The sequence below is a fragment of the Haliotis rubra genome, unplaced genomic scaffold (assembly GCF_003918875.1).
Source record: "Haliotis rubra isolate DU_JTF1 unplaced genomic scaffold, ASM391887v1 Scf17, whole genome shotgun sequence".
NCBI classification, from domain to species: domain Eukaryota; kingdom Metazoa; phylum Mollusca; class Gastropoda; order Lepetellida; family Haliotidae; genus Haliotis; species Haliotis rubra.
In genome coordinates this window covers 2,953,211-3,097,389 of record NW_025765669.1, presented here as the reverse complement: position 1 = coordinate 3,097,389, position 144,179 = coordinate 2,953,211, and the positions used below count along the sequence as shown (strand labels likewise).

At 39.0% G+C, this 144,179-nt stretch overlaps 1 protein-coding gene across 2 annotated transcripts; it reads left to right on the top strand.

Moving 5' to 3' along the window:
* The first annotated feature begins 70,986 nt into the window (after window positions 1–70,986).
* Window positions 70,987–137,178, top strand: LOC124272474. 2 transcript variants are annotated; one of them, XM_046707654.1, is made up of 5 exons: window positions 70,987–71,215; window positions 124,729–124,845; window positions 128,155–128,449; window positions 134,887–134,946; window positions 135,774–137,178. In XM_046707654.1, the coding sequence occupies exons 2-4, from the start codon at window positions 124,756–124,758 to the stop codon at window positions 134,943–134,945; spliced, it is 444 nt and encodes a 147-aa protein (XP_046563610.1). In that variant the 5' UTR covers window positions 70,987–71,215; window positions 124,729–124,755; the 3' UTR covers window position 134,946; window positions 135,774–137,178. The 2 variants fall into 2 exon arrangements, with proteins under 2 accessions (XP_046563610.1, XP_046563609.1); XM_046707653.1 differs by lacking the exon at window positions 70,987–71,215 and adding an exon at window positions 98,096–98,174.
* The last annotated feature ends 7,001 nt before the right edge of the window (window positions 137,179–144,179 follow it).

Sequence of the window (144,179 nt, the reverse complement as noted above, 5' to 3'; positions counted from 1 at the left end):
GAATTGCCTTTCAGCATTCCATGCTTGCGAAGCATCAAACGGATAGACTAACGTGGTTGATGCATGCCATCGTATCAGATTTGCGGAGATTGATGCTCATAATGTTAATGACTGGATTGTCTGGTACAAACTGAGTATCTTCAGACCGTGGTCGTGTAGCTTGAATTTTGCCGTGTGTTGTTTTATACAACAAATTGACAAAACATACCTTACTCCTGATCAAATCTGTGCTCCCCTCGAAAACAATTTTGCCACACTTCGTGTCAGTTTCTCAGGATTAAGAGAGCCGTTTTAACGTGCTTTACAAGGAGAAACAATGTGACAAAAGCGGAAATTCTCATTGGCTGGCTTACAGAAATCGTTTGCTATTTAACGTTATAGTTGTCTCCAAACAAAAGACGTTTCTTGTAACACCCGAACACGAAAACTGTTTTAGTTATAAATGGCGACAAATGAAATTAACTCGGGCCAGCTTACGCAAGTTGCAGGAAGTAATAAATAACCATGTCAACGTTTTTGTGATTGACGTCAAAGGGCTGTGTGCTAGATTATGACTGCGTTGGAACTGGGTTTAAATAGATTGTGAATGAAGTTGTGCTTTTTTGCCAATTATTGCACGTTTTCCTACGTGAAGCCTGAGTCACTTATTTAGGTGTGAATTTTGTGATATATTTGTTTCAGTGTCTGCTTGGCAGACTTTGTCAACCCGTAGAACATTGCGATACATCTGAAGTTCTGGAATATATTTGTGCTTTATTAAAATGTTTAATCCCATATATATCACATTGTGAGAGTGATTCATAATTACATGTTCATTGTAAAATTTTAGCAGGCATACCTTTTTGAATATTGAGAGGGTTCTGTCGGTTTTATTTGAACAGAAACAGAAAATAACAATGGCTTCCAACAACTGATGTAATGTTACAGAGATAACACATTCTATTTACTACAATGTATTACTCAAGAGAAGGGTCTTACGATTCCAACCATATTAGTTTAGTTTATCTGTCATGCCACTTCAGATTGACTGGTAACATAAAAAACCGGTTGGTTCTTAATTTTGAGTAGCATACCAATAGTACTCTCGAAACAGGCATACTATGATTTGTTCGTTATCTTACCTTTCTGGTTAGAATGTGTCTGATTGCTATATGCAGACAGTGCTCTTATCGGCCATGTAGATAGTGATTAATCTTAGTGCTGAAACCTACGTGCAGGTGGTTGCCATACGTTGATTAGTCCACATCGGTCATAGACAGTCCATGGCAGGATGTGCTGTCTGTTATCTATTGTTGATTAAGCATGTGTACTGGCTGCAGCACCAACGTCCAGCACGACAGAGATTGCTTCATCTTGTGATGCTAGAAATACCCTGACAGTCGTGTTAAATGTTAATCACAGAAAGCATCTGCTTGCAATCCTCTCGTGACCATATCAGTGTGATTATTGGCATTGAAATTCATGTCATGTCAATGATACATACCTATTTCTCAGTGTTGGGTTTGGTTGGGGTCGGAATAGTGATGTTGTGATATAAAATATACACTTTATCAATCAAACTTCAAGCCTTTCTTTGTTAGGCTGAGTTGCCGTGCTGGTTACCTTGGTCATTAAAAATTTTACAGAGCAAGCTTCTGCCATCTGGCTGATGTAGCAGGCGTCGAATATGTTCTAAGTCCATACAAGACACACAAAGTAAGTGATATATACTCTTCCAAAAAAAGAAACGCATATAGGAATTTCAACTGTATTTTTATGTTTATTTTGAAACATCATGTAGGCTGTATGAGTCAATGAAATATAGCGAAATTGCACACTTGGAATGCAGACTTATCCGTCTTTGGCACCAACTCGATGAAAGTCAGTTTGAGTTTCACATGGAGACGTGTGGTGGCGCTGAAGTCAATACCTCGTGTGACCACCGTGGGCATCTAGAACTGCACGGCATTGCCTCGGCATCGCCTCGGCATCGAACGAATAAGTCTCAGAATCTCGTGTTGCCCAATCGCAGCCCACTCTGCCTGTAGAGCCTGTGCGAGTTGCTGAAGTGTCTGGGGCTGAGGGTTACGGCGTCGCACCCGTCTGTCCAGGGCATCCCACAGATGTTCGATCGGGTTTAAGTCCGGTGATAGTGAGGGCCAGGGGAGCACATTGATGTTGTGGTTCTGGAGGAAGTCTCTAGTGTGACGTGCTGTGTGTGGCCTGGCATTGTCCTGTTGAAACAACTGCCTCTGGCGATCAATGATTGGAAGGAGGTGTGGGTGTAGGATTTCGTCACAGTACCGTTGAGCTTTCAGGTTGCCCTGGATCACCACCAAATCACTTCTCCTACGGCAGGTGATCGCTCCCCACATCATAAAACTGGCCCGGCCGAATCTGTCCACCTGGGGAACGCAAGCGTCGGCGAAACGTTCACGTCGACGTCTGTACACCCGCATTCTTCCATCGCGTCGGTCCAATAGAAATCGTGATTCATCACTGAACCAGATTCTACGCCAATTCGGTAGGTTCAAGGCCTGAACGTTGGTTCACCATTGAACTCGATGTCGACGATGTTGTTGGCGAAGCACAGGTCTGCTGGCACGTACACCAGCCTCTCTAAACCTGTTCCTGACGGTCTGTGCAGAAAGCCTCCTCAATCCGGGTATTTGTCGAGCGGTACTGGTCGCCGTAGCTGTTCGATGACGCAGGTGATGTACCGGGATGTAGCGATCCTGCGCCGCAGTTTGTCGCTCGAGGTCGCCTACTACGAGGGGCATCTGCTACCGCATTCTACCGGAGATATCTCTCACAGAGCCGTGAAATGGTGCTTTGGTGAACATTCATACGTCGGGCAACTGCACGTTGAGACTGGCCAGCTTCAAGCAAACCAATGGCGATATGACGGTTGGCTTCACTTAGACGTGGCATTTTGCGTTCGTCAACAATATTCCAAATACAGTGAATAATCGACAGACAGCGATCAACCTTTTATACCCATCATTGAGACTATCTGATCCCCAACTTTCACGTGCATTGCATGTGAATTGTGTATTCTGTGACACTACACGCCGAAATTGAAAATCATGCTCTTAAATACGGCTACTTTACGGATGGTGCGTTTTGTTGTGATGTTTCAAAACATAAACACCATAGGACTCATAAACAGAGCAAAACTTTTTTGTGTAAAATGAATGTAGAATTAATTCATTGCTACATGAAAATGCTATTTTCATGATGCGTTTCTTTTTTGGGAGAGTATATATTCAACCTTTACGATAAACTACTGATTTCCGGCGAGTGGTCTCTAGAGGTAGACCATGAATGAATACGACGAGGGTGTTGGGGATTTGGCAAATTAATAAATGCAGGAGAAATCTGAAGTCATTCTGAAGTATATTGCAGCTGAGCTATATTTCAATGCCAACTAACATGTACATAGAGCTTCATCACCATGATTCCACAATAGTGAGATAATCTATCCACTTTCTATGGAGTAGAACTTGGTTGAAATCCACGAATGCTTAACGAACTCAATCTAACCTCATTCACCATGAAATTGAACACGATGCTCCCCCAAAACAAGAAAATAAAGCTAATGACTTCCTCTGTCACAGATAGTCAAAGCATCAACAGACAGTCAATTTCCCTATCACAAATATAGAGTTACTGTTGCAGGCTTCACAGGGCGCAGTGTCATTGACTGCTTGACGTTGTTTCGGTCCATATGAACAATTACTGAAAAACTAAGTATATTGATGAATGTCTGGCCAAGACTCAATCGTTAACGGCCCCGGTCAAACAGCCGGACTAATATAATGTAGGCCGTTAAAGAACAGAATGTATGAAACCCCAACAACTTCTTGCTTTATTTACCACAACACTCTATCACATCCTTCTTGCTACAAATACGCTGCTTATTATGCCTGTTTTGTTTAAATGTTTTGGCTATGCTAATAAGCAGCAGCAGTGTCTGCGACTCACATTAATACATGTCACAGTCCACCTAGAGAGTCTATTACTTCCCTGCATCGTGTAAGGAGGCTGTGAGACCACCACAGACAGATAATCTCAGACTTTCTCACTGGGACGCTATCACCATCCCCCATCCAGATGCATTGATGTACTCGCCAGTAAACTGCCGCAACAGTTGTCAGAAAATGTTTCTCCAGATTACGCTTGGAATTCGTACGCCAAGAAGACTGGGCGATTTCACTGGTAAGTCTCCGTCTCTCCGAGGATTTCTTGTAAGGGCGTGCCGCCTGGATCGTCATCGATACACAATACCACCCTAAGAGACTTACTTTCTTGTCTTTATATTTAATCAGCATTTCAGGTGTTCAGTATTGAAATAACCACACCCATGATATCATTTTGTAAAACTAAAAACTTTTAAATAGATTTTTACGACAACTTTAGGGTTGAATTTGTTTCGAATGAGTCAGCATGTCGTGTTTCACATGGAATAGGTGATGTTGAACTCCCAGGTCATAAACGTTTCACAGCTTTTAACGTAATAGATAGATAAAGTCGATGCAAGCCCAGAAGGAAGCATTATACCCCGAGTTTCCATATAATCCAAAGGGGCTCGTTGAGAGAAATGACTGCGGCCTGTAATGATCAGATAGTCCAATCCTCGACGTCGCCATGGTACAATGACAGGCCTTAACAACCAAGTAACTGAGGATATTATTGACTCGATTATTTACATTCCGAATATTTCAGAATGGGGCGTTAAACAGCAGCTAAAGAAGCAGTTACCGTGGAAGCTTTGAAAGCGTTCACCACTACATTCAGTACATGCACCCTTACACTTTTTCTCATGTTTAAATAATTCTATGTTTAAATTGTTTTAATTATACTATAGAATTGATGGGTGTCATTTATGTGGCAGATGTCAGATTTTTTTTTTCTGCCAAATCTCGAGCTAATAAATTGTGTATTTGTTGCAGGATTAGTTTGAAATAGCTGCTGCTGGCGTGAAAGGACGACCCTCCTATCATTTCCGTGATCCGTCATGGGAACTCGCATCCCGTATGGTAAAACTGTGTGTAATTCTAATTCCCCAGGCTACAGTAAGTATGTGTCATGGGAAAATCTGAACGTTTAATCCGGGATCCAAAGTCCACTATTATCAAATATACAAAGGAAATTCGCCAACAAATGTATTGTAACGTGGCAATAAATCGTTTCCTTAATCGTTACGTGGGAATTCATAATACATGTTGTTACGAGTGAAGGTGCGATAAAGGGGTATATGACATCAATTCACTCGCACAATGACAATGGATCACACAACAATCTGACTAATTCAGGTAGATCTATTAATACTATCCTAACAGAAGGCTGATACAAGATACCGATTTACAAGGGTGGTAATTGAAGAGGGTATTGTCTTAGCAATAATATTATGGGCAAAGCAAAATGGCATAGTCACCTCAATTTTAAATCCTTCCAAAACTGTGTACACCATGATTTCCTAGTTTCTCATTTTCCATATTTGTCACAGTCCCGACGTTGGTGCAAGTTTGTGAATTCACAGTTGAACATTCACATTATGGGTACAAAACAACTGGCAAAAGTCCAGTCCTCAAGAAACGTCCCAGCTAGATCAGAGTCACCGAGCCTCTACCTATATGCTGGCTGGTCACATTCAATTAACTGACCAAAGCTGAATTCATCAAACCAAAAGCTGTACCTCTAGCTACATAACAATTCGTCTCGCTCAAGCGAAGGCCCCTCACCCCAAGCTAAATCTAATTACACCAAGTATATTCATCACTATCTAAAGACTGTACATTATATTTGCAAAATATGTTTCATCACCCATAACAATGTCTAAATCTGTGTAGAGTTCGGTACTCATACCTATGTTTGCGTCAAACGGAATTATGAGTGTTTGCTCTGGTCCAATACAAATATTGACCAAGCACCACACATCGAACTGACCATTGGTCAAGTAGTTGAAGGTAGTTCCGCCAACATTATTTAATCTGCTTCATCACGGTATTATTCCCCTGATGCACAGGAAAGGATAAGAGGATATAATTTATTATACATGTTTATTACAAGCGCGCGTTCATGCATTAATTTTCATTATGAATGCGGGGCATGCCCAGAAAATGATTTCACCTAATTGTTCTGCAAGGGAAGACAAAATCCTACTGTATCAACACACATGTCTATCAGCACAGTGGTACTAAATGGAAAATAAATAAAATCATCTTCTTCTTCTTGGACAGGCATGGTTACAAATCAACGTGATAATCCCGCGATTAAGCTGCGTCTCATTAGTATGGTTGTTCATCATGTATCTCAGCGCCAGCAGGAAGACCATCTGCATGTCAATGATATTGGGCCCTTAAAGGTTTCTTTAATGGTTTTATGACGTCGCATCGGAGCCAAATTGATGTGTTGACTTTCCTTGACTTAGAAATTCTCCGTCGAGACCAGGAAGCAGAATTTTGCATTCGTGATAACACAAATATAGGATTACGGCTGTGCGTGAGCCTTGTGACAAAAATACCCAAATGTTGTTGTTTTGTATTAAAGACATGGTAATAAACTGTATAGTTTTCTTGAAGAACGTTAAGGGGTTTTAAACGATGTGTCTTGCTTATATTTTCTGAAATTTTACACAATCAAACAAACACTTTTAGTTTTGGTCAATCTCTATGCATTCATTTCTTTTGCCTCAAATACATTCTGAGAAATATGAAGAAAGTCCTTCCTTGAACAACGCTAACATGTTGTGTTATTGTAGTGTTACAGCTGGGCCTTCCTTTTCTGATCCATCGTTTACCTTCATTCCATACCACTTTGTAATCATTTATTCCAGACTACCCCGGCCCATACCTTCGAATGATATATAAATATTATGATATGGTCTGCCATCAATGAAAGCTTTCGTATATATTGTAACGACTAATGACAAATCTCTCACTATATATTAAACGTGCCAAAAGAAATGGACTGTTGAAAGTTTTATCTTTCTGTGTTTGTAATCATAAACATATATGTAAAACACTAGCTTGTGCAACAAACCTCCTTGATTTGACTTTACTTGACTAATTATAAACATATATGTAAAACACTAGCTTGTGCAACAAACCTCTTTGATTTGACTTGACTTGACTAATTATAAACATATATGTAAAACACTAGCTTGTGAAATAAACTTCTTTGATTTGACTTGACTTCACTACTCCCTGTTGTTTTGGAGAGTAAATTGTAATGTTAGAAGTGATGTTGAATTGTGTCAGTTATGTTTTAATTGTACGCGTTCACATGACATTCTGTCATTAAGTTAATTGAATCTCCCTGAAGAAATACAACATTGCTGTATTTGATGTGAATTAGCCTAATGATTTCACAAACAGGCGGTTGCTGGTACCGCATTTCATATATGTCATGACTGTGAATTTACTTGAGAGAAAACGCTTTCCGAGATTCGACCGCTCTGTGTGGCAAATCTTCGTGTTTTAGCATGACTATTTATGGCGCTCAAATCTACCTTTGTTATAAACAGCATACCATATACACCACAACCACCAACCTTGCAAACTGAGTATTAAAGGTCACATGCAACGTAAAACACAACTTTGCAGATTCTGATACCTTTTGGTATGGACTTACCGAAACTAGTCGTCAAAAATGCAAATTAAACTTATAAAGTTGAAAAATAACGCGATGAAAAACAACGCGCGAAATCGGAGTTCAAACGTTTCACTAATTTTCCCCAGACTTTTCTGGGGAAAACGGGTTTCAACAGCTGGGCTGCGCTTATAGCACGTGCGCAGTGAAGTAGGTTCGCGCAGCTTGGAAGCGGTTGTCCGGTGAATACTCGGTGAAGGCTTTGGTGTGAGCTATTTTTCTAATGTTTTGTTGATATCTCACAGGCGCGAGCTTTTTTATATGTTATGACAGTAAATTAACTGTTTATATAATTTCATGTGTCTATTTCACCACACGTTCTTCTTACCGAGTCACTTTCTCAGTTCGATACTTAAAAGCAATGCCATTATTTAGCGTTGACAGAATTTCTAACTGTGATATAGATATGTTGTTGTCACAGACTAAACTCAGTGTCTTGTTTTATTGACACCTGTGTGTCTGCCTGCCTGTCTGCTAATGACAATATTCAATACACAGCTGCTATCACTGACCACATGCAATTTGAACTTAACACCAATCAGGCTATACACCATAAACAAAATGCATTGATTTATGGCCCGAGTTCGGTCTCTGTCACATTATGTAATTACACAGACAGGCAGGTGTGATACTTGAACACATGACATGTTATGATGTCTGTTGATTGCAAAATGTTATACACAAAAAAATGAGCATGTATTTACAAAACCCAACATCTCTATATATACACACACACAATGACCCGTGAGGGCATCTGCAAATGAACCAGCCGTTACACTTGAGTGCACACCCTCCCGCTCTGACTGGGTTCGGTATCCCGGCTGCTTCGTTTCTTGGGAAGTAAACCGAAGTACACAATATGCTTTGAAAGAAACTCAGCAAGAACGAGAGATTGTGGGAAATGACGCATTCTCGCTATTTCACACGTTTGGCATATTTAAATCGTTTTGGAAGGGTCGGTAATAGATCGCAAAGAATGCGAGAATGTCCCTTTCAGTTCTTCTTAGTTTTACTACTTTCCTTAGTGACTTAGTGATTGTGGCTGAGGTTAAAAAAGATATACAGTTCTCTAATTGAGATCGTTAGTCGTTACCGTTGAAAATAGTATGAATAGACACTGAGAACCAGTGATTACAGCAGGTATGGGCCACTTCCATATGAAACGTCTTCAGAGCCGTTGACTTAATTTGATGGACGAACTCCAACTCTTCAGGGTTCTTACACCTGCTACTACTTACATCACCTCCCAAGGTAATCCCCACCAGCCCATCCTCACCTTTTGCACCTTTAGTGTCAGCCACAGTCTACGTCGTGACTAATCATAGGACCATTGCCGAACAAGACGGAAGAAACCAGACATAATATTGACTGTCCTGGGTTGTCAAAACGTTACCAGCGACGTCATGCCTTGACATACTGGTGGATTCAGAGTTTCCCATTGATCGTCTCAGTGGAAACTGTATAAGGTATCAACAAAATTGCTTGTTGGACCCATGACCAATGCATACTTAATATTAGTATTATGATTATTATTGACAAATCGATATCAACATATTCGTTTTAAACCTAGAAGAAAGATATATAATTTGATTACAGCAAGTAATGACGTCATGAAACATATCATAACCTAATTAATTGCGTGAACAGTCAAGACTTCTGTTGGATGCATTTAAATACAGATGCCTATACTTTTAAAGAATATATTATATTCAAGTCTTGTTGAAAAATCATTTTGATTACTTTTAAACATGACTGGGCACTGGTGATATCCTAGACTTTTCTCAATCACTCAATGAATATAAAATGGCAGTATTCGCATAAATACTTTTGTGTGACATTACGTGATCATTCATTGCTTCATAATATTTTGGGTAAACACTGAAATGCCAATCAGCAATAAAATCGATAAGCATAACTGCATAGAAAAGCTTGTAAATGGGTCATGCTTAATTCTTCAAAGGAAACTGTATAAAATCCACAAAATTCAGAATCAGCACAGACCGTTAAGGAATGCTCTTATAACAAACTTTAAGCTTTCTGATACAAATAAGACATTAAGGCAAGAATTTTAATCGTTGTCAAGTTTTGAAAGGAAATGTAATAAGGAAGTATAATAGAAATAATTGTAATTGTATAATTTCAAAATATATAATCCTACTCCGTACGCATTTCCTGGTCCAAGGAGTCGCTCATCTGAACAAGTGATTTGATACTTTTACCCAGGGGATGTCTTTGACACACTGGACGGTCGGATACTGCTTTTCCATTCTGAAATTGTGTTCAAAAGTATTTCCAACGCCCGTATGACATTGCAGCTTTGGATACTGTAGGTTGTCTTCAACAGCTGATTGAAAATATCTGAAGGCATATTGAAAAACTTGTGCTTGGTGTCGGGGCAGCCTGAGGGTAGATCATTTGCAGTTTACAATGAAGTGAGTAAATTGGATTGAACATTATTGAAGCTATAATATCTCGTGTCAGCTTAATATTAAGAAACTGAAAGTTATGCACGCACGGTTCATTAAAGATATAATTGCTTTCATGCAGCCCAACTTGGTTGATGCATGTCATCGTATCAGATTTGCGTCGATTGATGCTCATAATGTTAATGACTGGATTGTCAAACTGAGTATCTTTAGACCGCGGCCGTATAGCTTAGCCGTGTGTTGGTTTATACCAAATAATTCATAAAACATACCTTACTCCTGATCAAATCTGTGTTCCCCTCGAAAACAATTCTTCCACGCTTTTATCAGGATTAGACTGCCTTTTAATAATGGTACGTCAAATGAAAAAGCATTGAAATGAGCGTGCTTTACAAGGAGAAACAATGTGACAAAAGCGAAATTTTCAATGGCTGGCTTACAGAAATCGTTTGCTATTTAATGTTATAGTTGTCTCCAAACAAACCTCGTTTGTTATAAGACCCCAACACGAAAACGGTTTTAGTTATAATTGGCGACAAATGAAATTAACTCAGGCCAGCTTACGCAAGTTGCAGGAAGTAATAAATAACCATGTCAACGTTTTTGTGATTGACGTCAAAGGGCTGTGTGCAAGATTATGACTGCGTTGGAACTGGGATTAAATAGATTGTGAATGAAGTTGTCCTTTTTTTCCAATTATTGCACGTTTTCCCACGTGAAGCCTAAGTCACTTATTTAGGTGTGAACTTGTGCCTGTGGTTTATATGCTTCAGTGTCTGTGTGGCAAACTTTGTCAACCCAAAGAACATCGCGATACATCTGGAGTTCTGTGCTTTATTAAGACAGTGTTATCCCATATATAACAGTGATTTTGACAGTGATTGGTAATAACATGGTCATTATAAAGTTTTAGCAGGCATTGCTCTTTGAATATTGAGAAGGTTATTCTCTTAATACCTTTACGTTTATTAATACGTATGATACCTGTGGCGGCCGAGATACCTCTGCTATCACGAATACGTGCAAGGGCCACTACAACAGGCATGTTCATCCGAAATATCGTCAGTGCTGCCTTCATTAACCTTCGCGATGGTACAGGAACACAGTTTACACATCACTAATGTAACAGAATACATAAAATCATGCTTTGGTATGATGGTAGGGATGTGAAACTATTTCCAATCAACAGAATTATATATTACATGTATATATGTATATTGAATGAATTGCAATATTTTCAGTACCATTCTGTGAACAAAGAAGTCGTTAACATTACATAGAGTTTGCGCTAAATAATAATGTCTTTCTAAACACATTAGTCTTTCGTTCTCAGGGGTGGTTTACATAAACAGAAAATAGCAATGGCTACCAACAACTGATGTAATGTTATTGAGATAACACGATCTACAACACTATATTACTCAAAAGAAGTTAAGGGTCACTATATTACTTTAGTTTATCTGTCATGCCACTTCAGACTGACTGGTAACATGGAAGAACCGGGTGGTTCTCAATTTTGAGTAGCATACCGATAGTACTCTCGAAACTTCACGAAAGGCATACAATGATTTGTTCTTTATCTCACCTTTCTGGTTTGAATGTGTCTGATTGCTATATGAAAACAGTGCTTTTATCAGCCATGAAGACAGTGGTTAATCTTAGAGCTAAAACTACGTGCATGTGGTTGCCAGACGTTGATTAGTCCACATCGGTCATAGACAGTCCATGGCAGGATGTGCTGTCTGTTATCTATTGTTGATTAAGCATATGTAATGGCTGCAGCACCAACGTCAAGCGAGGCAGAGATTGCTTCATCTTGTCATGCTAGAAATACCCTCACACTCGTGTTAAATGTTAATCACAACATATAAATGATTTATTTTCTCAGCGTTGGTTTGTGTCTGACTAGTAAGGGTACTATATAACATATACATTTTATCTGATTTAGTTGCAGTGCTATTTACCTTGGTTAATAAACATTTCACAGAACAAGCTACTGCCATTTGGCTGATGTAGCAGGCGTCGGATATGTTGTAAGTCCATACAAGACACACAAAGTAAGTCATAAATATTCAACCTTTACGATAAGCTATGCACATTGTTTTCCCACGAGTGGGCTCTGGAGGTAGACCACGAATAAATACGACCATGTTGTCGGTGTCGTAGAAAGTATTAAAATGCTGCTTAAATCTGAAGTCATTCTGAAGTAATTTGCAGCTCATCGTTATTTCAATGCCAAATTACAAAATGCGTTTACAGCATAATCACTGTGATGCCACAATAATAAGATAATTGATCCGCTTTCAATGGCGCAGAACTAGGTTAAAATCCACAAATGCTCAACGCACGCAATTTAACCTCATTCACCATGAAATTGAAAACAACGCTGCCAAAACAAGAAAATGAAACCAATGACTTCATCTGTCACAGATAGTCAAAGCATTAACTGTCAGTCCATTTCCCTGTGAGATATATAGAGTGACTCTTCTACCCATCACAGGGCACAGTGTCACTGACATTGTGATGTTTGTTCAGACTTTATGACCCAATACAGATGACCAGTCATTGTCAAAACTAAATCTACTGATTAATGTTTCATTACGTTAAAGGCCACACTCAGGACTATTCCAATTATTTGATGAAATGTTGACACCTTTTGTGGTGCCCTTTATTCGACAACAGCCAAGAGGAGTCATTTGGCAGCACGACAATGCAATGCCTCTAACTGCCTGAATTGTTCGAGATTACCTGAACAACGTTAACGTCAACGTATTGCCTTGGCCAGCGCGAACCCCATTGAACATCTCTGGGATCGTCAGCTGAGACAGCGTGTACCACCTCCACCTCCGGCAGGAACTTAAACAGACTTTCTTGGACTTATGGAACAGGATTCCTGCTGACGTCATCAAATGTGTTGGCGTGCATGGATGCCCAGGGTGGTCACGCTGTTGATTACGTTTCCCCTGAGTCCTGTCTTATTTTGAATTGCAGCAAGTACAAGACCAGCATAACAATGAATGTTCAGTCAAATTATTGGAAAATGTTTTCTGTTTGTAAGATAATTATCATAAATCTCACATAAGTCGCTGTTCCTTTAGGTCAAGTGATGTCAGTGATAACTTTCTTTTGCCCGGTAGTTTACTTTTAGTAACTAGCTTAATGACAGCAAGTATTCTGTTGAGAGCAAAGATCTATATATTAAAGCAATGTACATATACCATCGAGTGTTGTTTTGATGTGTGCTCTGAAACACACATTTGAACTAAGCTTGTCAATCAAGGTTTTAATATCGAAAGCCTGGTTAAAAAACGTGATGGTACAAACTCATAGTGATAAATTATATAGTTATTACATGTGGCTTGCGATGACATATCATGACCTTCACCAAGAGTCCAAAGATTTTACTTTTAGTTGAACAAATTACTTGCCTTTGATGGAAGCACGTACACCTGGTGTCATTGTTATTTGATAATGATTTATGAACACATACTGATGATAAACTAGGAATCGTTTAGTCGACTGAGAAGAGATTTCTTAAGAATATGGATGAGGTTTTGTCGCTCATATGATAGCAGACTAATTTGAAACAGGTTGCTATGTTTGGTGACCTGGTCGATAGTGTGGTGTTTAACCCTAACGCCGTGAATAATTGATCATAATATCAATCACGGGATGTTCTGGTCCAGACTCAATGGTTGACGGTCCACCTAATATGGCATGAATATTATAATGTTTGACGTGAAACAAAACCCAACAAGTTCATGTTGTATTTGCCACAACAGTCATAACCATATTGCCATAAATACGGCGCTTATTGTGCCTCCATTGTTTATATGTTTGGCAATGATGTTATAAGTCCTATTATCAGCAGCAGTGTCTGAGACCTTAGTAGATGACACAGTGCACCTAGCGAGTCTATTACCTCCCTGAGTGAGGAGGCTGTGAGACCACCACAGACAGATAATCTCATTGGGATGCTATTATCATCGCCATCCAGACACACCGATGTACGCGCCATTAAGCCGTTTGGAATATTTATCCCAACAGTTGTTTCTTCAGATTAAACTAGGAATTTGCAAGGCTACGCAGACTGAGCGCATTTACTAGCAAGTCTCCGCCTCTCCGAAGATTTGTTGTAAGGGCGGGTTGTCTAAATCGTCATCGAAACACAATACCCACCCTTACTTTCTTGTCTTTATATTCAATCAACATTTCATGTCTTCAGTATTGAAATACTGGTACAATGTTTTAAAACTAAGAACTTTCAAGTACTTTTATATATCAACTGTGGCACTGTATTTGTTTTGAATGAGTCAACATGTCGTGTTTCACATGGAGTAGGTGATGTTCACATTCCATGTCATAAACAATTCATAGCTTTCAGAATGAAAGATAGATGAAGTTGTTGTAATAAAAATCTATAACATCAAAAGCTAGATGTTACTAAACTCAGGAAAATGTTAGTTTCAAGAAGCAAGCCTTATACTCCTTGAGAGAAAGTAGAGATTTCACTGCAATATTCCACCTAAATTATCGAGTCATTATCAGACATGCTATTGATGGACGCCGACAGGATACGATGTCAGGCCTTTACAACCAAGTGACCGAGGATAATATTGAAAGATCCAGAGAGGTTTAGTATTCAGATGCACACATTAACCCAGCATGAAAAACCAAGTGAGTCAGTGAGTGAGTACTTTATATCGAATGTTTTAGGAACAATCCATAATGTCTCATCGTGTAAGTGTTTCTCAGATATCCGAGCTTATTCAGTGGTAAGAACAGGGATTGCCCATTGGACAAAGAGTCCCTTTTTTCCATTACGGTTTGACCATCAATGTTTTTCTTTTAATTCAGCAGCTTAGCATCTCAACTCAGCAGCGTTCATTTACGACTTCGTCATCCTTTCTCAACAGATGCTCAATAAAAATTTGGGACAAACTGTTATCTTTCCTGCAGTCACTACTGGTATTTCACGAATTTAATACAAACGAAATCTAAACTGTAGAGAAACACGTTACTCGAAAAGTTAAATACTTTTGTAAATAATCGACCGACAAACGGATTGCACTTGCAAATAAATGTACGTTGAATATGTATAATAAAGATCGAAGTAGGAGGCAGGAAAATAATTAAATTTACTTGCAACCTTCTCATGATTCATTTATATTTCTACAATGGCTTGTTAGACACACACAACAGTAGCTCTCTTATTATGACTACTTGGAGAATAGTTGTATTTGGTGTAATGTGTATGTAATAATTATATATTTATAAATATTATATTTATGCAAGAGTCAATATCGATGACGTCACATCCTCCATTTCATTTTGCATTTATGCTGCATGGGAGCGGTGTTAACATAAGCAGTAATGTTGTTCACCCTTCCCAATTCATTTTCATGAATACAAATATGTTTAAACCAAGTAGGAGGCGATTACGGAAATCGGATGGTGTAAATGACTGGATTTTATCGGCCATACTAAATTATGTTCACTGTCAGGCAGAATATTGCAACATTCGACAGATAAACAAGCAATAGAGTTAGGATATTCAACCCTGCATTTTTTTCTCCAACAATTATGAGTGACAAATTCCATGTTGACGGTGTTTTAAATACTTCACATGGGCATCATTTATACGGTAGATGTCAGATCGGTGGTGTTTTCTGCCAGCTCTCGAGCTAATAAATTGTGTATTTGTTACAGGATTAGTTTGAAATAGCTGCTGCTGGCGTGAAAGGACGACTCTCCCATAATTTCCGTGATCCGTCATGGGAACTCACATCCTGCTTGGTAAAACTGTGTGTAGGGTAATTCTAATTCCCCAGGCTACAGTAAGTAGGTGTAATGGGAAGCCGTTTAATCTCGGATCCAACATTCACCATTATAAAATATGCAAACGAAATTCACCGGCAAATGTGTTGTGACGTGGCAATAAATCGTTTCCTGAATCTTTACGTGGGAATCAAGAATGCATGTCTAACTCTGTGTACAGTACAGTACTGATACCTTTATTTGCGTCAAAAAGAGAGTTTGCCCAAGCCCAATACAAATATTGACCAAGCTCCACACATCGGAATGACCATTGGTCAAATAATTGAAGGTCGTGCCGGCAACATTATTTAACCTGCTTCATCACGGTATTATATCCTTGGTGCCCAGGAAATTATAAGAGGATATAATTCATTATACAATACAAACGTGCGTTCCTGCCTATATTTCCATTATGAATGACTTTGCCATTGCGGGGGATGCCCAGACAATGGTTTCAACTAATTGTTCTGAAAGGGATGAAAGCATCCTGCTGTAGCAACACACATACATATCATTATTGTGGTACCTAATGGACGGGCATGGTTACAAATCAACTTGAAAATCCCGCAATTAAGTCGCGTCTCATTAGTATGGCTGCTCATCATGTATCTGAGCGCCAGGAAGACCATTCTGCATGTCAATGATAAGGTTAGTATTGCGCCTTTAAAGCTTTCTTTAATGACGGTATGGCGTCGTATCGGGAGCCGAATTGATGTGTTGACTTTCCGTGACTTGGAAATTCCCCGTGTTCACCAGGAAGCAGAATTATGCATAGGTGTTAACGCAACTACAAGATTACGGCTGTGTATGAATCTTGAGCCAAAATGCCCCACATGTTTTTCATTAAAAAAGTGATGATTAAATATTAAGTCTTCTTGAAGAATGTCTTTGGTGTAGAGGGTTTATGATCGATATGTCATGTTTATATTTTCTGAGATTGTACAAAGGCACACAAATGCTATGCCTTCTGGGTAATCGCTTCCACGTTGTTTTATTGCAGTGTTTTCCTGTTCATATCCATCCTTTACCATCAGTCCATACCTCTTTGTATTTTTGTGATCATGTTTTCAGACTCCACCCACTCCCCGCCCCCATCGTGTTTGAGGAGAGTATATTGTAATGCTAGATGTGATGTTTCATTGTTTCCATCTTAGTATTGCTTTCAAACATAAGTTGCATTTACATATCCATGGACAGCTCGTTAAAGATAATTGTGCTTCAATTGTGCGCGTACATATGGCAGTATGTCATCAGCCTTTAAGTTGATAGAATCTCCCTGGAGAATGATAGACAACCTTTCTGTATTTGATGTGAATTAACCTAATAAATTCGCAAACATGCGTTTGCTGGTTCCACATCCCATATATGTCGTGACTGTCAATTTCATATGAGGACTTGTCACATTTGCATAACATTGATGTAATTCCCAATTTACTTTTCCCGCGATGTGACCGGTCTCTGTGGGAAATCGTCGTGTTTCGAACGTTTACATCTACACTTGTATTTAACCTGCACATTCATACATACTCACAACCATCCACCTTACAAACGGAAGATTAAACAATAAATGCGGAGTGAGTGAGTTGGATTTCACGCCTCTTTGAACTTGAACGGTATTCCAGTTATATCACGGCAGCTTATATGAAAGAAAGGACAGATGTAATGGAGGTCTCAGACGTTTACCATTTTGGTGAAACCCAGCCAACCTGAGGACATGATTCTGACAAAATTAGAGGAGACAAACTGGGATTCGATCCATTACCATCGGTTTCCGCCCATGGTTGGGGGCTCTGCGCAGCACATTGATGCGACCTAGACGATAACTTGTGCTGTTCAATGAATATCTAGCTTTGTATGTCAGAATAGCAAAGGAATGAGGGGTCGGAGGGACTGTGGAAATTTGGCAAAATCTTCTGTAACTATTATATAATTTCCAACATTTCTATTGAAATGATACGTCTTAACATCGATGCATAATATTTAGTCTTCATTAGTCTCGTAATAGTGAAACGCAAAGATAGTTTATTTGTCGTCAGTTTTGCTGATTTGTCGCCTTTTCTTCTAATACATTTGACTTTACATGTTTTAAGAGATGATCACAGTTTCCACAGTCGTCTCTTCTCTAACTATTTGATTACATAATCATTTCACTTTGGTCTCCGTTTGTTACTGGCATCCTGATGAAAGCGAACATGCGAGGACAGCACTCTACTTACAGAACGATGTCCTGATATTATGGCTAAAACGAATTATACCTTCAACACGTTTTGACCAAGGCAGTTTATGCAGGTCGCAAGAGATGGCGTTATGGATTGGTGGTCAGGCTTGGTGACTTTGTTGACACGTGTCATCGTGACCTGATGACATGGATCGTCTGGCTTGTGTGCCTCGGACTGGACAAGCAAGGGGTAAGTGGAATCATCATACGATCCACACAGCCGGGATATGATGGCATCCAAATAATTATCTCCCAAGTTACGTCGATAGCTCATCTTATTGGTAGTGGACACAGAGTTGCGCCACTTCGTCGGTGTACGCGGGCAGCGTTCCAAATGCGAGAATGGGAGAATAGGAAAACGAAAAATTTGTTTTTTCTCTCATTCTCCAGATTTCGTAAACTTGTAAGAATGCGAGAATGTCGATTACAGTTTTCCTTAGTTTCCTGCTGGTGACCTAGTGACCTGATCTACAGTTCTCTGACTGAGGTCGTTAACGTTCAAAATTATATGAATGGACGCTGAGAACCATCGCTGACAGCACGTGTAGACCACTTCCGTAGGAAGCTTCAGAGCCCTTGACTGAAAATGATGGATAAGTTCAAAGGCGACAGGGTCTAACACCTGCTGCTACTTACATCACCTCTCAAGGTAATCTCCACCAGCACAGCCTCACGTTTTGCACCTTTAGTGTCAGCCACAGTCTACCTCGTTACTAATAATAAGACCATCGTCGTAAAAGACGGAAGGAAACAGAAATATTCTGTTGTAAATGTTGACTGTTCTCGGTTGCCAAAACGTTACCTGCGACGTCATGCCACAACAAACTGTCGGATAAATGGAAGCAAGGTAATCGTTGTCAGCTTCATCTAGGGTATTCAGTGGGTCCCATTGATCGTCTCCATGGCAACTTTATGAGGTATCAACAAAATGGTCACATGCTTGTTCTTTTTATGATTATTATTGACAATATCAAAATCCATGATGATGTCATAAAAACAATTACCAAATTGAACTGCGTAAGCATTCAAAACCTTTGTTGAGTGCATGTAAATACATATGTTTACATATACAATACAATATGCATGCCTTCTTTTCAATTAGAGAAATTATATTACACTGTTAAACATGGTTGGACACTCAGTGAGTGTGAAATAGCAACATTATGGGATCACTACCACGATACATAATATGTTGTGAAAACATTTAAATGTCAATTAACAATAAAATCGATCAGCATGACTACATGGACATGCTTGTTAATGGGTCATGCTTAATTCATCAAAGGAAACTGTGTAAAATCCACTGCATGTTGTACTTGCATTCTTCAATATGCTTTGTCTCATTTCGATTGATATGAGAGGAGCCATGACAATTTGCTTGAATTCACTGTATTGAATAGACGAGCGTTCAAGACCACCAACACTGTAATGAAGAAACATGTTCAAGAAAATTCGACTGTGTCAGCGGCATGACATTTGACAGCAATGAAACGGACGCAGATTATGCCCAAACACCCTTATGAGATTTTCAATCCATTTATAAAGAAATGTGAAAAAATACGACAATTCAAAATCATCAAAGGCTGTTAATGGATGCCCTCAAAACTAACTTCAAAGCTCTCTGTTGCAATAAAAAGACCGGAATTGTAATCGTTGTGTTTTGAAATGAACTGTAACATGGAAGTACGATGGAAATCATTCTAATTGTACAATGTCCAATTTTCCTCGTGATATGAGTCTTAACTGAAAGAAAACTGAAAAACTTTCCTGGTCCAAGTGAACAACTGATTCGCTACTTTTACCCAAGGGATGTCTTTAACACGTCAATACTGTGCATGAGCTCTCGGACGGTCGGTTACTGCGTGTCCATTCTGAAATCGTGTTCGGAATTATTTCCAACGCCCGGATGACATCACAGCTTTGGGTGTAATAGGTTTTCTTCAACATCTGATTAAAAGTAACTAAAGGAATATTGAAACTTGTGTTTGGTGTTGGGGCAGCCTGAGGGCAGATCATTTGCAGTGTACAATGAAGTGAGTAAATTGGGTTGAACAATATTCAAGTTACATTGTTGCCCAACTCATTTTGTTTGTATTGGGGCAAACTTCAAACTTGCCTTTCCTGATGTACCCCATCGTGATAGTATTAATTATGGCCCAAACCTTCGTCAAACAATACTCACTCACTTACAGGAGATGTCAGTTATCCCATATTGCAAAGAATAATTCTAAAAAAAAGATTTCCCTGAACCTCTAAATGGGATACTACTGTGATGCACACCGTTGAGAATACTTTACTATCGAAAATAGAAATAATTGGCGGGTCATAATTGCTCTTTGGCAACCCCTGCTTGTCGTGAGATTCGACTAACGGATGGTCAAACTTGACTTGGTTGATGTATGCCATCGTATCAGATGTGTGTAGACTGATGCTCATAATGCTAATCAGTGGATTGTCTGGTCCAGACTCGATTATGTACAGACCGCTGTTGTGTAACTGGATTATTGCTGCGTGTGGCATTAAACAACAAACAGACAATACATCCTTGCTCCTGATCAAATGTGTAGTCATCTCGAAATAGGATTCTGCCACACCTTGTATCAGTATTTTGGGATTAAGAGAGCTGCTTTCATGTTATTACATCAAGTGAAAAAGCATTGAAATGAACGTGCTTTACAAGGAGAAACAATGTGACAGAAGCGGAATTTCTAAATGGTTGGATTACAGAAATCGTTTGCTATTTAACGTTATAGTTATCTCCAAACAAAACTCGTTTGTTGTAAGACCCCAACACGAGAACTGTTTTAGTTGTAATTGGCGACAAATGAAATAAATAACAATGCCAAAGTTTTTTCCTGATTGAATTCAAATGGCTGTGTACAAGATTAGGAGTGCGTTGGTACTGGGCCTAAATTGTGAATGAACAGAACAGAACAGAATTTCATTTCAGTAACAGGCCTCCTGCCCAAAATACATATACATAAATTGATGGATAATTTGAGCACATATAATGTATTTCATTTAGATTGGTGTTACTTGTCAACATAGTATAAAAATAGACATACATCTTTGATGATATTAACATTTTTACTCTGTAATATACATATAACATTAATAATTGATGGACATTTACAAAAATATTTTGATATGTACTTTTTTCTGATATGAGAATATGCATCACAGATGTATAAGAAACCATACCATTCATCTTCAATAACGATGTTACCATCTAATTTACAAAATAGGCAATGCTTTTCATTATATGCAATATTTACGTATCTACCAGTTTCAACTGCTATTTTAAAATCACAACACCGAAATCGGGCATATATAATTTTGAATTATTGAGGGATATCATTATTTACCAAGTAGCACTCTACAGTTTTATTTAAGATTTGAATTGCTTATAATATAAATATTTATGGCTGCTATCCAAAGATGATTGCCAAGATTGGAATAAATTTATCATGTAATATCTGTTTAAATGATTCAATAAATATTTGTGATCACAATTTCCTGGCTTATCCAAACAAATCCAAAACCAAATTGAAAAAGAATATTTTTAATTTCAGTTGCCAAGAATTTCGTCCTACCCTGACTAAAGATAATAACATAAAATAACATTGTCTTTGTAATTTATAGTCAGGCATGTTTAGAAGTCTACATCAGTATTTCACAGCATTGATTGTATTAGATACATAAACTGTGAAGGCACTCTTCCACATTCACCCTAGGCCATATTGTTACAGGTGGACTTTCCAAGTTTCAAAACATATTTACAAAATCTAATATGGACAGATTCAATAGTATTACAGTAGGATGTGTCCCATATTTCAGACCCATAAAATAGGATAGGTAATATCATACAATCAAAAATCTTAAATAAATCTGTACAATTAATGCTGCCAAGTTTCCTTTGGAAATTTGTAACAGAGAATATTGCCGTATTAGCTTGTGATGCAAGACAAGATGTAGCTCTGCTCCAGGCTAATTTAGGAGTGAACATAATTCCAAGGTACTTGTAAAATGATACAGTGTCAATAACATTACCATTATAAAACCAATTTTCATATGAGCGCAAGGGACGACCATTTCTAAACACAATAATCCTGGTTTTCTTTAAATTCATGCTCATATCAGTTTTCTCACAAAATTTACCAAGTACATTAATCTTTTTTTTCACAACTGTGCACAGGTGTCAGCTATTGCTGGATGAAGTTGTATGTTTTGTCAATTACTGCCAGATTTCCCACGTGAAGCCTGAGTCACCTATTTAGTCGTGAACTTTGCCTGTGAAGCTGATTTGTACCCTTGGATGATGTGGTACATATTGGTATTGTTGATACATTCGGGTTGTTGAAAGTGATTACCATGATCTCATTAATATAATGTTGAGCTTGGGCTAACAACGAGTATCTGAAATCACACACGCACACACGTACATACGCACGCACGCCCGCCCGCACACACCCTCAAAGGCGAATAGAGACTTTCTGTAACTGTACTTATCTAGAACTGCCAATATTGTAGATGTAGGGCTGCACTGGATATAAATGGTTCAGTGTGTGTATGGCAGACTGCGCGATACACCTTAAGGGCTGGAATATATTTCTGCTTTATTAAGAAAGTGTAATCCCATATACAACACGTTGTGACAGTGATGCATAATCATATGCTCATCACTCAGTTTTATTAGAGATTCTTTTTTGAAGATTGAAAGGGTTTTGTCGCTGAACAGAAATTAGACATATGACATGGTTGGCATGTGACACTATTTCGAGTGACACTATTTGTCATGCCACGTGGTATTATGATTCTCAACATATTGTGAGTAGGATACCGATACAACTCCAAAACCTACACCAGAGGCATCCTCTGGCATGATCGGTATCTTACCTTTCTGGTTAAAATGTTACTGATTGGTATATACAGACAGTGCTCTTATCGGCCATGGAGACAGTGATTAACCTTAGCGCTAAAATCCACGTGCAGGTTGTTGCCAAACGCTGATTAGTCAACATCGGTCGTAGACAGTCCATGCTAGTATGTGCAGTCTGTAATCTATTGTTGATTAAGCATATGTACTGGTTGCAGCACCAATGTCCAGAATGACAGAGATTGCTTCATCTTGTCATGCTCGAAATACACTGAGAGTCGTGTTAAATGTTAATCACAGAAATGAGCTGCTATTTTATTTGAGTATTGTAGTTCTCTCATGACCGTATCCCACGTTATTAGTGGCACTAGAAACGATTTATGTCTATTTTCTTAGTGTTTGGTTTGGTTTGAGTCTGATTAGTAAGGGTACTATAGATTATAAAATATACGCTTTATCAGGCTTAGTTACCGTGCTATTTATCTTGGTCACCGAACATTTCACAGAACAAGCTACCACCGTCTGGCACACAAAGTCAGTCATAAATATTCAACTTTACGATAAATTATGGCCTCTAGTGGAAGACCACGCATGAATACATCCAGGGTGTTGGTGTCGAAAGGCTGCATAAATCTGGTGTCATTCTGAAGTAATTTACGGCTAAGCTTTATTTCAATGCCAATTTACAAAGTGTATGTACAGCTTAATCATCGTGACTCCACAATAATGAGATAATTAATCCGCTTTCTATGGAGCAGAACTGGGTTCAAATCCAAGAACGCTTAACGAACAGAATTTAACTTCATTCAACGTGAAATTGGACTCGATGCTGCCAAAACAAGAAAATGAACCCAATGATTTCATCTGTCACAAACAGTCAAAGCATGAACTGTCAGTCAATTTCCCTATCAAATATATAGAGTGACTGTTCTACTCTTCACAGGTCATGGTGTCAATGACTGCCTGGTGTTTGTTCACACTTTATGACCCATCACAGATGGCTAGTCATTGTCCAAACTATTTCTACTGATTAATGTCTCATTACGTTTAACGCCACACTCAGGACTATTTCAATTATTTCATGACGTGTTGTGGTGCCAAGAGGAGTCAAGTTGCAGCATGACAACACAAGCCCTCACAGATTTGTTCGAGAATACCTGCACAACCTTAAAGTCAATGTATTGCCTTGGCCAGCGCGTTCTCCAGACATAAACCCCACTGAACATCTCTGGGATCATCTTGATCGTCAGGAGACAGCGTGAACCACCGACAGGAACTTGAACATACTCTCTTGGACAGGATTCCTACTGACGTCATCCGTCGACTGACTACGTCAATGAAGAGACGTGTGTATCGATGCCGAGGCTGGTCACACTCCTATCTCATTATGTGGCTTTTCCTGCACTTTTTGAATCAACTCTGTTTTGTGTAATCATTATTGGTGGGTGGGGCTCGAACCCCCTGAAGCTCCCATTGGCTCCGCCAACGGAAACAAAATCTTCAGTGTGGTCCTAAGTCATGTATCCTAATTTAGGCCAAATACTAGCGTAGGTTCTGACTTGTCCTAAGTCTATCTTAGTGGAAGCCAACATAGTGTGGTTCTTGTTTGTTCACCAATTTTGATGTTGTCAAACAAAATAACTCGCCTAATTTACAACACTGTTGTAAATTTACATGTAAATTAGGCGAGACAGTTTTGATGTGTTACGAAGAGTTTTTTGAGTTTATATTATCAATTTATCGGTAATGAATAGACACACTTGTTGCAGTGCACACATTCTTTAGTTCAAAAAGAGATTTGTTGAATTCTTTTTAATCACAACATTGCTCTTTTCAGTCACATTGTCGTGAAATGGCAATGTCAAGGCCAACTTGATAGGGGATGTAACTCCTGTTTATTTCCTAGGTGAATTTTTCAGTTTGTGAGATGACGCACAATGAGAGTTCAAATCATGATTTTCATGAAAAAAAAATACAATGAAACTATTTGTTTGCACATATTTTTAATATCCTTATTGATTTTTGGCAGACTTTCAAATTCTGAAGTAAAATTTTTATCGCCTTGTCAATAAATGAATTTTCAAAAACTTCAAAGCTCCATTAATGTGATGAGAATATCGAATAATTTCTTTTAGATCTACTAAGTCCACCAAAAGCTGAATTTCCTTATATTATGTGTTTTTTATGGAATGAATCATGGGTAATATTTAGGGGAATCCCCAATTTAATGAATGTTTTTCTATCTGACCTACTGAAGAGCTCGCTATCCTAGCTAGGATCGGTAGCTCAAGTTAGGACAAGGATAGGATTATTTCGAGAATGGGTCTTATCCTAACGGTAGGATGTCCTAACTTCTGTCTTAACTACTTCGGATCTGTCTTAGCTGGGACACTTTCGAGAATAAGGGCCCAGGTAGTTTACTTTTTAGTAATTAAATCTTTATATGACGGTAAAACCTGTGCATCACGTATGTTTCCGGCAAAAACAAGATTACTGATAGCAAGTGTCTTGTTGAGAACAAGGATCTATATATTGAAGCAATGTACATGTGTTATCGAGTGTGTTTTATGCTGTGTGCTCTGAAAGAGACATTTAAACTAAGCTTGTCAATCAAGGTTTTACCATCGAAAGACTGGTCATAAACGTGGTAGAAATTCATAGTGATAGATGATACAGTTAGGACACTTCACTTGCGATGCCAAAGTATGGCTTTCACCTGGAGTCTAAAGAAATCACTTTTAGTTGAGCAAATGACTTTCGTTTGCATGTGTTTGTGACGCATGACACTGGTGAGGGATGATGGCTGCGCTTATTTGCGAACACCGGGTGTCAACATATTTGATTTATGAACACATACTGAAACTAGGAATCGTTTAGTCGACTGAGATGTCAGCAGAAATTTCTTATGAATATGGATGAGATATTGTCGCTTTTATTACAGAAGACTAATTTGAATCAGGTTGTTATGCTTGGTGACCTGGTCGATAGTGTGACTTTATACCTTGACGGCGTGAAACGTTGTTCATAATATCAATCACAGGATTATCTAGTCAAAACTCAATGGTTGATGGTCCACGTAACATGGCATAAATATTCTAGTGTTTGACGTGAAATAGAACCCAACGAGTTCCTGTTTTATTTGCCACAACAGTCTATCAGATCCTTATTGCTACAAATACGGCGCTCATTATGCCTCCATTGTTTATATGTTTGTCAATGGTGTTATAAGCCCCTTAATCAGCGGCAGCGTATGCGACTTACTTCAGTACAGAACACAGTCCACCTAGCGAGTCCATTACCTCCCTGCGACGTGTGAGGAGGCTGTGAGACCACCACAGACAGATAATCTCAGACGTTCTCATGGGACGCTATCATCATCGCCATCCAGACACCGATGTACTCGCCATTAAGCCGTTTGAGATACTTATCCCAACAGTTGTTTCTTCAGATTAAAGAAGGAATTTACTAGCAAGTCTCCGTGTCTCTGAAGATTTGTTGTAAGGGCGTGTTGTTTAAATCATCATCGAAACACAATACCACCCTCGGAGTCTTGCTTTCTTGTATATGTTGAATCAACATTTCATGTCTTCAGTATTGAAATAACCACACCCTTGATACAATTTTTGTTTAATAACAAAGAACCCTCAAGTACTTTTATACGACAACTGTGGAGTTGTTTCGAATGAGTCAGCATGTCGTGTTTCACGTGGAGTAGGTGATGTTCAATTTTCAAGTCATGAACGTTTTATAGCTTTCAGCAGGAAAGATAGATTCGTAAGTTGTTGAAATAAAGATCCGTAACATCCAAAACTACTGTTACCAAACTCAAGAAAATGTTAGTTTGAAGAAGCAAACCTTATACTCCGAGTGAAGGGTTCCTTGAGAGAAAGTAGAGATTTCACTGCAATATTCCACCTAAATTATCGAGTCATTATCAGACATGCTATTGATGGACGCCGACAGGATACGATATCAGGCCTTTACAACCAGGTGATCGAGGAGAACATTGAAACATCCAGAGAGGGTTAACATTAAGATGCACACATTAACCCAGCATGAAAAACCAAGTGAGTCAGTGAGTGAGTACTTTATAACGAATGTTTTAGCAACAATCCATCATATCTCATCAGGGAAGTGTTTCTCACATACTAGTATCCGAGATCATTCAGTGGTAAGGACAGGGATCGTTGTTTCAATTACAGTTTGACCATCAATGTGCTTCTTTGAATGTGCAGCTTTGCATCTCATCTCAAGAGTTTCCATTTACGACTTCGTCATCCTTCATCAACATATGATCAATGAAGAATTGGGACAAAATGTTGCCTTTCCTGCAGTGACTAATGTGTCGTATTGGTTTTTCACAAATTTAATACAAGCAGAGTCTGGACAGTAGAGAAACCCATTACACGAAATATGAAATACTTTTACGAATACGACAGACAAACTTTCGATTACGTTGAATGTGTATCATTGAGATTGAAGTAGGAGGCGAATAAGGAAATCGGGTCGTCGAGGTTCTGGTGTAAGTCACTGAATTTTCTTGGCCAGACTAGTTTATGTACAGGCAGAATATTGCAACATTCGACAGATAAACAAGCAATGGAGTTAGGATATTCAAACCTGCATTTTTCTCAAACAATTATGAGTGACAAATTCCATGTTGACGGTGTTTTAAATACCTCACAGAATAAATGGGCGTCATTTATGCGGTAGATGTCAGATTGGTTGTATTTGCTGCCAGCTCTCATGCTAATAAATTGTGTATTTGTTGCAGGATTAGTTTGAAATAGCTGTTGCTGGCGTGAAAGGACGACTCTCCCATAATTTCCGTGATCCGTAAAGGGAACTCACATCCTGCTTGGTAAAACAGTGTGTAGGGCAATTCGAATTCCTCAGACTACAGTAAGTAGGTGTCATGGGAAAATCTGAACATTTAATCCAGGATCCAACTTTTGCCATTATAGAATGTACAAAAGAATCTCACCGACAAATGTGTTGCAACGTGGCAATAAATCGTTTCCTGAATCTTTACGTGGGAATCAAGAATACATGTGTAACTCTATGTACAGTACAGTCTGATACCTTTCTTTGCGTCAAAAGGAATGATGAGAGTTTGCTCTGGTCCAATACAAATATTGACCAAGCTCCACACATCGAACTGACCATTGGTCAAGTAGTTGAAGGTCGTGCCGCCAACATTATTTCACCTGCTTCATCACAGTATTATCCCCCCCTTGCTCCCCAGGGAATCATAAGAGGAATACTATTCATTATAGACTTTAAGTGTGCGTTCATGCATATATTTCCAGTATCAATGCCTTTGCCATTGCGGGGGATGTCAATACAATGATTTCACCTAATTGTTCTGCAAGGGAATACAAAATCATGCTGTATCAACACACATGCATATCAGCATAATGACACCTGATGGACGGGCATGGTTACAAATCAACTTGATAATCCCGCGATTAAGCTGCGTCTCATTAGTATGGCTGCTTGTCATGTATCTGAGCGCCAGGAAGACCATCTGCATGTCACTGATGAGGTTGGTACTGGGCCTTTAAAGGTTTCTTTAATGACGGTATGACATCGTATCGTTAGCCGAATTGATGTGTTGACATTCCTTGACTTAAAAAATTCCTCGTCGAGTCCAGTAAGCAGAATTATGCATGTGTGTTAACGCAGATAAAGGAATATTGAATAAAGCGCGATATCAGTACACCGTTATCAACGTTGTTTTAACTGCAGGATGTTTCTCTTTTGCATTTACAAATACATTCTTTTGCCTTATCCAAGCGGTCGCTGAAAAGGCTTACAAAAGAAAGGTGGGTAAATGGGTGAATATTGCTTAACGCCGCAACAACACCATTCTGTCTCACGTCATGTAATCCACGATTGCATGATATTTACAGATACGATCCCAGTCAATAACAGATTTCATAATGATTAAATGTCAGCAGGATGTCCTGCTGAGGAATGTTTCTTAGTGAATCAGTGTTGTTATATGGCAGCTTCAGCTGTGAGACTATCATCCCAAATACCGTTAGGACCCGACGATCCTGTATTGATAGTCCCTTTACATCAAGGAATTCTTTTAGTAAATCAACGGTGTTATATGGCAGCTAAAGCTGTGATGATATCATCCCAAACACGGTAAGGACTCGAAGATCCCCTATTAATAGTCACTTCATATCAAGGATGTTCTTGTTGCCAGGGGGGGGCGGTGGGGTAGCCTAGTGGTTAAAGCGTTCGCTCGTCACGCCGAAGACCCGGGTTCGATTCCCCACATGGGCAAAATGTGTGAAGCCCATTTCTGGTGTCCCCCGCCGTGATACTGCTGGAATATTGCTAGAAAAGGGCGTAAAATCAAACTCACTCACTTGTTGCCAGGAATACGACTGAAACTATCGTAGCAATATCACACTAATTAGATCCTTTTCAAAGTTGTGATGTTATACTTAAATATTGACGATACTGTGAAAAGTACCGAATGCCATAGGCCAGTCTCTGTAGTATAATCACCATGGAATTGTGTTGCAGTAGTCACACATAGAGCACACATCAATAGAACGTTCCTTATGTGCAGCAATAACAGACCGAGGGTGTAATTATACTCAGTACATTTTGAATGATTACACGCTTGAAATGAGACATTGACAATTCCACACTGAAAACAGGCGAAAAGCAATTTTCTATTACTGATCGAGTCACCGAGTCCCAAAACATGCATTCGATGAGAACCTATGGTATTTGCAGGCATCGTCAAAATTAGTATCGATGTTAACCTTAAACATAGGATGTGGCGTCGACTGGAGATTAAACACGTTTGTGGCATATCATTAGCTGGGAAATGATCCGCTTAGCTGCAAGCATTATGGTCCTGTTCAAACTAAATTAATTATCGAGCTTCAAATTGCAGTTACATTAGACATCAATGCAGGCGTCAAGTAAAGTTGGATGTGGCTGTATGCCTCGTTACATCATAGCTACATAACAACAGTCTGTCCCTGGACACTCACAGGTATTGCGAGGGTAGAGCGAGCCATTTCCCATGCTTGTTGTGACGTGTGACATTGTAAACATGTCAAAAAGATCTCGAAAATGCTTATTAAGTATTTATTCAAAACTTCAATGCCAGAAATATTCACATTCTGGTCGCGAAACAGTTATGGAAATTATATGAATGAATCATAAGGAAGAGCGTTTTTTATGGATGTCAACTTCTTTATTATGAGGAACACAACGTTTCGGAGTATATCCTTACTCCTTCATCAAGTGAACGTTGTGTTCCTCATAATAAAAAAGTTGATATCCATAAAAATAACGCTCTTCTTTATGTGTATCACTTCTAAATGCCATTCAAGGACACGAATGAATCGGGTGCAAATCAGTGACACCCGGTGTTTGTGAAAAGGGTGAGCCTCTCCCGTACCCTTCTGTGACACAAATAAAGAGATACATAAGAAGATGAATGTTTCTTGCTCTCAGCACTCAGCAATGTTCCTGCCATACGACATTACAGCCTAGGACATTGCATACTTTCACATCGTTTTTGCCCCAGCTCAGAGATGTCGGACACTGTAAGTCTTTGGTAATGCAATGTTTTGTCGATGCTTTTACGTTGAAATCAAGTAACAAAGGAAGACGAGAGACACCGGTTCCCACTGGGAAGGCATTTCCCAGACCTTTCCCGTCAGCTTGACAGAGTGGATGGGGGCGTCACATCTCACACTTTAAATGGGAAGGCTGCTTGATAGTTTCATTTCAGTTACCTGTGTAATATGGAATTACGCGACAGAAGTTCCAACATGAGTCTTAGAACTTGGAAAACTTACTTTCACAACAAAAACTAAATCTACGAATACTTCGTTTCGTATTGTTTTTACGTTTTGTCTTTTCAACAATCTGAGATTCGAGTGACTTACTACTTCCTGTTTAATTTGATAAAGGACTTTCCTCTCGGATAGTTCTCGCTCTTTCTGTTCTGTTTTGTCTATGTAAGCATTTGTTTTTACTTGAGTTTAGGGATTTATCAAACAAAAAGAATGCGGCCATTAATTCAAGTGTTGCATAGCCTTCCTTTCGCTGAATTCCCAGTCGCTCTGATTATGTTTTTTAACCGTTCTGACGCCGAGGTCGGTTCTGTCTTGGAGTTGCAGAGATGCTAGTGCTTAGAACATATCATCGGATTCGAATACCCTAGTCGTGGCCCTGTTGTCAAAGGACGCCTTTGATCAGGAGTTTGAATTCCTATTCACTTCGATTATTTTTCTTGGTTTGTGCACGTCCAAGTGGTAAAAATCTGAGACGTGTATAACTTCGCTCTTTCTTCAATGATCAACGTATCATTCCGTGCTTTAAAGCCACTGTTTAAACCCAACTTACGTATTTCAACTGATTTTGGAGCACAACCCTCCTGCATCCAGGGTACAATTCACAAGAGCTGAGGGGTTGTATTTACTTCTACTCTCTGTATTACCTGTCTTGAAACCACTTAATATATCTTACGCTTATGCCAGTTAAAACTACCCAGAGAGTGAATTTTGAACGCGGTTCCGCGGATAAAGGATTATATAGGTAAGGGTCCTATGTCGGTTCGGGATCTGCATTATCAGATGTGTCTAGAAAGTTTATTTGTTCATTTTATAAGCTGCATGTTTGAGACTTCTCACAAAGCGTGTGTGGAAAACGCATAGGTGAGAAATAGGATGGTTTGACATGTGGGTGTGGGTATGGGTATGGTTGTGGGTGTGGGTGTGGGTGTGGGTGTGGGTGTGGGTGTGGGTGTGGGTGTGGGTGTGGGTGGTGTGATGACATATTTTATGGGGCAGCATGTACAATGTGAATGACACCCCATAAAATATATGTACAAAGTAAGTGACCCCCCTACATGTCATGTACAAAATCAATTACCCTCTCCACCTCTCAAGAACACCCCCTTTCCCTTAACATCATCTTAGCCATAAATTATGAACTGTCCCTAAGTATCGGGTGATGTTCAAGAAGGAAGTAAAACAGCGTGATAGAAGACAATCCTATATGACTGACCTGATAAATCGGTTCATAATACCGTTCTATATACACGTATAAACGTTATGAAGGTAGGTGAGTCTATTTCAGTTAAGCTGGTATAACACCCATTGCAAATGAAAGTAAGTCTTTCATTAGTAAAGGTTACAACTCACAGAACCAATTACTACAAACGTTGATGCTGATGTCAAACATCAGAAAATGGGAAAAAAACGCTAGATAATTATATCCAACAAATTGCTCTGATAATTGAAACTGTTGACTGCATTGTTTTGGAAAAGGGAATGTGGCCATATTTCAAAGTATCATTTTGAGGAGATTTAGCGTTGTATTTAGATTTCAACGAGTGACATACGACTCTTGCTCAATGATTGTTTGATCAGTGTTTGATCATTTGAGTCCAGGGACCAGGATTTCCAGAAGTGAGAGGCTGACTTGCCAAGGACATTTTCCGATTTGCCCATTAGAAACAGAGCTGATACCTGATGTAACTCCCTATTTTGAAATGCAGCATATGCATCTGTGGTATTTGAGGTGTTTATGTCAGATGCCCACCGTTTCGCCAACATTATTAGATGATGAGTTATAAAAATAATAATACCGACAAAACTCTTTCACACCCATAAGAAATCTGATATAAGCAGAGTCGATTGTACACTTACGACGCCTGGCGAGTGTATCCTGCTCCACCTGTGGCACCAGTCAAAACTAAATGCTAAAGTAATTGTTCATCAGAAAAAACCCACACTAACAAAACATGGGAGCGTATGGTTCAAGTAAAAAGGTAAGAGTTCCTCCCGTTCCCCCATCCCAAATAATATTTATAAATCAATATATACGAACATTATTTACAAAACCTAACAATTACAGAGAACTCAATAAAAATAACTAAAAGCCCCCAAATTAATTACAATATGTAGGGTCGAACCACTTAGCGTTACCTCTTTTAATCTGCGAAAGAAAGAATATGGGTGAACGGAAGGAACTCTTTCCAGTAAAAATTGGGGAATTGCGTCGGACATAATTATTGTCACCGGTGCTTAAAATTTGGAAATGGCCTCCGCATGTCTACTGTAAAACCTGATAAGGACAAACTTTATGGATGAACAACTTCTTTATTCAGGTGGTGCGACGTTTCAATACAGAGTCTTGTATCGTTGTCAAGCAGTGATATACTGTGAAACCTTTTGAAAGCTGTACTAGCTCTTGAATGTCGTGTACTTGCTCAAACAACTTCTGAGCAAACACATCCTTTGTTGAAATCACCTTTTGCTATTTCTTACCATTATGGAAACTGTCGCTTTTATTTACTTTGAATATCAAGACATACTTAGTAGGGACAGTGTTGAAAGAGTGACCTTTATTGATTGATTTCTGTATAGAAGACACTACTCCATCTTCCACTGCAGCGGGTTCCCAAGCATGGAAATCACTGAAGGACTCTTGCTGCCTTGATCGATTATTTCGATGATGAATCACGGCTGTATATCACTGCATATCTTTTTGTCAGCCCTGGTTGCATTGCACCAGAGCCTGAGCCTAAAGTATTCAATACATTGTACAGTGTAAACTGTCATAGAGAACGTAATCCAAGTATATTTGTCATCATGTGTTAGATGGACGATGTGAAAATGCGATTCTGAGGAAAACTTATTCGTATACTCTTTCCAGAGAAAGGAATTGCAAGATTTAAAGCATGTGACACACAAATTAAAAGAAAAGGTCTGCTCAACTTATTGTTTTAGTTATTTCAACAAAATGAATTACCCGAACACTTGCACTTTTAAAGGCACAGTGGATACGTCAAATCCAGTTTGTGATGTTTATTCCAATACAACATGAATACATGTAACTTAATTTATAATGGCTTTATCTTACTGAATGGCTTTATCTTCGGTTTGCTAACAACATTGTAATGCTTCCTTTGATTATAAACTGATGAAGTGAAGGTAGATAAGAAAGGGTGAGCTACATGAGCGAGTACATTCTTTGAACTCTGTTATTATATCTGTTAAAGAGAGTAATTCCTTCCAAGGAATAGTCTAATAGCTGACCGTCCTTGGTGAAAGGCACACGCCTACTTTGCTTCTAAAGATAATAGGAAACTGTAGACGTCAGACGGTCATTGTACCTGGATACATTACATGGTCATTGTTATCAGAGGTTTTCCACTACATGTAGATATAAGAAAGATAAAACGCTGCTTCAGACTTTTTTTTGTCGAAAACAACCATTAATGTACTTCCTGTTTCAAGGTCGTCTTCGAGAAGAGCAGTAATACGATTAGGAATTAACTTCGTTCAAGTTCTCAACAGTTTTTGATGGAACAAAAATCGTGTTAACGTTTGTTTACAAAATACTTATAAGTGATTATATAATTGCTGTAACAGCTGAATAACGCATGTTGTAGTACGGATCGTATTTTGATACACATTCACGAATTAAAACATTATGGATTCGACCTCGGATACTGAGAACAAAGGGACACAAAGGTGGGCATCAACTTGCACCACTCGGCCACCAATTGTAATGTCCCTTTTACTCACTTAATATCAGGACCCTTTTAAAGGATGAACAAAATGGGTTTTCTTCAACAAATTGATTTAATATCTATTTTGAGTCAGTTAGTTTGGTTTAGCAGTTTTACATTTTGGTTTTACAGTATCTGATCTACATCACGCCGCCTCCGTCAGTGAATTAGGGAGTAAGGTTTTACGTCACTTTTAGCAATATGGGGACATCAGAAATGGGCTTCACGCACTGTACCCATGTGGGGAATAAACCACAGAACATTCTACGTGATGAGCAAAAGCTTTAACCACTAGGCTACCCCAAGGCCCCCACGTCGTATCAGTTTGATATGGGGAAAAGTTCGAAATGAGTCAGGTCGTAGAGTTAACAACTGATATGGGGGTGACAAATCTACATGTAATCTACATGATCAGAGCGAACCGGGATTTGAACCCACTGTCATGTGTGTCTGAGTGGGACATGTGTGCGTTCCCGAACATTAAATACTGACATAGCTAATCAAATCTACCTGAAGATAATTGTTGATTTTATGAAACATTTAAGCACTGTAAAAAGGAGCACAGACTTTTTACGATCCGATTCTATTTTAAATGTTTCCAATAAGAATTTAAATGTGATAACATACTTAGCTGTTTCTTCTTTCATTTCATGAACGTATCAGTTGTTAGTATTGTCGTCAATGTAGAACATATGAATATACATTAAGTATTATATTTCAAACTATTTGAAACATACCAATATTTCATCATTGTCTTGATGTTTCTTTTGAAATTTGATACTGTGAATCTTGAATATGATGCATCCCTAATATCAGAAATAATTAATGACGTTCGAGGTTGTCCTCAATACTTATATTTAAACCGGGCCAAAGAATTTAATCACTTGCAAATTGGTCACCTGGTGCCATCACTATTTCATAGTGATTCATAAACACATGCACTGTCTTCGTATCGCATGATGACAATCACTGGATTGTGTGGTCCAGACTCGATTTGTTTACAAACAACATCGTACAGCTGCAATACTGCCGAAACAAATATATACTCACGATATAGTCACAATTGTACAATCGATTCTGCTTTAAGCAGAGATTTCTCATGGATGTTCAAGGGGTTATGTCGCCTCTATTAATTTCGAGACATCATTAAACACTGGTTGATACTTCTATATCTGTGTTAAGCGCGCGCAGACACACACACACACACACACACACACACACACACACTCGTCGCTATGAAAATGCAATAGTCTAGTACCCTATCCATCTTGACCTCATATATGTCGTATGTCAAGGTAGCCAGAGATCACAGTAACCAAGGTATTTATAGCTTAAGCTTGGATGGACGTTTATAGGTTGCTTTAAGAAGATGAGGTTTAGGTTTACAGGTAAAGATGTGTTTTATGTAACAGCGGCCTGGTGTTGGACCTTTGACATTCGCTGTTAAAATGTTCCGTTTGGGGATGCAATCAATATAATGGTCGAGAACATTTATATACATTAATTGTATATTTGTTTAAATGGCAATTGTTCACGTTTAACATATCGCCAAATGGTATCATAAACACACGTATTAACATAATTTCTTTTTGGAATTGGTTTAGCTGTTATTTCTAGCTTGGTTTCTCTTAATCGTAATTCTGACGAATCTGATTGTGTACATGTTGAAATTTCGTTGTTTTATTCAGCAAGTAATGTTGAATCTGTACTGTAAATAGAGTTTGTTGTATATTCGTCTGTCTTTTTCTCATCTGGAAATTAAGTAGATGATCCTCGGTTTTGTTAGTATTCAATACTGGTGCCTCTTGAACTTTAAGTAGGAAATGTTTACATGTTCAATTTAGCTAAATATGAAGGGTTGTAAGAATAAAGCAGTGACATGAATGGATGAATGAAATATGGCAACTGAATGGCAAAGTGTATTGATGCAACATGTTATAGATGCTGCAAAGTATTATTGTTTAAATGAATTGTTTTGAATCGAATTAACCCATTTGTATCCTTATCATGACAACAAGAGATCTTTCTACCTTGAGATGACAGATGAAGATTTTGAAAGGTACATCCTGACGTTTGGCTGATACTTTTATTAGGTAGAACGAGCTGACACAGGGTACTAGACAAGGAAGAAAGCTTATGTTAACATGCCAGACAGAATATAGTGTAATACATAGCATTTACTGTATAGTGTTGTCAAAGAGGACAGCCTGATATATACATGTGTATGTAGGTAGGGATGGGCCAAGGATGGTTCTACTAATGTTACCTTGTTGCAAAATGTGTGAGGTTATATGTTTGTACTTACATATAATATATGTCCGAAGCATGTACCTACTAATTTTACAATGTTTGATTTTTTACAATTTACAAGTGTATTGCAAAGCGTGTGAGGCCGTACGCACATTGAGTCCAGCCAGAGATGGACAAAGGATGCACTTGTCAAGTTTAGCTTGTTTATAAAATGGGTGGGGTTCTGTGCATGTAGTTTAAGATGGCCTAGGATGCACCGGTCAATTTCGACTTGTTGAAAAACGTGTGAGATTCTCGTTAGAGAATAAAGACAGCTCTCAAATATAGTGTAACACATTAATGAGTGAGTTAGGAAAGTTATGATAAAGGGAACGAACTAAACGATAAAATATAAAAATATTTTCATGTCAGACTGAAAACAAACGGCTTCACGCAGGAATCTAATTAAGTTCACTCATCTGACGCTGATGTATTTGAATGAGGAACCGGTTCTATATAAAAAGAACATTGAACTTATCTTACTAATCGAAGACTGTGTCGATGCTTATAAGGGTATAGTGGTTTGAGATGCTGAGAAAGGTACACGGAAAACCCTGAACTGTGGAAACACTACAAGATCACGGACAGTGTCCACATAACGGCTGGCACCAAATGTGTGGCACTGTCACCCTCATTCAGCATACGTCCATAAGTTAATCCTGTTCCAGAAATCACACTTCATGAATAACCACTGGCGTGATAATGCTTGTATTTTGTGTGTGAACATCTCCTGATGTAAATATCACCACGATGAGCAGCCTGCCAAACAAAGATTTCGTCTCCATCTTTGTTTTGTTAATGGTTGCTATTAAAGTGAAATGTTCCTTGAATCAGCCTACAGAATTTCTAAGAACAGACAGTCGCAGAATCTCTACTTGCACCAGTTGAATGTTAAAGGCTAATGCACCATGAGTGAGTGAGTTCAGTTTTACGCCGCCTTTAACAATATTCCATCTATATCACGGCGGGGGACACCAGAAATGGGCTTCACACATTGTACCCATGTGGTAATGCACCATGAATATGATTGTTGTGAGATTATGATTTCTTTTGACATTACTCATATTACTTCAGTCACCATATACCACGACCGTTTATATTCCTTTGACGAACATGCAAGACGTTTGATGGCAATAAACTTACTCAGAATTTGCTCTATCAATACTCTGACAACTGCAATCATGTGATAATACCTCTAGACAGATATTGAAGATATTATATATATGTACTCAGAAAACATCTAAAATTAGATTTTTTTAATGCAATTCTTAATTAAGCTATTACCGAACTACAAAGCATATCGTTATCATGTGTTCATTGATACTGTTTCTGTTAACGAGCTATTGAATTATTGACAAAATACGTAACAGCCCAAGCAGGAAGTAACGTAATAATGTGCCTGTGCGATTACTGTAAATCAATGCTTATCAAGGCGTGTCAGCTTACTCTGGGAGGGGAAGCAAAACTTCAGTCAGAATTAACTAATTATGTATACATTAAAGCTGCAAATAAAAAATAACAAGAACTATTTCCAGTATCATTAGAAATGTTTGTTTATGTAATATGATTTGGACTACACAGTAAACATGCGTTAATGTACCACTACATAACCTTTTGTGGTCTTTTCTTAAAGATGGGCGTATCCTGCCCCACCGATGCTACCCTTCACAAACACATGTAAAGACAAGTAAATTGTTCAGATGAACGAGATTTCAAGCCGTTTAAGTTTCTTTGGTGGAGTTCTGGTTTCAATATAATCATGGACGTACACTTCCATTGAGTGTCAAAACCTACCAGGTGTACCCAGCAAGCTAAGCTCCGTGCAACTCATTTCTTGCAGTAGCATCAGACTTCGAGATGTTGGTTAAACCAGACCGGATTTATTCAGCAGGCTTAGCTCCCTGCAGGTCATTTCTTGCAATAGCATGCATATCCGCTTTTGGATTGTAAATAGATGCCATTAAGTCACCAGGAAGTAGATGTTTATGCTTGAGAAACTGATGCTTAATCATGTTTAATGCTGGAACGACAAGAATATATGGGATTAGGATGTTAAAAGCCTCTTCTGTCTGGGATTATATGTAGACAGAGTTAGAAAAAGGGAAAGGAACGTTACAGTCTTTATATACATACTTTATATCGAATATTTTAGATGTAACGGTGATAGTGTGTTGAATACTAGATGTGTGACACTGTTAGTATGTAAAACACCATAGATGTGCTGGGTTTTTTCGATTGAATACCACTGATTTATCTTTGCTTGATGTTCAATATCGTCGTTGCGCATGTTTTTTTATGTATATTTTATGTGTGCCAGTGTTATATTTGAATAGAGTAGATGTGTCGTTGCTTGATATTGAATACAAGAGAGGTATCAGTGCTGAATATTGAGTATTATGTATATATGTCGCTATTTATGTTCAATGGTGTAAATATGTTGGAGTTTGATAGTGAATGCTGAAAATGTATATTTGTCGCTATTTTACACTCAATGGTGGTGGGAGGTACACTATTACTGTTCGCGCCTCCCTACGTGAGAGGGCGGTGAGGTAACCTAGTGGATAAAGGTGTCACTCGTTGTGCTGAAGACCCGGGTTCGATTCCCCACATGGATACAATGAGTGAATCCCATTTCTGGTGTCCGCCGCCGTGATATTGCAGGAATATTGCTAAAATCGGCGTAAAACCATACTCACTCACTCATTACATGAATATTATTTAACACGGTCTTGTTAACAACCCGAATATTATTTTCTTCAGGAAATCGTGGCGGTCGAGTCTACAGCTACAGATCCTTGTCGTAATAGGAAATACGCAGATGGTCAGACTTGGTTGATGTCTGTCATACTATCCGTGTTCATGATGTCAATCACTGAATTGTTTTATCCGGAGTCCATGTTCAGACCGCTGTGATATATCTGTAGCTGGAATATTACAGCGTTCAACAGGGAACGAAATAAAACTCAAAAGTTCGTGTTCGTGTTAAGAACGGTGGACAAGTGTCCTTGAACGAAAAGCGGCCTATTTGTTTTGCAATCCGACATGTCAGAAGAATATACCCCAAAGGTCTACTCTGGCATACAGTACCCTGAAACAAATAGACCCAATACACCCACGCAGAAGATGTGGCCGGTCAAGATTACCATAGTTTCTGAAACAAGAAGGTCTCTGAACCTTTTATTATATTTTATGAATAAAATTCTGGAACCCCTTTTCTGTAAAAGTGAAGTTCAGACCGATGTTAGTCTAGCAATGGTCATGGTGATAAACTATGAAGAATAACTAAGGTCTCTGAACCTTTAATTTTATTTTATGAATATAATTCTGGAACCCTTTTTCTGTAAAAGTGAAGTTCAGACCGATGTTAGTCTAGCAATGGTCATGGTGATAAACTATGAAGAATAAGTTCATAATGTTGCGTCTTACGACCAGCATTGGTGCTATTTACGTCTTATCAATGAATCGTCCACAGCGGGACCAGTACTAACGACAGGTTGATTGCTTGGTTTGTTGTTTAACGCATCACTCAGTAATGCTTCAGCTATATGACGGCGGTCTGTAAATACTCTAGTATGGACCAGACAATCCAGTGATCAACAGCATGAGCATTGATCTACGCAATTGGTATACGATGACATATATGAACTAACAAACCCCATCTCATCCCAGTGTCAGCATACTGTGGAGTACAGGTCCGACAGGGCATTAGCTGAATGTTGGATTCGAACTATCTGCGGATCCTGGCATGGCTTAAATAAACAAACATACATGACGATTTCTGGAGTCATCGCAACCTGTGCCATCCACATCAAAAGGATATCGATACATTCTAACCAAAGAAAAGAAATTTGTTGAGAAAAGATCTTATTTGTGGATGAGGATCTTTTTTCATTTAATCTCATTGAGGTATATTAAGTAAAGATCACATTGCAAGCAAGATATTGGAGACCGTTTATGTTAGTAATATGATGCTAAGTTTATATCCATGTTATTGTTTGAAAAGGGGTGATGCCACTAAATAAGTGTAATTTTAGAAGTAAACACGGGTACCGAAGACTGTATGCTTCGATGAGCTTGACAATAAAGAAGCACACTACGCGATGCTATTGGTTAAGGCGTTTACCAAATAACATTTTAATCTTTCAGAAACTTTTCCCTTACTATTTTGAATTATGGATTCGTCGAATCCTAAAAACACTAAATAAACTTAAGTATAACTACTTAATAAACAACTGCTATGCGAAATAATATACAAATGTACCATCTTGATAACTCCTGCTCATAATATTGCACAAAACCCCTTATTATGAACAACGTATGAACTCAATAAACCACGCCGTGATACATCTGGAATAGACAGTTCGAAACCTCACTCACTCACCCACCCACTATATTGTAGAAGTATTTCATGAGCAAGCTTTTATGTAGACTTGCACAAGTCCATAAGGCAATAATAAATAGTTTAAATGATAATTTCTAAAAAAAAAAATAATATTCCTCTAACAGACTGGCGTCCTTAGAATCCATTTATCTAGACTTGTCTCTTTAAAGGAAATAAATTATATAAAACCTTGGGCTTAGCATTTAGTACAGCCTTGGAGCAAGGCTAGCTTATATGAATCATTACCAAATGATGATATGATGATACCAGATGTTAGCAAAAAACTGAACCTATCATACCTGCCTCACCATAGGAACCGTCATAAACACATTCAAAGGCAAATCAACGGCGATAACATATAGTTAAAATCAAAATGGGGAATGTCGTCAGGTATGAAATAAGTCAAGCAAATCACATTAAATTTGTGCAGGGTCTAGTTTACTACGTGATACACGTGCCAGGGGTAATCCAGCTAGGCTATCACTCGCTGCCAGGTCGGATATATCCTTTAAAGATAAACACGAAGCCGGAAGTATATTGAATTGATGCCGTTCTGCCAATGGCAAAAGGAAATGAATAAATCCAATTTAGTTCTCTCTCTTTGATATCTGATTACGACCGTCCCCAGCTAACCCCATGGAAACTCTGTTCTGTATTAACTTTGAATTAAATAGAAATCTTTAAAAATTATCTACCGATTTATGTGGGCGACGAGGAGATGACTGATGACTGTTTGAAGCAATTTGAAAATTGATATTCTGGTAAACGTCCGTGAAAGATTGGTATTGTTCCTGTGCCACAATACAGATATTATAGAAGGCGAAATCTCCGCTACCAGTTCTTCCAAACGCAAGATTTTGGTTTCAGAGAAATTGTTGAATGATTTTTTCTTCTTAAAAACAAACCCACTCTAGTGAAAACAGACAAGGAATACCACCATAGACGCCTAATGGGAAAAGCGAATTCCCTTCTCAGCAAGCCGATGAGAAGTGAGAAGGCTCGAGAAATGAGCTTACTTTCGGATGCCCAATGAGTTCCTGAGATAAGACAAGGCGACTTCTGTCAGGTTGAAGTGCACATGCATGAAATGAAATGGTTTTTTATTGACGGTCAGGGTACACTGCATTACACAGAATACATACTGTACCTTACATAATTGCTCCCTAAGGTTGAAATGGTTTCGTGATCTTAAAGTGTGTTTGTCTCTTAACTTAGAATTAAATCTTATCAGTTTATGACCTGATCCATGCAGCATGTTGTGAAACAACAAGTATCAAATCACTTTAGTTGATGAAAAACAAAGTTAACGAAATATCCTCATTGTCATTCAAAGTGTAAAGTGGTTACCTTTTGATAATAGCACAGCTCTGCGCACAGATATGTGTTTTATCACTTGTTTATAAGTTATTACTTGCTTCCTACTGAATCATCGGATCACCCAGGGGGATGAATTATCATCTCGTTACGGAAGCTACATGGGTTTGATTTCAAACGGTGATGATGCGTGCGGCTAGTAATTGGTATCTACGGAAGCTTTTAAGTGCCATTTGTATTTCTACTTGGAATTGCATATAACTAAGTTGAAATTGCAATTTTGTATCTTGAAATTCAAAACCATTATCTTCATATTTCAACCAATGTATCCTGAAATGTCAACACTGCATCTTGTAATCTTACATAGTAGCTTGAAATGTCAAGATAAAACGTTGAAATTTCCACGTAGTAATTAAAAGCATTTCAGTTTATTATCTTGAACTGACAAAAACTTTATCAAGTGAGAATACTGTTGATATTCAAAGAGAAATTATCAATGTAGCGTTAAAGATTAAATAAGGCTACAAAATAATTGTATTTTTTTTTAAGGACCATGAAATAATCCTTCAATGATTTCTTTAGAAGACAAAATATTCGTACAATATTATTTCAGTAGAAAGGAATCTCCTTTTCCTAATCTGGTTTTCACACAAATATGAATCTTAAAGAGCGCGGAGATATCAATACATTGTACGTTCCTGATAACCGCTGCATCCCATACTACCAGACAAACAGGGGGTTGAGGAACAGGCATTTGGATCTGGCTTGTTGGCTGAAACAGTGCCAAGAGACTTGATCGTTGCCCGTCTCTTATGTGCATAGTGTGCATTTTCAGTCACATCTTGCTTGAATATTGTGAATATTGCTGAAATACGGCGTCAAACAACACCACCCTCCCATTTACGACGTTACATAACACCACATTCTGGATATATACGTTTCAAGGCTGACAGCGTATATGTCTACTTTAACACATATGGCAAAGGCAGGTATTTGTTAGACGTCTGAAACAGTTGATTATAGAAACACTAACTCTATGACAGGGCTAAAAACATCGTCACATGAAAAGAAGAGACTCCATCAAATAATGGTTACAAGGCTTTTAGTTTAATGCTTAAGCCTATGTTGTCTGTACCTGGGAGAATGTTCATTAATCAGACTGTCACTCGCCGATTCACCTGAGTAGCTTCTTGTACTAAGTATAACCATTTTGAATAAGAGCTGATCGATGTTTTTCTGGAAAGAAGTAAATATACGTCTCAAGGACATATGATAGCCACACGACTGACCACGAACTTTTAAACAAATCATTTAGGGACAGAACACATGCTTTACTAATGTGTCCCGGCATTAGAAACCTGATCAGAGATTTATAATTACCGATAAGTATTTATATTAGTATTCCAAACTCCCCGAAGCGAATATGAACCACGGAATACCTGCTTTTTTCAGGTATTAACATTGCCATTGTCATCTAGCTTAGAGTTAGGTTATAGGAATATTGCTTACCGTAAGAGGCAACTTTCGGGTTCGGGTGGTCAGGATCTGTGGCCTGGCTGAAGCATGTCATCGTATCCTGTTGCCAGTTTCTTCATCAGCTTTGTATCTTTTCGTGTGGTACATGGTCAATATTTTCGCAAACACCTGGTGTCACCGCTGATTTTCAGTTGACCATTACAATGTTCACAGATATTTTGCCCTTTATATTACACCAAATGGAAACGGTTTCTGAGAAAAGTGAAAACAGCGCATTCTTGGGCAGTTCCATATTTATAAACAATTTATCACAATTGTGATTGTTTAATAAACGTTGCATGCTAAGTATGGACATATTTCTTTCTAAACCTGAGATTAACATGTTTTGATTATAATGGGTGTTTTCTCATGGTACATTGCATGTACACCAATCTACTTTCTTCCTAACATCTGTTGTCCGTTCTATTCCCTAGGCATACTATTTTGTTATCTGAAAATTGTCTTGAATATTACCGATTAAATATTACAGTATATACTTTATTCAAAGCTCACGCGATGCCCATCGAGGTCTCTACACAAAACAATGATATCAAAATAGCTAATTATAAGTATTAGCATAATCTCAACACAAAAAGATAGTGATGGACATTATGATCAACGATCCAAGATCGGGGTACGATGCCCCACCACCAACTAAGTCACCGAGTGAGACCACCCCATTCAATACGTTCTTCTTACGACCAGCACAGTTTGAGGGGTCCGATCCCTACTGGAGATCGGTTAAAGAACAGACTGGTAAAACTGCAATAGTAATATGAGCCAGGCCTCTGTTTGTACAATGTAAACACATATTGCAGGATTTCATCGTCAAACAGTCCCCAATAAAAGACCGCCTACGTTCAATGATCAGACAGTAAAATAGGTCAGTATTAACGAGGATAAGATCGCTGAGTGGACATGTCATAGTGAGAAACGTCAAGCCCAACAGCTGACGGTTTCGTTCAATATCGCTTAGGGTCAAGATCAAATAACCATGACTAATACTAGCTCTACGATGATTTCTGATAAAATGACACAAACAAATAGAAATTGAAATTCTATTTAGTTGTCTTTCGCCAGTTTTTAAGTTGTGAGATGTTTGAGCAGTTATGTGTCAACGATATCGGCCAATATTTGACTCTTAACTTTGAGAAGTAAAGAGTAAACAGACAGAAACGCATTAGCTATACGTACAAGGATTTTATACTTTACGCCCACCGTTCTTACACTATTTGGTACTGTGTCTGTCTGTCGTAAGTGTTAGTCGTATGAGGCAACTGTCGGAATTAGACGGTTCGGCTCCCTGACTAGGTGTTCCCAGACCGTCGAACATTGCTCATAAAAAAATGAAAAAAATATAAAATGAAAATAAAAATGTCTCTTAAAAATTAAATTGACAAAGAAAAGAACTGATAACGTTAACAATATAAAAAAGAGAACAATGATGTTAAAAGTAAAGGTTACTAGGTTGAAAACAAACAAATACAAATTTTCAGGTCCAAATACAATCATGATACCCTTCTTAAATATATCACCGTTGATTAACCATTTCGTGTATCATTTTCAACCACCTTCAAATGTTTGGTGAGCACGTTCTTTTGTCCGGCAGTGTATATGTAAGGGTTGAGCTGTGAAGATCCGGGTTCGAAATGATCTTCAACAACCCATGCTTGTCGTAATAGGCTCGCTGACGTAGATGACACACGTCACCGTATCCCAATTGCGTAGATCGATGCTCATGCGGTCGATCAGTGGATTGTTTGGTCCAGACTCGATATTTACAGGCCGCTGCCATATATATTGCTGAGTGCGGCTTCAAACAACAAACCAACCAACCTTATGTGAGGGTTACTATATACGTGCCTGTTGGAGTTATGCAATCTCACAATCATGTTCCTGTGAAGTGCGGGCTGTTGTTTTCTTTTCCTCCAGTTTCGTTTGATGGCAGGTTTTGCTTTTGGCACAGACAGAGGCAGAAGCTTTGATGAAATATTATGCGTCTTCATACGTTTCGCACCAATTATGAAAAAGTGTGACTTTTTAAAATTTTAGCATCTATATTAATATGTGGTTTTAATGAGAGTGTTTGTAGTTGTCGTTGAAGCCTTGACAGTCTAAAGTGGACCACATAACCAGATTCCAAGAGTTGAGACGCAGAAAGCCGGCTTCATATTCATTATCTTCCTTGGTTTGTTGGTGAAAATAATCGGTATTAAATCTAGACATCTTACTATAGTATCAAGAGAAACGTTTGGAACCGAGATCAGCGAGATTTGTGAAAAGGACATTAGTCTTTCAAAATGTAGTGCGTAGTTCAGATGTGCGTCTCCTATCATGCACGAGAGAACAAATCCCATACCTGCTCTGCTTTTGGTGATGTTTTCGGATTAAAATTCGTCTTGGTTGGGCGTTATGTTACTGGATTCATCAATTGTTTTGTGTTTGATTATGTTTCAAGTTGTGTATATAGCATCGCGGTTGGTAATGTTTCTAGGTGTATATGTGTCCTCGTGGCTGGTTATGTTTCTCGGTTTATATGTGTCCTCGTGGTTGGTTATGTTTCTAGGTGTATATGTGTCCTCGTGGTTGGTTATGTTTCTAGGTGTATATGTGTCCTCGTGGTTGGTTATGTTTCTAGGTGTATATGTGTCCTCGTGGTTGGTTATGTTTCTCGGTTTATATGTGTCCTCGTGGTTGGTTATGTTTCTAGGTGTATATGTGTCCTCGTGGTTGGTAATGTTTCTCGGTTTATATGTGTCCTCGTGGTTGGTTATGTTTCTAGGTGTATATGTGTCCTCGTGGTTGGTTATGTTTCTAGTGTCCTCGTGGTTGGTTATGTTTCTCTCGTGGTTGGTTATGTTTCTCGTAGGTTATATGTGTCCTCGTGGTTGGTTATGTTTCTAGGTTTATATGTGTCCTCGTGGTTGGTTATGTTTCTCGGTTTATATGTGTCCTCGTGGTTGGTTATGTTTCTCGGTTTATATGTGTCCTGTGTCCTCGTGGTTGGTTGGTTATGTTTCTAGGTGTATATGTGTGTCCTCTAGGTGTATATGTGTCCTCGTGGTTGGTTATGTTTCTCGGTTTATATGTGTCCTCGTGGTTGGTTATGTTTCTAGGTGTATATGTGACCTTGTGGTTGGTTATGTTTCTAGGTGTATATGTGACCTTGTGGTTGGTTATGTATCTAGATTTATATGTGACCTTGTGGTTGGTTATGTTTCTAGGTTTATATGTGACCTCGTGGTTGGTTATGTTTATAGGTTTATATGTGACCTCGTGGTTAGTTATGTTTGGTTTTGTGTTGGATAAGAGAATGTGGTCATATTTCAAAGTATCATTTTGAGGAGATTTAGCGTTGTATTGAGATTTCAACGAGTTTCAACATTTGAGTCTTAGAGCAAAGTTTTCAAGAAGTGAGAGGCTGACTTGCCAAGGACATTTTCCGATTTGCCCATCAGAAACAGAGCTGATACCTGATGTAACTGCCTATTTTGAAAATATAGCATACGTGCCTGTGTTATTTCATGTGTTTATGGCAGATGCTCACCGTTTCGTCTACATTATTAGATCATGAGTTTTAACAATAATATAAGCGACAAACACCTCCCACACCCATAAGAAATCTCTGCAAAAAGCAGAACCTATTGTACAATTACGAGAAAAACGACGCCTGGTGAGTGTATCCTGCAATACCAGTGGCACCAAACAAAACCAAATGCTAAAGCTTGTCAGCTGTTCACCAGAAAAAACACTAAAATAACACAGGAACGTATGGTACCAGTCAGAAAAAGTAGAATTGCGTTGGACATAATTTTTGTCATAATTTGGGAATGTCCTCCACATGTCTACTATAAAACATTTTGAAACCTTTACTTGGCCTTAAATGTCGTATACGTGCTCAAACAACTTCTGTGCTAACATACCCTTTGTTGAAGTCACTCATTGGTATTTCTTACCATTATTGAAACTGTCGCTTTTATTTACTTAGAATATCAAACCATACTCAGGGGTGACAGTGTTGAAAGGGTGACCTTTATTGATGGATTTCTGCATAGAAGACACTACTCCATCTTCCCCTATAGCGGGTCCCCCAGCGTGGAAATCACTGAAGGACACTTGCTGTCTTGATCGATGATTTCGATGATGAACCATAGCTGTATATCACTGCATATCTTTTTATCAGCTCTGATCGCATTGCATCATATCCTGTTATCCAGTTATGTTTGTCATCATATGTTGCCTCTTAATATACACTCATGCTTCCTTTTGTTTCCTTTTGTAGGAGCCAACATATTTAATCAGTTACATGGAAGCTTGGCGAGAACTGGTCTTCAGCAATCCATGCTTGTCGTAAGAAGTGACTAACGGGAGCACATGGTCAGTTATCGTATCCACTTCCGTAGGTCGATGCTCATGATGCCAATCACTTAATTGTCTGATCCAGATTATCTACAGACCATCATCCTACGGCTGGAATTTTGCATATGGCGGCGTTAAACAATAAACAAACATTTTCGGGGGGCGATCATGTGCCGTTTAGCGTATGAGTGTGGAACTATCAGGCAGATTTTTTGTTCCCGGAAGTGGTTGAAATTAACAAATGGTCTTCAAGGTTTGGGCCCAAATTGAAATAGATGGACGATGTGAAAATCCCTTTTTGAGGAAACGTTATTTGCATTCTCTTTACAGAGAAAGGAATTGCAAGTTTTAGAGCACTCGACACACAACTTAAAAGAAAAGGTCCAATCAACTTATTATTTCGAGAAAAAGAATCACCCGAACACTTGCCCTTTTAAAAGCACAGTGAATATGTCAAACGCAGTTTGTGATGTTTATTCCAATACAACATGAACACATGTAACTTAATTTACAATGGCTTCATCTTACTGAAACACTGCATAAACACATGTCTTAGGTTTGCTAACTACATTGTAATGCCTCTTTTGATTATAAACTGATGAAGTGAAGGTAGATAAGCGAAGGCGAACTACAGAAGCGAGTACATTCTTTGAACTCTGTTATTATATCTGTTAAAGAGAGTAATTCCTTCCAAGGAATAGTCTAATAGCTAAACGTCTTTGGTGAAAGGCACACGCCTACGTTGCTTCTAAAGATAATGGGAAACTGTAGACGTTAGGCGGTCATTGTACCTGGATACATTCCATGGCCATTGTCATCAGAGGTTTTCCACTACATGTAGATATAAGAAAGATAAAACGCTGCCTACAGACTTTTTTGTCGAAAACAACCATTAATGTACTTCCTGTTTCAAGGTCGTCTTCGAGAAGAGCAGTAATAAGATTAGGAATTAACTTCGTTCAAGTTCTCAACAGTTTTTATGGAAAGAAATCGTGTTTACGTTTGTTTACAAAATACTTACAGTGATAAGTGATTATATAATTGCTGTAACAGCTGACTCACGCATGTTGTAGTACGGATCGTATTTTGATACACATTCACGAGTTAAAACAATATGAATTCGACCTAGGGATATTGAAAACAAGGGGACACAACTCTGGGCATCAACCTGCATCACGGCGCATCAGTCAGTGAGTGAGGGAGTAAGGTTTTACGTCACTTTTAGCAATATTGGGACCCGGGTCTCCTCGTGATGAGCAAAAGCTTTAGCCACTAGGCTACCCCAAGGCCCCCACGTCGTATCAGGTTGATGTATGGGGAAAGTACGAAATGAGTCAGGTCGTAGATTTAACAGCTGATATGAGGGTGACAAATCTACATGTAATCTTCATGATCAGGGCGAACCGGGATTTGAACCGCGTTCGCAAATATTAAATACTGACACAGCTAATTAAATTACCTGAACATGGTTGTTGATTTTATGTAACATTTAAGCACTGTAAAAAGGAGCAAAGACTCTTTACGATCCGATTCAATTGTAAATGTTTCCAATAAGAATTTAAATGCTCTAACATACTTAGCGGTTTCTTCTTTCATTTTTATGAACGTATCAATTGATGGGTGATGTCGACAATGTAGGAGATATGAATACATTATATTTCATCATTGTCTATGTGTTACTTTTGATCTTGACCCTGTGAATCTGGAATATGAAGCATTCTTAATATCAGAAATAATTAATGACTTTCGAGGTTGTCCTCAATACAATGTACTTATATTTAAACCGGGTCAAAGAATTTAATCACTTGCAAATTGTTTAATTTCGGTACATAATCAAACACTGGTTACTACTTTCTTTTGAAACATATACTACCTTTGTGTTAAGAGAGCGAGTTCGCGCGCACGCACGCACAGACACACAAACACTTCGCTATGAAAAAGCAATAGTCTAGTACCCTGTCCATCTTGACCTCATACATGTCGTTTGTCAATGTAGCCAGAGATCACAGTAAACAAGATATTTATAGCTTGGATAGACGTTTATAGGTTGCATTAAGAAGATGAGGTTTAGGTTTACAGGTAAAGATGTGTTTTATGTAACAACGGCCTTGGTTTTCGACCTTTCGCTGCTAAATGTTCCGTTTGGGGATGCAATCAATATAATGGTCGAGAACATTTATATTTATTTGGTTTCAAAAGATGATTAAGTGGTAAATATCCACGTTTAACATATCACTAAATATGATCATGAAGATACTTATCAACATAATTTCTCTTTGGAATTGGATCAGCTGTTAAATCTATCTTGGTTTCTCATAATCGTAATACTGACGAATCTGATTGAGTACATGATGAAATTTCGATGATATATTCATTAAATAATGTTGAATTTATACACTTTAGAAACTAAGTCATATTCCTGTGATTTCCTTAATATTGACCAATTCTTTTATAACTTACCTGTAGTAACATGAGTAAATAGAGTTTGTTGTAATTCGTCTCTTTGGAAATTAAGTAGATGATCATCGGTCTTGTCAGTTTCAGTGCTGGTGACCCTAGAACTTAAAGTAAGAAATATCCACGTATTCAATTTAGCTAAATACGAGGAGTTGTAACAATAAAACATCGACATGAATGAATGAATGAAATATGGCAAATGAATGGCAAAGTGAACTTTATTTATGTTGCAAAAATATTATTGTTCAAATGAAATTGACTTTACCCATTTGTATCCATATCATGACAACCTGTAAGCGAGAGATCTTTCTACCGTGAGATGACAGATTAAGATTTTGAAAGGTACAGCCTAACGTTTAGTTGATTATCAACTTGTACATGTATGGAGCCAATGCTAATTGCTGATAAGTGTTTCATGTAGAACGACCTGACACAGACTACTAGAGAAGAGAAAAAGCTTATGTTAACATGCCAGACAGAATATAGTGAAATGCATTGTATTAACTGTATGTTGTCGTCAAAGAGGACGACCTGATAAATACACGACTGTGAATGTATGTAGGGATGGGTCAAGGATTGTTCTCCTAATGTTACCTTGTTTGCAAAATGTGTGAGGTTGTATGTTTGTACATAGATATGTCCGAAGCATGTACCTACAAATTTTACAATGCTGCAAACTTGTGAGATTATATACATACAGAGTCTGGATCTAGGTGGCACATTCAAACTTGTTTGCAAAACGTGTGAGGTTGTACGCCCGTTGGGTCTAGCCAGAGATGGTCAAATGATACAATTGTCCATTTTAGCTTGTTTCAAAAACGTGTGAGGTTCTAATCAAGTAGTTTCAGATGGTTCTCGGATGCACCGGTCAAATTCGTCTAGATGAAAATAGAGAATAAAGACAGTTCTGAGATATAGTGTAACACATCAGTGAGTGAGTTAGCAAAGGAATGATAAAAGGAACAAACAAACGCAAAAATATCAACATATTTTCATGTCAGACTAAAAAATCCGGCTTCACACAACATTTCGTAGAATTTAGCAATATCACATTGGGTGAATGCTACTTCTTTTAGGTATCTAATCACGTTCACCCATCTGACACTGATGTAATTGAATAAAGAACATGTACTATATAAAAAGAACATTGGACTAGTTTTATCTTACTAACCGAAAACTGTGTCGATGCTTGTAAGGTATAGTGGTTTGAGATGCTGAGAAAGTTACACTGAAAACTGTGAACTGTTGAAACACTACAAGATCACGGACACTGTCCACATAACGGCTGGCACCAAATGTGTGGCACTGTCAACCTCTTTCAGTATATGTCTATAGATTAAGCCTGTTCCAGAAATCACTCTTCATGAGTAACCACTGGCACGATTATGCTTGCATTTTGTGTGTGAACATTTCGATGAGGAGCCTGCCAAACAAAGATTCTCGTCTCTATCTTTTTTTTCTTAATGATAGCAATTAAAGTTAAATGTTCCTTGAATCAGTCTACAGAGCTTCTGAGAATAGACAGTCGCAGAATCTCTACTTGCATCAGTTAAATGTTAAAGGCTAATGCACCATGTATATTACTGTCGTGAGTTTATGATTTCTTTGACGTTAATCATATTACTTCAGTCACCATATAGCACCACCGTTTGTATTCCTTTTACGAAACTGCATGACGTTAGATTGCAATAAACATACTCAGAATTCGCTCTATCAATACTCTGACAACTGCAATCATGTGATAATACCTCTAGTGAGTGAGTGAGAGTTTAGTTTTACGCCGCACTCAGCAATATTCCAGCTATATGACGTCGGTCTGTAAATAATCGAGTCTGAACCAGACAATCCATTGATCAACAGCATGAGCATCGATCTGCGGAATTGGGAACCGATGACATTTGTCAACCAAGTCAGCGAGAGACAGATATTGAAGATATTATATATCTGTACTCAGAAAACAACTAAAAGTAGATTTTTTATGTAATTCTTAATGGTGGTATTATCGAACTCCAAAGCACATCATTATCATGTATTCATTGATAGTGTTTCTGGAGTTAACGAGCTATTGAATTATTGATAAAATACGTAACAGCCCAAACAGGAAGTAACATAATAATGCCACTGTTATTACTGTCAAATCAATGCTTATCAAGGCGTATCAGGTTACTCTGGAGGGGAAGCAAAACTTCAGTGAGAATTAACTAATTATGAATACATTAAAGCTACAAATAAAAAAATGAAAAGAACCATTTCCAATATCATTAGAAATTTTTGCTTAAGGTAATATGATTTGGACTACACAGTAAACATGCGTGTATGTACCACTACATAACCTTTTGTGGTCTTTTCGTAAAGATGAGCGCATCCTGCCCCACCGATGACACCCTTCACAAATACATGCAAGGACAAGTGAATTGATCAAATAAACGACCTTCCAAGATTTCATTGATGGAGTTCTGGCTTCAAATGTACACTTCACTGTGTGTCAAAACCTACCAAGTTTTCGAAGTAAGCTAAGCTCCGTGCAACTCACTTCCTGCAGTACCATCAGACTTCGGTATGTGTGTTAAACCACACCGGATTTATGCAGCAGGCTTAGCTCCCTGCAGGTCTTTCCTTGCAGCAGCATGCATGTCCGCTTTTGGATTGTAAATAGATGCCATTAAGTCACCAGGAAGTAGATGTTTATGCTTGAGAAGCTGATGCTTAATCATGTTTAATGTTTGAACGACAGGAATATATGGCATTAGGATGTTAAAAGCCTCTTCTGTCTGGGATTATATGAAGACAGAGTTAGAGAAAGGAAAGGGAAGTGTACAGTCTTTATATGCATACTTTAAATCGAATATTTTAGATGTAACGGTGTATGTTGAATACTTATGTGTGATAGTGTTAGTATGTAAAACAACATATGTGTTCTGGTATTTGGTGTTGAATACCAGTGCTTTATGTTCAATATCGAAGTTGAGTCTGTGTCTTATGCTGAATACTTGTTATTGTGCCAGTGTTATATATTGAATAGAGTAGATGTGTCGTTGTTTGATATTGAACACAGTGCTGAATATTGAGATTTTGTGTATGTGTCGCTATTTATGTCTAATGGTGTAAGTATGTTAGTTCTCGATAGTGAATACTGAAAATATACATTTGTCGTTATTTCACACTCGATGATGTACAGACCACTGTCACTGTCACAAACAATAAACAACGAAATAAACTCAAAAGTGCTCGTGTTAGTGTTAAGAACGGTGGACAAGTTTCTTTGAACAAAAAGCGGCGATTTGCAATGCGATATGTCAGAAGAATATAACGGAAAGGTCTACTCTGTCATACAGACCCTGAAACAATTAGACCCAATACACCCACGCAGAACATGTGGCAGGACTAGATTACCACAGTGTTTGAAAATAAAGAAGCTCCCTGGACCTTTTATCATATTTTATGGATATATTTCTGGAACCTCTTTACTGTAAAATATGTTCAGTTCAGACACTTGATGTTATTCTAGCAATGGTCTTGATGATAAATTATGAATAATAAATTCATACGACCAGTATTGGCGCTATTTACATGATCTTTTCATTGAATCCCTACAGCAGGATCAGTACTGACGACATGTTGGTTGGTGGGTTTGTTGTTTAACACCTCACTTAGGAATATTCCAGCTATAAGACAGCTATCTGTAAGCAATCGAGTACGAACCAGACAATCCAGTGATCAACAGCATGAGCATCGATCTACGCAATTGGGATACGATGACATGTGTCATCCCATTACTGTATCCAAAATGTCAGCGTACTGTGGAGTACCGGTCTGACAGGCCAGTAGCTCAATCTTGAGTTCGAACGACTATCGGCAGACACTGGCATGTCTTAAATAAACAAACAAACAAACATGACGATTTCTGGAGCCATCACCCCCTGTGCCATCCACATCAAAATGATATCAATACATTCTAATCAAGGATAAGAAATTTGTTGAGAAAAGATCTTATTTGAGGATGAGGATTGTATTTCATTTAATCTAATTATGGCATATTATTTAAGATCACGTGAAAAGCAAGATATTGGAGACCTAGGGAAAATTCTCTAGGGAAAATAGATACTGTAATTTTTGTAATATGAATATCATAGAAGACGAATATCATCTACTTCTTATATGTCCATTTTATCAACCAATAAGAGAAAAATATCTGTCTAATTATTAAATTAGACACCCAAACACTCACAAATTTATTGCGCTACTGAGTTCTAACAATTCTCAAATTCTACGAAATGTATCAGCATTTATATTCAATGTCATGTCTTAATTGTGTCATGTAATATCCACGTTAATCATTGCTTATATTCTACCATGTGCATATTGTAATTGTACTACAGACCTGTGGCCTCTTCAGTACTGAATAAACGGATTTGATTTGACTGGAGACGACTTAAGTTAGTGATATGATGCTTTAATTCATGTTATGATATGAAAAGGGGTGATGCCATTAATTAATTGTAATTTAAGAGGGAAGAGGTTTCAAAGTTTCTCTGGTCATGCGTCGTGCAATGTGAGAAATGCCTGTTATACTTCTAATGTATTCATTCTTCAAGTAGCTTCATCAATGGCATCGATAATACTCTCACTCTAACAAGTTTCGCCTTCGCCAACACACCAACGCACACGTGCGTTTCTCTGGAATATCATTGACGCTATGTCAGTAACTAGAAGCCAGAAAACACTTTCTGTAATGATAACAAACCCGCTAAAAGAAGAATCCAATGCTAATAGTGATGATACCAGGTGTTTGCAAAAAGGTGAACCTATCATACCTGCCTCACCGTAGGGCCAATCATCAACAAAGTACGATAACATATAGTTAAAATCAAAATAGGGAAGGTCGTGTGTCGCATACATGTACGTCAAGCAAATCCATTAAAGTTGTTCAGGGTCTAGTTTACTACATGATATACGTGCAAGTGGTAATCCAGCTAGGGTATCACTCGCTGCCAGGTCGGATATATTCTTTAAAGATAAACACGAAGCCGGAAGTGTATAGAATTGATGACTGTCTGCCAAGGGCAAAAGGAAATGAATAAATCCAATTTAGTTCTCTTACTTTGATATCTGATTACGACCGTCCCTAGCTAACCCCATGGAAACTCTGTTCTGTATTAACTTTGAATTAAATAGAAATCTTCAAAAATTATCTACCGATTTATGTGGGCGACGAGGAGATAATACAAATGATGACTGTTTGAAGCAATTTGAAAATTGATATTCTGGTAAACGTCCGTGAAAGATTGGTATAGTTTCTTTGCCGCAATACAGATTTCATCGAAGGAGAAATCTCCGCTACCAACCCTTCAGAAACGCAAGATTTTGGTTTCAGAGAAATTGTTGAATTTTTTTTTCTTCTTAAAAACAAACCCACTCTAGTGAAAACAGACAAGGAATACAGCCGTAGACGCCTAATGGGAAAAGCGAATTCCCTTCTCAGCAAGCCGATGATATGTGAGTTTACATTCAGATGCCCAATGAGTTCCTGAGATAAGGCAAGCCGAGTTCTGTCAGGTTGAAGTAAACATGCACGAAATGAAATCATGTTTTTTATTCACGGTCAGGGTACACTGCATTACACAGAATACATACTGTACCCTACATAATTGCTTCCTAAAGTTGAAATGGTGTCGTGATCTTAAAGTGTATACCTCTCCTAACTTTAAATTAAATCTTATCAGTATATAACCTGCTCCGTGCAGCATGTTGTGAAACAGTATTGAACAAGTATCAAAGCAGTTTAGTTGATGAAAAACAGTTAACGTAATGTCTTCATTTTCATTCAAAGTGTAAAGTGGTTACCCTTTCTTAACATAGTACAGCTCTTTACTCAGATATGTGTTTTGTCACTTGTTTATAAGTTATTACTTGTTTCCTACTGAATCAGCGGATCACCCAGGGGATGAATTATCATCCCGCTACGGAAGCTACATGAGTTTAATTTCAAACGATGATGATGCGTGCGGCTGGTAATTGGCATCTACAGAAGCTTTTAAGTGCCATTTGTATTTTACTTGAAATTGCAGAATACTAAGTTGAACTTGCAACTTTTTATCTTGAAATTCAAAACCATTATCTTCATATTTCAACCAATGTATCCAAGCTAGTAGCTTGAAATTGCAAGATAAAATGTTAAAATTCCAAATCAAAAGCATTTCAAGACTGTTGCTATACAAAGAGAAATTATCAATGTAGGGTTAAAGATTAAATAAGGTATTATCAAAGTCTACAAAATACTAAAAAAATGGTATTTGCTTTTAAGGACTGTGAAATAATCATTCAATGATTTCGTGAGAAAACAAAATGTTCGTTCAATATTATTCCACTAGAAAGGGAATCTCCTTTTCCTAATCTGGTTTTCACACAAATATGCATCCTAAAGAGGGTGCGAATATCAATACATTCTACGTTCCTGGTATCCGCTGCATCACATATTACCAGACAAACAGGGGGTTCAAGAACAGGCATTTTGATCTGGCTGGTTGGCTGAAGGTGTGCCATGAGACTTGATCGTTGTCCGTCTCTTATGTGCGTAGTTAGTATTTTCAGTCACATCTTGCTTGAGTATTGTGAATATTGCTGAAATACGGCGTCAAACAACGCCGCCCTCCCATTTACGACGTTACATAACATCACATTCTGGATATATACGTTTGAAGGCTGACAGCGTATGTGTCTACTTTAACACATATGGCAAAGGCAGGTATTTGTTAGACGTCTGAAACCGTCGATTATAGAAACACTAACTCCATGACAGGGCTAAAAACATCGTCACATGAATAGAAGAGACTCCATCAAATAATGGTTACAAGGCTTTTAGTTTAATGCTTAAGCCTATGTTGTCTGTACCTGGGAGAATGTTCATTAATGAGACTATCACTCGCCCTGAGTAGCCTCTTGTACTAAGTATAACCATTTTGAATAAGAGCTGATAGATGTTTTTCTGGAAAGAAGTAAATATACGTCTCAAGGACATATGATAGCCACACGACTGACCACGAACTTTTAAAACAATCATTTAGGGACAGAACACATGTTTTACTAATGTGTTCCGGCATTAGAAACCTAATCCGAATGAAAACCTGATCAGAGATTTACCGATAAGTAATTATATTGGTATTCCAAACTCCCCGAGGCGAATATATACTAGGCACATAAAGAAACTGTGCATACAAAAATTTAGAATCTAAATTTATCACACCTGTGTAGACACATAAGGATTTAAACTCAGTGATTAGTGACATGTATCCAACATGCATGCACGTGCCACGTTCCGTGACGTCAGTGGGTTCGTCCTTGAGACGTGCAATACGTTGTTGCACGTGCATTCCGGGAAAGAGAAACAGAGCAAATGAATGCCACACAATACTGTCACTCAACCCCTGCCCTTGCGATCGTTCAAAAAAATAAACGGCTATTGAAACGCATAGCATGCCAAGGCTTACGTCTGCACAACGTCATGAGGCCATTGGGATGGTCCATGGGGGAATGTCTCAACGACAAGTGGCTGCACATTTCCACTGTCACCGGAACACCATTTCTGCACTGGTGAGACGCTACCAGAACACAAATGACGTCATCGATCGCCCACGTTCTGGACGTCCACGTGTAACAACGCCAAGACAGGACATATGGATAAGGGTGACCCATCTTCGCCACAGGTTTCAGACTGCAGTGATGACTGCCCGAACCATCCTAGGACTTTGCCGTATCCACCCCAACACAGTTCGACAACGTTTGCGTCATCACGGGATCAGACCACGACGCCCAGCCATACGGCCTATCCTGACACAACATCATCGACAAGCTCGCCGAATGTGGTGCCGAAATCATGTCCGCAGACCCTTGTTTTGGTGGAGACATGTTGTTTTTACAGATGAGTCCAGGTTTAACATTTCCCATAATGATGGACGTCAACGTGCCTATAGACGCGTGGGAGAACGTTATGCACAGGCCTGTGTCTTGGAGAGGAATTGCTTTGGTGGTGGTTCCGTGATGACTTGGGGTTGAATAACAGCACGCCAAAGAACTCCTTTGGTGATTGTTCAGGGCAACTTAACTGGTGTGGGCTACAGGGATCAGATTCTTCGACCTGTGGCAATTCCTTTTCTGCAACGTCATGGCCCAGGGTTAACATTCCAACAGGACAATGCCCGCCCTCATACGGCAAGGGTTGCTATGGATTTCTTGCAACACCACAACGTTGACTTACTGCCTTGGCCTGCAAATTCACCGGATCTCTCCCCGATAGAGCATGTTTGGGACGAGATGGATCGACGTCTACGCCGTCTTCCTCATCCGCCAGATAACGTCCTTGACCTTGCAACAAAACTTGAGAGAATCTGGCGTGACATCCCACAAGCCTTCCTTGCACGTTTGATAGGCTCTATGCGTCGTCGATGCACTGCTGTTCTCAATGCCGATGGTGGACATACCCGTTATTGAGCTTGTGACATGGCCGTTTGACCCCTGTCCCGCTTGTGGACTCGTGACGTCATTGTGATTGACTTTTCAATTGAAATTTCTCCCGACTTGTTATGGTCTCATGATCCCTCCATTAAAGTTTATATGTACCTTTGACATTGTTATCGTACTTATCAACTGGGATAATATTTTGACAATGCACAGTTTCTTTATGTGGCTAGTGTATAGCACGGACTACCTGCTTTTTTCAGGTATTAACATTGCCATTGTCATCTGGCTTAGAGTTAGGTTATAGGAATATTGCTTACCGTAAGAGGCAACTTTCGCGTTCGGGTGGTCAGGCTCTCTGGCTTGGCTGAAGCATGTCATCGTATCCTGTTGCCAGTTTCTTCATCAGCTTTGTATCTTTTCGTGTGGTACATGGTCACCGTTTTCGCAAACACCTGGTTTCAGCGCTGATTTTCAGTGGACCATTTCAAGGTTAACAGATATTTTGCCCTATATATTACATCAAATGGAAACTGTTTCTGAGAAAAGTGAAAACAGGGTATTCTTGCGAAGTTCCATATTTATGAACAATTTATCACAATTGTGATTGTGTAATATACGTTGCATGCTAAGTATGGACATATTTCTTGCTAAACCTGAGGTTAACATGTTTTGATTATAATGGGTGTTTTCTCATGGTACATTGCATGTGCACCAATCTACTTTCTTCCTAACATCTGTTGTCCGTTCTATTCCTTAGGCATACTATTTTGTTATCTGAAAACCGATTAAATATTACAGTATATACTTTATTCAAAGCTCACGCGATGCCCATCGAGATCTCTACACAAAACAATAATATCAAAATATCTAATTATAAGTATTAGCATAATCTCAACACAAAAAGATAGTGATGGATATTATGATCAACGATCCAAGATCTGGGTACGATGCCCTACCATCAACTAAGTCACCGAGTGAGACCACCCCATTCAATACGTTCTTCTTACGACCAGCACGGTTTGAGGGGTCCAATCCCTACTGGAGATCGGTTAAAGAACAGACTGGTAAAACTGCAATAGTAATATGAGCCAGGCCTCTGTTTGTACAATGTAAACACATATTGCAGGATTTCATCCTCAACCAGTCCCCAATAAAAGACCGCCTACGTTCAATGATCAGACAGTAAAATGGGTCAGTATTAACGAGGATAAGATCGCTGAGTGGACATGTCATAGTGAGAAACGTCAAGCCCAACAGCTGACGGTTTCGTTCAATATCGCTTAGGGTCAAGATCAAATAACCATGACTAATACTAGCTCTACGATGATTTCTGATAAGATGACACAAACAAATAGAAATTGAAATTCTATTTAGTTGTCTTTCGCCATTTTTCAAGTTGTGAGATGTTTGAGTAGTTATGCGTCAACGATATCGGCCAATATTTGACTCTGAACTATTGGCAGTAAAAAGACAGATACGTATTAGCTATACGTACAAGGATATTAAAGTTAACGCCCACCATTCTTGCACTGTTTGGTACTGTGTCTGTCTGTCGTATGAGTAAGCCGTATGAGGCAACCGTCGGAATCAGACGGTTCGGCTCCCTGACTTGGTTTTCCCTGATCGTGGAACATTGCTCATTGTGGCGTTAAACCACAATGAAATGAATAAAAACGGTAAAACAAAAATAAAAATGTCTCTTGAAAATTAGATTGACAAAAAGGGAATTTAGTTTTACGCCGCACTCAGCAATATTCCAGCTATATGGCGCAGATTGACAAAGAAAAGAGCTCACAACGTTAAAACAAAATTAAAAACATATGTTTACTAGGATGAAATACTGCATATTTCAGGTCCAAGGATGCAGCCATAATATCATTTTTAAATATATCACCTTTGAGTAACCATTTCTCGTTTGTTTCATTTGATTTTCTTATGTCCAGCAGTTTATGTAAGGGCTGACACGAGAAGATCCGGGGAAGAATTGGTCGTCAGCAACCCATGCTTGTCGTAAGCGTCAACTAACGGGATCGGGTGGTCAGGCTCGCTGATTTGGTTGACACATGTCATCGTAACCTAGTTGAGTAGATCAAAGTTCGTGGTGTCGATCACTGGATTGTCTGGTCCAGGCTCGATTATTTACAGACCGCCGCCATATAGCCAGAATATTGTGCGGCGTTAAAGAGCAACCCAACCAACCTTATGTAAGGGTTACTATATAGGAGTTATGCAATCTCACAATCATGTTCTTGTGAAGTGCGGGCTGTGTTTTTCTCTTCCTCCTAGCAGGTTTTGCTTGTGGCACAGACAGAGACAGAAGCTTTGATGAAATATTATACATCTTCATACGTTTCAAGTCAGTTATAAAAAAGTGTGTCTTTTTAACATTTTAGCATCTAAATTAATATGTGGTTTTAATGAGAGTGTTTGTAGTTGTCGTTGAAGCCTTGACAGTTTAAAGTGGACCATACAACCAGAACGGATTTCCGGGAGTTGAGACGCAGAAAGCCGGCTTCATATTCATTATATGAAAATATTCGGTATTAAATCTCGACATCTTAGTATAATATCAAGAGAAATGTTTGAAACCAAGATCAGCAAGATTTGTAAAAGGACATTAGTCTTTCAAAATTAGGGATTATTTTGGTCATGTTGACCGGGTGGCCTCGTGGTTGGTTATGTTTCTTGGTTTATGTGGCCTCGTGGTTGTTTATGTATCTCGGTTTATATGTGGCCTCGTGGTTGTTTATGTATCTCGGTTTACATGTGGCCTCGTGGTTGTTTATGTATCTCGGTTTACATGTGGCCTCGTGGTTGGTTATGTTTGTAGATTTACATGTGGCCTCGTGGTTGCTTATGTTTGTAGATTTACATGTGGCCTCGTGGTTGCTTATGTATCTCGGTTTACATGTGGCCTCGTGGTTGGTTACCTATGTTTATATGTGTCCTCGTGGTTTGTCATGTATCTCGTTTTACGAGTGTCCTCGTGGTTGGTTGTGTATCTCGGTTTACTTGAGGCCTCGTGGTTGGTTATTTTTGTAGATTTACATGTTGCCTCGTGGTTGCTTATGTATCTCGGTTTACATGTGACCTCGTGGTTGGTTACCTATGTTTATATGTGTCCTCGTGATTGGTTATGTATCTCGGTTTACATTTGGCCTCGTGGTTGTTTATGTATCTCGGTTTACATTTTGCCTCGTGGTTGTTTATGTATCTCGGTTTACATTTGGTCTCGTGGTTGGGTATGTTTGTAGATTTACATTTGGCCTCGTGGTTGTTTATGTATCTCGCTTTACATGTGGCCTCGTGGTTGTTTATGTATCTCGGTTTAGATGTGGCCTCGTGGTTGTTTATGTATCTCGGTTTACATGTGGCCTCGTGGTTTGTTATGTATCTCCGTTTACATGTGGCCTCGTGGTTGGTTATGTTTGTAGATTTACATGTGGCCTCGTGGTTAGTTGTGCCTCTCGGTTATATGTGCCTTCGTGGTTGTTTATGTATCTCGGTTTACATTTGGCCTCGTGTTTGGTTGTGTATCTCGGTTTACATGTGGCTTCGTGGTTGGTTATGTTTGTAGATTTACATGTGGCCTCGTGGTTGGTTGTGTATCTCGGTTGACATGTGGCGTCGTGGTTGTTTGTGTATCTCGGTTTACTTGTGGCCCAGTGGTTGGTTATGTTTGTAGATTTACATGTGGCCTCGTGTTTGGTTGTGTATCTCGGTTTACATGTGTTCTCGTGATTGGTTATGTATCTCGGTTTACATTTGGCCTCGTGGTTGGTTACGTTTGTAGATTTACATTTGGCTTCGTGGTTGTTTATGTATCTCGGTTTCCATGTGGCCTCGTGGTTGGGTATGTTTGCAAATTTACATGTGGCCTTGTGGTTGTTTATGTATCTCGGTTTACATGTGTCCTCGTGGTTGGTTATGTTTGTAGATTTACATTTGGCCTCGTGGTTGTTTATGTATCTCGGTTTACATGTGGCCTCGTGGTTGTTTATGTATCTCGGTTTACATTTGCCTCGTGGTTTCTTATGTATCTCGGTTTACATGTGGCGTCGTGGTTGTTTATGTATCTCGGTTGACATGTGGCCTCGTGGTTGGGTTTGCTTGTATATCTACATGTGGCCTCGTGGTTAGTTGTGGATCTCGGTTTACATGTTGCCTCGTGGTTGTTTATGTATCTCGGTTTACATTTGGCCTCGTGGTTTGCTATGTATCTCGGTTTTCATGTGGCTTCGTGGCTGGTTATGTTTGTAGATTTACATGTGGCCTCGTGGTTGGTTGTGTATCTCGGTTTACATGTGGCGTCGTGGTTGTTTGTGTATCTCGGTTTACTTGTGGCCTCGTGGTTGATTATGTTTGTCGATTTACATGTGGCCTCGTGGTTTGGTATGTTTGCAAATTTACATGTGGCCTCGTGGTTCTTTATGTGTCTCGGTTTACATGTGGCCTCGTGGTTGGTTGTGTATCTCGGTTTACATGTGGCCTCGTGGTTGTTTATGTATCTCGGTTTACATGTGGCCTCGTGGTTGGTTATGTTTCTCGATTTACATGTGGCCTCGTGGTTGTTTATGTATCTCGGTTTACATGTGGCCTCGTGGTTGGTTATATTTATGTTTATATGTGGCCTCGTCCTCGTGGTTGTGGCCTCGTATGTATGTTTGTAGATTTACATGTGGCCTCGTGGTTGTTTATGTATCTCAGTTTACATGTTGCCTCGTGGTTGTTTATGTATCTCGGTTTACATGTGTACTCGTGGTTGGTTATGTTTGTAGATTTACATGTGTCCTCGTGGTTGTTTATGTATCTCGGTTTACATGTGACCTCGTGGTTGGTAATGTTTGTAGATTTACATGTGGCCTCGTGGTTGTTTATGTATCTCAGTTTACATGTTGCCTCGTGGTTGTTTATGTATCTCGGTTTACATGTGGTCTCGTGGTTTGTTATGTATCTCGGTTGACATGTGGCGTCGTGGTTGTTTGTGTATCTCGGTTTACTTGTGGCCCCGTGGTTGGTTATGTTTGTAGATTTACATGTGGCCTCGTGTTTGGTTGTGTATCTCGGTTAACATGTGTTCTCGTGGTTGTTTATGTATCTCGGTTGACATGTGGACTCGTGGTTGGTTATGTTTGTAGATTTACATGTGGCCTCGTGGTTGTTTATGTATCTCGGTTTACATGTGGCCTCGTGGTTTGTTGTGTATCTCGGTTTACATGTGGCATCGTGGTTGGGTATGTTTGTAGATTTACATGTGGCCTCGTGGTTGGTTGTGCATCTCGGTTTACATGTGGCGTCGTGGTTGTTTATGTGTCTCGGTTTACATGTGGCCTCGTGGTTGGTTGTGTACCTCGGTTTACATGTGGCTTCGTGGTTGGTTATGTTTGTAGATTTACATGTGGCCTCGTGGCTGGTTGTGTATCCTCGGTTGACATGGCCTCGTGGTTGTTTATATATCTCGCGCTTTACATGTGGCCTCGTGGTTGGTTGTGTATCTCGGTTTACATGTGGCCTCGTGGTTGTTTTATGTATCTCGGTTTACATGTGGCCTCGTGGTTGGTTGTGTATCTCGGTTTACATGTGGCCTCGTGGTTGTTTATGTATCTCGGTTTACATGTGGCCTCGTGGTTGGTTATGTTTGTAGATTTACATGGCCTCGTGGTTGTTTATGTATCTCGGTTTACATGTGGCCTCGTGGTTGTTTATGTATCTCGGTTTACATGTGGCCTCGTGGTTGTTTATGTATCTCGGTTTACATGTGGCCTCGTAGTTGGTTATGTTTGTAGATTTACATGTGGCCTCGTGGTTGTTTATGTATCTCGGTTTACATGTGGCCTCGTGGTTGTTTATGTATCTCGGTTTACATGTGGCCTCGTGGTTGGTTTATGTATCTCGGTTTACATGTGGCCTCGTGGTTGTTTATGTATCTCGGTTTACATGTGGCCTCGTGGTTGTTTGTGTATCTCGGTTTACATGTGGCCTCGTGGTTGGTTATGTTTGTAGATTTACATGTGGCCTCGTGGTTGGTTGTGTATCTCGGTTGACATGTGGCGTCGTGGTTGTTTGTGTATCTCGGTTTACATGTGGCCTCGTGGTTGGTTGTGTATCTCGGTTTACATGTGGCTTCGTGGTTGTTTATGTTTCTCGGTTTACATGTGGCCTCGTGGTTGGTTGTGTATCTCGGTTGACATGTGGCCTCGTGGTTGGTTATATATCTCGGTTTACATGTGGCCTCGTGGTTGGTTGTGTATCTCGGTTTACATGTGGCCTCGTGGTTGGTTATGTATCTCGGTTTACATGTGGCCTCGTGGTTGGTTGTGTATCTCGGTTTACATGTGGCCTCGTGGTTGGTTATGTTTGTAGATTTACATGTGGCCTCGTGGTTGGTTATTAAGTATCTCGGTTTACATGTGGCGTTTGTGTATCTCGGTTTACTTGTGGCCTCGTGGTTGGTTGTGTATCTCGGTTTACATGTGGCTTCGTGGTTCTTTATGTTTCTCGGTTTACATGTGGCCTCGTGGTTGGTTGTGTATCTCGGTTGACATGTGGCCTCGTGGTTCTTTATATATCTCGCTTTACATGTGGCCTCGTGGTTGGTTGTGTATCTCGGTTTACATGTGGCCTCGTGGTTGTTTATGTATCTCGGTATACATGTGGCCTCGTGGCTGCTTATATTTCTTGGTTTATATGTTGCTTCGTGGGTGATTTATATTCTGTGGCTTCGATGCTTTTGCTGTGGTATATATACTGAGTCAAAAAAGAAACTTCACATTCTTTCTTCAGGGCACTATAAAAGAACAAGAGATGGTAAGATGGTTAAATTGTTATTATTTCATTGTTGAGATCTGTGTGATGTACTCGATACACTTACAGTGCCATAATCAGTTCCATTAGGCTACACCGCCGTTCCAAAACATGGGTATACAGAATGTGAAGTCACAAGAATAAAAATGCGAAATTTCTCAGTTCAATGTCGTGTATGGCCGCCCCGCGCATTCACCACTGCCAAACACCGTCTCCTCATCGACTGACTGATGCTTGTGAACATGTGGTTGGGGATTCTGCGCCATTGCTCTTGCAAGGCAGCGCCAAGTTCCTGCAAATTCTGAGGTTGGTTCCTAAGACCACGAAGCCTTCTCCCAAGTGCATCCCAAACGTGCTCTATTGGATTAAGGCCAGGGGACCTCGATGGCCAGTCCATGGCGTTGATTCCAGCGTTTTGAAGGAAATTTCGTGTCAACATCGCGGTATGCGGCCGAGCAATATCATGCTGGAACTGTAGACCTTGGCCATGAGCCGCCAAGAAAGGAACGAGTTCAGGGGTGAGCACCTGGTCGCGGTAAGCAGCAGCTGTGAAGTTTCCACGGATGACCAGAAGTCGGGAACGGTTGTTCCCACAGAAAGCACCCCACACCATGCAACTTCCGCCCCCGAATCTGTCGACGTTGATGAAACGGCGTCAATATTGGCCCACGATATGGACGTCGAGAATGGAGATTGGCAGCCCTCAACCGATTTCGAATGGTCTGTGAGGACAGTCGACCTCTAAACATCTCAGCCCTGGTTCTTGTAGCCGGCAGAAATCTGTCACGTAGGTGACGTAGGACGATTTGACGGTCTTCTGCTCGTGATGCACACGTGGACGACCCGACCTTGGGCGATCAGAAGTGGTGCCAGTTTGTTGTAGACGACCTCGCAAGTCATACACAGTACGAAGGCTGCATCCCATTGCTCTTGCGACGTCAATAACTGATCTTCCCGCTTGCAACATGCCAACGGCACGTTCACGTTGCACATTTGACAATCGTGGCATTTCAAGTACCGTTAGAACTGTGGTTTAAAAGTGTTTTTTCAATTCTTGAGGCCAATGCAAACACGTGCATATGAAGAAAACTTCGATGCGAAGATCACGTGATCGACTGCACGTGCAAAACCTGATTTGGCACTAACGTCATTTGCACGGGGAATGGATGGGTTTGAGTGGGTTTTGCTAACGTTTTTCTAGAGTCGAACGATAGGGATCCCATTTCGGATACATAGATGTATCATCAGAGAAAAGGTATTCATTATTTTTCAAATTACATTTTGTGAAGTTTCTTTTTGACTCAGTATATATATGGCCAGGTACGGGTTTATTTGGCTTGGTTTATTCGTAATATCGTGGGTGGCACCTCAGATGTAAGACGTCTGCGTCACAGGATGCCTTTATTCCAAGGAATAACTTGAGACGTTGTGATATAACTGAAATAATAATAATCAACTCGACCATTCATTGACTTATTAGATTATATTGACCCTATTGATAGTTATAAACCAACCATTTACAATACAATTCTGAGAAATATGTATTGAAATACTTGGCTTAGTTATTTTGTTGGGTTTACCTGAACATAATTAATCCACCAACGAGGATGTGTTTAGAGAGAATGAATCTAATGAAACCAAATACACTTGAAATATTGAAACCGAAAGTAAAGTTTTCCAATCTGATTCTCTTTCCCAGAGGGTCAGAATGTAACAAAGCAAAATGGAGACATATTTCGGTTTAATCCACATACCATTTCTCTGCACTTTTTGTCACCAAAGTTGTGAAACACTTCAATTTCGACCCTTAGAAATACCTTTTTAGGTGTCTCTTATTTTGGCCTTCTGTACTGGTGTGTTTCGTTTGTATCAGATGGCCCTGTGTTAGGAAACCTACCCGTTATTCGTGTATGATGAAATGCCACTCTTGGCATTCAAGAAAAAAGACTGCATATGAAAAATCTAGAACTTTCTTCTTAAAAACCAATGCTAGTTCATAACAGGAAACTGTAGAAATGAAGAAAGGCATTTCTGTTTCATATGAAAACGCATCTAACGACTTTTAGAAAAATGTGTAATCGTTTTGCAAATTTCTTAAAATATGCAGATTCTGCGGGTCAAATGGGCTCAGACCTTGTCCTTCATAAATCTAACATCCGGAGTGTTTGATTACAGGACTGATGTTGATTGATGCTTCCAGTGATACATGTATGAGAACTGACCGGTAGTCGTTGGTCTTTCATGAGGCTTTCAGTTGTAACACTACCACTCAGTGGTATAACAGATGACGAACCACAACTGACAGAGTGGTCATCGATCCGCGCCTCTTGCGTTTGAAGTAAAATGAAAACAGGTCACTTGGGATATTTTATCCAAACCTTTCAACCAGGGAACCCTTTATCAAATTTAATTATCACTTATGTCACCCGGTTGTGCTTTTAGCTTTGGAAACTTGTATGGGAAGGATCTCTATGTCAGCTCTGTTAGTTGGCGCTCTTCTTGGACTTGATTCCACGTAAACTGATGCTTGTCGTGAGAGGCTATTAAATTGGATTGGGTGGACAGACCTAGTGGCCGGTGTTGATTGCCTGCCATCTGCCTCAGTGACATTTTATAAATGTGAAATAAATAGCTTTGCAATTTATTTCATTTCGACCTGCCGTTTACTACAACGAATCCGAAACCACGTAATAATATATTATAGGCCTTATGACAAGCATAAGTTACCTATTACCTTGCCCCCAAATCCCCACAGGTAAAAGACTAATCCAAGCATAATCATGGGGAGGGTATGGAGGGAGTTTGTTTGGATTTTATATATCCCAGCATAATTTGAATAGGTGAACATTTGACTTGCCTTTGCATGTGTTTTGCCGGGTACAACCGGTGGGGTACTATTTTATAGTGATTCAGGTTCACATGCCTCTGATATGACAAGAATGGTACACATGACAATGCTTTTATCAGAGATTTCTTATGAATCTGGAAATCTTGAAACGACCAAATGTTTACTCTTCATGTTTGATGTCCTGAACAAAATATATCCCGAGAAAATAGTTTTGTCCAAAAATGTGTCTTGAAGAGGTGAAAGACACAGGATATTTAAAAAGGATAACATCAATCCAAATACATGTAATTCTTTCGGTAAATATTTTGGATTAGAAGTAAGAAATATGTCCGTTGGTTGTTATTTTTTCTCTAACACACGTCACCACATGATACAGTTGTGATTTTATTAATTGTATTATTAACATGATTATTCTTATTCAAAGAGGAAATCTACAAATCCCTGCAGGCAGTCACCACATTCTCCCGACTAATTTAGTTATATTTCTTAATGAACGTTGTCATGAATGGTTTGCTCAAAAAGTTTGCTAATCCCTTCTCACACCTCTCTTCCATCTCTTGAGTCATCTCGTCGGAATCCGCGTATAGAAGGCGTGATGTTTGACATGGTTTCCTCACTCATTCAGTCGTAGATGTTAAAAAGATACATACGCCCACCCTCAACACGCACGCACTTCAAATTCTCTTGACACCAACTAGCACAGGATTTAAACATTATACTTGTCTTCATCATTTCTTAACTACTAAAACACGTGTGCTGCAACCTGAACCAACGTCTCGATACGTGGTTTAACGTTCTTTGATGTATATATCACGTCTTTCATAACGATAAGGGGTTAGTACGCATGGGAGGCTGAACCTCAATATCATGAATAAACAAAGTCTATGAGTCAGCCCAGTGTGCGTGTCGTCAACTGGCGTCCTCATATTATCGTGCACAGGGACTGGAACGACAAAACACGTCTATTATCAAGCTAATCTGTCACCAAGGCCTGAGATATCGCTCAAACTTCACCAACGCTGATGTCGTTGGAAATGATGGATGATGGTCATATACACTAAATTAATGAATTAACTAACCTTCCCCTTAGTCCTTTGGAAAGCAATGTCCCCACATAACCATATATTATTTTCTTGAAGCCTGTATTTTATGATATGTCAAACGTAACATCGAGAATGTCTTGGATTTACAATACTCAGCTCCCTCATAACCGCCCACGGATTCATGGAACAACACCTTGCCGTCTTTTATGTAACTACAAAGAGTATATAATCGACGTACGGTTAAATTGAATCGCCGAGCGAACAGTTTGATCTATCCATTAAAGTCTTCTCAGTAGCATGAAAATGACTTTTACTTTTCCACATTTTAAGGACGAGGTAATGACAACCTACCGTATCAAATAAAACTGTGATAAATGTGTTCCTTGAAAATTAAACTCAAACAAGATACGAATTGAACGATTTTCGGTGTTACGCCCAAAAGGTATGGGAAATGGCCGTGCTTATTTGCTGAAATATGAATTGATTTGGGTTGTCTACCGACTCCAATTTCCAGATCGATACACATCGTGCATGTAAGTTTCTACGCGTATTGAATGCAGTCTGATATTAGTCACATCCATATGTAGTTATGAAAGAAGTCTGCCTGATGAAAATCTCTTTTGTTTTAAGTTAACTTCTTTTCTATCACTGTACACAGTGCAATTAAACATACCACAGTGATATACCACGGTGATGAACCACAGACATATTGTCTCTACGAAAACCGAAATATACAAATTCAGACATATTTCATTCTCTCATCATTTTGTTGGCTTGAAGGGAAATTTTCCGATATGACTTCACCCCAAGTCTCCATTATCAGGCAGACATTCATATTTGAAATGGGGACAGAGACTTATAAAATCGCATTAACAGCTATGTTGGAACTCTCCTGATTTTGCAAAGAACCAATAAAGGTTCCCGTTAATGACTAACCTATGCGGGTTTCCCTCTCGCCCATAATCCTATATAAAATAGGGAAGCCGTCTGAATAACAGCATAGCCCCAGCTCCCAGTTCGATCAGCATTATCATTGGAGAGGTGATCTGTGAGACCACAGATCGAACTGGTTGGATACTCTAATAGTAAGCGAAGGTGACACGAATCTCTCCTAACAGAGGGCGCATCGGTCTTTCTAGTCGGAACTTTGCGCCAGGACAGTAGCACAATATTACTGGGATAAGCTTAAGTTGAAGAGCAAGTTCTATTCTTATTAACGGTGAGTAAATATTTTTGCTTCACACTTGTTTATGTATTTATGCTGTAGTTTAGTTGTTTTCATGTACATGTCGTGTTATGGTTTACTTTAAGTAAATTATACAACGTTTGTGTTTTTACAGAAAACACTTGTATGTGGTTTGTTCGGAGTTTATTTTCACTAGGAAGTTTACGATTTCTCCAGTTAACAAAGTCAACATCTACAAGAAAATATTTGAGAGTTAAAAGCTATGGATAAGTGATTGCTCGTTACAATGCAAACCTGCACTCGTACTTGTTGTAAGTGTTATTGTTAGCGTTGAAAACTATGATATCTAGACTAATGACGTATATATAGAAACTCATACTTCATTAGCACTTATAACTTTCCTTGTAATATTATATCACCGTGTAATAATATATCACCGTGTGTACATATCACCGTGCATTGCGTTTGCTAGATTTACAGTAAAACGCCTTTAGTTGTTTAGATTTCCAAATGTGTGAGTTTAAAGAGTCGGTGAATGATATCAATTACGATTTCCAATAAGACGAGGTTCTTCAGTGGGGAGCTGTTCACACCCTGACCAACCTGGTATTGATCTTAATCACGCAGTATTTATGACGGTTCAACGGGCAGAGTTGTTAATGTGATCGCTCTTCTGGGTTCGCTTCCCTAAATGGTAGACATAAACTGTCAAAGGCGGACAGTAATCAGTCTCCATTGTCTGACAAACAGATTCCATTGGGAATAAATGGTAAACAAGTGGTGAAAAGTTTGTGAATGGATCATTGGAAATTATTTTTGTTGGAAAGAAATACTACTTTTAAAAGCGCATGAGCGCATCAACGCACGCTACAGATATAAATGTTTTCTTGTAATGGGCGATTTGTGTGTCACAACTTGACGTATCCACACACACGACTAGTATGGCACAATTTGACGTATCCACACACGAATAGTATGACACTATTTGAAACATCCACACACACGAATAGTATCGGACTACTTGACGGATCCACACCCGACTAGTATGGCACTATTTGACGTATCCACACACACGACTAGTATGGCACTATTTGACGTATCCACACACACGAATAGTATGGGACTATTTGACGTATACACACACACGAATAGTTTGTTACTCTTTGATGTATCTGTCTACACACACGACTAGTATGGCACTCTTTGACGTATCTACAAACTCGACTAGAATGTCACTCTTTGACGTATCCACACACACGACTAGTATGACACTATTTGACGTATCCACACACACCAATAGTATCAGACTACTTGACGCATCCACACACACGACTAGGATGGCAATATTTGACTTATCCACACACACGACTAGTATATCACTCTTTGTCGTATCCACACACACGACTAGTATATCACTCTTTGACGTATCTACACACATGACTAGTATACCACTCTTTGACGTATCTACACACACGCTAGTATATCACTCGTTTTAGTATCTACACACACGACTAGTATATCACTCTTTGACGTCTCTGCACACACAACTAGTATATCACTCTTTGTCGTATCTACACACATGACTAGTATATCACTCTTTGACGTATCCACACACACGACAAGTATGTCACTCGTTGACGTATCTACACACACGAATAGTATGTCACTCTTTGACGTCTCTGCACACACAACTAGTATATCACTCTTTGACGTATCGACACACACGACTAGTATATCACTCTTTGGCGTATCTACACACACGACAAGTATATCACTCTTTGTCGTATCTACACACACGACTAGTATATCACTCTTTGTCGTATCTATCTATACACACGACTAGTATATCACTCTTTGACGTATCCGCACACACGACTAGTATATCACTCTTTGACGTATCGACACACACGACTAGTATATCACTCTTTGGCGTATCGACACACACAACTAGTATATCACTCTTTGACGTCCCTGCACACACGACTAGTATATCACTCTATGACGTATCCGCACACACGACTAGTATATCACTCTTTGACGTATCTACACACACGACTAGTATATCACTCTTTGACGTCTCTGCACACACGACTAGTATATCACTCTCTGTCGTATCTATCTACACACACGACTAGTATATCACTCTTTGTCGTATCTATCTACACACACGACTAGTATATCACTCTTTGACGTATTGACACACACGACTAGTATATCACTCTTTGACGTATCGACACACACGACTAGTATATCACTCTTTGGCGTATCTACACACACGACTAGTATATCACTCTTTGACGTCTCTGCACACACGACTAGAATATCACTCTTTATCGTATCTATCTACACACACGACTAGTATATCACTCTTTGACGTATCTGCACACACGACTAGTATGTCACTCTTTGACGTATCCGCACACACGACTAGTATGTCACTCTTTGACGTATCCGCACACACGACTAGTATGTCACTCTTTGACGTATCTGCACACACGACTAGTATATGACTATGTGGCGTACACACACACACGACTAGTATTCCACGATATGACGCTACCACACACAAGACCTATGTATCATAATTTGACGTACCCACACACACTCAAATAGTATGGCACAATTTAACGCATGTACACACAAAAATAATATGTCGCATATATTCACACACGCACACACACACACACACACACACGACTAGTTATCCCAATGTGACGTATCCACACACTGAAATAGTATGTCATCCATACACGCACAACTAGTAATTTACTATGTGACGTATCCACACATACGACTGCTATTTCACCAGTTTATGTACCCATTCACATATCGAACCACACAAATAGTACGTCTCTACTTTAAAGAACCACGCATGATAATTACGTCCCAGTCTTTTACCTCAACTAAACAACATTCCACAAGTTCCTTCGTCACAGATTCAAATCTCAAGAAAGAAAACAAACTAGTTTCTGTTCTGCCTAACGTTCACGTGGTACGTTCAATTGTCAAGGATTAAACGGACTTGATGGCACTATTTCTCATGCTAGGGGCCTATCTGTGCTGAGATTAGTTTTTAGGTGGTGTGTCGTCAGTTTGACGTTCGGCGCTTAACTGCTCGTTTAATAGAGTCAACGTTAAGTCAACTAGGATTAAAAGAGCACTCAAACGTCAATGTCCTCAGATAGAATCTTGAAAGAGACATTTCGGTTGAGGTTAAAAATATCTTTTTACTACACAATTGGTCATTTTGTCGACTAAGCCTTAATTGTTCAGTTACGTAAAGACCATTTCGACTGACTGTTGTTTTTGTCACGTGCGTTTGTTTTGCAGCTTGGAGTTAAATAAACGCCAGTTGATATCGTGCCTTTCTATTTCCGTTGTTTAGTCAAATTAATGTTTGCGTAGTTTTATCATTTGTCCCTGCAATATCAGGCTTAAAAGCAAACGTTTTTTATCATGGCAACTACACGAGCTAAAAACCTCAATCTAACCTATCCTACTTGAATGTCATCATAACTGCACGTTCAGGCATTCCGGGAAACATGTAAGCATTATCAGCTTGCGAAATACTCCGAAATAATTTATGACCATATCTTACTAAAAAGAATGTGGTTAACTAGACATGCTGATTTTAAAAACAGATTATGGTCCAAATATTGTTGCCCCCTTGTTTGCGAGAAAGAGAGAGAGAGAGAGAGAGAGAGAGAGAGAGAGAGAGAGAGAGAGAGAGAGAGAGAGAGAGAAGGTTTGGTATTGCTGATGCTGAGTCAGTGGATGTGTTGTTGAGTGAAGTGAGTGATTGAGCCGTTTATTCGTTCTATACAGAGGGCTTTACATATGATACCAATGTGGAATCGAACCTTGTCCTTCTGCGTGAAGCGAAAACTTTCAGCCATCCACTTACTATCCTTGCTAGCATACAGTTGACATATTAAAGTTACTCACACTAAACCTATTACTTTCATTAGATTGCAAATCTTTGACTAACCTTGGATGAAATGAAATAAACATGACTGAAATCAGTGAAACAAGACCGATTTCTAGTACTTTACGACCGAAATCTATTATTTACCATGATTAGTTGTGGTGTTGTTTAACCCGCACTCACCAATATGCCAGCTGTATGTCGGCGGTCGGTAAATAATCGAGTCCGGGACAGACAACCCAGTGATCAACATCACGAACATCCATCTACTCAATTGGGATACGATGACTTGTGCCAACCAAGTCAGCGATCCCGTTAGTCCTCTTCAACATGGGTTGCTGAAGCCCAATTCTAACCCGAATAATCAAAGGTCCTTTCACATGACCATAACAATGCAAGTTCATCTCTCAAAATCAGCTCAGGTCGAAGTGACTATTTTCAACTGTAACACACGTTATATTTGGGATTACACTTTCTTAGTATAGTACAGTTTCTAGTACTTTTGTTGGGTTGAGTCCCATCCCAAGACTTAGTGGAAGTCGTGGTGGCTGAGCGGGTTTGGCTGCTGACTTTGTGTGTTGGCGATTAGGTGCCTGACTCTGAGGGCGTGGGTTCGAATCCCGGATGGGACTCAACCCAACAAAAGTACTCGAATCTGTACTACACTAAGAAAGTGTAATCCCAAATATAACATATGTTACATTTCATCACTTTCTAAATGGCATTGTGTAATCATATTTTCAACTGTTTTGAGAGGTATTTAGAATTTGGAGCACAAAGGAAGGATAATAACATAATGATTAAACAACTACACTGAGAGTGACGTTTCGGTGTAGGTTCAAACAATGCTATCAAGCCAGTAATTTTCAAATTAAACGTCACGTCGTCATATTTCAAAGACCCCATTATGTTCAAGTTTTAAGTGCTAAGTGCAGCATGTTAAAACGCTTCCTCGCAAACCTCTTATATAAGCATTTAACACACTTAAGTCACATCTACACAAAAATGAAATGTCATGAGTTCCAGGCAGGTTTGAAACTGACTCACTCACATGAAAACACCTGTTGACTTGAATTATGTATTTCCCATGGATCAATACCTTATCATGTCATTGTCCCTCGGGTCATTTAGTGCTTTTCTACAAACCATGACATAGCGTTTGTGGGTGACGTTTGTGCAATGTGATATTTCAGTGTCCTCAACAACTGCATACTCTCTCCCCCTTGGAAGCAATCCAGTAATGCTTTGCGTTTAGATATTCTCACAAATACTAAGTGTTTTTATGCGTATTAATTATACGTGAAATATTCCACACCCAACTAATGTAATTAAACATTGGAACCGCACCTTAAATCAATGCCGTTGCAAGTTCAACAGGGCCGGTAGGCAATAGAGATATATGTTTAATTCAATAACCGATAATGGTCCGATAATACATCACAATGCATTCTATGTCCCTTGCAGGGGTCTATGAGCATACAACCTTAATGCATAGCAACCATTATGAGACAATTGTAAACACACAATGTATCGTTTAGTCTGTTGTTGCAATGTTTGGCAATGGTTTCAAATGTCAACCACAGACTGATTTAGTTGTTTGTAATATGTGGTCTCATATATTATTGACTTCATTATTCCAACGTCCCGACAGAAGTCCTGATTTCGATGAGAGACAATCCTTTTCTGGCAAATTGGTGCCAACACTTACTATCGACTGGTTCAAACGCCGGCCTCGACAGTACAATCTCCTTTGGTCTGATGAACAGTCAGCGACACACTGACCCATCTATTTACTGACCAAAGAGCTATATTTGCTGATGTCTTCAATATTTATTCATTAATAATGTGGTACAGATTCCTTCAAACAAAGAAGTTATCACTGAATTGGTCTAATGCCAGCGGCGTGGACTAGTAACCTTAACCTTTGGTGTCTAGGGTAATCCTACATTCAAAGAAACATTATGATATTCACCCGAGAAGCTGCTTGAAATGAAGGCATTATGGTGTGATTTGTCTGAGCATATGGTATTGTAATGTGAGGTGAGGTGAAATTGGGTTTAACGTCTCGCTTGAGAATATTTCGCTCATATGACGACGTGCATGCGTGTGTATGTGTATGTGCGGCTGCTTGTACTAGCCAAGACTGAAGCTGGTTTTATAGTGCTAGGTCACTGAGATACCATGCCGCAGTGAAGCATGAATACCCCACTCAGACACAGTATACTGACTCCGAGCCGACCAGTCCTTGTTGTACCCATTAATGCCGAGCGCCAGGCAGGGACCAACGAGTACCATATTTTAACGTCTTTGGTATGACGCGGTCGGGGATCGACCCCGCGACCTTCCGCTCTCCGGGCGGACGCTCTAACCACTACACCACGGAGGTGGTATGGTATTGTAAAATAGAGTATATATATAGTATGGTACTGCAGACTAGCGTGTACTCTTCATGGTGGCTCTCTTTTAATGGTGAATTTTATGACTCCCTGCTGTTTGTAATTGGTTTCTTATCCTTTTGATTTGTACAGATTCGTTGCCTTTTGTTGGTGCACAGGGTGCATGAAGAACCGACAGGGTGAGTGAGTGTGTGAGTTTTACGCCACACTCAGCAATATTCCAGCTATATGGGGGCAGTCTGTAAATAATCGAGTCTGGACCAGACAATCCACTGATCAGCATCATGAGCATCGATCTACGCAATTGGGATACGGTGACATGTGTCAACCAAGTCAGCGAGACTGACCACCCGATCCCGTTAGTCGCCTCTTACTACAAATATGGGTTACTGAAGATCAATTCTAACCCGGATCTTCACGGGTCCTGTTACACATGAAACAAAGAATGGTGAAACGAAGATTAAAGTATTAATCCATCTAGAATTTCTACATTTCAAGTCATAAAACCAGTAGGAATGAAACTAGTAACTTGTACTGACCCTCTCAGGCACACGGTGTAAGACAAAGGGTATAAAAGAGGACCGTAACATTTGACACAGTACACGGCGTTGCTCTGACCGTCAGCATCATCACCGTCAATTTCGACGTCAGTAGTAGAAAACCCATCAGGTGCCGCCTCGACAGATGATTGTTGTGTTCAGTGTTCAAAGTTCAGATGACAGAGGACGGGTATACATACATTCGTAATACTGAACGCTGGTTGCCAAACTTCATTCAGCTTATGGAGTTGGTGGTGGAAGTGTAAGGATATCATCGACCATCTCTCACACCGAAAGAACTGTCCTGTTTCAAAGAAAACAGTAAATCGACTAATGAGTACACGTCCTTGATCTTTATAACCCGATGACATTTCTGAGTTAACGTTAACTGAATTCTTTCAAAAAACTTTTTGTATAAAAAAAATATAGTTCAATCTGGCGTTTCGTTTCTTTTTGTATATCAGTATATGTTTATATTGGCCTTAAAGAATCCACTCACTTCACGCACGATCCGGGTCAGAATATTGGTCCGAGCAACCTGTACTTATAATGGGCAACTAAAGGGATTGGGTAGTTGACTCGGGGACCACAGACACTGATACCACAAGTTTTATTTTGGCGAAACGGTACAAAGCACATCATCATTTACAAGTATTTGTAACTTCATCCCTGCCCCTTTGAGGATGACTAGAACCCTTAAATCTCGTGATGTGTCATTTGTGGAGGCGTTACAGATCCCTCTGATTGTTTGAATTGGACGACGAATAGAACAGCACTAATGCATAACGTGTGTCAAGTGTAGGCCTTTCCAGCTTTTAGCTTTTATGATGACACTTGTTGAAAGACTATGGTAAACAATCGGAGTAAATAGTTTCAGTTAAATATATTATTCTATACACTTGTATGTATCAGCGACAAAACCGATTCATAACCATGCGAAATTCCTACGAGAACCAGTGTCGATTGAACGATTGCCTGTGTTTATTACTTAGTGTCAAATAATGTTAATTAGAAGTCTTAGAGAAACGAAAATATTATTCTAGCCCAGTGGCGGCCCAAATAAAAACATTCACAAATGTAAGTTAAGCGTTCACATGATTGTTATGTATCATGATTAATTTCTCTTGGGTGTTCATTTGAAAATTGGGGGCGGTGGGGTAGCCTAATGGTTGAAGCGTCCGCTCGTCACGTGGAAGACCCGGGTTCGATTCCCCACATGTGTGAAGCCCATTTCTGGTGTCCCCCGCCGTGATATTGCTGGAATATTGCTAACAGCGAAGTAAAATCATACTTACTCACTCACTCATTTGTAAATTTCTGGAGAATATGTCATTCACATCAAAGAATGACCATGAAAAATACAATATAGAAGACATTTAGTCCATAGTGTTAGTAGTGAGTGAGTGAGTTTCGTTTTACGCCGCTTTTAGCAATATTCCAGCAATATCACGGCAGGGAACACCAGAAATGGGCTTTACACATTGTACCCATGTGGGGAATCGAACCTGGCCTTCGGCGTGACGAACGAACGCTTTAACCACTAGGCTACCCCACCGCCCCACAAAGTGTTAGTAATACATAGCATTCATGGCAAATGTCTATTCAGTTGTACAAAATGTATCCGTTTCATAGCTATAAATTGCAGAGGAACAAATTTGAAAAAAGGACAACTAAAAAAAATCGGTGATGTATTGTAATGTGTTTCAAACCTTTTTTGATTCCGAGCGAAGTAATCTAATACCAGTGTTATTTTCTGGCGTTTCAATTTATGGATATTTAAAATCAATTTTGTGGAGATTATCAAATTTAATCTGCCATTACATGATACAAAAATGCTTTCTCTACTTTATTGATTCCAGCCTATTCCCACCAGTCTAGGTACTTTAGGGGAATACAAAAATTGCCATCTCAGAAAAATCCGTTAACGACAGTTTTAATGAGCTGGATCTAGGTGTGACGATGTCAGAAATTCATCTCATCCATTGAATCTTCTGATGGACCTAGGGGACATAATTTCCCCATAAAGAGCAAAACCTTTCCGGCTCCCGCTGCTTAGTGTAACAACATTACTCGCATCAAAGACTTCGATTGACGGAATGGATATCAGCATGCAATGAGACACTGAATACACTCAGGCACACATACACACGCATATATACAATGACTATACCTAGAGACACTGTCTATACGCATGCACACACTATACACAGACACACAAGGGGGAGCAATTCCCCATTTGACAGGTACCATATATGTTAAGATGAACGCCTTCACTTGCTCTTGCACCTCATCGACGGAGCAGGATTCAAAGGCCTTTTCGCGAAACATTTGAACCTCACTGTTTGATTATGATTCATAAACACATGCTCGTAGAAGTTATGTAATGATTCAAAGTTCAACACGCCTAAGATTTGGGAGGGGTTTTCAAACTATTTCTCTAATGATTACTGCGAAGTAGTTTTCTTTCTTGCATTGGAAGGAAAGATCAAGGCATTAATTATGTAGTACTAACAGAAAAAAAAAATTTAGTGACATATTGACGTTTTCGAAAATTCGTAAAACATATACACAGGAAATCTAATAATCATGCCATATTCGAAAGACGCGAGTATGTATGGTCTTCATTGGGTATAGAAAATAGAGGAAGTTAAGGAATTAATTTCTGAATATTTTGACTTGTAGTCGTGAACATCTGTTCCGACTTACCTCAACATAATAGCATTGGACAATGTTGGATTAATCATCATACAAATCATATGAAAAGATTTGGAAAACTATTCACATATGATTTAAAAATCGATTCAGTTGTCATGTTGCTACGAACCGATTACCGCTTTCTTTATCCAATTTTGACTAGACCATACTGGATTCTTAGTCCAGCCAGAATTTAGATTCGAATTTCCAGACTCACTTGGCAAATGTGGAATCTGGACTTGCTGAAGATGACGCTGTTCCTGGTGCACATGGTTCGATTCTCGACATGAGTACAATTTGTGAAGCCAATTCTTAGTGTCCTCCGCCATGATAAGCGTAATAATGTTTTAAATAATATAGTGTTTAATAATAGTGTTTAATGCAGGGTAAAAAGCTACTTCCAAATGTTTCAACTGGGCTCAGTTATTCTAAAAATCTATCGATGTTCGAATGGTTTGTTTGACATTTATTGTAATTTCTGATTTTTCTAACATCTACTGACGTTTATCTGTGAACATTTCAGATAGAATAAAGGATACATGGGTTGTGGCCTTTGTCGTGGGTTCCTGCTTTGCCTTCCGTGACTTGTTACCTATCAAAACAATAAAACGTAGTACCACATGTGTGACTTGCGGGTTAACATGCATGTATGATTACGTGTGTCTTCACCATTTTTGGATTATACCTTGCAGCCAGTTACCAACAACGATTGTTGTAATTATCAAGTATCAACTGTTCAATAACACCCGCACAAATTTTCCTTAATAATCGCCCTAATTTGCATGTCCCTCGTGTACAATGAAAATATGTCTGAACCTAGTTGATAGGAGGTGGCCTGAGACAGTACAGTATAAGGACATTTAGCGTCCATTATTTGAAGGACAGAAGGGCAATTATCTAATTTGGTAAGTAGGGCACATCAAGAAGCACTTAGTGACATCAGTTGAAGCAAATCTCTTAACAGGGCCAATACTTCATCTTTGGCAGTTTCAGGAAACAGATCGGTTGTTTTGATATGGACAAGCAGCTTCATTCACAGCGAGATCTACAGTAATGACAAAACACATTTGATAGATGAAAGCCAACTTAAACGCCTGCCAAGGAAGCTGTAATTCTAGACCAGCGATCGACGTTATCTTCTCATTATTCTATGGAAACCAATACCAACCATCTTCCGTGTGCCATGTTTTCCTGGTACGTGACTAGACGTCAAGTGGTTGCAAGTGCAGGTTTTGTTAGGCACTAGGGAAACGCCGGGTAAACACACATTCCCAGATCCCCAGCAGGAATAAGCCAAACAAACTAAGTGCTTTGGAGATGATTCTTTCATGTTTGAAAATGTTTCACATCTCAAGTTTACCGTTTTAGGTACAAGGAGATTGTAACAACCACATGGCTTGTACAAACATTCCCATTAATCAAGAAACAACATTTTTAAAGGAAAAGTATTGGATCTAATAAAGATCACATTTTTGACGCATTTAGATAAATTGGGGTGGATTTCAATCTGGAAAAGGTAGAGGTTTAAATAAATTTATTCATTTGAATGATGTGCATGTACTCGTATTTTATGTCCATGACCGTTGATGTTTCTTTATGTCACATCATAAGTATGTTAAATAATACATAATGGATCTAATCATCTCATGGGGAGAATGATCCTCGGAATATGGTTGTTGGAATATAGAATTTGTATCTATTTCTGTGCTTTGCCTTCGATAGGTAGTAACAGGACTACGCTTTAAATGTAGATGCATATCATTGATTAAAATTTACTGAAATGAGTAAACTATGTCTTCTCGTAGGACCTCCATTACCATTGACCAGCAACCTTTGTCTGTTTACGAAACGACAGGATCGAGTTCCAAATGGTCACGTTCGTTGACTTATTCGTGACATCATACCACGGTGGTGTAGTTCGCTGCTCACTACTATTGTGAAATCCAGACGCGTCACATACTTTGAACAGTGTTAAATATATGTAAATCATTAAACACCACGTAAAACATATATGTCCGTGGAACTGCCACCAGGTCGATTGAAATCAAATAAAAGGGCGATGAGGATAGTTTACACACTTACGTAGGGATATGGAGGTTGTGTTGGTCAGATGAAGATAGCACACGACTGCAATGCATCCTATTGTGTCTCTGTAACCTCGGTGTGTATGTTTAATTGCAAGCAAAGTCCTTTGACCGTTGTTAAAAGATTAAGTCCTTGATCATTCATTTCATGGCATGCTATGTTGACTGATGAAATGACAACATAGTTAATACCTTCAACGACACTCACACGAAGCAGGAATAGAGGTATCGGAAAGTATCTGGTCAAAATGAATAATACCGATCAGTGCTTTAAAAATGTGGACCTATCTGATCATTTCTGAATTGCTTTCAGAAATGCAGAAGTATTCTTTCATTTACGTCAATTTACTAATTACCAGTTTAGGTGATTGCTAATTGTTATCAAAGCGCCCAAAGCGCCAATCAAAATATTATTGGGATGCATTGTATCGTTATTTGTTCACTAAACACATCACAAGAAAGGCCAGCATACACGTAGTAATGATAAATCGAAGTCGAAGTTATGTTTTGCCTGTGAGTTGAATTATATGATTTTCCTGTTACATATACTATTCACACTTTGCTAAGGATCAAATCATGGATTCAACAGAAAACTATGATATGGGGTCGAATTGGATTTAAATATCTAAGCTTATTGTAAACATGCATATGGACCCTACGTTTGAGTGTGTCATTTCATCCTGTGGATCCCATACCTGCTATTGACAGGTGTTGTGTACTTGTCAATGACTTGTTCCATGATTTGCAAAATGGTTGATTGGTGCCATGAAAACCATTTTTTATGGTTACTCATGTATCATGTACATAAGGTTAGATTAAAGTGACTGTTTGCCTAAAGAGGGGTTACCATATTATTATTTATCCAGTTTTAAATGGATACAGTTTCAAATTATGAATCTTCGTTTAAGTAAAGTTAAGAATTTTTTGTGATCTTTAGCAAAGTGTGATTAAGATAGTTGAACGTATATAACAACACTGTGGAAGACCGAACATGCTAGTTATTGAAGGGTTACCGGTCATACACTCGTTTATGCCCTTTAATCAGATGATCTTGGTTTCCTTCTGATGGTTTTCTCATATGTGTAATAGGTTCGAAAGGAATTATTTATCATCAATATTCAGAAACGCACATGAAGTCTTTAGTAGAAATGCAATTTGATTAATAAGATAGGGAAATGTATGTTTATAAACTTTTATTACTACGCAAGCTGAAATGTTTGTTAATCAGAACTGAGATAATCAAAGAACTAAAGTTAGCTGCAAAACAATGTTCAACTTTTTGCCTTGTATACATTGTGTTCAGCGCAAGAACATGAATAGTTTGTTCTATGTAAAGAGTTCAGTTTAACGGCACTTTGGTGAATACCGAAACTAAAAGAAACAATTTGTTTTCATAATTATATGAAATCTATAGGTATAAACAGAGTCGATATATGATTCCGGCTCTATCATGATCATATTGATTAATATAAAACTGCGTACCAGGGGTTCTAAAAAAGGTGAGCGTATCCTGTCACACCGGTGGCACCCTTCACAAACACATGCAAGCGCAAGTCAGTTGTTCATCTGAATACATAGACACATATACCAAAGCAGAGAGACCGGGAAGACCGGGATAGAAATGGTCTTCAGTAACCCATGCTTGTAGTAGGAGGCGACTAACGGGATCAGGTGGTCAGACTCACTGACTTGTTTGACACATGTCATCGTATCCCAATTGCGTATATATATGTCCATGATGTTGATCACTGGATTGTGTGGTCCAGACTCGAGTATTTACAGACCGCCGCCATATAGCTGGAATATTTATGAGTGCGGCGTTAAACAACAAACCAACCATCCAACAAAAGGAGAAAAATGTATCGGGCATCAGTTTGGATGCTTAACCATAAAGAAATGTAAATATTCTCCACATATCTTCCGAAACACGTTTTCAGAGCTTAAATTAAGTTGAACACACAAGCACTGGATGCTAACACATCTAAGGGACGAAACTCAGCATGGCTGATTGCGGTGCCTCAGATATTGTGCTTCCTGTGCCCTTCATGGCGAAGAGAAAACGTATAACACTCAAAAAGCAGTGAAATAATAAATAAATCTTGCAACTGCAATGGAATTGTGTTTAAATTATTTTCCAAAATGTCTTCACTTCAAAACTGCTTTGAAAGATTAATTGTACATTTAATGACACATTGATTGGATCTAACGATTTTGATTATCACAAAGATCCACATACCTACATCCTACATCCGTCTTCCAAATACAGAAAACATTGGTCTCAATTAATTATACCTATGCTGCATTTATCACATGCTATACTGACTGTATCTAACGAATTTGATTAGCCGTATCGCAAAGAATACGACTCTATGGGTCTTGTAAATGGCTTTGTTCGCTCAGGAACTGACGTTTAGACAGTCCAGATGAATGTCATGTCTATTTCTTGATGCATTGTCTGTACAGAAATAGTGTAATCACATTTCTTCACACAACATGGTCATGTCCTCGGGAATCTAAACATGTTTTTGCTGCCTGTAAGTGAGACTGATTATTTTATTGACTGCGATATACCTGCCATTTCAAATCCTCATTTCCTGCTGTGCGTCATCTTTGATCGAAAATATTCATTTGATGCAGAAAATGTGTATTGCGCAATTATACACCTACCCCTTTATCATCTGACATGAAAATCAAATGTCATCGCCCCTCAAAGCATCACTTTAGTGTCATTTTCCTTTTTTTCCTCGAGGGCAATATTGCATTATTGTAAAGAGTATTTGTCAATACATAAGGTGCGTAATTATATTTCTAAATTACCGTAGATGTCACAATTTTTGCATATGATGTCTGCCTAACGTTTGAGGTTTGAATTGTTTTTCTCCAGTACTAGGTTGTAAACATACAATGTAACAAGTTTCGCATTTATTGTTTAACATAATGAAGTGTGTAGAAAGTTGAATAAATTGTCCCAAAAAATAAACATACTGAAATGATAAACAGTTTGCTTATTTTTATCATTTTACGACAATACAATAATCAAAGACATAATTGTGTGGGTTCGAAAGAGAAATTATACCCAGCTGTTATTTATTTACTACAGGTACACTATAAAACTTTTTTTTAATTAAAATTGCTTAATGTCAGATGTATATGAAATTTTAGAGTCAGAGAATAACAGTCTCGATTATCTGAAACAGACTTGACTTTGCGAGAAAGCTAAATAGGGGTGAAAACAACATGTAATCATTGAAACTCCACGTCCACGAAATGAGTAACCTCGTCCTGCCTTATCAATAGAAACTGCCACTCACACAACGTACATGGCAAGCAATGTGTTTGGTAGTTGGTCTTGTTTGTTCTCACGACACCCGAAAGCTGTAAAGAAACCAGACAATGACACGATACTGATTTTGTTAAAACCAAAAACAAGGTGTTAACTTGAATTTACTTGACAGTGATTCATCCGCTTATAAGTAAAGAAAAAATGTTTATATATAAGATCGTTTTGCAACACAAATGGCGAGTGGATGAGTGTGTGAGTGAGTGAGTGTGGTTTTACGTCGCTTTTAGCAATATTCCAGCAAAATCACGGTGGGAGACACCAGAAACGTCCTCACAAATTTAATCATGGGAATCGAACCTGGTTCTTCGGCATAACGCGCGAACGCTTTGACCACTAGGTTACCTCCCCTCCGCCATGGAACAGGTTTTCGGCTCAAGTTATGATGAGGATAAGTACCTTAGGTCTCGTTTCTGGACATCAAAACAGAAATATCCAACGGTTAGGGTTAAATGCCTTCTTGGTTTGGATATCCCGGAGGTCTTTTAAGGGACCTTTGTTTCAATGGTATCATTGGCATGATTTGAAACATCTTAAATATATCTCTTATTCTAATAGCTGAGCCTCATTGTAATGTAGACTTACCAAGTTCTATTGGTTTCTTTCATATGACACCACTCAATGCCATACACACGGAAATAGAATGTCCTTAATCAGCCACGCATTGGGGAATGAGAGGACCATAGAATGAGGTTTGCTATATAACAAGGTTTACCTTTATCATTTTGTGTGGAAGACTAGACCACCCCAAGGTGTGTATTACATTAATCATCGCCATGTTTATGTGAGCCATAACTACGGATTATGATACAGTGCTGAAGCGGGAAGCAATTTTGTCTGTACCATAAACACCGGGTATCAGACACATTACATCCCGCGGATGATAGATGGTAATTGATTCCATGAAGTCGCTAGCAGGTTAGAGCTACGCAGTTGTAAGTGTTGTCACCATCATCTAGGCTGTCATTAATCAGCAACGATACCGATCAGGATAATATCGTCTTTGATTTCACTGTGTGCGCTGTACATCGCGACTGATATCAAACACCGATCGTTGTAGATGTCGTTTGTGTGATATATTAAGACTATAGCGGTGTTGTAGACAGTCGTAATGGACGTTGCTCATGTTGCTCATTTTTCTTAATCTTCTTGGGTCTCTCTATCCGTGTAAGTACAAGGAACTATTTTAGATGCTACTCGAACTAAACATCATTTCAGTTGCTAAGACGATTTCTATATATTAATGGTAAAAGGCATAGGCAGATGTAATTCAAGGCAAATTCTTAATGTCGCTAATAAGATTTGATAAGATGCCGTGTCTTTATGCCTCTTACTACAAATCGACTTAGTATAATAATTGTAAACGGACGTTTTGACCTTCTGTGATGACACTAGTCACCATTAATGGTATTACCGCGATTGTTGAATGTCTTGCGAATGATTCCATATCAAGTGTAAGGTGTATAAGATATCAGACAATGATAATCTGAAGGAGCAACCAGACAGTGAGATTGTAGGACTTTCTTCCAATCGAAACGTCATTTTCTGTGTCAATCGAAATCTGTTCTCTTCCCAGTTGACATACCCGGTATGAGATATCAAGTTAAAGATGTAAAACAAAGTGAATCTGTAGAGGTACATCACATGTCTTGCTTGTGAGACATGATTCCAATTTAAAAGGCACGGTCAGTATTTGCAGAAATCAAGGCTCTTCAACTTGGCAGGAATCGAGTGCTAAATACATTGTGTCTAATGGACATTCAACTGTCCACTTGACTAACTGGGCAGCGTGTGAATAAATGGAAATTGATTACATGCATCAAAAGGTGAATAAATATTCACAGATTTGTTTGAATTGGCGGCTGTGTAATTTGAGATGTGTACACGTGGATTTACTCAAGAAATGGAAGCATTGGGTGTGTTTCTTTACATGAAAGGATTCTTGTTTGAGAACATTTCCACACTTGTGGTGTGATTCTGGGTTTGGATGGAAACATGAACCAATGACGTTCCTGTTTATATTTAAGTAGGAAAACATGATTTACTTCTGAAATCATTAACTGAGCATCTACTTTCCCTAATGAGCATTTATGTACAGTTTTCAGATACTTAATGTATATTTTTCGAAATTAATACTGGATAGTGTTTATTGAAACGCTTTCAAAGGACAATATGAAACTAGGCAGTTATATATTGTGTGTTCTATCAAACTGCCATCTTTGACCTTTTACAATGACAGCAAATCACCTATGATTATACACAGATATATAATGTATATATATTTGCATATTTAACCCACCTTTTATAATAAGACTTATGCCGTAGCATGTTATCCTCTGAAAAATCAAGAACCTTTAGAAGCAGAATGGAAATATTTCTAAAAACCTGATTTATCAGTCAGAAGGTTCGGATCACAATAACCACCTCTGCGTGGAACAAGTGACACTTTGACACCACACCACACCACCACACCACACCACACCACACCACACCACAGAAGTTAATATATTTAGAAAAGTACTCCATAGTTAGCCCTTATCTTTTGTTATTATAAAGTAATGATATGTAGACGTTCACTTGTAAATAGGTCCAGAGTAGAGTTGCAATATTTTTCCACAACAAGTTCAGTTTGGTATGAAAGGGCGTCAGAAAAAGAGTTAATTTCAAGTTTTATGGACAGGAATTTACATATTTCGGTTCGATATTCTATACTGTATTTTCTGACGCCACGACGTGTTAATGTAGGGGTGGTAGTAAGAAGCACTATAAACTTTCTAGCTCCATTTTGAGGCACCCTGTACAGGCTTCGTGTACACATGGGCTTTACACCATCAGTTACAGTCATATATTGACAGCAGCAGCTACATGTATGCTGGAGTATCTACACCACTAGAATAGTTTATAGACCATAGTCGGCGTTTCCTTGATCCAAATCATCAACCCAGTACAAACCCTTGGGATGAACTCATGCAGTTTATCAAATTATCTCGGCAAATCCCAAAGACTTCTTTTTTTCAGAATGCTTACCTCTGATACCTCGGCCCTGTTCCACAAAGTCTTCGCGCTGAGGTTTTACTTTTGGATTTACTCCAGTCAAAACGTTAAACTTATTTTGGTGAATTTCAACACTGGAAAAAGTAATCATGTAACAGTTTAAATTTATCGATCTATGGATAAAACTATGAATTAATATTTAAAAAACCCAAACATCGATGGTAAGTTCAGATATATTCCAAAACACTCACGACTATTACCACGAAACAATGAATTGGTGATGTCATATTACTGAAGTCAAATGGACTGTGCTTGCGGGTTCCAATTAGCCATATGAAGAGTATCAACGGCGAGAAGATCCAGAACAATGACAATGATGAATGAGTCATACAATCCGTAAAGAAATGTCACGAGTTACTATATGATTGCAGTCAATTCTGATGCGTAGAACATCAACTTCCCGTGTTTAAAGGTATTTAGCGATTCATATAGTCTGTCTGGACAGTATAGTCTTCATTTTCTGATTGTCTGATGCAGGATAATGAAACTCTTTGAAATTGCAATGTTAAATGCGTATGAAAATGACATATTAAACAGTCTCCATGTACGATCAGAGGTATTATATGTGGAATGATGTGAGTGCCCAGTAGCAGAAGTAGCAGAAGTGTCTTACTTGAAGGCTTGTTGGCCTTCAACAAATTTCCTTTCATGAGCACGCCATGACCTCTTTATGGCATTATCTGCGGCCGGTATATTACAAAAGAACATGTTTGATGTCCGAGCTGGTCTGTCTCTGATGTTAATCTTGCTCTCAACAACACAAGGTCATCTTATCCATGTCGTCCGCTTTGTTATAAGACGCAATGACTCACTGTCGCATTTACTTCAAATACGGCTTTGCAAATGGTTAGCAGCATTACAGTGAACATCATAAATAGGTCACTAAGCTTCAGTTGAACACTCTATCTTCAAATGATAAAGTTTCTTATCAAACCTAATTGGTAAGGCACCATTTTCCAAGAGAACCTCGATCTCAGAGCCAGCGACCTACAAAACCCAAAGTCTCAAGACTCCTGGTGATGCCAATTAGGTAAATTTTAACCGACTTTGCTTTCAATTTGTGTTACTCGCGCTGGAGAACACAGCTGGCAATTATAGAGCCCCAGAAGCAGATGTTCTTGGATGGTTTCGATGAGCTGTAAAGTGGAATATACTATCACTAGACGGCCTAGGTGCCTCCCACTCTCCAATCACTGTTAAGTAACAGTATAAGACATACAGGTGACAAGGTTGTTAAGCAAAGAACTAGCTTCGATGTGACACCATTTAACGCCTGTAACCTACATACTGAAAACCGAGTTTAGAAGGCTTTGCTCGAAATGATCTTATGCCGCTTTATATATCTCACAGTCCAAATCCAAACCTAATAGAAACCTAACAGACAAATATGATTTTCATACATTACATACATTACTATTCCCTTTCTAGAGTAGGGTAGAGTGAGTTTGATCTTGAAGCCATTGTTAGCAACAAACCTGTCTTGTTAAGGGGCACCAAGAATTCCTTTTGTATGCATTTGGGTAATCGAACCTGGGCTTTATGTGTGACAAGAGAACAATTCAACCACTAAGCTACACCACCCCTCCATGAATGATCATTTGTAGGTTAGAATACAAGGATCCAATCAACAGCACCTAAAATTGAGTTTTGTCACCTGTTATTTGAAATAACTTTAATGTTGTGTGTACTGATTGACCCTTTCCCTATACGTTCAAGTCTGCTGGATAATGACATAATTTGCACTTTCACATTTTGATACATATCTAGATTAAAAAAATGTTTGATCAGGGTTCAAACAGCACTCAAGGCGCCTGCACATTTATAAGAATTTCATGGTAGACATGTGAAAGACATTTCAAAACTGATTGTATGATTCAGTCAAGGTGCTGTTTTAAATACTATCTCAAACAAAAGTCCCAGACAAACACAATGTCATAAACATCTGGGAATTTCCAGTTCAATTTACGTTTGTCTGCAGTTCGATACTCCTTGCAATTTGCCTTTGTCTTCTTCTGTTCGACACTGCTTGAAATTCTGCCTTTGTCTCGTGTTCCACACTGCATGCAAATCTGCCTTCGTTTTCTGTTCGAGACTACATGCAATTCTGTCAGTGTTCGACACTGCATGTATTTCTGCCTTTGTATCCTGTTCGACACTTCATGTAATTCTGCCTCTGTCTCCTGTTCGACACTGTATTTCTGCCTTTGTCTCCTGTTCGACACTTCATCTAATTCTGCCTTTGTCTCCTGTTCGACATTGCATGTATTTCTGCCTTTGTCTTCTGTTCGACACTGCATACAATTCTGCCTTTGTCTCCTGTTCGACATTGCATGTATTTCTGCCTTTGTCTCCTGTTCGACAATGCATACAATTCTGCCTGTGTCTCCTATTCGACACTGCATGCAATTCTACCTTTGTCTTCTGTTCGACACTGCATGCAATTCTGCCTTTATCTCCTGTTCGATACTGCATACAATTCTGCCTTTGTCTCCTATTTGACACTGCATGCAATTCTGCCTTTCTTTACAGTCCGGCATTACATGCGCTTTAGCGTTAGTCTACAGTTCGGCACAGTAGACACTTTTGTGCTTGTCTGCAGTTCGGCGTTTGTCGACAGTTCGGCACTGCATGCTATTTATCGTTTGCCTCCAGTTCGGAAGGACTAAAATCGGTTTTTCTTTCTGCCAGTCTGACCCCTTTTGAGCATTCTCCCGCGATGCCGGCAACCACAACTATAAGCTCCTGACAAGGAGCCCGTACACACTTGGGACGCGCAGTTAATTCATGTACGTGACCAGTCTCAGCCAAACCGTCACGCGTTGGGATATAATTTCGAAGGCTGTTTGTTGACATAACATTCCGTCTGCGGCACAGTAACATGAATTTCCTCAGTTTGATTTTCATTCCAACTGATTTACAAAAATGTTGCGCAATATAGTGCGACCATTACGCTAGTTAGTGAGTGAGTGAGTTGTGTTTTACGCCGTTATTTGCAATTATCATTGAATAACAAATTGGGGAATACCAGAAAGAGTGTTCATGCACTGTACTTAAGTGGGGAATCGAATCCATTTCGGTATCCACAGCTTATAACAACAACATTTCTGGTTGACTGCACACGCTTTGGCATACTGATTACCTCTGTCTGTAATGGTTTATCCCATGAATACAAACAATCACTTAGTAACAGATTGTATATTTTATTAAGGCATGGTTATTAACAAAAATACTTTAAAATAACAGTCTATGTAGGACATTTATATATAGAACTACATATTTATATAGAATTTCTGTCCTATAATATCCAAGATTTCATAAGCACATTTGAGAGTTATGATCATAACCCTAAATAATGTCCAACAGCATCGAGAAATTGGAGTGGTTTCCATTGTCCATGTCTCATTTGTTCACGCAGGCGAAATAATCTATTCTCTGCTTCTCGGTAGACACGTTTCCTGGAAGGAGGTGGTGCGCCAAAGTCAATCTGTGCCCACTTAGAGCGATCTGATTTCTCTACCTTCTGTAGGATTTCAACGAAACGAAATAGGCTGGGGTGATAATGTGGGAACTGCAGATTCGGTCGGTTGTTGAAACCTTCCAGATGGTTATTTGTCCGCGGTCCGTGTGTGTGGTGATGGTTCCATAGGGGAATGGGGAACCTAGCATCACCGTCAATCCATGTTGTGGTTATATAGTCATTAAACTCTCCTGCTCGTGGAACATCTGGGGTCGCATCCATTATGACCCAGACAGCGCATGTATATCATGATGACCCAGACATCGCATGTATAATATAAACTTGATCCCAAAGGTCGGGGCAAGCTGTGAATGTCCCATCCATGTAGATTGTTTCAGCAGACTGCAGGGCCACCAACTGTTCTTCTGTAGAAAATGCAATAATCCTATCCTGGTCCCCATCACTGAACAGCAAAAAGGGTTTACCATCTAAAGTCTGTGTAAACTTTCCTTCAAGATGTGATTCACTTCTGGTCTGTAGAAGAACTGGAGAGTCCTTCTCCTGTGTCTGTAAAGAGCACTGTGCATCGACTGAAATGTAGGCAAGTGAGGCACAAGTTCTTCATCCTGCTTCGCCACTTCATCATCATACAAAGAATGCATCTGTGTTATCTCTTCTCGCGCCCTCTTCCTCATGTTGCTCATGAATCTGACCTTGTTGGGATCTTCTGGGGGATGGGAGTGTTCGGTGGAATTCCTCAAAACTCTGCTACAGTGGTACATCTCGCCTTACACTTTGTACTTGAACATTTCCAGTGTGTGCACGACTGTCTTACAACATGCCTGTTGTACAAATAACCATTCACATGGATCTGTTGCGTTCCTTTCTGAGACAATACAATCTCCACTTCACTAAACCTGCCATGATGATGAAATGAAGCACTTTCAACATCTTATATATATATGTTTCAAATTTATTAACTAACTGCTTCCTTCTCTGCGAAATCTCTACTCTGCTAAGTCTCTACTACTCTTCTGTTCCCTGTTTAGGGCATCAAAAGAAAGTGCACTTCCTCCAAATTTTCTGGACTATTCAATTAAACCTATAAAGTACATTACAAGAAAAACAGTCAAGTGACCAGGATCATTATCTGTTGTTTCAGTTCCCTGCACATCCTGGGCTATCCTATTACCTAAAAAGGGGAGATGAGGAGTTGTTGTTTCAACAATGTGTGGTAGTATTGGGATGTGGATGTTTTGGGATGTGGAAGTTTTGGGATGTGGAAGTTTTGGCATAGAACCGGGTCTTTGACGTGACGAGCGTACACATTGTCCCGTGTTGACAATGGTGGTTGACCCAGGTCTTTCACTCACGTATCCCCGATTCGATGGTAACGAAGCTGAACATCGAGCTGTTCAGTGAGTTACGACGTATTTGAACTCTTGTCATTCTTTTCTCTGTAGATCTTGGGTTCGAATCCCTGTTCGTTCCTATTATAAATATAGGTTTGGTAGCACATCACCCGTGGGTTTCACCATCGTTGTAAATGTCTTGGACCCACACTCACAGCTTTCCCCGTCACCAGGCCAACACAACTGTATGTAACTGGAATTCTGTTCAAAGTGGCGATAAACCCAACTCAAGCACATCTGTCGCTGTCTTGAGTGTAGGTCAGATGATAGAAACGGGTCCACTCACAATAGTCCACTACCTTCGTGTACCTTAAACTTCACGAAGCAACAGCGTATTGATACAAATTGATATAACAGTGGATATCGCAGTGATACATTATGATATCGCAGTGATACATTATGATATCACAGTGATACAAAATGATAACAGTGGATATCGCAGTGATACATTATGATATCACAGTTATACATTATGATATTGCAGTGATACATTATGATATCACAGTGGTACATTAAGATATCACAGTGATACAAAATGATATAACAATGGATATCACAGTGATACAAAATGATATAACAGTGGATATCGCAGTGATACATTATGACATCACAGTGATACAAAATGATATAACATTGGATATCGCAGTGATACATTATGATATCACAGTGATACATTATTATATCACAGTGATACATTATGATATCGCAGTTACACAAATGATATAACAGTGATACAAAATGATATAACAGTGGATATCGCAGTGATACATTATGACATCACAGTGATACATTATTATATCACAGTGATACAAAATGATATAACAGTGGATATCGCAGTGATACATTATGACATCACAGTGATACATTATTATATCACAGTGATGCAAAATGATATAACAGTGGATATCGCAGTGATACATTATGATATCGCAGTGATACATTATGATATCACAGTGACACAAAATGATATAACAGTGATACAAAATGATATAACAGTGGATATCACAGTGATACATTATGATATGACAGTGACACAAAATGATATAACAGTGATACAAAATGATATAACAGTGGATATTGCAGTGATACATTATGATATCACAGTGATACAAAATGATATTGCAGTGATACATTATGACATCACAGTGATACATTATTATATCACAGTGATGCAAAATGATATAACAGTGGATATCGCAGTGATACATTATGATATCGCAGTGATACATTATGATATCACAGTGACACAAAATGATATAACAGTGATACAAAATGATATAACAGTGGATATCACAGTGATACATTATGATATCACAGTGACACAAAATGATATAACAGTGATACAAAATGATATAACAGTGGATATTGCAGTGATACATTATGATATCACAGTGATACAAAATGATATCGCAACAATCCGTATAACACAAGGTCCCGTAGCCTGATCTTAACATGATTGTTGATCTTGAATAAAAGCTTTCCTTGACGGCTAAATTACGATAACGGCTGAGTGCGTTGTGTAACACGATAGTCACATGAACTATTGAAACTAGCGAATGCAGTTGCAGAAAGTATTACTTCCATTATGGCCGAGATACCTGGAGATACAGGTGAGAAGCGTGAATGACACACAGTGATTTCCGCGATGATCCGAAGTAAGGAATAATTTAGTTCCTAGACATATTACCACCTGACATTTACCTCCATGTGTGTGTCAGCGTAAGTATCAATGTGTTTAGTGTCATTACTCTTGTAACATTTATTCATTTTCGTTTAGCCAGTAAGTTATTGGAAGTTTATGAAATCAAATATGTTCACTTAATACCGTGATGTCGTAATGTGCCGATGGCAAATGTATTTTCTTTAGATGTTCTGTATAATGTTCTCGAATTACAACAGACTGACAAATTTCATTACGAGTAATTCCATGAAATGTCATGACAACGCAGGTATACGAGACGCTAGAGAATAATCAGTTTCTGTCAAATAGAAAAACAAATCTGGTTTGATTTGGTGTTTTACGCCGCACTAAGCAAAATTCCAGTTATGTGACGGCGGTCCGTATATCAAGACCAGAGAATCCAATGATCAACAGCATGAGCATCGATCTACGCAATTGGGAACCGATGACATACGTCAACCAAGTCAGCGACCACCCGATCCCGTTAGTCGCCTCTTACGACAAGCATGGGCTACTGAATGAAGATTCTAACCCGGACCTTCGGGGGTCGAAAAGCAAAGTTAAGCCTCAAGTCTATGATCAAGGCCGTTATATTTTTTTTTCTTTCTGTAAAGCGTCTTACAATGTTTTAGTTCCTAAATCATATAGGGCGCTATACAAAATCTTGTATATTATGTTGTACTGTTTACATCTACATTGGCTTAGAAAGTAGGTACCCGTGAAGACCCGGGGTAGAATAGGTCTTCTGCAAAGCCACAAACGGCGACTATGCATGTTGTAAGAGGCGACTAACGGGATCGGGTGGTCAGGCTCGCTGACTTGGTTGACACATGTCATCGGTTCCCAATTGCGCAGATCGATGCTCATGTTGTTGATCACTGGATTGTCTGGTCCAGACTCGATTATTTACAGACCGCCGACATATAGCTGGAATATTGCTGAGTGTGGCGTAAAACTGAACTCACTCACTCACTAGAAAGTAGGTTTGTAAAAAAAGACATCTTCAGCCTTTATACGTGTATATGAATAGATCCAGGAAAAGCAGTGGTGACACCAGCTATTCGCGAACAAATAAATCGCCTATCTGATACGCTATGAAGGACCACAAGTTCCAGGTGTACTTTTTAGTTTTGCCTTCTTTTTCCAACTACGTGACAATCGATAAAAGCAACCCAACCAATTTCATCATGATAAGAAAAAACCCGACTGTACATAGATGTCGACTGTATCATGAGCAGGTGCTCATGAGTCACTTTGAAATGGCGATGATGCTAGGCATCCTGCCCCACCGGTGGCACCTGTCACAAACACACGCAAAGGCATGTCACTTGAAAAGAAACAGCAGGAAGTTGTGTTACAAGTGGTGGGGAAGTGTATCGAATACAATATTTTCCACTAATGTGTCGGAAAATGCCTTTTCTTGTCTTAAACGTCTGTTTGGATTTGCAAACAACAACCGCTCACTTCAGCTAATTGCTCAGACCATCCCTACCTAGACTTCAGCATATTCCCAAGAATATATTCATTCAGAAACGAACTTAAATCTAAAAGCCAGGGCCTAGATTTTCGAAGCTCTCTTAGCGCTACGATAGTGCCATACATAACATTAACTTACGACTATCTTAGCGCTAAGAGAGCTTCGAAAATCTAGGCCCAGGATCTGATGATGCAATTTGAAATCCCTTACTCCCTTACATCTGAGTATTGTTCATGGTTTGTCTGCATATACGGGCAATTTGGTTTGATCCCAGTTGTAAACGTCAGTTTATCCTTCTTCCACGCCATGATACAAACCGACATTCTGTTCGAAGCTGCTCAAACTCATTTAATCTTCAATGGTCACATCCTACTGCACTGTATTCACGGGCAGACATTAGGCAAATTGCGAATGAAAGGTCTTCAACTATTTAATGATTCATTGCATAAATTTACAAACATTGAAGTTTATAATAGTGAATCGTGTTGTGATTTGAATCCTAATGGAAGCATATAAATTCATGAAAATATATTTCTTTTGAAATTATCATTCCAGCAATTGCATGGCGCATTGGACGTTGATCAATGCAAACATTTGATACTGAGTGATTCGGTGAAATGTTTGCCCTATTGGAAAGTTAAACACGTAAAAGTATGCAAATGGAACTCCTATCAGTATAGTGGCTAGTGATTGGAGTGTGTGTAATAGCATTAATACACCTGGGAAAAGGTTAAGTATCCCCTGAAAATGTTAATCACTGTCGCGCCATCGCTTATGCAATCGGTGGAATCAATTTGGTTGTGTCACGAACAGTTACGCATGATGTCTTAATTAGATGTGAATTTCTGCTGGCGGCTCTGCAACGTAAGGCCTCTTTTCGACTTAATGAAAGCCACAAAACATGTCCATAATCACAAGACGTTTCTGTCAAAGGTAAAGTCCTTTTGTACTATTTCGCCTATATTATGAGCATATTTATAAATCAGTATCAAAAGTGATGATACTAAGTGTTTGCGTAAAGATGAGCACTTTGAGCCGACGCTGAAATTATGCAGAACCGTTGTCTTCATTCTTGTTAAGCAAGGCTTAGGGTGGCGAATAATAGGCATGATTAGACTATGGATAGTCTTCGAAGGTGTCATGGGCCAGCTTGGTGTCCACCATTTGGTTTAAATACACGATAAATGTACATCAATGTTATAAATAATTTTTTAAATGTCATCGCGTTTTGCCCTTAGTTTTTCCCTCAGCCATTTCGCTTCAAGGAAGCCCAAGGTCTGGTTTCTATGTCAACAGGTTTGGGTCCAGCACTCAGGTCTTCGAACCTCATGGCCACAATAACAAGGGTCTATAAATGTTTTGAAGGCCTATTCATAATTACTATCATTTTCCACAAGGATAAAACTGAAAAGTCTTTATCAGGAATGTTCTAAGATATAATCCTTCGACCAGTTGGCACAACAGCATTTTCCAGGTGACATATCTGCTGTAACCATACATGGGCATCAAACTGGTTAGTCAAAACCACACTAGTTAATACATGTATACGGTTGATGTTAAGCAATACATCTGGTCACTTGTAAAGGGAATTTGACATAGATCAATTAAAGCCGTAGATCTGTTCTCACCACGCATACGAAAAGCATTTTCCTGCAAAACGATGTTGCATCTTTTCGCACACATCTGATGATGACATCATCAGTGCCTGTTAATCGTGCCTGTTGTTACTATTACGACTACATATTAATTTCAGTGTCCACAAATACCGAGCACCTTTCGAGAGCATCTGCTATCAACACTATTAGATAGTGAATCACAAACGCATGCTTACGATACTCCGAATGGTATATTGGAGTTTACATTAAGTAGAGACTACAGATAATAACAGAAAGGTGTTTTTGGCCCTTACTTATCAGAATTTTGTGAAAAAATCTTTAAAACTCTACTCAATTAATTTCAAATCGTTCTTACGGTTTTATATAAATTATATAAATTGCTCTTGCATGTGAACGCTTCTTTTACAATAAATCTCTTTACCAGCTAGCTAGTAAGAAACTTTACCGCTCAGTCAATCATTGTGCTCCTTAGAGCAACATAAAGTCTATTTCATCTAAATTTGCTTTATCACATCATAAAATGAATGTTTAGGTTGATCGTTTGGGTGTAAGTACTAAAGATGAAGATGAAGATGAAGATACTGTTATTTTTTTTGTTAAGATATGTACAAAGATTTCGAAACTCAAATTGATATTATTAAATGCATGTACGTAAACCGAACGTACTAAATTACTAGTTAATCGACATACCTGTCATTTCATTCATACCTGCTTCAATGTGATCAGATCGTACCAAGCCCCCTTGATTGGAATCTGTCTGGATTCGACGTCACGCAAGGTTCGATGGAAGAATTATGTCATGATCGATGTAATAGAAGCCACTCTGATTACTACTCGTTTCTGAAAGGTCTCTGCACTCCTCATCTGTGCTCTAAACAGTTTAATTAATATCTTGTGCAGCTACACTGTGCTTTGACAATATTTTGGGACATGTCATCCCATGCCTCGTGTCAGCATGCAACCTGTAAGAAATGACATAAATGTAGGCTACCGTTCATCAGAAGATCCAGTCAGTTCTTGGAGGTTCCAGATGGTTGGTTGACGTCGCTTTTCTTCATGGCTTTCATTTTTAGATCTATGCATAAAGATTCAGTATGAAAAAAAAAATCTCCACAAGGCTGTGCGTGACAGGAGGAAAGGCTTCAACTGTCGAAAAGTCAGCTTACCCTTTATGTTGAACAATATACCAACAGCTCCAACCTTTGGTTGGAATTCACAATTTGCACACTGTCTAGGGCGTTCCATACTCCTACTTCATAAACAGGCTCAGAACTTTTCAGCCACCACTCGCAGTAAAGATATGAAATACAATTTTAGGGGTACAATCGGGCCTGCTCTTTTTTATCAAGATTCCAATGGTCTTCATACGAATGCAACGTATGTTACATTTGGGATTACACTTTCGTAGTATCATATGTTGCATTTGACCACTTTCTAAATGGCATTTTGTAATCATAGCTTTTGGCATTGTGTAATCTTAGCTTTTGGCATTGTGTAATCTTAGCTTTTGGCATTGTGTAATCGTCGTCATACGACTCTTGTTGAGACCTACATGATTTAAGGCCTCAGTAAAACATTTAGAAAAAATATGGTGACAAAAATGATGTTCCAGGCAGCTCCCTATTTTGAGTGGTGTCACACATCACCATGGTATTTCAGATGAACAATTGTTTAGCCTTCACTGACAGGTGCCACCGGTGGGGCATCCTTTTCACGAACAGCTGGTATTATCACTGTTTGTTTGCAATTTCTAAACACACGGTCATGATATGGTAGGAATCGTACAATCGACTCTGCTTTCAGCAGAGATTTCTTATGGACGTGGAAAGGATTTTGTCGCTATTATTTCTATCACCTAGGAATTCCCGAATCATTTCCCTATTCGCTTAACGCCTTCGCCGCAGATACATTGATCTCTTTGCACTGATTAAATAGCAATTTACACTGGTCAACGTTAATACCAATCAAAATGTTCTACTTGTAAGAGGAAGTCCTCGATCGAAAATTAAACACCTTTCTGGCTATATATTACGCTTTAATGATCATCGTGTTTATATACGCCCACATATGAAAGAATGGATAACGGTGAATTTCCGTTCAACCGCACGGTGTTATTCTAAATAACTGCTTACGCCTGGTGTTATGATGAACGTCACCGCTATTTTGTGTTTTACTCTCCATGGAAAAAATTTCGGGGATATGCGAGACTGGTTATTGTCTTGCTTTAACGTCATATATCTCCAAAGCACATGGTATGATAAAGGAACCTTCTGGGCATGTATTAAGAACTGTGAAAGTTGATAAATAATGTTTTGAAGAAAGTTCATTTTAACAAGTGTTAACACTAAATGAAGAGGCAATACTAGCTTTGTTCAAAAGCGTGAGCAAGTCTTTGGCCAAGCATATCAGATGTTTGTTTGGGGCATGATACTCGTAAGTTGTTATGTTGAACAGCATGCAATGAATGTTTAGCTATCGAGGGCTATCGAGTGCTTGAAAAAGAATAATTTACCCGCTAATAACACTTATGTAAAGCCACGGGGGTTGAAAATGAACGCGCCGTGGGTATGCTGCAGACAATGCACAAGACAAAGAGCCAAACATTTTTATGTTATCGAAACACGTAAACATCTCTTTGGAGACGTTATTTAAACAGGAACACACTCTTGACCAATTGTCAACGTGTTACGTCATGTATAAAAGACAACCATATTCGGTTACAAACTGGCTCATTAACAGCCCGCACAGTTCCTGTGTTGTGACCAATTAGTTTCGGAACAGTAGTGTTGAGGGAGTTCACCAACCGGCCAGATGTCCAGTGATAAACCATCTTGCTGACTGCATCTGATGCTCAGAAGATAAGGCTTGAAACAGTACACTGTTCACGGACAAGCACGGGAAAAGATTCAGGGAGGCGGTGTGTAAATAATCGAGTCTGGACCAGACAATTCAGTAATCAACAGCATGAGCATCGATCTGCGCAATGGGGAACCGATGACATGTGTCAACCAAGCCAGCGAGCCTGACCACCCGATCCCGTTAGTCGCCTCTTACGACAAGCATGGGTTGCTGAAGATCAATACTCTAACCCGGACTTTTACGGGTGGGAACATTTCTGAACGCTGACAATAAAGACCACAGGTCAAACGTTTCACGTGGAATTTGTGAAGTGTGGTTTGGCTGTTGTTAACACGTCTCATATGAGTAACAGTTTGAGGCATTTTAAAACATGATATCAAGGTAGCACATTTCCATGCAAAGACATTGTTTGAAAATGAAAATCGTACACATACGAATTTCACGTCATACACCAATAATCTTTCAAGAGCAATTATTGTGCACACAACTATGGTCATATGGAAGTGCAAGTGGTGATGCACTCTCCAAACATTCATTACTATCATATCAACATTGATTGACTCTGATATATCTCCCAATCTTTTCAATCGTAAATAAAAATGAAGTTCCCCTACATTTTGGAGTATATAACGTGTCCTGTATAGTGTGTTTGCTCTCTATGATTAGTCTATAAGATAAACTCACTTATTTAGTGAAACATTCCTTGAGAATTTTTAATTGAATTTTGCATTAGTGTATCCCTGAGTTGACGTCGGTCGGAGGTCTGAATAAAACTGTGCAGAAAGAACTAGGATTAATATCTGCTTATCCTGTCTGTTGGGACGAGCATCTCCTGTAGACGTCTGACAATGTAATGGTCAAGTTGATATCTGTAAAGATCCAGTACCATATTAAGAACCACATAATTAATCCCATGGGTATCTGGAACAATTAAGACACTTGCCTGTCTAGGCTAACACACATTCACCGAACAAATCATTCTTGCTCACAAAATGGGTCTACAATCATTGGTTTCAGTCTTAAGCAATGAAAAAGGTCATACAAATCCATGAAAAAAGAAAATGTTCATTATTACTGTGCAGTTGGAGATTCATTACTACTGCTACTACTACTACCACCACCACCACTACTACTCCTACTACTCCTACTACTTCTGCTACTACTACTACTACTACTACTACTACTACTACTATTACTACTACTACTACTACCACTACTACCCCCACTACCACCACCACCACTACCACTACTACTACTACTACCCCCACTACCACCACCACCACCACTACTACTACTACTACCACCACCACCACCACCACCACCACTACTACTACTACTACTACTACTACTACTACTACTACTATTGCTTACATTTACCAGTTCAAGTGTTAGGGGTGGGTTGGTTTGATTTACGTTGAGGCCTGTGAAACATGTCAAGGCTCTTGATGAAACAAGTCATTCCACAGTTTTTGTGCACAGGTCAGGGATGTAGGACATAATTTCATTGTCAAAGTTGATTTTGTTGATAGTTCTCTACTGCTGGACGGTGCGGAAATGGGTGTCAACCGAGCGAAATGCCATGTCAAATCGGCACAGACTCAATTTTCTAAGGGAGGCTCTCTGAACGACTATTGCATCGAGTTTATGTGCTGTGTGTTGAGTAGAACAGCAACCCTATAGAATCCTTTGCTTGGATGAAGTCGGTTAGCCTGAAACGAATGCTTCGTCTTTGCTGCTGAACTCAGTCAGTTTCCACTCGAACCGTCAATGAGTGAATATCCACCACAATATACTACATATTAAGAAATAGATTTGCTATCTTTTATGAATTTAATGAGACTGTCCAACCTTGTCAGTGGATGACCAGCGTTGGCACAAACACGGTGTCTTTAGCGACACGATGAGGTCACTTAATCCTTATATTACTTAGCCATGTTAGTGATTTCGACTCAGAGGTCCATCCATGGTTAGACCCCCAGAAGGGCGTCAAGAAAACGGCTACTTGTAGATAGAAATCTTTGGTAAAAGACCCCTATACAGCCTTAGAAGTATCCAGACCAACCTACCTGATCTTGTCGTTGTTTGAAAATCTAATGAAATCATTCGTATCATTGGATTCTCTATTCCTTTTGGCACTAATGTAACAGGTAAGATACAGGCAAAGCAGTACCAAGTTGAGAGACTCCCCAATTGTTCTCGGTGCCTTTGCTTTGGTACCTCCCAGTGTTCTTGACTGACATTGGGTGAGTACCCGACAACAGCACTTCCGACACTCGGGGTAATGTCCAGGGCTGGTGTGTTGAGAAGTCTTCATATTCTTCGAGAGAGAAAAATCACTGGAACACAGTAACGTATAGGAACAACTAGGAAATTGCATCTGATACTATTTTTGTCACTGAATATTCCAGCTATAGGACGTTGGTCTGTAAATAATTGAGTATGGATCAGGCAATCCAGTGACTGACATCAAGAACACCAATCGACGCAATTTGGATACCATGACATGTGCCATCCAATTCAACACTGATTGATAAGCGAATCAATTCGAACCCAGGTCTTGCCGGATCTCAAGATCATATATACTATTCACACTTTGCTAAGGATCAAATCATTGATTCAACACAAAACTATGATGTGGGGTCTAATTTGGTTGAAATATCTAAGCTTATTGTAAGCATGGGTCCAAGTTTTCAGTATGTCATTGCATCTTGTAGATCCCATACCTGCTATAGACAGATGTTGTGTACTTGTCAATGACTCGTTCCATGATTTGCAAAATGGTTTATTGGTGCCATGAAAACCATTTTTATGGCTACTCAAGTATCAAGTGCATAAGGTTAGATTAAAGTGGCTGTTTGCCTAAAGAGGGGTTACCGTATCATTATTTGTCTAGATATGTGCACAAGAGCTTTCGTTTCATGTAAATTTTTCACCTGGAGTACCAACATATACGCTCGTCTTTCCCTGCTAGACAATTCACTGCCATTGTACATAATCCATATCTTTATGTTAATAATTCGGGATAGAATTGATCTTCAGCAAACCCATATCCATGCTTGTCGCAAGAGGCGACTAACCAGATCAGGTAGACACATGTCATCGGATCCCAACTTCGTAGATTGATGCTCATGCTGTTGATCACTGAATTGTCTCGTCCAGACTCAATTATTTATAGACTGCCGCTATAAAGCTGGAATATTGCTGAGTGCGGCGTGAAGCAATAACAAACCTATGTTAATGGTTGTATTAAAAGCAGAAGTGGTCAGCATTGCATGTAATGCTTGTGGCAAGACGCACTGCGATTTGTACATGGGGCAGTAATGTCTCATTGCAAAGGATGTTTTTAGCCATGTACAGGATGAACTAAAGTCCATTTACCGCTACTGGTTGGTGATGAATAGCTTTACATTTTCTGAGCCTTACACGATGCATGAACAGCTAATTGACCGACAGTGTGTCAACTCCTTTAATATATTGTGCTAGATCATCAGCGAATTACCGCTACTGTTTATCATCCAGCAGTATCGTGGACAGAAGCACCAGAAATAGGCATTCGTTATCAATGTTTAGACTCGAACCTAAATCTTCATCGTGACATGCAAAAGCTTTGACCACTTGGCTACCCATTAGTCTCCTAAAGCTATGATGTATATTCACAGTAAATTTGGTACGCTGCGCAAAAAAATCAAATTGGTAGCAGACCAAAAAATAGTAATAAAATGTAACATGTAAAAGTTTACGCCACAGATATTAGAAATATCTCAGGAAATATATCATATTGGGCGTAAAAGACAAAAGGTCTTATTTGAAAATGATATCATTAAATCTATGATGGCCCTGCGTATACATGTATATGTATATCAACTTAGTTCACGAGCATAATCATTCGTCGTTCCCGAGTTCATGATGGACGTAGGGCAAGAGGAAGTTCGACCCAATGAATGACGTCATCGCCAAAGATGATCAGTCTGGATTATACGTATTTTTTACCTAACGGTATTTCAGTGTTGCCAACAATATGCATGTATTCATGAAACATAATCCCGTGTGTCATCCATGGAGCTCTTTAATAAAAGGAATCTGATAGGAATACATTAATGAATATGAGAGCAGGATGAATGCCAGATGAAAATTTAAGAAGGATTAACCTAGCTTTGTGGAGCTTCTTAATTTTTTACACTGAAAAAGAGTTCACAAACTTCATTGAATTAGACAGAGAGTCACTCGTTTTCTTTCAACTTTTGTATATAATATAAAAAATGCCTCGAGCAAAAACTACTTAATGCAGGAAACGTGTTTTATGGTGACGTACATGTGTGGAAAAGAAGTCTCATGTCTCGTTGAAAAGAAAATGCATTGATTTGAACGTTATCTGGAGCAGTGCGGGTTCCTACAGTCACCTGTTTCGATGCCCAGTATTTGCTGGCATTCTTTAAGAAAAAAACGCCAAGTAGGATATGGAAGACATTCTATGAAGAAGGCGAAAAGGAGAAGAAATGCACCGGTACATTCAGCCTTGCGAAACAAACTACACTACCGTGCATAAAATAGTAAACTCTTAAATATTGGAATAGACTGGGCTTAAAATAGCCGCCGAAAAACAGCAGCCTTTTAGTTCCAAAACGCAAACATGATACCTGTATAAATAGTTTACCATAGAATATTGTTAATAATTGTTTGTTATATGTAAGTTGCCATAAAAAATGGGTGTGTATTAACTTTGGCAGGTAGTTTATGACTGGATCGAGTGATCAGGCTTGTTCACACGGTTGAAGCATGTTTTCATATCGTAACTGAATAGATCGTTGCTCATGATGTCAATCACTGGGTTATTTACATACCTCCGTTATAGAGCTAGAATATTCTTGAAAGTGGAGAAAACGGTGAAAGCCTGATCATTTGGCTAATAATGTAGTCTGTATACATCATATCTCTATAAGCTTTTGACAATGGTCATACAGCTTGGACATTTGTGCCCAGTTAAACGAAAAACAAACACCACTGGTTCATTGGTGCTGTGGTCACATTCTGAACCAGAAGCCCTTCTCTTTACAGAAGAGCAGATATTGTCTTTTTCTGGTATGAACTGCTGGTGTCAGATGTTTAATCCCGGAATTGTCACATCCACTCACTACAAGCGACGTGAGAACACTTTCACTGTTTCCATACACGTAAAAAGTGATAGCATGACAACGAATGCTTGAATGCCACAAAGGCACAGCGCGCTTTAATTCAGTCCTTGTAATGCTAGAGAAACCCTTGTTATGCACGATTTATGGCACTTATTGAATGCATTAGTGTCTGAAAACCAGATGATGTGTGTATATGACAGGTGGCTCCAGAAGGTTCAAGAACACATGTTCATCCGCGTTCGACTTCAGAATTCGCCATACTAGAATCGACAAACAAAATCGAGCAAATTCCATAAATTGATGAACGTCAGCAAAAATATTGTGAATAATATCCTTACTTTTGTAACGTATGCGTTGTGCATCAAAATGAAGCATGCATTAACACATGTCGCTGCAAGCTGCTTTTTAACTAAAATTTGATGTGTGGGTATTGAAATTTTGCTTGTATCGACATCTTCATATCATCTTCAATAAACATCAAATATTGCCACTGAAGTTTAGGTCAGGTCAGTGGAAATAACGTGAAAAATACTTTCACTCATACGGTCATGTGCATGAAAGCATATGTGTGACATCTTGTGCTTGTACGAAGTTATAGTGGAATTATTTTAAAGGTTACCACTTGAAATACCATGGTACAGTTTAACATCGATACAGCTTTCAGATAACTCTCTCAGACTCCGAGCCGACAAGTCCTTGTGTTATTCCCTTAATGCCAAGCTCCAGGCAGGGTAACAACAAATCCCATCCTATAACATCTATTGGTCTGACACGGCCAGAGTTCGAAGTCCCGACCTTCTGGCAGATACCCTACCCACTACTCCAGGCGGTCTCATTGAATATTTAAGTGAGTGTGGATTTACCCCGCTTTAGCAATATTCCAGCAATATCACTGCGGGAACACCAGAATCTGCTTCACATTGTACCCACGTGCGGAATCGAACCCAGGTCTTCAGCGCGATGACCGGACGCTTTAATCATTTTGCTACCCAACCACCCCCACCGAATATTGAACATGTTCTCTGAATGCCATATTACATGATCAGGTGAGCTACAGTTCCCACTGGTTTTAAAAGTTTTTTTCTGGTGCATTTAGTTTAAATCATTCGCTCTTCTCTTATGAGGTTGATGTCACCAGAATCAGGATGCTTAAGGTGCCCTGAAGAAATATTTACAGATCGATTAAATGACAGTTAATACATCAAACCGCTAGCTAATGCCACGCAAACGTATTACCTCTTGATTTGTAATACTTGAATCAACTAAGCACGGCCAATGGAAAGCCCCTTTGATAAGTCAGCTCGGCCATTAAGGCCACTGTTCATCAAAGAATGACGTCGGTCTCCAAAGATGTTTAAGTAGAAACAAAACATGATAAGCTGTAGGTGCAGGCTCTTTGCTTAACCTCCACCTGTGTTGATGAGCTGAAACATTGGTTTAAAGGTTTGAAGTATACTCATTTATTTTTATTTTTTATTTCTCCGTTAAAAAGAAAAGTGTTGCCCTTTGATGCCCATTGGAGCTCATACAGCCAGCTGGCATTTGCGGTCTGGTTAAAATTGTGGTTAACAAGCTGTCCCGAAATTCAGATTCTGCCAGTGAAGATATCAATAATGTCTCAGATGAAAGCGATTTGAAACACGTTGGGGTTGTGCGTGATGTCAAACAATCATTTGACACAACCGAGGTGAGGTGAAATGGGGGTTAACGTCCTCTTAAAGAAAATTCACGCTTTCGTAGTGGCGTGTGTGTGTGTGTGTGTGTGTGTGTGTGTGTGTGTGTGTTTGTTTGTTTGTTTGCTGTTTAACGCCGTCCTCAGCAACATTCCAGCTATATGGTGGCGGTCTGTAAGTAATCGAGTCTGGACCAGACAATCCAGTTATTAACATCCTGAGCATCGATCTATGCAATTAGGATACGATGATATGTGTCAACCAAGTCAGCGAGCCTAACCACCCGATCCCGTTAGCCGCCTCTTTCGACGAGCATAGGAGACCAATTCTAACCCGGATCTCCACGGGTCTGTGTTGCCTGATTGTCTATAAGCTGATTTGTGCCGGTTTTGTAGTGCTGGCCAACTGAGATACCATGCCGCGGCTTAACATGGAGGGCGGAGGGGTAGCCTTGTGGTTAAAGCGTTCGCCTGTCACGCTGAAGACCCGGGTTGGATTCCCCACATGGGTACAATGCGTGAAGCCCATTTCTGGTGTGACCCGCCGTGATATTGCTGGAATATTGCTAAAAGCGGCGTAAAACTAAACTCACTCACTCTCAAGTTTACTTTACATGGACACCCAACACAGTATACTGTCTCCGAGCTGTCCAGCCCTTGTTTTAACCTCTAAAATGTTTAGTATCTTGCGAATCCTCTTCTACACCCACGTTAGCCATATCCTACACATATTTCCTCTATTCAAAGTAAGCGAACTAATCCTAAAGCCGTAGAGCGTGAGGAACTATGAGTGAGAGAGTGGGTGTGTTTAGTTTTGCGCCGCACTCGGCAATACTCCAGCTTTATGGCGGCGATCTGTAAATAATCGAATCTGGACCAGACAATCCAGTGATCAACAGCATGAGCATCGATCTGCGCAATTGTGAACCGATGACATGTGTCAGCCAAGTCAGCGAAATTTTGGTTATTTAATTATATATATTTTTTTGAAAGCACGGACATTTGAATCAAATTGTCTTTGGTCCTATTTGCTTATTGAAATTTGTTTATGTTAAGTTTTCCAAAACCGATATCAATTATACAATGTCTATTTGATGGCGCTTCATAAACAAACGCTTATGATATAGTTGGAATCTCAAATTGCTCTTTAAAAAGGTTTCTTATGAATATTAAGGAAACCGTCCGTATGCTTGAACTTACGTTTTATTAATTTTGTATATGGTACAATAGAAAAGCAAAGCAAAAGGCAAAATGACCATGATCTTAAAAATTATAAAACCCTAATGTTTTTGCCTAAAATGCCTTTTAGGTAACAGATCAAATTCACATAAAGAAAACTCATTTCAAATCAGAATTGTAACATATATTTATATTTGAAGTATGGAGTAGATCAAACATGAAACGTAAACTGTAATAAACAGAGCTAATCTGCTAACGGGCAATCATAACAAAAAGAAATGTGTTGATCGATGAAGTCTCAGGGGAATTCCTGTCGGTCATTAGATTTCTGATGAATAGACACTATGAGAAAAAATAGACCTAATATTGGACAGGTCTGTAATCGGTTGCAGTGGACATTGAGCAATGCTATGCCCCATGGGGCTATCCTGTCTGATCTATAAGCTGTTTTATGATCCCCGGTCACATTACGCCCTTGAGACCCATAGACAAACACAAATCATAATGAGACAAGAGTCTTGACTCACTCACATAGTGAATAATAAAATGGATTGGACAGGACAACATTACAGCGGTTTTTCAATCACAGAAAGTTCGCTATGACGAGGGAAGCATCACGCTACCATTACTGGATACAACGCAGTGTATTTACAGATGTCGGTCAAACTAGGGAGCAATATTCCAGCTATATGGTGGCGGTCTGTAAATAATCGAGTCTGGACCAGATAATCCAGTGACCAACATCAAGAGGATCGATCTGCGCAATGGGGAACCGATGACATGTGTCAGCCAAGTCAGTGAGCCTGAAAACCCGATCCCGTTAGTCGCCTCTTACGACAAGCATGGGTTACTGAAGATCAATATTCTAACCCGGACCTTCACGGGTGGTTGGTCAAACTAAAATCTGAGTGAGTGAGTGGGTTTGTTTTACGCTTCTTTTAGCAATATGCCAGCAATGGTGGGGACACCAGAAACAGGCTTCACACATTGTATCCATCTGGGGAATCGAACCCGCTTTAACAACCAGGCTACCCCCAACGCTTTCTAAAATTTCACTTGAGCGTAAAAAGGCAAATTGGTGACAGTCTTGACTATCCTCAGAAATAAATTCCTTTTGGTGTAAAGGGAAAAATAGTTGTGAAAATGATATGAATGGACTACTGAAAATCAGTGATGACACCAGGTGTTCGCGAAAAGGATAAGCATAGAATGCCTACCTGTAGCAATTACTTAAACCTTGCAATCTTCATGTGTGTTAGGTATAGTACAAACGGTAGAAAAGGTCATGCTTATCGTTTTCCTGTGCACCCGGTGTCAAGGTTTTGATCCATTCGTATAATTTTAATCACTCTTTCGGCTTTTTATGCCTTATGGAATCAGTTTTTGCTGATGTATAATACTGGTTACGTTTTATAGTTGACGTTTGGAAGTAAATTAACTCTTGCGCGTGTTAATCATTGGTCCTCTTAGCGTCTGGAACATATCGGAATTATTCAACCACAACTTATCTGCCTAAGGAATGGCTTAAATATAGAGAAATATAATGATTACTTCTGGCAAGTAATTACACCCCATGGCACTGGACTGCACCATTGGTGCCCACTGTGCCCCATCATGGTCCCCTGAATACATATTAAAAGGGCGGCGAACATTTAACAACTTGTTAGCGTCTGATTTCTCAATTCATTGGGCTCGAATACGTTCAGTAAAGCCTTTATGTCCAAACGGCAAAGGATTCCCGCAGAACGCCAAGGCTACGCTGATATTGAATCAATAAGCTTGTTTTGGTAGGCGACGCTAACATGGGCTGGCGGTATCCTTCTAATTTCTCCCACTGTGATTTTCTCTAGGAACAGCATTTACTGCTGTTGCACGTTATTAGACAGCCGACATAACAGAACATAGAAGACAAATTATCATTTATACTTTTTGACCGAGTTCAATAAAGACCTTACATGGTACTTAAATGTAAAAAGATAACGTGACATGCAGACCTAAACTAATACTTTATGGTGAGGTGAGGGGAAGGCGTTGGCATTGCGTTCAAAATTATTGCACATACAGTGACGTATGCATGAGCATTTGCATGGCCCCTTGTAGTAGTCCAGACCTATGTGGTACCCTATAACTGAGATACTCTGCCACAGTTAACATGGATACCCACCTCATGCACAGTAAACTCACTCCCAGTCGACCAGTCCTATATTATTGTCTTAATACCAAACGCCTTTAAGGTTTAAACTTATTGTCCGCTGCCGTCTTCTTGGTAGGCTGCAGCATGAGGCAAAACAATATTGAAAAATACTTCATTTGTATATAATACATTTTGGAGCGGCGACTAGAATATATAACATATGTTATATTTGGGAATACACCTTCTCAGTAAAGCACAGATTCTAGTACTTTTTGGGTTGAGTCCCATCCGGGATTCGAACCCGCACCCTCAGAGTCAGGCACCTAATCGCCAGCACACAAAGTCAGACGCCTAGACCGCTCAGCCACCGCGGCTTCCGAAAGTGTAATCCCAAATCTGAGAAAGTGTAATCCCAAATATATCACATGTTACATTTGACCACTTTCTAAAATGGCATTGTGTATTTCATAGCTAGAATATAATTTCCATGTCTGTGACAGGATGATTATAAGGATCGCTGAACGCTCAGCAAAATCATTCAAATATGACTGACAGTTTGCTAATATTCGGGCACATGTTTCTGTTCGAAACTCATTTCCAATACGTATCTTTGTACACAATGAGAAACTTATTTTTGTTAGTAACAAACTTTACCAAAGTGCTCATCTAAACTGTATGCTTATCCAAAACTGATAGTAAACTGTAAAATTGCCATAATGGTATGGGTGGCCCCATGGCATCCCTTTTCATATTTATTAAGAAATTGAAGATGTCTTCAATTCAATTCCAGATATCTTGTAATAATTTATACATATCCACACACGCATTACTGATATATTTCACTCAAGATAAAAATATGTATATGTATTCTACTTAAAGATATAATAATTAATAAAACTTTAAAGATATCTTTAATTGGTATCTGACATCCAAATTAAAATTATTGATATCTTAAAGTGCTATTGCGACATTTATTCGTGATATATCTAAATGTGTTTCAGATATCAATAAACCAATTACAACTATAATGTACATAGGTGCATTAGAAATTAATTCAAGATATCTTCAATTCAATTCAAGATATCTTGTAATAATTTATACATATCCACAAACGCATTACTGATATATTTCACTCATTTAGCGATATCTTTAATTCAGTTAAAGATATATTTAATTCAATTAGAGATATATTTAATTCAAACAGAGATATCTTCAATACTGGCCTTTACTGATGTCTAGAATCAAATGAACGATATCAGTAATAATTTTGAAGATATTTTTAAATCAACTTTTGATATCTATAAAACAAGTAACAGGAAAGAACGGTCAAAATATTTTTTTATTCCAGATATCTTTAATTCATTTCAACATATCTCTAATTTAATTCAATATATCTTAAATTCAATTTAAGACATGAATACCAGTATTTTCTCAATACATAATATCTATTGGAGATATCTTTAATTCACATCACGATATCTAAGAATAATGACAATTATTATGGATATACAACTTCTTTTATTCTGTGGAGGCGACGTTTCGACATAGGTTCTAATGTCGTTGTCAAGCAAGTGATACATGAGTAACAAATTGAGAGAATATATACAGGAGTTGTTGTTACAGTAGATAGGGAATGAGTTGTTTATACAATAGATGAGGTTGATGTACAACGTTTGTATGAGAGATTGAGTGAATTTGATAGGAAGCCAGTAGGGTGACATACAAGGACTGAATTAGAGCTTATACAACTGATAGGAAGCCAGGTGGATGTTTATACAATGGATGGGGTTGATGTACATAGTTGGAATGAAACAGGTAATGTACACAAGAAATATTGTTGATTACTTTATCAAGTGATGGTAGGCATTGGGAATGTAGTATCCTTCATCTCTGTTGAGGGCGGGTCCTATCTTCTTGATGTGTACTGCTTCCAAAAGTTTACGAATTTTGTAGTCTGACTGGTTCTTTACTATGGTTTTGGTCTTGTCCCATTTGATGGTGTGGTTAGGATGGGCTTTGATGTGGTCGGCAATGGCTGATTTAGAATCATTTTTCCTAACTGAAGCCTGGTGTTCCTTGATCCTGAGGGTGAGTGGCCTTGATGTTTCTCCAACATAGGAGTCACCGCAGTCACATTATATGTGGTAAACCACACCTGAGGGGTCTTGCTTCTGGGACGACCTAGGTCTTCCTGTGGCCTGCAAGAGGTTCTGGATGCTGTTGCCTCTTTGGAAGGTGACGTCTATGTCAGCTTGCTGCTTCAAGAGTCGTCGGATGTGATGGCTAGTTGATCCTATGTATGGGAGACTGATGGTGAAGGGGGCTGTTTGTTGTCGGGGCGGTTTGGTTGTTGGGTCGAGGGTGTTGTTGATGGTCTGGTTGACAAAGGGGGCAGGGTATTCATTGTATTTAGTGAAAACATATCTGAGGTGGTCCAGCTCGGCACTAAGAGATTGAGGTGTTGAACAGATATTCTTGGCTCGTCGGGTTAGGGTCGCGATGACACCTCTCTTGACCTGAATAGGATGACAGGAGGAGGAATGGATATACTGGTCGGTGTGGGTTGGCTTGCGGTACACGCTGGTGTTGAGTCTGTTTCCTTCTCTCTGGACCAGGACATCTAGGAAGGGGAGTTTGTTGTCAGCTTCTGATTCCATGGTGAACTGCATACGGGGATGTTGGGCGTTGAGGTGTTGGAGAAGGACGTTTGGGTCGTCGGATGGGGGGTATGGGGTGTGTGTGTGTGTGTGTGTGTGTGTGTGTGACGAAGGTGTCATCAACTTTCCGGAACCAGCAGGTGGGTTGGATTGGGGATGTCTGGAGGGCTGTTTCTTCTAGGTGGGTCATGTAGATCTCGGTGATGAGTGGGGAACTCATGGGAAGCCCATGGGTCTGTTGAAATATGTTGTCTTTCCAGGTGAAGTAGGTTGAGTTGATACAGGCGTTAATGAGTTCTAATATGCTGTCAGGGGAAAGGTGGGTGTCAAGAGTGGAGTGCACTTCTTCAACTCTGGATTTGATGATGGTAAGAGCTTCTTCACGGGGGACGTAAGTGAATAAATCAACCACGTCATAGCTAAGCAGCTTGCCGGGTTCCTGGATGTTGCTAATCTTCTTGCAGAATTCGCTGGAGTCTGCGATGAAAGATTTGGCTGTCTTCCCTAGTGGGGCGAGGAGTCGGGACAGGTGCTGGGCAGTGTTATAGTGGACTGTGTTCCTGGAGCAGACAAGGAGGCGTGCTTTGATGGGGTCTTTGTGGCCCTTTTTGGTGGCTCGTGCATAGGGCGGCTGCGGGTGCTGGACGAAGAGTTTCTTGTGGAGTGTGGGTCCTATCTCATTTTTATCTAGAAGACGGTGTTCTCTCTGCAGTCGGGCGGTGGGGTCCTTCTTTAGTTGCTGGTAGGTGCTGTTGTCACTCAGGATGTTGTCAGTGACGGTGTGGAAGTGGGATGTGTCCATTATGACGGTGGCTCTACTTTTATCAGCAGGGGCAAGAGTGATACCTGATATCACAGAGCAGACCCTGATATCACTCTCAACTCAACTTCTAAAATGCCCATCAAAGAAGATATAGTATTTAGTTTGTCAGCGCTATTTCATCAAAGTATAATTATAAACACTAAAATGTGATTCCAACTCTGATTAGTTGCACGAAACACGGACAAAGTTCTTCATAGTATTATGTACAACGTATAATATGAGTCCTCTATCACCTTTTGTAATTCACTGTAAGCAAATACGTGCTGGCAACGAAATGTCAAATCACTCGCAAACGTAGTGAAATAAGGGAGCAGGATAGAATGAGAGATTGGCAAGATCAGCTGTACATACCAGTGAAGTGTTACATCTTTTAAATGTATGTGGGAAATATTTTGCTAAATAACGTGTGAAATTATTTGTTATCAGTTCATATGGGGACTGCTGAAACTACAGCAGTCCCCTGTTCAACCTACTATTGTCAAGACGAGTGAGTTCAGTTTTACGCCGCCTTTAGCAATATTCCAGCAATATCACGGTGGGGTTCGCCAGAAATGGTCTTCACACATTGCACCAATATGGGAAATCGAACCCGGATCTTCGGTGTGACGAGCGAACGCTTTAACCACTGGGCTACCCACAGCCCCTTGTCAAGACCATATTCATGGAACACATTTGTTCTATGAATATGGTTTGATAAGGAAATACACCCCGGGTTTTTGGCGTGACGAGCGAGCGACTAGGCTACCCCGCAGCCCCTTGTCAAGACGAACACATTTGTTCTATTAATGTGGTATGATAAGGAAATACAACCCGGGTTTTTTGACGTGACGAGCGAGCGCTTAAACCACTGGGCTACCCACAACACCTTGTCAAGACCATATTCATAGAACACATATGTTCTATGAATATGGTTTGATAAGGAAATACAACTCTGGTTTTTGGCGTGACGAGCGAGCGACTAGGCTACCCCGCAGCCCCTTGTCAAGACGAACACATTTGTTCTATTAATGTGGTATGATAAGGAAATACAACCCGGGTTTTTTGGCGTGACGAGCGAACGCTTAAACCACTGGGCTACCCACAACCCCTTGTCAAGACGAACGCATATATTCTCTTAATGCGGTATGATAAGGAAATACAACCAGGGTTTTTGGCATGACGAGCGAGCGCTTTAACCACTAGGCTACCCCGCAGCCCCTTGTAAAGACGAACGCATATGTTCTCTTAATGCGGTATGATAAGGAAATACAACCAGGGTTTTTGGCATGACGAGCGAGCGCTTTAACCTCTAGGCTACTCCGCAGCCCCTTGTCAAGGCGAACGCATATGTTCTATCAATGCGGTATGATAAGGAATCGAAATTTCCCCGTTATTAGAATTGATAAAAAGCTCCGGGAATACTTGCACCTAACACCGTGACGCGAATCTTTGTCAACGATCGCAGTTCAGCTAAAACCGCCTCAAGTAAAAGACAAACATTCCATCGACAGCCTGCTTTATTTCCCAATATCATGCATGTACAGGCGGAAGTGCGTCTAATTTGTGTCTGCGACACTAAATAAAACTGCGATACCTTCATCACTACGCCTGGCTCTTAGAATCTCGACATCGATATTCCATAAATAACATCTCTCAAAAACATGTTTGGTTAATGAAACGTAAACTCTCCTATTTATTAGAATATTTTTCTTGTAATGCTACATTTGGGCATTGAGTGATCTTACTTCAGAGTGACTCGATAAGGCTAAGACTCGGGTATTTCTACCTTATGTGTTCTGGATTGTACACTGATCGCAGGAAATCCTTTGCGTGTCGAATACAACGATCACACGTATCAACTCTAATTTAAGAAACATTATCACAGAAACATTCGTTTACGGTAAAAGTTATATTGATTAGCCATATTATTGTCGACGAATAATATTGTGTTTATCTGGTTATCGAAGTTTTCGTCCTCCTCATGATGAATTTAGTTCCACGTATTAAACAAAATCGTTCGCACTCGAGCTCCTTGTTCATACCTGTTGTTTGTTACGCTGTAACGCAATGGGCACTCGCTGGTAAAAGGTTACAGTAAAGGGGTTTACGATGACAGGGGATAAAAGTAAGAGCATTGGAATATCTACTATCACCTTTGCAGAGTATATGTACAAGTTCTGTGAAGTGACTGATTATATTATTTATGAATATTGAGATAGATATTTAAAAGATATTCATATGCCAATTACGTAAATGAATACATATTGTCAAAGAAATGAATTTACTATGCCTTGAAATTCCTTTCACCAAATGTCCTGTTTAAAAATATATAAAAGTATAAGGTAAATATGATACATATGGATACATCTAAGAGTGAGTGAGTATGGTTTTAGTCCGCTTTAAGCAATATTCCAGCAATAACACGGCGGGGGATCAGAAATAAACTTCATACATTGTAAAAATGTGGGGAATCGAACCCGGGCCTTCGGCGTTATGAGCTAACTCTTTAATCACTAGGCTACCTTACCACCCAAAATATACATCTAAGAGTAATAGCATGTCATAATAATAAATACATATGTACACGTCATTAAACACATCATGTTGTAGCCTAGACACATGGTGTATGAACAATTGACATTCAGTCATGCTGTGCACTTGTGTCTGTATTCTATAGATGCGTTCCTAACCAGCGCATGTATGCACAACGTGTTTGATGTCTAACTTACACTTGGTTTGTATCAACAAGCAGTATGTTCCTTAACGAACATTGTCACAGTGTCAAACAAACCGCTGGACATATACATACATGTTGATCGATTTTCAAAACACAAAGACAAAGACAACTAAAATATACAAAGTGCTGAACACGGACAAATACTTTTAACTACAATGACAGGAGATACGAACACTCTTACCGCTGTGGACTCATGAAGATCCGTCTTCAGCAGCCCATGCAAGAAGCGGCTAACGGGATCGGGTGGTCAGGCTGGCTGACTTGGTTGATATATGTCATCGTGTCCCAATTGCGTAGATCGATGCTCATGATGTTGATCACTGGACTGTTTGGTCCAGACTCGATTATTTACATAAGACCGTTATATAACTGGAAAATGATGAGTGCTGCGTTCTCGACAAACATATTGTCACGATCGCGACAGACTTGTGTTGATAAATGTGGCTGTGCTGCAAATTGGTGTGAGAAGAAGGTTCATCACGTGATCAATCTCGCTCCCTTTAAAACTGCTTATGAATTTTAAATGGGAATTATTGAAATCTTTCACATTCATTTGTTTAAATAACGCAAACATTGTTCAACAGAATTTGAATTTGGGTAAATACTTGTTTTTATAATTGATGTTGTATGGCATATTTCGAACACGATCTCACGTTTATTTATGCTTTCGAGCTTACGTTTTTTAGTATTTACGAATTTTAAATTTTATTTTGAATTTCGGAAAATATTCAGCTGACTTACACACGGGCAACAATAATATTGCCACTTAAATAACATGATCAAAGATAGAAATGAAGACTAGGATGCGACAACTATCACCGCTCTAAAACTACTGATTTTGAACAGTTTTCAAATGATGTTTTTTGTTCGAATTCAGCAATACGTGACAAGTCTAAAACTGCTATAGATACAAAATGGGATAAATGGAACGCCCAGCAATCAGCATCCCGAATCAGGAATTTGGTGACAAAACCCTTTTCTGCATCACTAATGCAATAAGAGCAAACTTGTGTATGCATCATACAATACCCTCATCCATAACTCAAATAACACTTATTTAGCAGGAATCAATATTTGTAACATGCACTGATACATACATCAACCCTGATCTCATTCAGCCGAGTCTACTGGGCTGCACATAACCATAAGTCCTTGACGAAAAGGTCATCTACTTACGTATAACACGTAAGTAATGCTTATTCTGACACCAACCTTGCCAGACTTTAACATTTTCATGTGCTTACGTGTCCCCACGTTGTTTCTGATTGTGTGAAGCTTTGAAAAGCTTGAGAGTAAATTATCCCTGAAAATGAACTCCGGTTTGAATGTGTTACTGTCCTGACATTACTTCATCGATTTCAGATCATCTCCCAAACACAATATATCCGGGCCACTCTCTTTTATCAGTATCGTTTTGGATTAAGCAAGACATCTGTGATTTAAACTGTCGTGAACAAAATCTGCTTCCCACGACCATTTTTGTCATTACGCAGATTTAACACTGGAAAAAACACCACCTGTCTAAATTCTGAACTCATTACGAACGAGATAAAGACCCTAAACAGTTGACCGATGACGGTTTTACAAAATTTATAATCAGCTTCTGTATACAGTACACACATTCTGTATACCTTTGAGAAGTTGCCAGTATATATTCTATTTATGTCACTGATCATATCTATTAGCAGTGTTTCACACGTATGTTCAACTTATTAAGGGTAAGATGAAAAATGTCTCCAAAACGTTTAATTGAAAAATGCAGGTCCAAAATGAACCTATTTGCTACAATGACATTTATTACTATCGACCCGTGAAGATCCGGGTTAGAATTGATCTTCAGTAACCCATGCTTGTCGTAAGAGGCGACTAACGGGATCAGGTGGTCAGGATCGCTGACTGGGTTGACACATGTCATCGCATTCCAATTGCGTAGATCGATGCTCATGTTGTTGATCACTGTATTGTCTGGACCAGACTCGATTATTTACAGACCACCGCCATATAGCTGGAATATCGCTGAGTGCGGTGTAAAACTAAACTCACTCACGCACTGTTACATATACTATTTATACCGTCATAAGGTAACATGAGTTAGGCGTAGGCCTATTATATCACCTTTAGGTGTGATTTCAATAAGCAAGAAATTGCAGTGGAGTGTATTGTCCTCTGTATTCATGACCAAGTATCACGTCACCATTGTAGCGATTGACTTTAACTGTCTGGTTTAATTGGTTGTGGTTGGTGTTTGCACTGGTCCTGTCATAAATTTTCATTTTGATCTTAAATTCACGAAATATACATCACCAGATACCTGGTTACTGTAATGCCCACAAACATATGCTGCCTGGCTGAGGGAGAATATTTGGCTGGAATTCAGCAATAAGCATGAAGAGTATGGTGTCCCCACGGCTGTCAGACACCCCAGTTGTCAGACAGTCCAATACACAATTTTATATGGTTGAGTGAACACAAAAACAAAGGCTGTTACCCATTACGATAATGGACTAGTCCAACTGATAATCCTGTAGTCAGACACTTTGTGGTGAAATTTATAGTGTGGCACAGGTATATTTTTATTTACATATTTACAGTATAACTATATGCAACACATGTAAACAGTCAAGAGTGTGCCATGTTCCTCCTTCACATAGAGGCTCAGAACCTTTTGGCCACCCTCGCAGTTAACGATGATATGAAGTACCCTAGGAAGGGGCGATGAAGTCTCGCGTCTCGACGTGACTGAAGGTGAAAATACGTCCGTTAAAATATTGTGTGGCGAATCATGAGTAAAATAATCATAGCCGTTACAATGAACTGTCTGTGATAAAAAGTAGCTTATAGCTTAACCGCGTTTATAAATGGCTGGAATACTTTATCTAGAGTCTTCAGTAATCCTATTTTCATGTTGAAATAATGTTTGATTGGCTACTTATTTTCTGTTGCAATATTGGAACTAACCATAGCCATAATTAATTGGAGATTAACTATACTTTTATTCCCCCTCATACCAGTCCTATCAGCCAGAGTGCATATGGGTTACTGGTCATTACAAATATGTTCAGGTCATTTTCCTGAAAGTAGTTTTATCCTATACGGTTTGTACAGTTATGATATCTTATATAACTACCGATGATGCGTGTATCGGTAAGGACATCAGGTTCGTTTCGGACCACTTGAAAGTGTTTCCAGCTGATTCTGGTCCTGTCGGACGCATCCACCCATCTCATCCCAGATGTGTTTTGAGCAGTACAGCAATCTTATGTTCATCCTGGGGGCGGGGATTCTATCGCCTTAACATTACATTTGTATTACGAGTAGAACATGATCTTCCCAGTAGTGCACGGCACTCAACAGACACAATGATCAATTGTGTTCTCCAGTGAATGAGTGAGCTTAGTTTTACGTTTTATTCCAGCAATATGACTGCAGGGGACACCAGAAATGGGCTTCACACATTGTACTCATGTGGGGAATCGAACTCGGGTCTTAGTCACTCGCAAGCCATATGGCAGCGGTCTCTAAAAAATCGAATCAGGACCACACAATCAGGTGGTTAACAGTATGAGCAATTGGGAAACGATAACATGTGTTAACCAAGTCAGTCGGCCTAACCAATCGATCCAGTTAATCGCCTCTTACGACAAGCATAGGTTACTGAAGACACATTCTAAGCGAGAATTTCACGGGTCTACTCGTTTTGTAAAATTACATTAGGTAAGACAGACCACATGTTTAATTCTGTTAGCAGCTCGTACATTGTGACTACAAGTTAACGGAGTGGTCTTCCATAAGCAACATAGAGAAGGGCTGCCTTGTTACAATACGACAAAGAAAGGCCAGGGACCCGTTACTCAAAGCTACAGAAGCACTACTATCGGAGCTACGATCACTTTGTAGAATTTCCTCCAGGTTTTGTGACGTAGGAACAACAGTGAAATTCACTGGCATTCACGAACATTCACCAGCATTATCATCGAAGGCACTCATTTCGAGGGCACCAGGGATAGATTATTATGTTTTGAGACATGAACATGTTGTATCTATCAGCTGGCACATGGGAGCGGTGTTAGAAAGATATTGTACTTGTGAGAATGCCAATAACTAAACCATTTGGTCCAGACTCGATTATATACATCATCCGAGTTACATGACTGGATTATTGTCGAGTACGCCGTTAGACAGCGAACAAAACATTTAAATTCATCTATAATTCTAAAGGACAATCCATAACTCAGTCACGCACATGGTAATCTTACAAATACATTCCAACTGGCCAATATAGCTTTTGTTCCACCATGATATTAATTATATAGAAATGTTAACAAAACCAATATCTATTTCTATTCATATATTGACAATAGGAGAGTATTAGTCATTACCATATATTCTTTGATCTTCGGGATACAGGTAGAGTTAATTATCTCTGTTTATATATACAATATGTACTCATTGAATTCAGTTACAATACATGGATAATTGTCAAATATATATAAAACGTCAACGCCAAAAATAATTAGTCTCCATTATCCGCTGAAACAGATTGTTCCATCACAAGGCAAAAATGGTAAACATTTATTAACGGGCTACTTGATTGGTTTGTACGTTTATGCCACACTGAGATATATGGCGGTGGTCTGTAAATAATCTAGTCTGGACCAGACAATCCAGTGATCAACAGCATGCGCATCGATCTAAGCAACTGGGATGCGATGACATGTGTCAACCAAGTCAGCGAGCCTGACCACCCGATCCCGTTAGTCGCTTCTTACGATTACTGGATTACTGAAGACCAATTCTAACCCGGATCTTCACGTGTTAAAGGGTTACCTAATGATATCAGGTGTTCGCGAAAATGATACGCATCTCCTGTCCTGGAGGCCGAAGCCGCTATTCTCAAATTCTCCAAATACCAGTCTAAGATTAATATTTAGCCTATGCATTGTACCACTGACCTAACCTACTTCCTACTAACCGATTTAACGTCTTAAGAAGAAGATTAATATATGTTATTATTCTACAAAATGTCAAAATGTTTGATTGATAGCTTCTTACTTGACATTATATTTAAAAATAGTCATTGATTGCCTTTGTTATTGTCAAGTACTTATTAAAATTAATACAGGCAGATTTGGATGTAATAAACCTTGAGCTTTAAATAACTAAGCATCAAGTTTGATTCATATTTAATAGATAAAAAAATATTGAAGAGTTCATCAAGCAAAAGTCCACTTTTAATCTGTGTCACGTGACCAATGACCTCTTCGACTAATTTAGCCGACAGCTGAAACTGATATGGTATTTTCAGTGTACATGGTGTATTATTCAAATCTGACCTCAGTTTCAGCAACATTATTTAGCTTATAACACATACAGCTGTTCACAGCCCGAGATTAGGAAATACAGCTTGAAATAATACTTTTCTTCCGATGGAAGTAAAAATAACGCTGAAAAAGGCATCTATATAATTCACCGACTCGTTGACACCAGATACACATTACCAGCAAACTGAATTCAGGTACGAAGCATCGTTAATTCATTCCCGAAACAACAAACTATAGACGGTTTGGTCAACCTTGAATATCGTTTAAATTCACATCAGAAAATAGTGTATGAAAATAAAAGATGTAAAACACTTTTCAAGCTAAAGTTTTTAGATTAGAAAATGTAGAAGGTCGATAAAAGACCAAAATGCTCAAACACACACTATACTGTCACTATTCAAAGACTGACAATAGTGCTATGCTTGTAAGCGACAAAACGTTTTCGCGCCGGAAGTTCTACTCCCCCCAAACATCTACCGCTTAGTGCAAGCAATTCAAGGACACATAAGTATGTTTCTAACTGAACCTACGTTTAATGATTTATTACTGTTTATACTACTTAAATTGACGTTGTCATAACGAAAGCAGACCGTACACATGTTGTGTAATGGGGAAAATGACTGATTATGTTATTGACCTATTGACCTATTTAACTAACAATTAAACTTGATATGACGTTATGGACTCTCCACATTCAGGTACCTGTACCATCCAAGGCCACACATAGACAAGTTGAGTGCACTTTTGCCATCACAATGTGAGCTGATTCTAGTTGACCTTTTAAGAGACCTTTCAACATCCTATATTGGTCGATGGTATCTATCTGAACGAAAACAAATATAGACGGATGTGATTGGCTGGAAGGGGCATCGCAGACTGCACCATTGTGTATGTACTTCTGTTAATTAATACCAATGTAGTTGACCTGCATATTATTTTTGAGCGTCAAATTCAAAATTGAAAATCACACTTACGCTATCTATCACTGGTACGACATCTTTCAGTAGAAAGTAGCTAGCTCTGTGTTCTTGCTGATTGCCCTAATTTATGTCCATACTGTCTCACGTAGCACAATTAACGTTTATCTGCGGGATTGCAGCTACCTCTTCTGAGGCGCATGGATTCACTATACACAGTTGCGTCCCTTTGGCGTAGCAGGAGCCCATGCCTTTGGGTTCGAATCTCCCAGATTTTCCTCATTTTGTGTCTAGGTTTGTTAGTAACATGCCCGTGCTCCTGGGTTGAACCAAGGTGGTAACGTCTAAGGACGCACTTCAGGCACTTTCCACATTCAGAATACAAGAAGGATATAACTGAACAACTGTTCAAATCAACGTTAGAAAAAACTATTCACTCACTCATTTGTATTTATCTTCAGGTTGCCGAGGGCCAACCCTACGTGGACATGTGGAAAGTGTGGACTCTGTGTGTTGTGCTTGTGTTCGGGGTTGTGGGCACACGGGCTGGGAAAGAAACAAACGATGAACCTGACAAGGTGAGATTATTTTTCAAAGAATTGGTACCGAATGAAATGACGTTTCATTAGATGTCAAGGACCATGCCTGTAATTGTGAGAAACGGTATTGAATGTCAGTTGCTTCAACGTTTCTATGGAAGCGGTTCCCACTGGGCTTAAATTGCTTGGTTTGATGTTTAACGCCGCACTTAGCAATATTCCAGTTATATGGTGGCGGTCTGAAAATAATAATCTGGACCAGACAATCCAGTGATCAACAACATGAGCATCAATCTACGCAATTGGGATATGATGTGTCAACCAAGTCAGCGAGCCTGACCATCCGATCCCGATTGTTGCCTCTTACGACAAGCATGGTTCTGACCCGTATCTTTACTGGTCTCCTTAAAAGGCCCAAAACAATGTTGCAAATGAGATGAATGGATTACAAAATAAAGAAACGACACCAAGGGAAAATCGCGTCTGGCTATTTCATCCGCCATTCACACAATTCGTTAAAACAAATAAGTGTTTGTTTGTGATCTAGCAATACATAAACTCTTTTGCCATACGCTTGTCATGCATACACGCATTATAAACAAATAATTACATAAATATCATATTGTCATTTATACATAATAAACACATGTGATGTTCTATGGTCTCATAAAAACATATTGTGAAGTCATATGCTACACGTCATTCCGTGCAGATGTATAGAGATGTTATAAAGATAATTGGACATGCAATAATAACATAATCGAATTCGTAAATGGACAGATATTTATCATTATGGAAATGTTTTTGTCGACTGAGTTGAGTCAGTGTCAGCAATGTAAAGAACACACGTGGTGGTCATATTCAGTGTCAGATAGAGAGCATATCATAGCCTTCAGGAAATATATATAATACATGTATATAAATTTTATTTGTAAGTCATTCAATATGTTAATATCGTAAAAAGAATATCAGTAAAAGGTTATGCTTATTTATTTTCTGTGTTTACAACCGCCCTTTTTTGTCAATCCGACGTCAAATAATAATTGTGTCTTGTCTCGGTTTTTACCACCACTTTAGAAATGTTATGACCTGGTGTGATAAAAATAATCTTACCAGTGCAGACTGACACAAAACAAAGGTCAGCTTGATTCTTCTTCATCTGAAAGTTTAAAACTGATTTCGAAGCCGATCGATTGATCTGCACCCCAAAATGATTTAGACTATTTATAAGTGATCTAATTTTTTTAAACTTCACACAAATAAGTTTATTACCATCCAATTTCCACCTGTGTTCGTTCTTTTGCCAGGTGGTTTATAAGTATGCGAGGATACATATTTATAACTGGTTAACGCTTCATTCTTCTCTGGGTTCGATTGCCCCCGTTGATACAATGTGTAAACTGGTATCCTCGATCGTGGTATTTTTGGAATACTGCTAAACACGACGAAAGCACGTACTCTAACTTTTTAAAGTACTTTTCAAATGTACTGATGAAAGAAATGAGCAGAAATTCAAAATGGTATCGTCAATGAAAACAACAGATGTAGAGTCATAATCATGTCCTTGCTTACCGGTTGTATGCGCGCCTGTCATCTTCACTACTACGCTTAATAAGTAGGTAAGTAAATGATGGTTTAAGCCCAGTCAGTAATATTGCAAGGTGTTTTATCGGCTAGAATAAGCTGACAGACACAATATAATGTATATGAAAACATCAAAGAGAGAATTGAACAGTCTCGATTGTTTACTGAAACAAATTTCATACCGGGCGCACGTATACAAGTAAATTATATAAGTGGATCACTGAAATTAACACCAGATGTGTGCGAATATGGTAACATTATTCGACCAGACAATCCAGTTAAAGTGGACCAGTCAACCCGGTGACACGAGTGCGGATTTACTGATTTCGTGGAAACTGAAAAGTTAACGATAAAAGTCTTGTTTAATTTGAATCACGTCTTCGGTATACAAGTGCAGATATTCTCCTGCTTTTTAAACACTGGGGAACATAAATTAAATTTGTTCGTTTTCCAACACAGTGTCAAAGATAGACATCGGACGCCCCAAATGCTCTTTATAATACAAGACTCATTTTGGTTAGTTAAAAGTCGGGTTTTGATTGTCCTGACTGTCTTAGTTGCCTGTATCAGGGGCTGGTCATAGGTATTGACGAGCGATAGCGAGCTATATACATGGGAACAAAAGCATACGCGAAGTTAGATGAAACAGCATGTTATCTGCAGATCGTTCAAAGAAATGACGCTACAAAACATTATTGATCTTATTTGTTGAAAAAAATATTCAGACAAACAACACGCAAGCATTAAGTTAGTGTGACCTTAAGGCCGCCCAGTTGGCAATATATTAAACGTTTGTCGTTGCAAGCATGTCTTTCAAAGCCTTAATACAATGGCACTGTAATGAAGGACCACACGTTACCATTGCTTTCAAAGCAATTTATCGCGTTAACCTTTATTACACTCAGCCAAAGATACGTAGGTGGTTGCCTATGACCGGTTCATTGCTCTATCAATAACAAGTAATAAGGAAATCAGGAAAGTATTAAATGTTTTATCTGCAATTGCTTCGAAGTAGCCTTTAAGCGAGAGCATTTCGGCATTAATTGCTTCAGAGGAATTCAGCATTATTATCAGTCTTTGGGGAAAGGTGGGAGTATGTTTTACCTGTCGATATTTTCAATGATTTCGTGTATTAGAGTGGCTGACTCATTATTGGTACTTGACAAGCCGACGGGAGGTTAACACTAATTATATAAGATCGAATAAAATCGTTTATTTACGTCATCAATGGTTGACGTCAAGAATTGGTGATACGACGACTCTAAGAGTAGTAGAAATCTACTTGTGAATAAGATGTTATATATTTTATAAACTTAATGCCACAAGTGTAGATCCTGATACAATTAATCTGAATGTTATCATTAATTCATTCCTACAATTCAACCCTGACGATCAGAATTGGTCTTCAGCAACCCATGCTGAGGTGATTAACGGGATCGAGTGGTCAGGCTCGCTTACTTAGTTAGACACATGTCATCGTATCCCATGTATAGGTCGATGCTCACGGTGTTAATTACTGGATTGTCTGGTCCAGACTCGATTATTTACAGACCGTCGCCATATAGCTGGAATATTGCTGAGTACGGCGTTAAACATCTAACAAACTACAAATTCAAAACGTTTTCGAGAGATAATTAAAAATTTAGCTTGTCTTTAAAATTGTGATATTTTGGCTGCATAAATGAATCCATTGTTCACATCACATATGCAACTTAAAACAGACACGAATAGCTTATCATGACATATACTTCATGACATTTTCAGCACGAAGATTCGAAGAACTATACAGAAGGCAGCAGTGTAACCTCCAGTCCTTCCCAAGTCCATAACCCTCAGGAGGATCCTGTTGCCTTTATGGACTCTGTGCTAGGATACCGGTTACCCTTGAGCACGAATGATAATGAACTAAAGAAACGTGCCAGGCACTTTGGGTTCGTGGGGAGTAGAGGTCGACGAGGAAAGACGTCAGTAAATTCCTTGTCCGAGGAACTATTCCCAGTACGACAACCGATGAGCAACAGCGCTCGTCTCCGGATGCTCCTTGAGAACCGAGACGAAGGTAATGTCCCTAAAACTTCCTTGTCAGTGTTCTTTAGTCAGCCAGCCTTGAAATTCAGGAGTAAATTCGGAAATAAGAAAGATCTTGATTGATGATAGCAATTCTCAAGGGCAAACTGTACTGACAACTACTGGTCTTAGAGTATTGTTTTGTTGCCTTGAGCTTATTTGATGTATGGGATAAAGAAAGCATTGTTAAAGCCGTTATTGAGAAAGTGGAATCCTTAAGCTTGTGTTCAAGACATTCATTTGAAAATTAATTTCCCTTTAGATGACCAAATGTCTTCCCACTTTTGTAGTCAACCCACTTTAAGGTTGCTTGTTTTCTTTTGTGTGCGTAATTGCTCCTGCTTTGTAATGCGAACGCAAGACATTTCTCATTTATAGGACAACTTCTGGCTATTTGTCTACGCCAAAGCAATTACATAGTGTTGTGTCAACTAAATGAATTTTGTCAATCGGTTGTTACAGACTTATAATTAATGCGTCACAACCTAATTCCCGAAATGATATACTGCACTTATTTATAGTTTTGGTTGTAATCTTTAGTCATTAGTTAAAGATTCGACGATAATGACAGAGATGTTTCTTATGTACCTCAAAAAGGAAGACAAGATTGACAAGTCATCAACTATCTTCAAGGCTTTCGATATGTTATGGTAGCTCACTTGACGGTGTTGTAGTGTATCTTAAGCACCATTCGCCGTGTGCTGTGATTGCTACATAATGAAAGAGATTTTAAGGAGGATGCTGGTTTGTTTTTCAGTTTTATTTTTCACTTAACTGCAAACGTGAGATATTCATAAATGGCTAAGCCAGTCCAGGTGAACATTTTGCAGGTCAAGTGGTAACATGGACACTTTATTTGAAAAGAAAAAGACAAATGTTCTTTGACATGATTTTCTTTAGCCATTCCTTCTTTGAGAGGCATTTTAGAAGTTGTATAGATGAAGGAAAACCAGTTCTATGGATAGTCAACTTCTTTATTGCAATGGGTGCGACGTTTCGGTGTAGGTACTAACACCGTTATATAAGCTTGATAACGGTGTTAGTTAGGGTTTGATTAATACCACAAGACCCGTTACAGTTCCCGTTAACTCGGTATAATGACCAAACATCGAACAAATCTTAATCCTGCAAATGGAGACTAGGTATGCGTGTTCGTTAACGCTGAACGCTGAGTTTGGTTTTACGCCGCTATGTTTTTAGCAATATGCCAGCAATATCACGGCGGGGACACCCAGAAATGGGCCTCACACATTGTACCCATGTGGGGATTCGAACCCGGGTCTTCGGCGTGATGAGCCAACGCTTTAACCACTAGGCTACCCCACCGCCCCCCGCTTTATGAGTAGATCAGAAGAAGCAACTTATTATTTCAAAGGATCGATTTTGTTTCGTCGAATGGTTCGATACTAAAGAGAAAATCTAAGTCTAAAAGTTAATCAAGATCAGATCTCAACCAACAGTAGAATGTGTTGGTCAAGCTTGGAGACTCGCAATGGACTGTAAAGGGAACCCCAACGGCGTGGTAATGTTGAGAGAGTGACCAAGAATATTTGTCCACCGGCCATGGATTCACTGGCCCAAGTTTGATTTTGAAAAAGGATTTAGTGGATGATGTCCCCCGCAGCGAAATCGCTGGAATATTCATACAAACGTAAAACAATATTCACTCAAACTGAGGACATTTTAACAGCCCTCGGGGATGATGCTTGATTCCTGACTAAAATATAAAACACAATCAAACCAGAAAAACCCCAACAAAACACAATTGTCCATCATGCATTTAACAGGATTAAATAATTCTCTGCAGTATAATAACGGGCACACTGTTAACTCGAAACATGCGGACCTTGACATTACGAATTAGTGATCACATGATCTCGCCTTAGTTGTGAATGCAGCACCAAAGCGAAATAATGCATATAACGTGTTTGGCTGGATGTTGCAAATCGAAATCGTATTGACTGTAGAACTAAAATCACCACAGGTTGAATCAACGTCCAATCAAATATTCAAGCGATCAATTGTAAGGATCAGCAAACTTGTTTTATGTACATTTGCACATGTTGACACGATTTCAAGGCAAATTTTATTACTTAATTTGCGCATATTTAACAAACCGGAGCTATAATTCCCTCACAAACAGCAAAATTTACTCAGTACAGCATTAAACGCGATTTTCCTGGGGATAACGTTTAATATAAGGTTGTTAGATGATTCTACCGAGAGATAACTCAAAACCTAAACGTATTAATGCCCTGCCATGGCAACGACTCCAGATCGTCTTAAGTTTCTGAACGGAGACAAGTTTGTGCCTCTGATAAAAAAAATATAACAATTTAAAAATGTCACGGTTTAGAAATTGGCCTTCGATCGCGATGTTGACAGAAGATTAAAGGAAATTGTAAGCATGAAAACAACGTCGATTAGAATATGCTACTCGAAAAAAGACGATCGATTTTATTTCTTTGTTTTAAGGTTTGCTAGATTCGTTTAATGTCATGTAATTTGCCAATTATAGTTTTTGTTTTTGGTCGTGTCTTTGATGAGGCTTTGTTACAACCCTTAATGTAAAATATACTCTTACTGTAATTTCTTTTACATTAATGGTTACGCGTTCACTCTTTATGTAAAAATCGTTCCATTAAGAGTACGCCCGCAACCCTTAATGTAAAAATACTATTTTTCTACATTAATACTTAATATTGTACATATCTCCTTTGTTGTAAATGATTCTTATAAAACAAACTCGGGCATATAGAGTAACTATCCTTTGCTGTTTGTAAATTCTTCACTGTTATTGCTTCAATTTGGGGCATGTTGATTGCACCTTTCATAATCCGAATACTTCTCAGCAACAAACCACCTGGTACCTGTTTACAAGTTTTCTGTCAGTGATCATAACCAACAGTTAACAGGTTTCTTTCAGTCTTTTTTTATGGGTGTATTTTTAAAACTATACAAATTAAATGTACGTGTCCTCTGATTGGTCGATATAAAAAATGAACCTATTAAAGATTGTTCTACGGAACCCTTGTGCTCTTTATGAAACAAGGTAAGATGGCGCAGCACATTGCCCATGTGCGATACAGGCAGTGTGCCCAACACGGGACCAAAAGCCATTATACATCATTATGAAAACACATAAACGGAATAGAAAAGGTATGCAATGGCTGGATTTTGCGTGTGTTTCCCATATGAATCAAACTCTGTTTATAATCATACACCTTTCAAACGTATGATAATCGTTTATTGCCCAGTGTACAATTTGTATGCACATTGTCATGAATGCTAGGACCGGATTTTCATAACTCTCGAGGCATATATTCCTAAGTTGATATCCCCAAGCTACAGTGGCATTTATGCACAGCTCTATTTTGTACTATTTTGTCAAAACTCATCTTGTACATGAGTAACTCCAAATTAACGGGATATGGGGGTTTATCTTGCACATTTTACATAAATACACTTGTTGCGACACATCATGATAAATATCAACGCATTAAAATCTCGTACTCATCCCTTTTCAGAATCAAAGAACGAGGTAACACTTATTTTATCAAAGTAACGAGGTCTTGCGAAGTTTAATGAGATGCATAATTTTTCAGGAGAGAAATGCCGATCTGTGTATGATACGATTTCATTCTGTATTTTTATATTACCCAATCCAAATAGATTATTGCATTACATAATTGATTATCTACATATTGCATCATTTTGCTTTCAAACACGAGTCAATGCAAGAATGTTGAAATGCACTAATTTGAACTGATTTGTTAAGCCTTCAGTGTTGATGTCACTACAGTCGTACACCACAAGTCAGTGGTATTATTAGATTAGGGAATGTTGGGAGTGCCTACTATTAATGTACCGGCAGAAATAATATCAGGTACCTAATAGACGTGTTAGTGGTTGTATAGACTAAATACATTTGCACACACTCTTTGAATACAGTCTTCAGTTGTACGAGGGTGTGATAATCGATGACTGATTAATCTCTGACGTTGGAGGTTTGTATTTGCTCGCAATTTGCATCCCAGAACATACGTGATATTGTTATAGCGACGTTCATGTTATAAACTGCTCAATTACAAGGACAATCCTGCCATAAAGAGCGAACATATTTGGCTACCTACATAACTATGTGGGTGCCAGGATTGAATCGTCAGTTCATGTAAAAGCACAAAAAAGGTAGGAAAATGAAACCAATAGCGTTGTTGCAGTATTCAACTTAATATGACTTCCAGGTTTGAGTTTTATACCCATATTGCTTTATTCAACGTTGTAGGTTATTACATCATTTACAGCCCATCATTCCATTTCAGTAGATTATGTATGATGATGAATTTCCCATCTAAAACAAACTGGGCCTTAAACAAGGCATTTATTATACTAAAATCGATCATCTTTAATTTACTTAGGAGCCTATTGCCTTTTGATAATAATTTGTGGATGTGGATTTCAGGGCTTGGAACATTTTCAATGCGTTACGTACAAAATGTAAAGGTTACCAGTTTAATGAAAGAATTTGAGTATGTATGTATGTATGTATGTATGTATGTATGTATGTATGTATGTATGCATGTATGTATGTATGTATGTATGTACATACGTACTATTCTGTTTTCAATTTTCATTACTACAGGATGTGCCAAACAAAAAAGTGCGAGTCTTTTGCAACTACAAGAAAAATTGGTGAATTCGCATTCCTGTCATTCTTATCCCATAGATATATAGTATACAGGGAATTGTTTTAAGGTCCCATGTCAACATCTGATCTGTGTCAATCTGCGTATTACCATGGTCGTTCCTGGATGAGTATATTGAGTGAGTGAGTGAATTTAGTGTTACACCGTACTCAGCAATATTCCAGCTATATGCCGAGGTTCTAGTAACGAAAAACTATTATTTTGTACTTTCATTAATTCCTGAAATAAGTCTTATCCAAGAGTAAAATAATGCCACACACAATCTGATCGGTTGCTATTTCTTTGTGACGTCATGTGTACTACTTAAAAATTAACGTGAATGATTTTAAGGTTATGGGGTGATAAATATATGGATGCAGGAGGAGGCATTATGTTGACAGAGAAAGCTCACAAGTTGACACAAAGCTCAGATCAACTTTTTTGCTTTATCAGCTCATAACCTTGAAAATCTGTACAAATGCATGTGTTTTTTCTGTTTGGATTAAAAAACAATAGAATAACATCAGAAACCAGTATTCTGTTAGAACCTGCACATAAAAGCCATCCCCGATAACATATCCATTATTTACATGATGGGCACCGCCAGTGAATGCTTGTACCAAATAAATGTATAAATTGTAACCATTAAGTGCTCAAACCTAATCTTGTAATGACATCTGAAACATATGTGGAATCAAATTTGAACGAAATCGGATAAATATCGCAGTTGCAACTTTTGTGAAGTCCGTGAAAGTACATGATAACTAATTCTCGTTGAAACTGTGGTATTGTGGTCTGTGTTCCAAACACTTTTACACATTTGATACAACTGGACAATATCTACATATCAGCCAATCATCGGAGGCCTTCGTCCGTCATTTGTGGTATTAGGATCATAGCGAAAATGAGTTTACATTGCAAAATATGGCAAGATACACTTTTGTACTACAATCAGTTAGCTAGGAAACGGACCAGGAGCTATAACGCCTCATATGAAATGTGCTTATAACAACCATTTGGCCGAGAATCGAGAAATGATTCAACATTCACACATTAAACAAAAGTAACAACCGATGGATCTTGACTGTCCGAAAAGTATTGTTTCATATTGATAACCCTGTAGACACAATATTATCGTCAATTCAAGCAATTTTACATCAAGAGCATTTGGAGTTAAAGCAAGGGTTAACTCCCAACGCTGAATGTAACTTTGTTTCATTAAGAATAACTTATATTACTAGTTGTAATACAGTTCTATTTGTCAAGGTGGAAGGTATGCATAAAAAATATCCTGTGAACATATTCCTTGCATTCTTTTAAAGGCGACATAAAGCTCCACTCACTCGCTTACACAATATGTTCGTAAACTGACGAAACATAATAACACACCATAGCACATTATAAAATTTGACTTTGATTCCGTTTTTCTTTAGACTGATTCGAATGGGTTGATTCGAGGTTGATAGCCCGAAAGTAAAGTTTCTGTGTCAGTAGTATATTGTAACATGCAGTGACGGATATTGATAAGTCATGTTGGTTTTACCGTTATCATCATTGAAGTTTATTAGAAAAAGAACCAAAATGCTTACTTCCTTTAAATATCAATGAAACCTCATTTTTCGTATAAAACCAAATGCATGATGGTGATTACATGTATGTACTTTTCCAAAATGAAAATCATTCCTTTTCATATAAACATGCACAGGTATATTGTTATTAGTATATTTACGGCATTGTATTTCAGGGTTGTTTGCCAAGGAGAAACGAAAGCCTCACTTTGGCTTCCATGGATCCCGAGGTTAAGGTAACTAATCGACCATCTTGCTTGTGTAATCGACCATGCTGTCAGTGTAGGTCATATGTGTCAAAGAATATGATATGTGTGGGAAATGAAAGTGACGTCATGGAAGGGCGAGTTGTATTATTAGGCACCGTAAGTTTCAGTTCTCTGTACAATAGTGTGCCAGAATACTAAAATATGGGTTCGAATCTGATTCTACCTGTTTATTACCTGGCTTGTCAATGTACATGTTCGTGCTGTTATATGTGTATTGATATGTGTTATAAACAGCCTGTTCGTTAGAAGATGTAACTCTGTACAGTGAGTGAGTTAATAAAGTCACATTGGCAATATGTCAGCCATATCGTGACAAAAACAAGTTCCAAATACATGCTAAATACGGAATTGAATTATAAATACCTGTCACCGAAGGACAATGAAAACACTAGAAGATCACAGATTTAGATATAAAAAAAGTTTGTAAATTTAAAATATTCTCACCAATAATACAATGCAATACATAAACAGACTATAGATCTGAAGGTAGATCACCACAGCACTGTATAGAGGTTTGTCAAAATCCTACGATCGTGGGTTCGAATCTCGGACCGCCACGATGTTTCCAGATTTGTGCATGTAATGGGTTTAACCATAGTGACTGCATCACTTGGGCCTTTCCTCTATCATGCTCACACGTCGGGATGTAACAGGAATGCATTTCAAAACAGCATAAAATCCAACGATGACTAAACACTGCCTGGTATGATAACATTTATACAATGTAGAAGGTATATGGTGTCAAGTAGGCAGATTATTAGAACTGTGTTAATCATGATCTGTTTATGCTTCAGGGGCAGACCACGAATGGTTGGAACCTACTGGAATGGGTTTGAAGGAAACAACCTTGAAGTCATTATGTTATTGTAAGGTACTCTATGCACCCACGTATCTGCTTGAGAACACTGCATCTTTATACGACAGCCATGTCTCCACACTGCGACGACGCGGCGACACGGCACACCATTGTTGTAGACACGACACCGTTAACGGTTACAAGTAGAAGAAGTCTGTTCTCACGCCATTCGTCGTTGCTACATGAACGTAGTTGTTTATTGTTAGCCTTTGGGTATCTATGGACTTTGGCTTCCTGAATAAAGTATTTCTTGATAAAATATGTTACAGGTATAGAAAAGTTATATTGACATTCCTCTCATCAAGAATTCAATCAAGGGTTGGTATTCGAATATGTGAAAGGAAGCTGTAACTAGGTGGATCAATGCATGCCATGATAAACAAAGGATGAACAATATGTACTTTATAGAATAAGTGAGGGGTCACTGGCATAAACATGAAGTACTGAGATACATTACGTTTCTGTGTTGAGGTAGGTTTTTCTCATATACAAACCACGAATATAACAATACATGTTTTATTAACGATTTCACCTGCGTTTATGACCGTTGATGATGTCATTCCTAACAGGTATCATCACTGTTGGAAAATCGTTCAACATTCTTTCGTTATTATCAGAATAGTTCAATGGACTCTGCCGTCAGCCGAGATTTCTTGTAATTATGGAAAAGGTGGATTTGCTTTCAGATACAACTGGTCCTCTTCTCCCTATTATCATAATTTCGAATCTCAAGCAAGAAGCCTTCGTTGGCCTTCCCTAACTATACTATTTTCAGCACAGAGACGTAATTTGGACTGCGCTGTACTTTCAAGTACTTCAAGTGAAGTATATTTAAGAGATGTTACGAAGTTGTTACAGTTGATTAAAGTAAATGGTATGTTCTTAACAAAGGCTTCTGTCCTTCAGTTTCATCCAAAGTTCAGAGTTTTAAACGTGTTGCCTCCTTTTGTATGCTACTATTCGCAACCAGTACGGCTTTTGTGAAGATTTGCATCATTAGTAGCAAGGATTTGCACATTGCCATGATGTATTAGAAGCATTTTAAATTATTCTAAATATCATGCACAGCTACTCATTCTTTAATAGATTATTTGATGGTATTTAACCAATTCATTAATGCACCTTCCGGCTTTAGAACATTACGCCTGTTTATTTCAGAAAAAATATATCTTGATACACCTGGATTGATTTTAAATTCAAGTACTCCTCATAGTGTCGGTATTTCCTACGGATGAAACATGGAAGTCTTTGAGGCATAATTAGAATATGTTCCGGTCTGGTTCTAAGACTCAAAGTTGTCCGACAATGATTTGAATTCACAGAATAAAGCATGGCTTGATGAACTTTCTATGGGTTTTTATTTTTCAAATTGTGGCATGACTTGATTAATGACATCGCGAAGACCAGGTTACTTAGTGCAAACATGCATATAAGAAAATAAAAATACAATAAATTCGACCGACTAGAGATTTAACATGTCATAATCTCTCTCTCTCTCTCTCTCTCTCTCTCTCTCTCTCTCTCTCTCTCTCTCTCTCTCTCTCTCTCTCTCTCTCTGTATATTCGGTAACGCACGATGGATGACGTTCAGCAAAGATTTAACATGTCATAATCTCTCTCTCTCTCTCTCTCACTCTCTCTCTCTCTCTCTCTCTCTCTCTCTCTCGGTATATTCGGTAACGCACGATGGATGACGTTCAGCAAAGATTTTCGATTTTTTATAACTAAGGTTTTGTCGCATGTATTTTTTCTCTGACAAAAAAAGATATTATTTCTGAAAAGAGTACACGGGGTTTCATCAGTTTTGTAATTTTGAAATCATATAATGTATATTGAAACAAATATTTATGAATCAATTCCTCGACGTTGTGGTTCACAGTTTGCACGTGCATGTTTATTCACGGCCCACAACTTGGATGTTTGCGTGAATGCATTGAGCATGCTGTTTACACAAATGGGTTTTGAATGTGAACACCACACCATGACTGTTAAACTATCAGGTGCCCATAGCAACACAGTTGTAAGTAACGAAATGCATAGCTTCCATAAAATCAACGTCGACGCCCTGTAGATATGCTGTAATGGAGTAGTACCAGATATTACAGAGTTCATCGAAACGTCATAGTATAGCACACTGATGCGCATCTACATCAGGACAAAAGCATTCATGACTTTCCACAGGCAGTTCGACCACAGGTGACGTCATGTCAGCTAAACAACCATATTCGGTTGTTGCATCTATGGACTCGATACCAAACTGCCACATTAACAGTTCTGACAATTCCGGTGTTGAAGCCACTTAGAGGTAGGGCGGTATGCAACAGGCGAAGCACAACATTGGACTCAGACGTCCAAAGATACGCCATTCTGTAGACAGCACCTGAAAGCAAGACTATACACTTTTCATTGATATGTCCAAGTTTCGTTTGGACAGCTCAGCAAGTCGTGCAAAGGACTGAAATGGCTGAAATATTGCCGATGTGTAGGTGGAACTATTAAACCACTACCAAGATGCACACGTTAACATGCAATACCGTGGCCACTTTAACCTTTCTATACACGAATATACAGGTGTGGATGCTCATTCTTTATCACCTCAACTTCTGAAAATGCCCATCAAAGAAGGTGTGAGTCCTATATAATATTTCACGGGTAATGGTTTCTTGGTCATAAATATATATCGTCAGCACCAGAGATTAACCAGTCTCGAAATTATCCGTCGAAATCTCACCCGACGAAGAGACGCAAATCTGGCGAGCGAATTGCGCCGCTTTAGACGTGAGAGCCGACGAACAGAACAATATTTGATGACGAAGTGTGTGTGGTATAAAATTGCGTTCAGTATTTCAGTTATGTATATAACTGTATGTTACCAAAGGTAAGCCCATCTTCGAAGACGGTTGCTACTTTGGTGAAACAGACAAGCGCACTTGTCAGGCTTGCGGTAACAGATCAAGGTTCATAATCAGGAAATGAAAGCAGGGTCAAGAATGTGATAAATAAACGTTCCAAATATAACATTCTTTTACAAAGACTCTCGTTCCTCAATATTCCGGTTATATCGCCCGGTTTTGTTAAAGTCGACTCCAAATGAATATTGGCGTCGCCAACGTACTCCACCAGTATATGGCATTTGAACATTACCCAAAAGCTGTGAAATCCAGGGAACACTCAGTGCACTCCCTGCTATTTCTTTCTGTCTATATGATATTTGCAATTTCACTCTTGAAAATGTAATTACACGTATTATCACATTTATTCATAACTTCACCCTTAAATGACAACTCCTCTCTTGTTTCTTGCATACTGAAGTTGCAAAATTGTTCTTACAGTCCTTAGTTACAGTTAAGGTATTCATATCCCGAAGTCATATAACCGTTCTTATGGTAATTAAATTGCATGGCTAAAATCCCCTGAATATGATCTTAACACAATGATATAGTATTGTAACAGAAAATGATATCGACAGTTTGGTTTGTGGCAAGAGGAGTGCCAGTATCAGGTGATAGTGTTCTGAAGTAAGGTGAGGCATATACTGGTGTATGTAATGTAAGAGCAACAATATCTTTACTTGGAACGTTTACACTGTAATTACGATATGAAAAGGTGTTATTCAAGATGCTGTCGACTAAATTGGATATTGTCAACCCAATATAGGGCACAGGTGGGAGGTTATTGATCTACTACATCTTTCTGTGACATCTCACACTTCATACGTCATCGCATCATTGGCAATGATCACAAGTTCTGAAGTGGAGTCGGCAAAACGTAATCAAGTGAGTGAGCGAGTGAGTGAGTGAGTGGTTGATTGATTGAGTGAGTGAGTGAGTGAGTGAGTTGATGCTTGCGTGAGTGACTGGATGAGAATGGTTTAACGCATTATTCCAGCAATATCATGTCTGGGAACACCACAAATGGGCCTCACACATTGTACCCATGTGAGGAATCGAACCTTGGTTTTCGGCGTGACGAGCGAACGCTTTAACCACTAGATTACTCCACCGCCCCTGGATGGTTGAGTGAACTCTTTGTTTGATAATGACAAGCATGACCTTGTCTCCCAATTAATCTTCAGTGACAGTGGACACGTTTTGACCTGACGTGCCCTGATTTGTGAAAGGAATGGTTCCTTGGAACATGCATTCTCGTGTATATGATATTTTTCCAAATATTTTACCAGTTATCGTCTTTGACATATTAAAAACTGACTACACCGTTGTTATTATTTACTTGTTATCTCTCTATTTGTGCCAGACCAAGCATGTACCGTTCTTAATGACTTTGTAACAAAGTGCAATAAATGTCAAACCAAATGCAAGACATACCTTCACTGACTTCTCCCCAAGATATGGATTTACATATACTTATAATAGAGTATCCTAGCTTAGCTCATCTGGAGAAGATTGATTGATTGTTTGAGTGAGTGAGTTTAGTTTTACGCCGGTTTTTGTAATATTCCAGCAATATCACGACGGGGGACACAATAAAGAGAAGGAGAATTGTTACAGAAAGCAATATTTTTTATTAATGCTTTGGAAATTGTTCAGATATCACAGTGAGTGATAACGAGAAAGAACCTGAATGGAATGGAAAAGCAATAGATCTTTCCACTTAATTGAATTCCACAAACGTATACTATGCTGATACATCAAGAAAGAGAGTTGCATATTAGGAGCTACAGTTCTGAAATCCTGACACGCCTGGACGACGCTAGACAGCGGTGGTAATGAAAACTTGATAACAAGTTCCTCCTCTTTCAGTACTGTATGTTTTTATTACAGGACATTTGTATAGCGCACATATCCAGGCAACTAGTGCATGCTCAAGCCGCTGGTATTTTGTCCCACGATCATTGGATGTCAATCTCAACGGCACATCGTATTATCAATCTCATCTGTCACATATTAAAATCAAACGTGATCATGTAAGTTTCACCCCTTGCATGCATTATGCCTATACCATTTTTGCACCTCTTACACCCATCTGAAATCACTGATTGAAATACTGCTGAAAGAAGCGTATTAAGTTCTTGCCCATTGACACACACTCTCAAGATTATGTGCTATTCAGCAATGCCTTGTATGTTCCTGTTCAAATCCATAAGCATTGATTACTCCTTTTCACAGGATCATATCCTTAAAATGTCATTTCCCTGATTAAATAGAGGACTAAATACCTTGTTTCATGTGAAGTTAGCTACTTATTATTTCGTGATAGTTCAAAGTTCCATTTCGATAGTTTTCCATACATGGGGGTGTTCAGAAACCAAACCAAGTTAAGCACGTCCTCAATACCTGTTGAATAGCACGATATGGCGTAACCGTTATAAGTTGCAATATTATCAGGGATTGGCCTATTAACTCTGTCCATCGTTATTCCAGTCTGGGCATAAATGTGACACGATTAGTCGATGCTTGAAAATATAGTATTATGCATGAAAACGATACCCGTATTACCAAAAGTCTAGTATCCACAAAGGTACGATGTTTCGGATACCGGATTCTGAAAGGCTTGCTATCACAAAGGTGTTACAGTCAGTCATGCGGATGCGGGTTTGTTTCTGGAGGAGGTATGCTCCATATTGCCGGTGAAGTGAAACCGCCACTTAAGACGCTGTGCAATTCATATGTTCATCCACACATGAGCGCGTCTGTACATTTGTTAAAGTAATCCCCCTGTTTTCCACTTTCTCCATACTCAGATGTGTGGCACTATATATCTTAAGTATGTTTTGTATTGCCAGTTGCAGCGTATTAAAACGCTCATAAAATATCGAGTGTTCTGGTCGTACATTAGAGTGACCTCCCATAGTTCTTTACAGTTCAAGCTTTATTCCAGCGCTAACACCGCCGTTACCTTCCCAGCGTAGACAGTGCCTCTGTTAGGAGCTTGTTTACATACGTTGATCCATTTCCGGGACTGATGACGTCCTCCAGGCTGTTTCGCGAGGTTACAGTTTCTAGAACACTGGCTGATCTACATAAGACCAACGTGGACGTTTCTAGGCCTTCTTTGGTCTGACTTGCGAGTAAAAAACGGCGTCAACTTTCTTCCTGTTTCATATGCTTTTCCGGGTATTTAAAAACGGAACAAATGACTCATTCAGTCCCCACGAAAGTCTCAAATTCGGGACTGACGTAAGAAATAAGGCCTTTTATTGGTGTCTGCTGTAACATATCTGACTGTGTTGCCTTGAGTGATTCTAAACCTAATCCTGCATTCCAGTATCATTTTCTTCATTATTTATTAATCATCTGTGGTTATTCACTGAATTCACAATCTCAATTTCTGTGTTAAGTTCGCGTTTCAACATAGGAATCACCTCGTTAAATACTTATGTATACTTTAGAAGGCGGATGGCGCCACACTATGTTCTAGGAATTTAATGTTAAACGGTCGTGTAAAGACAACGTACCTACTTAATTTGATGTTATAAAAGAATTGAAGTTTCAACATGTAGGTGTGTAGTATTTATACCTATGTCATGTCATACTATTGCGTACTTCTCTGTGATTGACAAGAAGATACCGCTTGACCCAGCAACGGATTATTTGAGACAATCACAACCTGTATGTTTGAGACGAAACAGACATTCTTCTATTTGTCAGTGAAATTACTTCTTAAGTGTGATGTGTCCAGATGTACATTTCTTGATGTGGAGTGAAGTGGACAGACACGGAAACCCTCAAGATTGGGACGTATCCGGAAGGTAAGCAAGAAGTGTTTTGAGTTCATGCATTTCCTTGTATCAAGGAGGCAACACACCTGCTTCCTTACTACTCTTGTCTGTCGATTTCAAAGACAACCCAGGAAGCTTCAATACGCCCACTTGGTTGAGTGTATATCTATTGTACACAGCTGCGTCTGAGTTAGTGAGTAAGTCTGGATTAAAGTCGCATATAACGGTAATTCCGTTATATCAGAGGGTGTCAGCTTAATGTGAGGGAAAACACTTTGTAAACCCTTCGCACTGGTGTGGATTCTGACAAGGCTGGAAAAATGATCAGATACATTTTGAATTACAACCAACGACCATGTGTTTCCGGTAGGACTAAGTCATAGGATTGCCACAGCGCTTTGCTGCCACTCGTACCTGTCACGATCAGCTGTCTCTACATGTACACTAAAACTATATTCCTGAACTACCATAAAAAAGAAAGAAACACTCCCACGTTCTGTGGTGACTACAAATGAACAACCAAGAAATTACTATTTGCCAGTGGTGTATTTGATATGGGTATATCTTAAACCATAAATTTGCAATATTTCGGAGACCATTTTCACCGAGGTTTCCTTCAGATTATGATTACGTCTAAGGTTGGTTCAAACCTTTTAAACTTTCTTTAGCCTGGAGGTTTATTCACTCTTAATTAAAGAAATACATTTGACCCGAACGTTTCATAGCCCATGGCATGTCTTAAACCTACTATATCATTTTCAGTGCTTACATATTTATTTATATACAGCCAACATTTGAAATCTAAGTGTCTGCGTTAATGTGAACGGTAGATCTAGACCGAATTTGGCTGAAGTATTGATTTTTACACCCACTGATTAATGTACGTGTCATCAGTGCATTACATAATGCTACAAGAAAATCATTGTCGAAATTATTTCTAAACAAAGCAATCATTCAAATATACTATAAAAGCAGGAGATATTCGGAAATAACTTAAAAGTTTAAAACTCATAATAGTCGTATGAAAATGATAAAAGTATCTGGAACACATTACAAAATATAGTAATGAAGAGTATGACAGTATATGTTGTGCCCGCCAACATTCTTGAAAGAGGATAGGGGTAAAAGAATATAAGCTATATTATCATCACAGCTTAGTATTAGTATGTATACAGTGTTGATAAAAGGTGTCCTAAAAGGTTAGCGTATCCAGCTTCACTGGTGGCATACCCATCACAAACTTGCACACGGAACAACCTTGGGGATGATTATAGTCACTGATGAGTCAAATTTAGAAATGGCCTCCCTGTTGTCCTGTTTTAAGATATTTAATACGAGTTTGAAAAACCATTACAAAAGATATAAGCGACAAAACCCATTCCGAAATCGTGAGAAAGCTCTGTTGAAAGCAGCCCAGTGAACGATTCTGACACTTGCATGAACACCTGTTTAGAAATAAGTGTCATATTGGCATGACACCAGTTGTTCATGAAACTGTGAGTCCATCCTGGAATCTGTGACAAACACATACAAATGCAAGTCATTTGCTCACTAGAATACACCGAAAAATATGTTACACGTAGATCTGGCGAAAGTTTTGTCACGAATTTGGAATGTCCTCCGCATTGCTACCGTGAAACATTCAACTTTTACAAAGTTGCCTCA

What these genes read in the sequence shown, in the direction of transcription:
- LOC124272474 (XM_046707653.1), top strand. Translation starts at nt 98,127, where the DNA reads ATGAAAGCCACAAAACATGTCCATAATCACAAGACGTTTCTGTCAAAG. An exon ending in CAAACGATGAACCTGACAAG is followed by an intron (nt 124,846 to 128,154) that starts GTGAGATTATTT and finishes TGACATTTTCAG; the next exon opens with CACGAAGATTCGAAGAACTA. An exon ending in CCTTGAGAACCGAGACGAAG is followed by an intron (nt 128,450 to 134,886) that starts GTAATGTCCCTA and finishes ATTGTATTTCAG; the next exon opens with GGTTGTTTGCCAAGGAGAAA.